The sequence below is a fragment of the Ceratotherium simum genome, chromosome 24 (assembly GCF_057802395.1).
Source record: "Ceratotherium simum simum isolate JZ-2026a chromosome 24, ASM5780239v1, whole genome shotgun sequence".
Lineage (NCBI taxonomy): Eukaryota > Metazoa > Chordata > Mammalia > Perissodactyla > Rhinocerotidae > Ceratotherium > Ceratotherium simum.
In genome coordinates, this window is record NC_141923.1 from 28,462,745 (window position 1) to 28,575,073 (window position 112,329).

At 41.6% G+C, this 112,329-nt stretch overlaps 4 protein-coding genes across 9 annotated transcripts; 3 read left to right on the forward strand and 1 right to left on the reverse strand.

Moving 5' to 3' along the window:
* The first annotated feature begins 9,996 nt into the window (after positions 1-9,996).
* On the forward strand, positions 9,997-43,615 carry TMED10 (transmembrane p24 trafficking protein 10). Its single transcript, XM_004426370.3, has 5 exons — positions 9,997-10,262; positions 27,377-27,488; positions 31,960-32,033; positions 39,666-39,792; positions 40,445-43,615. Exons 1-5 carry the CDS (start codon positions 10,038-10,040, stop codon positions 40,564-40,566), a joined length of 660 nt encoding a protein of 219 aa, XP_004426427.1. The 5' UTR covers positions 9,997-10,037; the 3' UTR covers positions 40,567-43,615.
* A 4,808-nt stretch (positions 43,616-48,423) lies between these two features.
* NEK9 (NIMA related kinase 9) lies at positions 48,424-86,000 on the forward strand. 2 transcript variants are annotated; one of them, XM_004426369.3, is made up of 22 exons: positions 48,424-48,774; positions 51,248-51,425; positions 53,154-53,209; positions 53,754-53,824; positions 55,102-55,207; positions 56,732-56,863; positions 58,796-58,906; positions 60,302-60,366; positions 63,111-63,161; positions 63,618-63,810; positions 66,209-66,353; positions 66,990-67,190; positions 67,383-67,429; positions 68,673-68,828; positions 70,192-70,300; positions 70,810-70,971; positions 74,280-74,450; positions 75,253-75,312; positions 78,149-78,357; positions 79,440-79,601; positions 81,045-81,257; positions 83,441-86,000. In XM_004426369.3, exons 1-22 carry the CDS (start codon positions 48,556-48,558, stop codon positions 83,561-83,563), a joined length of 2,940 nt encoding a protein of 979 aa, XP_004426426.1. In that variant the 5' UTR covers positions 48,424-48,555; the 3' UTR covers positions 83,564-86,000. The 2 variants fall into 2 exon arrangements, with proteins under 2 accessions (XP_004426426.1, XP_087304303.1); XM_087448177.1 differs by lacking the exon at positions 56,732-56,863.
* Positions 86,001-86,096: 96 nt separating this feature from the next.
* Positions 86,097-97,770, reverse strand: ZC2HC1C (zinc finger C2HC-type containing 1C). Of its 2 annotated transcripts, none has more exons than XM_004426461.3 (3): positions 97,676-97,770; positions 95,485-96,832; positions 86,097-90,059 (listed from the first exon to the last, which is right to left on the reverse strand). In XM_004426461.3, the coding sequence occupies exons 2-3, from the start codon at positions 96,811-96,813 to the stop codon at positions 89,793-89,795; spliced, it is 1,596 nt and encodes a 531-aa protein (XP_004426518.1). In that variant the 5' UTR covers positions 96,814-96,832; positions 97,676-97,770; the 3' UTR covers positions 86,097-89,792. The 2 variants fall into 2 exon arrangements, with proteins under 2 accessions (XP_004426518.1, XP_087304304.1); XM_087448178.1 differs by having other exon boundaries at positions 97,507-97,770.
* Positions 97,771-97,990: 220 nt separating this feature from the next.
* On the forward strand, positions 97,991-111,327 carry ACYP1 (acylphosphatase 1). 4 transcript variants are annotated; one of them, XM_004426368.3, is made up of 3 exons: positions 97,991-98,209; positions 103,425-103,522; positions 110,915-111,327. In XM_004426368.3, the coding sequence occupies exons 1-3, from the start codon at positions 98,044-98,046 to the stop codon at positions 111,128-111,130; spliced, it is 480 nt and encodes a 159-aa protein (XP_004426425.2). In that variant the 5' UTR covers positions 97,991-98,043; the 3' UTR covers positions 111,131-111,327. The 4 variants fall into 4 exon arrangements, with proteins under 4 accessions (XP_004426425.2, XP_087304314.1, XP_014639907.1 ...); XM_087448188.1 differs by lacking the exon at positions 97,991-98,209 and adding an exon at positions 102,912-103,071; XM_014784421.2 differs by lacking the exon at positions 97,991-98,209 and adding an exon at positions 102,913-103,115.
* Positions 111,328-112,329: the final 1,002 nt, after the last annotated feature.

Consider the following 112,329-nt stretch of genomic DNA (forward strand, 5'->3'; position numbering starts at 1 on the left):
CAGAGCCACACACTTCCATCCTGCCTCTCATCAGCTTAAGTAAACGTAAGACATCTAGAGATACAGCAGAGAACCAGTCATGGAGTTCACAGCATGGCAAGGAACTTAAACCTCTGGTGTGTTGGAGTCTCCCAGGGAGATGATCTAAAATGCACACTCCAGGGCCCCATGCCCAGAAAGGCTGACTCTGGCCGCAGTGATGGTGGTAGGGGCTGGGGCAGAAAGGACAGAAATTTGTATTTTTAGCCAGCTCCCTAGGTGATACTGATGCAGGTGGTCTAGAGGTAGGAGGAGAACACGTGGACAGTGCAGGAATAACTAGCTGACCCAGTGGAGATAAGATCTGGGTGGCAGGATGTAGCAAGGTCTCCTGGATAAGGTGGCATTTGACCTGGGCTTTTTTTTTTTTTTTTTGAGGTATAATTGACATATAGCATTATATTAATTTCAGCTGTACAACATAATGATTTGATATTTGTATACACTGCAAAATGATGACCTGGGCTTCATTTTGGAGAGGATTTTGTACATCCCTCTACCCTTCTCTGTTTAGAGGCTGTATTGGGTTGAATTGCGTCCCCAAAAAAGATATGTTGAAATCCTAATCCCTGGAACATGTGAATGTGACTTTATTTGGGAAAAGGGTCTTTGCAGATGTAATTAAGTTAAGGATCTTGAGATGACATCATCCTGGTTTCTATGGGTGGATCCAAAATCCAATGACAAGTGTCCTTATAAGAGACAGACAGAGAAGAGACACAAGAGAAGAGGAGTCCACGTGAAGACAGAGGCAGAGACTGGAGTTATGCAGCCACAAGCCCAGGAAGGCCTGGAGCCATGGGAAGCTGGAAGAGGCAAGGAAAGACTCTCCCCTAGAGACTTCAAATGGAGCACGTCCCTGTTGACACCTTGATTTCAGACTTCTGGCTTCTATAACTGTGACAGAATACATTTCTGTTCTTTTAACCCACCAAGTTTGTGGTAATTTGTTATGGCAGCGCTAGGAAATGAATACAGAGACTTTCGCTCTAGTCACCCCATTAGCCCTGGGGAGGGGTTGTGATTAGACACAGCTATGGAGATCAGAGACTGCAGACAGCTCAGCTGTGCTTGCCGAATCCCCAGCCAGGACACTAGGCCCCAAAGGAGAGTAGTGGGGCATAGCTGTTAGGGATGTGGCAGCACCTTTGCGAGCTTGTGACTTCTCCATTTCTTTTCGGATGCAGGCTTATAAGAAGTCAAAGACAGGCTCTGCCCTCAGTCTCTGGTTTCACATTTTACAAAGGAGGAAGTCAACACCTAGAAAGCGTAATATCTAGCCCAAGGTCACCCAGTGAGTGGGTGGCAGGGCAGAGCCAGGACCCCTGTCTAGAGCACACATCTGTGGGATGCCCAGTCCATGGCTCTCAATGTGGGCTCCCATGGGGCCCTGATTATTATAATACTGTAATGTTGTTACTTTAATTTCACTCCAAAAGAGTCGATTATCTCTAATAATTTTGCTCGGTGGTCGGTTTTCTTGCCCCTGACCAACATGTGGGTAGCGGCTTTTGAACTCTGGCTTAGAAACTCCGACGGTTCCCTTCCCCATAGCTGGGTCTTCTGCTTTAGGGAGGCAAGCTGAGCTATCTTTGGAAGCCGCTATCTGAAATGCAGAAGTTGGCCATCTGTAGAACGGACAGCACTGGTTGTGGTCTGTGAAACACCAAATCTTGGAGAAGTACCTCTTTAGAAAGGTTATTAATACTTCCTTTGTCCACGTGCCACAATGATTTTCTGCAAGGGAGAAGGAAAAAGCCCTCTTCATGTGCCTGTGGAGAGAGCTTCCTCCTCATCTGAAGCCCTTGCTTCCCATTCCTCCCTCTTTGCTAACACTTGAGCTGGTAGAACGTGGCCAGCCGAGGAAGGAACCTTGTCCCCAGGCTGGTGCTCCAGCTACTCTACTCACCAGAGGACTATTTTTTGTATGTGTGTGTGAGGAAGATCGGCCCTGAGCTAACATCTGCCAATCCTCCTCCTTTTGCTGAGGAAGACCGGCCCTGGGCTAAGATCCATGCCCATCTTCCTCCACTTTATATGGGACACCGCCACAGCATGGCCTGACAAGCGGTGTGTCGGTACGCGCCCCCGGGGTTCCGAACCCGGGCGCCGCAGCAGAGCGCGCGCACTTAACCGCTTGCACCACCAGGCCGGCCCCACCAGAGGACTATGTTTATGTCACGTTCTAGGAGAAAAGGCAGTAGAGCTTCAGCAGGAGAAACAGAGATGTAAATCAAACTGAGAAGTATTTATTGAGAGCATGCTACTTGAAAGGCATTGAAAGGTTAGGGGTAAAAGAGGACTGTGCAAGGGGTAGGTTGGAGCCTTAGTTTTCAACCGTGGATGCCTGTTGAATTACAGGGAAGTTTTTAAAAACCCCGACACTCACGTTGCCCCCCATACCATTTACATCAGAATGTCTGGGGGTGGGAGTCAGGCATCAGCATTTTTTTAAGATCCCCGGATGATTCCAGTGTGCAGCAAAGTTAGGGAACCACTGAAATATGCTATTCCCAGGGGCTATATCCAGATACTCTGTTTTCAGTGGTCTGGGTTGGGTCTTGGGTGGGTCCTAGACGTTTGCAGTTGTGAAAAAGCTGCTCACGTTATTCCAGTGTGCAAAGGTGATTCAAGTAGATAATAAAGGAAGAGTCATATGGGCATTATCTAGGTGCCTCTTTTTCCATGTGTAAGGTCCATGTCTCTCACAAGATGGAGCTTTTGTTGAAGTAGAATGAGTTTTGATGGATTTCAGAGATAGTTGGTGATGGTGTACACCAGATACTGACTACTTAGTGGCCTATCAAGGAAAATGCATTGGAGAGGAAACCCAAAACTTTCTCAGAACCAGGAGTGAAGGCCAAGAACAGTATAGTCCTCTGCTTTAGGTTATCAAGCCTCCAGGTCTCAGAGCACTTTTGAAGTAATCCCAAGCCCTCTGAGGATCTGCACGTGTACAGGCTTCAGGCGTGGCTGTGTCCAGCTGCAGAGTGTAGCTAACATTTGGGGATAGATGCTGTTTGGCTCTCTATTAATCTTCCTTTAGAGGTGCTCAACTCTGGGCTACTTCACAACATACTAATTTTCCCATTTCTTTCTTTCTTTCTCAATATCTTTTTTCTTCTTTGTAGTGTAAGTGGCTACAGACATAAGGTAAACGGGGGTGCCTGTGTTTCCCATCTTACCTCCCTGACCCTACTTCCTTCTCCTCTAGAGTTCATGTTCTTTTTTGTCCCTTGATTCCTCCACTCCAACTGGTCCAGAGGATTTCTTCTCATCTCATTCCTGCCTTGAGATTCTGCCTTCCTGGCCTTCTCTCTGCTTTGGGCTCTATGGCTGGTGTTCTCCATAAGCAAAGAGTGCTTATGTAGCAGAGGAGATGCCTCCCTTCTAGTCTTGCTCCTTTTCAACTTGGGGTTGCTCTCAAGGAATACGGGTAGCGGTGATGGTTCATGTGATGGTTCTTACCTCTTCTGAAACTTGTTCTTTTGGCACACAATTTGTACCTTTTGCTTGCATCATCTCTAAAATTCTTCCTAATAGATATTTGTTAAATCCAGACTTCTTAGTGCTCTCAGCTCGTATATATCGCTAGAAGAATTTTGATCCCTGCAATCAGGATTTACAGGCTGTAACACACAAGGCAGTGTCCTGATAGTTTATCTTGACAATGTTCTATAGATGACATTGATGAGACGCATTAATTGTCATGGAGAGATGGTGAGGGGTTCATGTTTCCCACCTAGGAAGATAAAAATTTAGCACCATGAGAATCTGGAGAGGAAGATAAATCTTGTTTTTTTCAAGCAAAGTGAATTGAGAGGAGATGCTAGTAGATGCTACAAGTTTCGCATTAACTATTAACATCTTCATGGATGTTGTGGAAGACTTAAATTGACTTAAAACCCACAAAAGTTGTATTATGAATGTAAGTGAGGGAAGGAAATGACTACCTGGGAATCTAAAAGTTAGTAGAGTGGGAACTAAATAATAAATACCATGTTTTATCACGTATAATGACAATTATGTCTGAAGACTGGTCTGCAGTTAGGAGCTCTCGTTTCTATTCTCAGCTCTCACCCTGACTCATCGTACAGCTTGAGGCAAGTCACTCAACAGCTTTGGACCTCAGCTTCTCCATATGAAAAATGGCAATGAAAATACCAGATAGAGGAACTAGCACTTATTGAGCAACTGCTCCACGTTGATGTGTTAAGTGCTCTATATTATATTGTATTATTTCATTCATTCAGCAAATATTTGTTGAGCACCCACCGTGTACAGGATGTTGTGCTTGGCCTCAGGGATGTATCAGGCACAAAACAAAGACCTTGCTCTCTTAGAACCTAAATTCCATTAGGGCTGGGGGATAATAAATGAGAAATAACAAGACATTCTCAAATAGTGATGAGTGCTATATAGCTAATAAAACCAGATCACGTGATAGAAAGTAATCTGGGACAGGGTTATTTATGCAGGATGGGCTGGTTAGGAGGTGACACTAGAGTTGGGACCTGAATGAAGAGGAGCAGCCTGCAGAGTCCAGAGTCCATAGGTCAAGATCTGGGGAAGAGAGCTCCAGGTAGACAGTAAGTGCAAAGGCCCTGAGGCAGGGAAGAGCTTACACTGTAGGGAAGACCAGGTGATTATATGAGAGTGAATGAGTGGGTGGTGGGAGGAAGTGATCACCGGGTATGAAGAGATTAGAGACGTAGGCAGGAGCCAGACCACAGTGAGTGGCCTTGTGGGCTGCGGTAAGGTACTTGGGCTTTATTCTGATTGATCTGATTTTCATTAAAAAAAAAAATCACTTGAGGTATATGAAGGAGCGTGGTTACAGTGGGGTAAGGATGGAAGCAAAGACAACAGTAGGGAGGCTGTAGCAGGGAGGCTGTTGTCTTCTTTAGGTGAGAGAAGCAAACTTTTTCTGTAAAGGGTCAGATAGTAAATATCTTAGGTTTTGTGAACCACATAAGCTCTCTGTCACACATTCTTCTTCTCCTCCTCTCTCTCCTGCTCCTCCTCCTCCTTCTTTTTTAACAACCCTCTAAAAATGTAAAAACCATTCATAGCTCTTGGGCTATACAAAAACAGGAGGTTGCACACCGGATTTGGCCTGCCTAGCTGGGCAGTAGTTTGCCGACTGCTAGCTAAGAGAGAAGTAGCAACTGATAGGCATATATTTAGGACCCAGAACCGGTAGGACTAGCTGATGAACTTGGCTCTGCGTGGGGAGGGGGTAGGAGAAAGAGGAAACAAAGATGGCCTCAGTGAAGAAGTCGAAGGTGGTGTCATTTACTGAGATGGGGAAGAAGCAGATTTGGGAGTAGGGGGAGAGGGGAAATTAAGAGTTAAGTATGACTTGCCTATTAGTCATCCAAGTGGAGCTGTCAAGGAGGGAGCCTGATATAGACTCTGAAATTTAGGGGAGAGGTCAGGGCTGGAGATCCACATGTGGGAGTTATCAGCCCATGGATGCATTTAAAGTCATGAGACTGGGTGAGATCACCCAGAGTGCAGCGCAGAGGTTCCAGGACGAGGTCCTGGGGGACTCTAGAACTTAGAATCACTCTCTGTGTCAAAGAGTATGACACATGACAAATATTGCCAAATTGCTTTCCAAAGGGTCTTTTGTGTCTTCACGGAACCCATTTTGTTTTAGCTATTTAAAGACACATTGAGTGGCACTGTACACAAGGATGGGCAGGGACACCAGAGTTAGGGATCCTTGACTGCTCTTGCATGGAGCTGGGGAGCCTCAAGTCACACCAGAGGATTATGCTGGTTACAGGAGGTGTCCAGAGGGCCAAAGCGCTTCAAGGACTCCCAACCACAGAATCATCCAGCAAGCTTATTACAAATGCAGATTTTTAATAAGAGCTCCTGATTCACTGTCTGGGGTGAGGCATATTTTAAACATGCTCCCTGGGCCGGCCCCGTGGCTTAGCGGTTAAGTGCGCGCACTCCGCTGCTGGCAGCCCAGGTTCGGATCCCGGGCGTGTACTGACACACAGCTTCTCTGGCCATGCTGAGGCCGCATCCCACATGCAGCACCTAGAAGGATGTGCAGCTATGACATGCAACTATCTGCTGGGGCTTTGGGGGAAATAAATAAAAATTATAAAAATAAACAAATAAAAAAAAATAAACATGCTCCCTCTCAAACAAAGGAAAGGTTGAGAAACTTGTGGCTTAGGGATACACTGGGTAGAGGGTATGTCCTTGTGACAGCTCTTCACCTCTGGAGGCTCCAGGGCCTTCAGGAATCTTAGGTGGGTCTGGCTGGGGAAGTTTCAGGATGATGGGATGACAGACTACTGAGCCAGGAAGAAACATTTTCTCTCCTTGTGGGACAGTTTCCTTTGCTCTCCAATTCAGAAGGAGGCCTTTTCCCCACACAGATGCAAACAGTACCTTCTGTAATGCAGACGCAGAGATTAAAAGTTTGAGTTCCCCTGAAGTATCTACTCTGCCCTCTAGTTCCACAGCATAGAGGAGAGAATGTTTGTGTTTTTGTTTTGTGTCCTTATACGGAAACAAGAATAGATTTTTCAATTAAAAAAAAGATATGCAGGGGCCGGCCGATGGCGCAAACGGTTAAGTGCGCACGCTCCGCTGTGGTGGCCTGGGGTTTGCTGGTTCGGATCCCAGGCGCACACTGACACATCGCTTGGCAAGCCATGCTGTGGCGGCGTCCCATATAAAGTGGAGGAAGATGGGCATGGATGTTAGCCCACAGCCAGTCTTCCTCAGCAAAAAGAGGAGGATTGGCAGATATTAGCTCAGGGTCAATCTTCCTCACCAAAAAAAAAAAAAAGATATACATATTGTTGGTGAAACTGAAATCGTACCTACACTTTAGATACATTGTGGATTAAATAAATTTGTGTGAAAATAGCTAAAGAATAACAGAAGGAATTTACTGTTAGGCCTTCTACTAGGAACTAATGAATCAATCCTGCATTCATTGAACCATTATTTATTGTGCCTTCTAAGTGCTGGGCACTATTTTAGATTCAGAAGACAAAGCAGTGGACAAAATAGACAAAAATCCCTACCCCTCACAAAACAGATATCCTAGTTAGGGAGACAGATTAACAAACATGATAAATAAATACAGTCATCCCCCCTTCTCCGTGGAGGATACGTTCCGAGACCCCCAGTGGATGCCTGAAATGGCACATAGTACTGAATTCTATAGTACTTTTTTCCTATACATACAAATTTGAGGTGTGACGGCAAAATTAGCACCAATTTCTTTTTCCTTCTTTACAATTTCATGGATAGAAGATTCGTTCTTATCATAGTTCTTAGCAACCTCAGCATACGAGGTTCTTATTTTTTCTTATTAAGTCGAGAACTTTCACTTTTTCACTTACAGGAAGCACTTTATGGCTTCTCTTGGCATATCCAAATTGCCAGCAACACTACTCTTGCGCTTTGGGACCATTATTAAGTAAAATAAGGGTTATTTGAACACAAGCACTGCGATACCTCGACAGTCAATCTGATAACGGAGACGGCTACTAAGTCACTACCTGACGAGTGGTGTACACAGCGTGTATACGCTGGACAAAGTGATGATTCATGTCCTGGGCACGCTATTACTCAGAATGGTGGGCAATTTAAAACTTGCAAATTGTTTATTTCTGGAATTTTCCATGTAATATTTTCAGACCACTGTTGACCGAGGGTAACTGAAACTATAGAAAGCAAAACTGCAGATAAGGGGGGACTACTGTAAAATGTATGCTGTACTAGATAGTTGTGAGTGCTAAGGAGCAGAACATAAAGGAGGGAAGCAAAACAGGAAAGAGTTGGGGGTCTGGATAAGTGAGAATATAGGACAAGAAAGGACTTGAGAGCTGTGATTTAGGAAAGTAACTCAATTTCTCTAAGTCTCAGTTTCTTTATCTGCAAAATAATAAATAATAGCGCCTTCCTGAAAAAGGCTCAGGGCCTCAGACTGACTTTGTCACCTTACTGTGAGACTTTGGGGACAAAAGTTCTTTGGCCTCTCAGAACCTAAGTTTCCTCATCTGTAAAAGGAACAGACTTGCCCAGCCTATGTCTCATGGCTTTTGAAAATGTCAAATGAGATAATTAATGTATGAAAAAATATTTTAAAACATATAAGCTATTATAGAAATGTAAGATAGGAGGAGCTGGCCCTGTGGCTTAGCGGTTAAGTGCGCGTGCTCCACTACTGGCAGCCCGGGTTAAGTGCACGCACTGACGCACTGCTTCTCCGGCCATGCTGAGGCCGCGTCCCACATACAGCAACTAGAAGGATGTGCAACTATGACGTACAACTATCTACTAGGGCTTTGGGGAGAAAAAGGGAAAAAAAAAAAAAAGGAGGAGGATTGGCAATAGATGTTAGCTCATGGCCCATCTTCCTCAGCAAAAAGAGGAGGATTGGCATGGATGTTAGCTCAGGGCTGATCTTCCTTACAATAAAAAAAAAAAAGAAATGTAAGATAGAAATTTATGGGTTGCAAAGCTCTTGCAGATGGTCACCAGAGCCTCAGGACTCTGAGAAAACAATGAATTAGATAACTGCTTGATACTGATTCCCTGCACTGGCAGAGAAAAGGCTAACACAAATTATCAGGATGGACTGAGTAGACCAGCAATCTTATCTTACATCAGGGATAAAATAATCAAACTAAATGCTCCTAAGTGGACACCTCATAAAATAATTTTTATATGACATTTGTCAAATTTTAAAATGCTTTACAGCTCCTTTATGTTTGTTCTTGTTTTGTTTGTCGGACTTCAGTTCCAGGAAAAGAACGAGATGGACAAAGGAGTTACAAATACAGAGCAATCATTTAAATTACTAAGAGCAGATAGTCCGTCTTCTGGGTTTTTCTGCAGATGCTCAACAAATATTAATCAAAGCAGATTATTCCAAACATAGGCTGTTGTGTATTCCTTTTTCATCTTCATATTTTCTGCAGCCATGAAAATTTGATAGCATCCCAGTGGTGGTGTGTTAAATCAACAAACATATTGGTATACCTGCATGGTATAGTGGCTGGCACATACTAGGTATTCAGCAAATATTTGTTAAACTAAAGCAAGAATGATTACTGTGTAAATTTGCTTACTATAGACCAGCCAATTTGATTCCTAAAGTGTTTGGGCATTTAACACACAGAAATACTTGCTTTCCCTTGACGACACTTACCTGGTAAACCGCATTAGGTCCATCTCTCAGGCTGGACTAAAACAGAGTGTTTTATTCAATTTAAATACAAAATCCAAATTTAGTTTGAGTATTGCCTACCATCGTAGGCGCTCAATGTTTGCTAAATAAGATACACATTCAGAAAGCAGTTACTCCAGCCCAAATACCCCGCTCAAGAGCATGAACTGGACGCCTGCCCAGCTCACATTCACCAGGAGACCTCTACATTCTCTGAGGTACTGGTTCCCCTCGCCTGATAACCGAATTACAATCTTTCCGTTCAGCCTCTCCATGTTTTCCTCTCAAGCGCCCAACGTCCCAGCTGTCACCAAGGCGGCGTGGTGCTGTGACAGCTCACCCTCCACCTCCGCCGCAGCCCCCGCCCCGCGCGCTTCCGCGGCCGATGGGCGGGCCCAGCGAAGTGCCTTGTGGCTGTTTCCTATTGGGACTTGGTTGCTATGGTATCACCGACCTTAAAACACGACCGGCACTGCTTCCGGAAGTTAAAGGAGAATTACTTCCAGGGCTGCCCATACTTGCTATGGCCAACTGAGCCGTCACTAATGTCAACAAAAATAAAACTTTTGCGGGAAACTCCCAGAAAATCTTACTTAACCACTTTAATTTGTGGTACAACGTGTTATTATATCCTTTCTTCCCTTTTAAAATATTTACAATATAGTCTTCTTTTATTTGCCAGTCTCCAAAATGGCGCTGACGGCATGGGAAGGTCAGAGGTGAGTCACGTGGGCCGTCCCGGTTCCGGCGCGGTAGAGGCCCGGGGTGGTGAACAGTCTCCGGCACCATGTCTGGTTTGTCTGGCCCACAGGCGCTCGGTGGCCCTTGCCGGTTAGCGTTGCTGCTTTTACTCCTGCTCGGCCCCAGCTCGGTCCTCCCCATCTCCTTCCATCTGCCCGTTAACGCCCGCAAGTGCCTCCGCGAGGAGATCCACAAGGACCTGCTGGTGACCGGCGCCTACGAGATCACCGACCAGTCTGGGGGCGCTGGCGGCCTGCGCACCCACCTCAAGGTGCGGCTCCGGGCGGCGCGGGGCGGGGAGGGCAGACCGCAGGCGTCGGCCAGCCGAGGCCGAGGATGCGGGGGGTGTGGGGGAGGTCCGGCGGGCGGAGGCCTGGAGGGCGGTGTGGCCTCCCCCGAGCGCGAAGGGCGCGCCGTGGAGACCGCCCCCTCACCCTGCTCGTTGGCGTTCGCGGGGCGGAGCTGGGCGCCAAAGCCCCGGGAACCCGTGGAAGGGCCGCGAGGCCTCGGCAGATGTGGTGACAGCTGAGCTAGGGCGGCCTAGACTTTGGGTCGTGGTCAAGGTCCTGTACCAGTTCTGGTCTGAGGTACCTTGAGCTGTAGCTTGGTTCTCCAAAGAAGTCTTTGGATGTTGAGTATTTGTGGGGACTGGCGTCATAAGACACATTGATACCTGCAGGAGAATAATGGACGCACTGAAGCTTACTGTGAATAACAAAACCTATTATTGTTGGAGCTTTAGTTGTGTGTCAGGTCCTGTGCTACCTTACGTATATTACCGTTTAGTTCACACACTACCCTATGAAGTAGGTACTGTTCGTCTCATTGTACACATGAGGAAACTGAGGCTCTGGTAGGTAGTAGAATAAACTGATGTCAGAGCGGGAATTGATTCTTAGTTTGGGAGTTAAGTAAGGTGAAGGAAAAGTGCTACAATCTTACTCTCTCTTGGTTTTTTATTTTTAATTCCTGTGATTGATTAAAATTAATTATTGGTCACAGAATTGTCTCAGTCTCTAGTCATTTTCTGGTACCCCAGAATCTGGACTTGGCCAAGTTTTATGTAAATTTCGACGATACTCTTGGATAGTGACAACTACTACCATGATGCCAGTTTGGGCCCATTTTGCAGTTAGGATGACAGGGCCTAATCTTTGAAACTTTATTATGGTTTGATATCAGTCAAGATTTGATTGCGTTTTAGGTAACTTGATTCATTCACGGTAAGCATGTGTTTTGTTTTTAACAGAATGGGTTTTAGATCAAATAGGAAAAAACATTTTTACTTTTTAATAGAGCTTCAGGTATAATAAGACCATAATTTATGTTTAACGTATTGGAACCCAGTAGTGGTAATAGACGCAATTTACTTATACTTTATTTAGGAGATTAAAAAAACATTGTTTTCAGGGGTATTGCTGAGTGACCCATCCTTTTATTACTTTCTTCAGGTACCAAACTTCTGTCTGGACAAGACAGCTGTGATGGCATAATTTTGGAGACATAACATTTTGGGGGTCATGCTTCTGGCTCTTCAAAGTGTAGTGCATAGAATCAGAGAATTTGACTGATGAAAGAGACTTTACTCTTATCTCCAGTGTTGCCCCCTCTGATTTGTACTTACATTTTAAAACCCTTCAGTGGCTCACTGTTGCTCATCTGATAAAGTTTAAATTTCCCAGCATGCTCTGTAGTGCTCTTCATGGTCTGTTCCTGAAACTGTTTATACTTTGTCACTCCCTACATTGCATTTTGCATATGAGCCACCCTGAACAGTACCCTAAACTCACACAAATTTTTCTTAATTATAACTACTTATGTTTATACCTTGTCTTCTTTATTAGACTGTTAGTATCCCGAGGACAGGAATTATTTTCATGTTTGTATTTTCCAGAATGTCAAGCGTACTGCCTTGCTTCTAGTAAGCACTTAATACAGAAGGCATAGTGTAGCATGACCTTGTGGGGTTTACATCTCTATCCAAGACTGCTGAAGGGGCTTCAACAGCAGGAGTCTGCACATCTACTCGCTAGCATTTTCCCGTCACTCTGTTCCTTTTGCCATGTCTGCTCTGTTCTCCTGTGACTAACCAGTTTAGTTGGACTACTCCTGGGGTCCTAAACCCAAATGCCAAGTAGGTTACATAAGTGAATGAATTGGGCCAGGTATAAGAAAGACAGCAACAGTGGTGATAAATGGGGGATAATTGGGAGTAGGGGAAGCTGTGAATTTGGAGTGGCCAGTACTCATCTCTTGTTGTCGGCCTTGTTGCCACATCTGATTTTTCAGATGAAGTCAGAAATCCAGATTTTGATGTGAAAGCTCCTGATTTTTAAATGTCACCAACTAATTCAAATTGGTTTTGGCATTGGTTTGTTTTCAGTTTTATAGAGAAGAGTACGGTCAGTCCAACATTTACACACGACCCAGATTCAACAGTTATCAGGGTCGTGCCATACTTGTGTCTTAATTGCTTCCGCCTTCTCATTTTATGCTGAATCGTTTTAAAGTAAATCCCAGATATCATGGTATTTCAGTCCTGCATACTTCAGCATGAATCTCTTAAAAAATATGAGCATAATCACAGTGTTATGTGGCTCTAATCACATCTCACAAAATTAACAATAATTCCTTAATGCCATCTAATAATACCCAGTTCATATTCAAATTTTTTCACTTGTCTCAAAAATATCTATTTAAAATTAATCTGTTGTATTTCTCAAGTCTCTTTAATCTAGAGCAATCCACTCTTCCTTTTTTTCATGCTTGTTGTATTGTTGGAGTCAGTTGTCCTTAAAGAATGTCCTACATTTTGGATTTGTCTGTTTGCTTCCGTGAGGCGTCATTGAACCCATTCTGTCCCCTATATTTCTGTAAAAGGAATCAGCTGTGAAGATGTAGTTAGATTGAGGTTTATCTTTTTGGTGAGCGTACTTCATGGGTGATGCTGTGTACTTCATGTGACATCACGGCAGAGCACACAGTTCTTTTTGTGCCCCTTAGTGCTGCTTAGGTTATCAGTGGGTTCAGGTGTGTATTAATGTCCCACTGCCGCTGTAACAAATTACCATGAACTTAGTGGCTTAAAACAACACACATTTATCTTACAGTTCTAGGGGTCAGAAGTCCTAAAATCAAGGTGTCAGCAGGGCTCTGTTCCTTCTGGAGGCCCTAGGGGTGAATCCGTTTCCTTGCCTTTTCCAGCTTCTAGAGACTACTTGCATTCTTTGGCTGGTGACCCTTTCCTCCATCTTCAAAGCCAGTAGCGTAGTATCTCCAAATCTCTCTCTTTCTCTCTTCCCCTCTCTCTCCCCCTCTCTCTCCCTCTCTCTCCCTCTCTCTCTCCCTCCCTCCCTGTCCCTCTCTCCCTCCCTCCCTCTCTCTCTCTTTCTCCCTCCCCCTCCCTCCTCCTCCCCTCCCTCCCCCACCCATCGTCTCTCCCTCCTCTGCTTCCTATCATCTTGTCTTTCTCTGACTCTCCTGCTTTACTCTTTCCCTTGTGATAATCTCTTTATCTCAAGACCCTTAATTTAGTCACATCTGGAAAACCACTTTTGCCATGTAAGATAACATATTCACAGGTTCTGGGAATTAGGATGTAGACATCTTTTGGGTGGCGGGTGTTATTCTGCCTACCAACGTGGTAACAGCCTGAAGCCTCCATTGTAAAGCTTCCCATTAATCTTTCACTTACGAATCCATTGATGACTGTTGTGTGAATTTGTTATTTCATTAAGGTTGTGAAATGAAGATTTTCTATTGCTGTTATTCCTTCCGTATTTATTAGCTGGAATTATTCTTAAAGAATTCATCAATTAAGACCATTTTGTTACCCTAAAATTTATAATTCATGTAGGAAAGGCAAGATAAATGCAGAATTCATTCTTTCTAATTGACAATTTTCGTAGTAAGGAATTGTTGCACTTGTCGTTTCCAGTGTAGTCTGAAGAAGGTTTTTTATTTTTAAGTATTATACTGAAATCATTTTTTGTTGTTTGTTTCAATTTTTAGAGTCATCATTTCAGTCAGTTGCCTTTGCTCTTTTTTTTTTTCTTTGTGAGGAAGATCAGCCCTGAGCTAACATCCGTGCTAATCCTCCTCTTTTTGCTGAGGAAGACCGACTCTGAGCTAACATCTATTGCCAATCCTCCTCCTTTTTTTCGCCCAAAGCCCCAGTAGGTAATTGTATGTCGTAGTTGCACATCCTTCTAGTTGCTGTATGTGGGACGCGGCCTCAGCATGGCCGGAGAAGCGGTGCGTCTGTGCGCGCCCGGGATCTGAACCTGGGCTGCCAGTAGTGGAGCGCGCGCACTTAACCGCTAAGCCACAGGGCCGGTCCGCCTTTGTTCTTTATGTTCACGTAAAGAACATGTGTGTTCTTGTATCCTTTGGCTCCTGTATTCTTTGACACAATCGCATTAGGCTTTGATAGCTTCCCTGTTTTGTGGAACTATAAGGTGTTCTAGGCTCATCTTTTGTCCGTCCAGACCCTGACCTGGAAGCACCTATTCCTCCAAGGAGTTCTGGCTCCTTTTTGTGGGGAATGGTATTAGAGACCACAAGCTGGGTGTCATTTTAGAAAATTTAATATACTGTGTAGACCACAGAACACATTTGTAGGCTTGATCCGGCCCCTTAGCATGGTTTGCAACCTTTTTTATAGCGTCTGTTCACTTAGTTCCGCTTTCTCTTAAAATTTGACTGCTCGTGGCCTAGAGTCTGCCGCAGGGATTCTCTCTGGATCACTTCAGCTTCCGAAGTGCAGCTCCTGAGTGCAAGAATCTGATTGGTTCAGCTCCTTGTATATGCGAGGGCACATTCTAGGTCTCTGAACAGTCAATTGATTGTCTTTACTTTGGTCATATGTCCACTGCTGGTTCAGCAGCTGTGGTTTGGGTTGAGGTTAGGAGGAGAACTGGAGACTTTCTGTAGTGCAAAACCTGGCCAACTGGGCTTGGCAATTAGTTGTTGCTCTGAATGAGGTAGTCTTTCTTACAAGGATCTTTGTGAATGTAGTGCCTTAATTGACCTGTCTAATTCACCTTCCTGTGAAGGAGCACCTTAATGTCCAGTGAATAATTTTTTGTTTTTTTTTTTGTGAGGAAGATCAGCCCTGAGCTAACATCCATGCTAACCCTCCTCTTTTTGCTGAGGACAACCGGCTCTGAGCTAACATCTATTGGCAATCCTTCTCCTTTTTTTTTCCCCCCAAAGCCCCAGGAGATAGTTGTACGTCATAGTTGTGCATCCTTCTAGTTGCTGTATGTGGGATGCGGCCTCAGCGTGGCCGGAGAAGCAGTGCGTCAGTGCGCGCCCGGGATCCGAACCCGGGCGGCCAGTAGCGGAGCGCGCGCACTTAACCACTAAGCCACAGGGCCGGCCCAATGTCCAGTGAATAAATACATCAGTATTGTCATATATCACTCTATGTTGCAGTTGTGTATTTACCCATCTTCTCAGATAGACTATAAGCTCTTTGAGCAGAGACTAGGTCTCATTTCATCATTGAAATGCCTGTGTCTATTACAGTGCCTGGCACATAGTAGGACTTCAGCATAAGGAATGAATGAACAAATGAATTGGCACTGTCCTAGCCTCATCTCTGATCTTTCCTTCTTCCTTCCTCTTCACCTCTCTCCTCCCACTCCTGACTGTAGCCATAGTGAACACCTTGCAGTTCCTTGAATACAGTATTCTCTTAACCTAGACCAGTCTTCGTACGCCCCTCCTGTATGCTTCCATTACATCCTGTTTGACATGGCACTTTTTATGTAGAATGGTGCTTACTTTGTGAACTCCTTTATGTCTTATTCATCTTCGTGCCTTCAGTTTAATGTACTATGTATGCATTGTTGTACAACTGAGTTAAATATCTTAAGTCTTATCGAGAAGCCCTGTAGTATAGTGGAAAGAGCTTGGATCTGGAGTCAGACAGATTTGGGTTCAAATCCCAGCAGCTCCGCCACTTAAAGGGTGTATGGTCTCGGGGGAATTATTTAACCCTTCTCCTTGGGTCCCTTATCTGTAAGATGGGGATGATAGACCTCATAGAGTTGTTAGAAGGACTAATTGGGATGGGTTCTTTATTGTGCAGGGCTCATTATGGTGGGTTACAGATGTTAGTACTCTTTCCTATCATCTCTAGTGAATGAAAATTGAATTGCTAATCTGACTCCCCTGCCCCATGTCATTGCAGTGACCAGATAAAGAATATTTTAGTGAGAGGAATTATGAGTATTTTGTTTGTGGTTCTCCCATTCATTCAATAAATATTTATGAAATAGTTAGTATATACCAGACCTGTCTGGGGCTGTGAGGATGAAGAGCAGACAAGGTCCTTGTTCTCTAGTGGGGAACAAAGACAAAAAACAACTTAAAGAAATGCACACAATTTCAGGTAGTGATAAGCACTGTAGTGAAGAATCAAGCAGTAGCGGGTGGAGAGTGATTGATGGGGTGAAGAGTATTTGACTGGTCAGGGAAGGCCTTTCTGAACAGACAGAGATGGATGAGACTCTGCTGCAGGCCTGTATTGAGCTGTGTGTGTTTTTTTTTTTTTAAAGATTTTATTTATTTATTTTCTTTCCCCCCAAAGCCCCAGTAGATAGTTGTATGTCATAGCTGCACATCCTTCTAGTTGCTGTACGTGGGACTCGGCCTCAGCATGGCCGGAGAAGCGGCGCCTCGGTGCGCACCCGGGATCCGAACCCGGGCCACCAGCAGCAGAGCGCAAGCACTTAACCGCCAAGCCACGGGGCCGGCCCCTGAGCTGTGTTTTGTGTTGAGATTTCCAATTGAGTTCATCCCATACCACCCTTCCCTACTCGTTTCACAAAATGAGGCTAAACCAGGCTAAATAGTATGAGATTTAAAGACTTTGCTGCACAAAATTGAGGCACAAAGTATCAACTCATCATTCATAGTGAATAGACAGGTTTCCTCATTACTTCAGATCGGTAATAAAAGCCTGTTGTAGGGACTCAGAATCTCAACTCTGGGTTTTCAATTGAAAAACACATTTTTATTAAGACTAGATGATACCATAATAGTTTAATAGGCTCCAGTACCATTTATTATTTAGAATGCTTGTTAATATGGAGGATGAATTAATTTTAGGGGATGAGATGAGTTGTTGCCTAAGGGCAATTTATACTTTGGAAATAGATTACAGCAAGAGAAAAAGCATTGTGAGGAGTTGTCATAATTACCACCAGAAAGGAAAGAAAAGTCTGATGGTAATAATTTCAGTCATTTATACTTTTTCAGCCTCTTCCAAATAATCTAATTGGTCTAAGCTTCTTTTTGGTTGTCATTTTTCAAGACTGCTAATGCTAATTAACAATTCATTTTGCTAAATGAGATTATTTTTATTTGGATATTATACCCAGTTATGGTCCCAGTCTTTCCCAATTAGCTTATAGATGAGAAAGCCAAACAGATCATTTGAAGAGTTCAGCCTTGAATCATAGGCCTATCACAATTTAAGCCTAAAAATTATCAAGCATCTTGGCAGTTGGGAAACCATTGACTTATCACTGTCCCTCCACCCCCAGCTGTAGTAAAAGATGGTGTGTGTATATGTATGCTGTAGTTTTGAAATGGTTTTATTTGGAACAGTTCTATTTCAGCTTATTATTACTGGTGTCTGTACTGAGGGCTGAGCTTTTTCTGTTGGAAAAAATATATCTCTTTCAAATTTATATTTGACGTGAATGGGTCTACTAGATCTAGAGAAGGGGGCTGCTTAGAATTTGAATTTGCTACACTATGTCTTTATGATGACTTCTGAAGACTCAGTCTAATTTCTAGGAAAATGGAACAGATTTATAAAGGTAATTTGGTGGGGTGCGATGACTTCTATGCTGTTTCTTGTGTGAATTGCTGACTGGTGGTTGATCCTGAGCCATTGCCCCCATATGCATACGCAGCCTGGCAGCCTAGACAGTAGAACCCTCTGTGAAATCAGCCAGCTGGCCACAGACCAGAATTTGGGCTCCCAAACAAGTCTCCGACTCGAGGGAGGTTGATGTCATCTGCTTTATCCTGTGCCTCCAGCCTCATTGTTCAGCATAACGTGTGGGAAATCAAGCAACTGGTTGTTAGGAAAGAACAAGGCTTTGTTTGTGCCTAAAAGGGTCACGCTGGAGGTTTTTACCGTAAATAACTTTGGAACAGTATGAAAAAAAACATTTGATCTGGCTTCACCCCCGCAGTAGTATTGTTAGGGCAGCAATTGGTCTTTCGTTCTCATTCCCCTCCCTTCCTCCCTCTCTTTTCCCCCTTTCTCCGCCCCCCCCCCCGACTCCCCCCCCCCAAGTCAAGCATGACGTATTGCCTATGTTGAGTTAATGTAGCAAATGCTGATAGAAGCAGGAAGACAGCATCTATCCATTATCATACCAGTGCCTGGAAATTTTCCATTTCTAGTTTTCAGCACTTCTCCAAGCGTCCTTAAGCAATACTTCTGTGCTGTGCTATGCCATTGCTGAATTGTGTTGGAAATTTGAAAGAATTTAGTGTTGCTAAATGCTGCTGGTGGCCTTTCTAAGTTTGACCTTGTTCTGGGTAAAATCTAGATATGATCCTTTGATTTCAGGGATGCATTTGATAGACTTGGTACTTGCTCTTGTTTGAAAGATCAGAGTAAATTCCTTTTATGCACATTAAATAAAGCTTCTAGGCTATCAGAGTTGTCCATGTTCTTCATGTTTGAGAACAGTGGTGACTTGTGGTAGCCTTTTGAAAGTATTTCTTTCTTTCTTTCTTTTTTTTTTTTTTGAGGAAGATTGGTTCTGAGCTAACATCTGTTGCCAATCCTCTTCCTTTTTTCTCCCCAAAGCCCCAGTAGATAGTTGTATGTCATAGTTTTACATCCTTCTAGTTGCTCTATGTGGGACACTGCCTCACCGCCTTGATGAGCGGTGTGTAGGTCCAGCCCAGGATCCGAACTGGCGAATCCCGGGTGCCAAAGCGCAGTGCGTGAGCCTAACCACTACGCCCCAAGGCAGGCCCCTGAAAGTGTTTCTAATACTACTTTTCTAGTCTAAAACCACAGCATCTTCAATGATTTGGTATTCTTTCTGCCTTTTTATATCTCAGAGTAATAGACCCCACGGCTCAAGATTCCCTTGTCAACTCTTACCAAATGAAGCATATAGACCCACAACCCTTGCTCATTATATATGCACACACAGTCCTCTCTTCCCCTCCCCCACACCTAATGTGGTTAGGGCCTTCATGTAGTTTATTACTTATTGGGTTAAAAAACAAACAAACAAACTTCTTTTCCAGGAGTGCTCTGGTGGCAGGAGAGGTCAGTCAGCTTGTGGCTTTGGTACTTAGTGAAAATCGGAAGATGAAATTTCCTTCAAATAGGCTCTTACCTGCGCTCTATCTTCCTCAGGTTTATGATCAGTCTGTGGTATAACACTGAGTATACAATGTGTACATATTATTCTAAGGATAACCATCAACTTGTAGTTCCTCAATGACTAACTCAGGAATTTAGAAACAGCAAGTCCCTTGTAGAAACTCTATACATTGAATAAAAATGAACTGAAACAGAAACACCTATCCTTTTCTCCCTTTGAGAGACAGTACAGCATAGTAATTACACTGAAGGTTCTAGAGTCAGACCTCAGGTCTGTGTTTGTCACAATTATGCCACTTACTAGCTGTAAAGCCTTGGATATGTTCCTTAACCTCTCTGTGCTTCATATGTAAAATAAGGACAGTAGTATGTACTTCATGGGGTTATTGTGAGGTTTAAATTTAATACAGGTCAAGTGCCTGGAACAGTATCTGGCACATGGCAAGCACTCAATAAACATTACTATTATTGTTGTTATTATTATTAGTGTTGTTGTTATGATAACTGTTAGTGATAATTCAGAACTCCGTAAACATTTAAGTCGCTAACTATACTTCCAAGCTAGCAGTGCTAATGGATGGCAAACTAGATAAAGTACAGTGCATTGACTAAACCCAGGGATTATTAAGACCTGAATGGTCATTGCTTGGAAACAGAGACAAAAAGACAGGTAAACTCTCAAGGAAGCAGCAGCAAGATTTAGAAACTGAAGGAATACAAAGTGTCTAACAGCAGGTATTCAGTGAAATCTTAGCTGGTAACAAGGGATTAAGAAATACAAGATGACTCCAGCATTTCCTACATGTAAAGTCCATACTTTATTCAGATTTCCTTAGTTTTTACCTAATGTCCCTTTTTTCTGTTCCAGGATCCTATCCTGGATATAGTACATTTAGTCATATTTCTTTGGGCTTCTCTAGATTATGACAGTTTCTCAGACTTTCCTTGTTTTTGACGACCTTGTGAGTTTTTTTGTGTGTGTGAGAGGAAGATCAGCCCTGAGCTAACATCCACGCCAATCCTCCTCTTTTCTTTTCTTTTCTTTTTTTTCCTGAGGAAGACTGGCCCTGGGCTAACATCTGTGCCTATCTTCCTCCACTTTATATGGGACGCCGCCACAGCATGGCTTAGACAAGCGGTGCCTCGGTGCACACCTGGGATCCGAATCCGGGTCGCCAGCCAGCGGAGCGCGCGCACTTAACCGCTATGCCGCGGGGCTGGCCCCACGACCTTGTGAATTTTGAGGAGTACTGGTCAAGTATTTTGTAGGATGCCTCGCTAATGGGATTTGTCTGATGTTTCCCTCATGATAAAACTGGGATTCTGGGTTTGGGGGAGGAAGAACACAGAGGCAAAGTGTCATTTCCATCATGTTATATCAAGGGAGTATACTATCAACGTGATTTATCACTGTTAATATTGACCTTGATCATCTGGCTGAGGTAGTGTTTGTCAGGTTTCTGCACTGTAAAGTTCCTTTTTTCCCCCTTTCCATACTGTGCTCTTTGGAAGGAAGTCACTGTGCAGCCCACATTTAAGGAGTGGGGAGTTATGCTTGACCTGAGGGTGCCATTTATACATAAATTGAGAATCTTCTGCATGGGAGATTTGTCTCTTCTCCTCCGTTTGTTTGTTTGTTTAATCACTTATAACAGTATGGATGCATAGATATTTACTTTATACTTTGGATTATAATCCGTTACTACTTTATTTTGTTGCTCAAACTGTTTCAGCTTTGGCTCTTGGGAGCTCTTTCATTTGGCTCCTGTGTCCCTTTGACATACTCCTATTCTTGTTTTTTGTTTTGTTTTGTTTTTGACCACTTCTTTCCTTTCTGGCACTACAAGATGCTCCAGGCTCATCTTGTATGTTTCCTGCCCCTGTCCTGGGATCAGCCATTTCTCCAAGGAGCCCTGAGTTCCTTTGACTGGAGAATGGTATTAGAAACCAAGACTGGGTGGATAGTATTATCTTTAAGACATCTTTTCCTGGCACTTTTTTTTTTTGAACACACTTGTGGTAGCAGCAAGTGGCCAAAAGTAGTCCCAGCCTTCTTGCCACTTGAGAGTAAGGCTGGAGTTCTGTGAGCAGCAAGAGGGGCTAGGGTGGGGAGAGAAGTGGTAGTGCTGAGGGCAGAGAGCGAGGGCACGGGAGCCTTCATCTAGCTCCTTCAGGTCCCGCCTCTGCATTAGGTCAGGCAGATCGTTAAGGAGGGTCACTAAAAGCCCCCATTTGAACTGTGTTTGTATCTTTAGCAAGGCCATGGTTGAAAATGGAGTCTAATATTGGTCACAGTCCTTTTACAAGGACCTTCCTGATAAATTGTTCTTCGTGTTTAGTTCCAGGAAAATTATCTCTGAAGATAAATTTATGCGCTTTCATCAGAAAACAAATGATGTGTAACCCAGCTTGTTTCTCTTTTAGTCTTTATAATCATGGCTTCCAGAAAACTTAGAGCCAAATTTGTCTTGCAGATATCATTTGCTCAATTCAAGTTCTTGACAGCGCCTATTTGTTTCTTTCTCCAGGTGAACTCTATTCCCTTTTATTCCTAATGGCTTTATTTGCCTAGTGTTTAGGCCTAAGCTAAAGATCCTTTTGAAGTAGGCAGGGTATTATCTTGAAGGTTTGGTAAAGGAATGGGGGCAGGCTTCAGGAGCAGAACCTGCTCAAGAACTTGTTTTCCAGCCACTGCCTAGAATGGTACAAGAAAATCCAATTCTAAATGAGTTTATTTTCCCAGTGACCTGTATTCTCCCTTATTTGACAGTTTCAGTGTGAGTATTCACAAATTCTTGACATCAGCTACTCTGCATATATAATTAACACTTTTTTCCTACTTTTTTGTGTGTGTGTGTGAGGAAGATCAGCTCTGAGCTAACATCCATGCTGAGCCTCCTCTTTTTGCTGAGGAGGACTGGCCCTGGGCTAACATCTGTGCCCGTCTTCCTCTGCTTTATGTGGGACGCCGCCACAGCATGGCTGGACAAGTGGTGCGTTGGTGCGCGCCCGGGATCCGAACCCAGGCCGCCAGCAGTGGAGCGTGCACACTTAACCGCTAAGCCACAGGGCCGGTCCCCATTTTTTCCTACTTTTAAATTGTGGACTTTGGTTTGCTTTTCTTCAGAAGGTGTTATCTAGAAACAAATTTTTATTACTTCCCATTCCTTGAGGTCATATGGGCAAGTTTTATGGCTTGATATTACCTTTATTTAAGACCTTTACAGTTAATATTATAAGCGTTTTTTATTGTTAAAAAGGAAGAAAGGAATCCTTTAAGGGCTTGCTGTTACAGTATGTGAAAGTGGCAATTATTTATCATATTAAAGGTGGTTTTCTAGTAGGATTTAAGAAGAAATAATAAAGGCTCTCAATTCTTGAGAAACCAGATGATCTTTTAAGGTGATCTGTAATCAGAACATTTTAATTAAAGGAAATTTAAAACCATCATTTCAGCCTATTAGACTTGGCCAGCTCGGGCTAGTCCCTGAGCTTGGCGCAGTTTTCTATTTCCTGATTTTAGCTACCTGCTGATTTATGTAATTAGGTTGGGGTTAAGGCATGTGGTTTTTTTTTTCTTAAGATCAGTGGCTTGGCTCCTAAACAGCTGCAAAGTTATGAACTACGTGGGAAACGTACTGATTTTCTGCAAAATTCTAGGATCTATTAGAATGCGCAGCAGCCCATAAGAGCCTAACGTGAAGGTTAAGTTGTCAAGTTGCCTGCCTGGATTTCCGGATATCTGGATAAATGCCCTCATATGGTTGTGTCAGTTGAAGGTCATAGGGAGTATAGAACTGGGAGGCCCTGAGGGAATTGTGATTATTATCACACACTATTTCTGGGAGGTAAATTTCATGCTGATAAAAGGTACAGACAGTGATGGGTCCTTGGCTTTCAGCCTCTCGTAAAACATTTGAGTCTTTGCCCTACAATGAATCTTTAATACATTTCCAGATGTCACAGAAAAAAACCAACAAAGCAAGTGTTTCTACCATGACTGTAGTACCTCAGTACGATGTAGAAGAGGACAGTTTAAACAATTTTTACTCCTTCTGAGTTTCAGTTTGGAGGTGTGGATTGTACCAGGGTCCTTCAGAAAAACATGGCAGTCTTAATTCATTTTGTAAAGTACTCAACAAAGGATTTTTGCCAATACCTTAATAAGAGTTTTCTCACCTGCACCTAGGCTCCTTTATCATCCATAGAGGCTCTTGTTCTTAAATTAATAATTTTTTTGAAGAAGCCTTTTAATATCTTAAGAGAATATAAAGAGATCGTAAGCTATTCTTTGAGGAAATAAGATGTTTGGGCAAATGTGTGCCAAATTTTGTTAGCCCGATTAAGTTAGGTTGTTTGTCCTAGGCCAGTGACCTGGCCTCTTTCCTTGCCTGATGGAGGAGATGATGACATCTGTGATGACTGTTCAGTATTGTACCCTTGATACTTATTCCCTGCTGTCTTCTACTGGTTTCATTTATGTTTAAACATTTCTAGCAACCTGTAATCCTTTCCTTCTCCCTTTAGAATTAAACTAGCGCAGTGAGCAAATCTGGAAGCTTATTTTTATCCCAGTATGCCTTGGAGAAGTTCTACATTTTGTGCAACTTTATTCATAGGAACCAAGTCCAAATTAGAGCTTTTAGATCAGCTTGGAATGTGAAAATCTGTTATTCTCACAGTGTCTCTTTTTGAGCTTCCTCTTTGCTCTTAAGAATTATCATTGTGCTTTTAGGGGCTAGGGAGTGGAAGTGTGAGGATTTGATGGGTGAACAGATTCTGAAGAAGGGAAGGGTGGCACTGCACTGGTGTCTACAGGCTGCTTTGGGATTTGATTAGTTCCCAGACCTTTTTGCCCTATAGTATGTGTATACCCAGGGTTCTAAAGCAGTCCTTTGTTACGCTTTTTCTTTTAGTTGATGATTCGGAAAAAGTTATCACATAAACAAGAGGCCTTTAGGAGTCTTCAGGGCTAAATATTCCCTTGCAGATTATTTACTTATTGCTGACTTCAAAGCCTCTACCTGTGGCTGTCTGCTAATCCCTCTGAGGTGGAGAATGCAGACTGAACAGTGCTATGTCCCACTCGAAAGAACTCGCAGACTCTCAGACTTGCACTGACCCAAAGAATCCATCAGATTGTTAGTGGTTGTTGGCTTCTGTGCATTCCACTTCTTTCAGACATTCCTTTTGTGAGGAGGCAACATGGAATGTGAAAAGAGCATGAGTTTTAGACTGCTTCAAATCCGCATACACAATTTATTAACTCGGTGATAATGGACAAGTTACTGAGTTTCCTCATCAGTAAAAAGGAGATAATAAGACTGGCCTCTAAGGGATTGTTGTGAGGATTAAACATTATGTGTAAAGTTTATAGCATAATTCCTTAATCCCCTTGTCCTTCCATACCACTCAGTTGCAGAACCCCAAGCCTAAATCACTTAATACTTTTCTTTGTTCCTATATCCTGGCTGTTAGATGTTGCCACTAGAAATCCATGGTCCGTGATCTCAGCTGAGACCTCATTGCTGCCCAGCAGTTCTTTTATGTGATTTTAGTCAGCTTTCTTCCTATCTTATGCAGAGGTCGGAAATTGGTGGCCCAGAAGAACTTGGTTCTATAGACATCTTTTGTTTGGCCTTGAGATAGTTTTTCAGATGTTGGCATTGGTTGCGAGGACTTAAAAATTAGATTTCAAATAAAAGTTAAAATGTCTAGCTTCTTTTGAAAAATTGCGTGATCTGAAAACCTGGGGTGCCATGGCAGTCATTGGTTTCTCCCTTGAGTCAGGCCCATCTTCTCCAGTTCGCCACGTTGTCCACCACACCCTGTGGACTTATACTGGTCTGTTAGACTCACTTATGTTGCTCGCTTGATCCTTCTGGGCATTTACATTTTGGTCTTGTCCTGTGGGCTCCCCCTCTTTAAAATCCCTCAAATCTGTCCCCATCTCTCTGTACCCAAAACCCTCATCATTTCTAACCTGGAGTACTGGAATAGAGTTCTGAACATCTTCTTATCTCTAGTACTGTTCCTTTTGAGTCTGTCTTGACAGTATTATCAGATTCATCTTTCTAAATTGCAAATTGAATCACGTTACTCTCGTTTCAAATTCTTCATTGCCTTTCCACTTTGTACTCAGTGAAGTTTAAACTCCTTAGCCTGGTGTTGCAGTTCTACATGATCTGGCCAGTACCTCTCCAACCACTTAACCTCTCTGTGCCTCAGTTTCCTCCTATGGAACCTGGGGGAAATAATAGTTCTTACCTGTAGGGTTATAGTGAAGATTAAATTAAAATGCATATAAAGCCCCTGGCACAGTATTTGACACTTAGTAAGTGTTGAATAAATATTACCTATTAATATTATGATGATACCATGTTTTTGTTTTTGTTTCTGGATCCCAGGCCTTCATATTTGCTATCTCCTCTACTCTGAATGTCTTTACTTCTATTCTTCTCTTGATTGCAACTCATCCTTTAGAATTCAGCTCAGGTGTCACCTCCTCCACAATATATTCCCTGACCCTCCGTAATCCCGTGGCACCTGTGCATACCTCTAGTAGTGTGCTTTTCACGTTGCGGTGAAGTCATCTCGTTTCTCATTCCTCTCCTCATTTAGACTCTTAAGCCCTTTGAAGACAGGAACTGTCTTACACATCCTAATGACTAGTGTGAATCTAGTCATCTTAAATGCGTGACAAATTAATGAAGGATCAACATCATTCATGGCAGAAGATACTTGATTATTATTACTGCTGTTATTTTTCGGGAATTTAGAAGATGTGCCATAAAACCTTTTTTATTAACCCATCGATTCAAATTTGTCTAGCAGTGGTAACTATTCTTCAGTTATCATGTTTTTTTCCCACAAATGAAATAACTTCCTTTCTGACCATAAGTGATACATGCCTTTGTAGAAAATTGAAAGAAAACAAAAAAATATAAAGAAGAAATTTCACTACTCGGAAATAACTAGTGTTATTAAAGTACTTGAAATATATAAGCTTATCTGTGTGCTACCCAGTTTTCATATTTAAAATCTCACCTGTAAATGAATCTTGTTTTACAAACAGCATTAGAACATCCAGTTTAATGTAATGAAGCCAATACTTTGTTTTCCACATTGCAAGCAGCTTCCTGTCTTAGGTAATAAAATTGTCTTCTGCTAAGACAGCCATGTGCTCTAGAAAAGAAGCCTGAGATCCAGTCTGTCATATTACCACGTCATTCCCTTGCTTTATTTGTGACCATTCTCTTAACCAATATATGCCACTTCGTTTCTGCTTACAGGCCATTCTCTAGGAATGGAGCAGTGTAAGTTTGGAGAACTAAAGCTAACAACCTAGAAAAAAGGAATTAATCATTTATGGAAGCCAAGAATGTCTTTTTTGGGAGAAACTTGTTGTTTATGCCCCATATCTCTCCTACTCCATGTGGCCATTGGCATAATTATCATAAAATTTGCGGGAATAGATCTCCCAGATTTTCCTCCCTGTGCATGCCTTCTTTTCCTTTTCTCCTTGTATCTGGTGTCCCATTTCTGCTCTCCAGCCCCTACTTCCACCCTATCAAGATTTGTTTTACAGAGGAAATGTGTTCCTATGTATCTTTCTCCTTTTTATAGTACATTCTTTTGGTAACTGTCCACTTCCATTTTTGTGACATGTCTCTTTCTAGGGAATAATACAGGTCTGCATTCTGTAAAGTGACCTTTTTCTAATAAACCCAATTTATATCAACTATATTAACTTTTTGGTGTGGTAAGACATTCTATAGTGGCAACAGATTCTATCGTGCCGTTTGGGTAGGCTGCTTGAATGAATGAAACTTGCTGTATTTGGGTTTCATCTTCTAATCCAATTCCTGTCTTTGGGAATGGTTGGAACATAGTCATCATAATGAGTAATATCAACTGTCTTTTATAGACAGTGGTTTTTTCCATTTCTCCAGTTTCTGTAAGTTCTCTTCCCAAGTATTATTTGCTGCCTGTTCTTACTTACTTTTTTGTTTTAGATCACAGATTCTGCTGGTCATATTCTGTACTCCAAGGAGGATGCAACCAAGGGGAAATTTGCCTTTACCACTGAAGACTATGACATGTTCGAAGTGTGTTTTGAGAGCAAGGGTAAGTAATCAGAATGTTTTCCCTGAATTAAGTGTCTTATCTCAAGTTAGATAGAGCATGAACTTTCTCTCTTGGGCCGGCAGGAAGAGGAAATGAAAACTGCATTTGTTGGGGTGCACATACATATAAGTGGAAGTTGGCTAATCAGTAGAGTTCTTCATGTGCAGGAGTAGGCATTTCTTTTTTTTTTTTTTTTTTTTGGTGTGGAAGATTAGCCCTGAGCTAACATCTGTTGCCAGCCTCCTCTTTTTGCTGAGGAAGATTGGTCCTAACCTCTGTGCCTATCTTCCTCTACTTTATATGTGGGACGCCTGCCACAGCATGGCTTGATAAGTGGTGCGTAGGTCCACACCCAGGATCCAAACCTGCAAATCCCGGGCCACCAAAGTGGAGCGCGCAAACTTAACCACTACGCCACTGGGCCAGCCCCTCGGAGTAGGCATTTCTTGAATGCTGTGATTTACTTGGCTTAAATGATAGAGTTGAATTTGCTGTAGAGGCTAGAAAATAGTGCAGTTATATATGCTAGTGACACATTTTCTCGGGGATTAGAAGTAGCGTTTGTCTGGCAAACAGTACGTTGCAAAGTCAGAGGCAGCTTTGGTCTCCAGAGCATTTGCTATGTCCTAGTGCTAATATCTTGCTATGGATTTTTCTGTGCATCTCAGGGCCAAGATCCCGTAGTAACTTTTAGGCTGATTACCTAATGGTTTCTGTGCTCAGTGGTGGGTGAAAAGCAGATTCCCTTTCACTCCCTGCTCTTTAGCTTCAAGAACACTAGACTCTAAAAGCTATATGAATTTATCCTTGTTATGTTAGTTGAGACCCAAAACATAAAAACATAACTTAAACTGGCTTGAAGAGAAAGGCCATTTGACTCTCTGAACCAGGAAGTCTACAATGTGGTGCTAACCTCAGGCACGGCTGCATCTTGGGGTTTTAACAGTATCATTGGAATTTTACCTTTTAGTGCTTCCTTTCCTTGCCTCCATTTGACTTTATTCTCAGGCTTTTTCCATATGGTAGCAAAAGGACTCCTGGCAATTGTACATTTATAGAATATTCTGAACATATGATCCTAGAAGAAGGGCAAGTACTTTTGCCAACAGTGCCAGTAGATTCCCAGGAATAGTAGATCAGTAGAGGATCAGCTGCTTTTGAAGTTCACCAGGAATTGACTCCTTTGATCTAAAGTGGGTCAATTTAGCCTAAAAGCTAAGGGAGTTCGCCTGAAGTAAGCGGAATAATAGATTAAGAATAGAAAATTAAAGGACTTTAATAGTGATTTCATGACTGATATCCTTCTCCGTGCCCCCACCCTTGCCAGTACTAGGATGTCTCCACAATATTCTAGACATTTCCACATTGTTGTGCCACTCTTATCTCAAAACCAAGGTGTCTAAAACTGTGTTCATGAGCTCCTCCTTCAAACTAGTTCCCCTCTCTGTTAACCACTGTCCTTCCAGTTACTTGGGCTCACATGTTTGAAATTATTTTTGTCTTTTCCAGTCTGTCATCAAGTTATGCTGATACTTCTTTCAAAATATCTCTTGTATCTGTCACCACCAAATCTGAACTCTAATCTTTTAAATCGAGTTATGTCATTAGCCTTCTAACTGATATCCCTGCTTTTAATATATCCAAATACTGCTACCAGATTTATCTCCTAAAACACATCTTTCATCATGTTAATCTTTTTTCAAAAATTTTCCTTTCTCTGTATTGGCAGTAATGTTCCTGTTCTATAGAATGAAGCCCAGAATCAGAATTTTCAAGCTGGAAGGGACTTGAGGCACGGTGGCATCTAATAGTCTTTATACTCTCGCTCTAGCCTTATATTCCACTCATTGGGCCCCAGCCAGTCTGGTTTGCTCTGCCCTCTAAACATGTCACATTTATTCATTTGCTGGAATACTCTCTTCCCATATAAACATGAGTTTACCTTTAGTTCTTTTAGAGTACTTCCCTCAACCATTCTAGCCTGCTCAATTTCTTAATCGATTGATTCATTCAGCAGATATTTATTAAGTGCCTTTATATGCCAAGCACTGTTCTGTGTGTTGGGGATATAGCAGTGAATAAAACAGAAGTCTCTGCTCTCATGGAGCTTACATTTTCATTGGAGCAAACAGACAGTAAACAAATAAATATAAGTCAGGTGGTAATGAGGGCTCTGGAGAAAAAGCAAACACCTTGAGAGGCTGAGCCTGTCTCAGAAACAGCAAGGGAGTTAATGGGGCTTCCTCTAAATAGTATATCACTTAATGATTAGATTGTTTATTTAGGCATTCGAATATATTTATGTCACACGCTCACAGCCTTGTGTTATTTAAATATCTCAGGAATATGTCTTACATTCCCAATTTTAAACTCTTTGCAGGTAGAGATTATCTTTTATTCTGAATTTCTTATAGGTTATTGAGGTCCATGTAGATGCCTAGGAACTAATTTAAAAATGTATGTGTATAAACACACACACACACGTTATGTCAGCACTCAGTTTCTAGTTTCATTTGTGTTCTCTTTATGAAATAGAGACCTGATACCTTGTAGTCTTTGGAGCACCTTTTAAAAGATTGTCTATTTGTCAGGCAAATGCAGAGAGAAATTACTGAAGAGTCTTTTTTCAAAGGAGATCCTTTAGGACCGTGATATCAGCTGAGGGGATAGGCTGGCTGTTCTGTGCAAGAGACTGTATGGTCAGGACTCAGACCAGCCAGAGAGGTCTGTGGTTTTGTGGTTTCACTTGTGTTTGAATAATGCTAATACTGTGCTATGGCAAACAGAGAGCTAGTGGGGAGAGTCTGTCAGAAAGAGAATATCTTGCCATTTGGACTGAGTGGGGCTGTGAGCTGCTTGGTTTCGTGACTTGTTAAATGTGGAAGGAGAAGCAAAAATTTGCATAGCGTGTCTTATGGGCAATGCTATGATCAGAATTATGTGTTGGATTTAGGAGCAGACCTCTCTGGATGCTATTTTTATTTTTTTTATTTTTTGGAGACTTATTGGTCTGTTGCTCAAAAAGCATCTGTAACTTGTCTTAGTTTCTTAAGTCTACCTATTCTGTCTTATTTCTCTTACTTTCAAATTGATCTTTCTAGTCTATCCAAAAAACTTTACTGTTTTTTAACATGCCATACTCATGTCAATATCTGAGCCTTTGTCCGTCCTTTGCTTTCTGCCTAGAATACTTTGTCCTGCCTTCAGGGGCACCTTCTTTAGTGAGTTCTGTCCACAACTAATCTCTTCTCTCCTCTCTAACCTTTGCTCCATAGCTGGGACTATCTGAACCATTTTTTTTCCTTAAAGTTTTATACTGCTTTGCGTATTCACTGTAGCTGTTACGTGTCTTTATGTCTTTCGTCCCCATTGAATTATTTGAAGGCAAAGATTGTAATCTCCAGCACAGTTCTAGCACCTGGTGAGTTCTCAATGCGTAGTTATTGAATTGACTTCAGTCCATTTCAGAAAACCCTCAGTGTTTCTTAGGCAGCAGAGAATACAGTACCATTCTCGGTGGCTTCTGGTCTTAGGAACCCCGATGCTTAAATAGCACTGTTCCCCAAAACTCCTAATTTCATGCAGGCAGTTTTTTATTTTATAAATAATCAGGTGAATTCCAGGGGATTGGGGCTGAGCAGTTTTCTGGGGCTCTTGAGTCTTTCCTTTTCTCCTACTTGATGATTTAAGATTAGGATTCCCTTTTGATCAAGCTGAATCAGATTACCTTTTCTAATGTGAACATTGCTCTGTTGGCCTTACTATCCCCAATAGATATTTCTCTTTCTAAGGTGCATCCCTGAGAATTGTACTCTTATTGTCAAGTTTTTTTCTTGTGCTGTTCTCTTTTAAGGACTTTGTGGGAATAGTCCTATAACATTTTATTTACGTATTGAAATGGCCTTACATTGACCAAAATGTTTGAATTAAAGTGGAACATTAGATGAATCCTGTGTTCTTTTCAACATTCATGTTTGTATTAAGTAAATCCAAGCTTAGCATATCCCCAATAATCCTTTTCTCAAAATTTGACAGGGTAACCTTTTCACATGTGGAAACGTACCTTTTCAGCCTAAGTTGGTGCCCACTACCTATTGATCTATATGCCTCTTGATTTTATACTGTTTTGACTTGGGAGTTTTATTTCCTAATCCAATAAGCCTCTGTGTTTTCTCTTCTCCTGTTCTATTCCTCTGTAGTACCAGATGCAGTGTCTTGTGTCCTGCCTGCTCAGAGATGTTTGCCAGCAGCATGTTCTTGTTGCTTTCCGGCACCCCACACAGATAGAGGCTTTGTCTGGAATGCTTGTGATTTTAGCCAGAGCCAGGAATTTTCTGCAGCCGAGTAGGGGGAGGTGTTGCGGCTGTTTCCCTCTATTGAGAGAGTAGAGGTTAGGGAGAGGGAGGGTGGGTGGGTGATTTCCCGGAATTTTAAATATTCCGCACAATGAATCCTTTGATTTATTTCTCAGGAACAGGGCGGATACCTGACCAGCTTGTGATCCTAGACATGAAGCATGGAGTGGAGGCGAAAAATTATGAGGAGGTATGTCCTGCTGTAAGAGCCAGAGGACGCAGTGGCGTGCTGTGTTATGAGGTTTCTGTGACCTAGTCAGGCCAACCAGCTGTGCTTTGCCCAGAGGCTCTGGTTTTCTCAGCAGTCACGTGACAACCAGCTACAGTCTTATTGATGCAAAAAGTTGTATTAACAGCTTGAACAATAATTCTGGCTGTGCTGTCAGCCACATGACTGAGCCAACTGTCCCATAGAAATGTGGGTGTGATAAAACACTCAAAGATATGCATTAGTGCTCTTGAGACAGAAACCAGATATATACATATTTATAATTTTTAAAAGCTGGAATTCAGGCCCCGTGGCTTAGCGGTTAAGTGCGCGCGCTCCGCTGCTGGCGGCCTGGGTTCGGATCCCGGGCGCGCACCGACGCACCGCTTCTCTGGCCATGCTGAGGCCGCGTCCCACATACAGCAACTAGAAGGATGTGCAGCTATGACATACAACTATCTACTGGGGCTTTGGGGGAAAAACATAAATAAATAAATAAAATTATTTAAAAAAAAAAAAACCTGAATTCCTTTCAGGAGGTGGTAAAACATATCTTTTAAAAAAAATAAATAAATAAAAATAAAAAAAATAAAAGCTGGAATTCACTTATATGTTAATGTCCAAGGTTAAGAAAAGTGATTTGTTTTTGATTCCTAAAGCTTTTATTCCCAGACTGACAGCTTTATATGTATATATCTAGGGCATGGGTGCAGTGCTGTTTAGACTTGGACACTTGTGCTGTCTTTGAGAGACACAGTAGTCAAAAGTAGCTTTCAGTTAAAATTTAATTTCAAACTTTTAAGGAAGAAAGCAAGATGGAAGAAAAAACTGCAAGAGACTAGGGATAGTGATAAGGAATAGGAATTTTTGCTGACAGGAACTACTATAGAGAAAAAAAACTGACATTTGGGTGCTGGGGAGGTGGAGGTGTGCATAGAATAAGGGGAAGAAGGAGAGACTTTGGGGGCAGCACAAAATGGTTCTTCAAATGAAGAGCACCTTTGAAAAACCACAAGAACTATTTAAGACTAGAGGATTGATCTTTGCAGAAAGATAAGAGTGTTTTTACCCAGATCATTACAGCAGTACCTGAGGGTGTGAAGAAGAGGTAGGGTACAGGAAATGTAAATGGCTTTTGAAGAATGTAAACTAGATAAACAAAGGAAATTTGTTTCAAGTGATTCAAGGGAATTTTCTAGGAATGATGGGACAGGAGAAGTTGGTCTGTCTTGGTTCGGGACTTGGAAGGGAAATATCCTAAAATGGAAGAAGATTGGGAGTGACTGGCTAATTCTGCAGCAGGAAGTAGTAGTACAACAGTTGCAGCTCTTCAGGTCTTTCCTCTTTTTCCTAGTTCAAGTGTTCGGTTGAGCAAAACTAGATTATTTGTAACAGGCAATAAACAGGAGCAAGTGAGGTAGTAGTGAATGGAAGACATTCCTGGTAGAGACTTTGATTTGCTTCTGTCTCCAGGCTAGTTTAATTACAAGAAATAAAGCAAGAGAGCCTCTTTATTTGATGGACTTAAGAGTAAATTGGAAAATCCTTTTAAACTTTCATGATTCAGAAGAATTGAATTATATTTAAATAAGATAAGGTATGTTAAAGTGCTGTTGTAAGGTATAAAACACTAAGAACAATGTTGTTGTTGTTGTTATGAGGTGGAAGAATCAGTAAGATGATTTTCAGTTTTTGATTACTGCTGCTGTATCATCAGCCTAAGTCCATTCTCTAAGCAAGCATTCATTGAATTCCTACTTTGTGGAATTTTACCAGTAGTAACTTTTTTTCCCTAATATGATGGCTATATTAAGTGGTATGTATTAAATAGCAGAGCACTTGATTAGCCATGAGACATAGCTTGTTCTCCTCAAACAGATGGTATTGTGAGTTGACGTGTAGAATGATGTGGACATCACTGTTGTATAACATTTTAGAACCCCTATACCTCCTGGAATTTCCATCATCCTTGGACTTTGTTAACATCGGGAAAGAGCCTTTATCTTTCCTGACCTTTTGCATAACCCAAGAGGGGAATCCCTAGCAGAAAGGAAACCACAGCGCTTCCTTTGCCTACTTCCTGCTTCGGAAGTCAGGCACGTCCTAAGCTTTTCTTTACGCACATGGTTACAACACAGCACTAAATTCTGTTTCTTAACCAAGAAACTCCTCCCACTACTTTCTTTGGTGACCTACCCCCGTTCCCCCCCCAAAAAAGCAGACCAAATTGAGACAGAGGAGGAGAAGTGGTTATGACACAGGCCAAAGACCAGCCCTTTTCTCAGCCTATGGCTAGGCTCCCTTGAACTCTGCTTAGAAATAGCTGCTAGTTGTCTCTGGGCTAATGCCTGTGACAAGAACATGGGTAATGGAAGCACTTGTTCCTGGGTTAATTACCAGAGAGCACTGAGCATATGTAGAGGTTTTGAGGCATTTAATTTCAGGCCTTTGAGGTAATGGAGAGCCTTTGTCTCCAGAGGATTTTGGCTCTTTGGCATCAGTATTTAGATTCAGGAAGGTGGCACATTTGTTTAATTTTCTTCACATCCAACATATCTCTCCCTCACATTTGTGGACTTTGTAATTCTGAAATCCCGGGGGGTCCTGTAAAATTCAGTAGTAATCAGTATCTTAATAGCTGGGCAGAGTACCACACTACCTACTAAATTGTTGTGGAGGATTTAATTAGTTAATGCATGTGGACTTGCTATGTAAACACAATACAAATGTAAGATGATATTATTTGGAAGACAGAATGGTTGCCATATGGTAAAGAAGCAGAGAGTCTTGTAGTTTGAATTCTTTAAAGAGAAAGAATGCTGGGGCCGCGCTGGGGCGTAGCGGTTAAGTGTGCACGCTCCACTGCCAGTGGCCCAGGTTCGGATCCCAGGCGCGCACCAACGCACTGCTTGTCAGGCCATGCTGTGGTGGTGTCCCATATAAAGTAGAGGAAGATGGGCACGCATGTTATCTCAGGGCCAGTCTTCCTCAGCAAAAAGAGGAGCATTGGCATGGATGTTAGCTCAGGGCTGATCTTCCTCACACATATAAAAAAACACACACACACACACACACACAAGAGAAAGAATGCTTGTGTCCTCAGAAATAAAGCACCTTTGATTCCCTCTGTTATATTTTAAGGACCTCTCATCACTATCTTTTGCCTGTCAGAGGGGGGCATCTTTGTAGAATCAGTATGTGAGTTGAACCATTTCTTTTTAGTTTGTGGTCTGTGAACTAGAGCAGCTGTTGGCAGGGACTTGCTGTCTCATGTTGCAGTTGTGAGAATGAAGGCATTTACTGACCCACAGAGAAGGAGCTATCTGACACATCCTCTAACTCGTGGGCTGTGTATGTCCCGTCTTGCTGTGGATGTCAGCATTCTCAACACAACTAAAAATCCTCTTTTGCCTAGAGGTTCTATTAGTCTGTCATTTGCTATCAACAGATACACCGAAAACACAGTTGCCCTAGTTGGAGCAACAGCTAAAGACTTTGCAAAAGTTTTATTTCTCCAAATGCCCTCAGGAAGGAGGAACTCTGGTTCTATGTACTAGTGCAAAATCCCTTTCTTGACATAAGTTAAATGAAATAACATGGGTGAGGCACCTGACACATAGTTGGTCAGTTCAGTAGATTTTGGCTCCCTTCTACCCTCTTTGGAAACTGCCAAATGGCTATGACAGAGTAAATGGGATGTTGCTAAATTTCATTTAGCTCTAAGATTGGCGGTATTATCTGGACTTATTTTGGCACATTGTTGAACTTTTGGGCCTCTGTGAAGAGGCTTGTGATTCACATACCCCGCCCGCCCCCATACAAGTAGTCTTGTCCTTGGGTGTAGATCTGTCTTCTTTATCTTGATTGTGTTAGACTAGATGGTCTCCACTTCTGTTGCTGTGCTTCTAAAATTTGCAGGGGCTGTGGTGAGGGGCGTGGAGATAACAAAGTAATTGGACTGAATTTGGCTTACCACAAGAAGCTTCTTTCTTGAGTCTCAGTGTTCCACCAGGAAAAGAATCTAGCAATTCTGCAGAGGCTGGTTTCACATGTCTTCTAAGAAGCAGTTTTTCAGAGTTAACACCTTTCCTTGGTACAGTTACATAAAACTCTGAACTCTTTAGATTCAAATCATCATTAGAGGAGTGGAAGATTTGGATATAATTTTTTTTTTTTTTTAAAGATTTTATTTATTTTTTCCCCCCAAAGCCCCAGTGGATAGTTGTATGTCGTAGCTGCACATCCTTCTAGTTGCTGTATGTGGGACTCGGCCTCAGGATGAACGGAGAAGCGGTGCCTCGATGCGCACCCGGGATCCGAACCCGGGCCACCAGCATCGCAGCGCGCGTGCTTAACCACCAAGCCACGGGGCTGACCCTGGATATAGTTTAAGAAGAGTAATTTTGCAGTTGTTTTGGAGGTGTTGTAAATATGCAGGGAAAGGCTTTTATAACTTTTAGCTTTTCCAAACAGCACCTACTCTACAGGTGAGAGTGATAGATACTGTGGTAGAGAGGACTTGCTCCTAGGCAGTGGGCCTCATGGAAATGAATTCTGAGTGAAAGTAGATGCACAGTGCTCTTAGAACATTACAGGAAGCACTTGCTTCAGGGAACCAGCAGCACTTATCTGCTATGAGAAAGTTGGCTCCATTGAAGAAGGCATAGAACAGGCATGACAGGTCAGCTATGTGTTTGCCATGTGTCAGGTATGTGGGGCTATACAAAGTATACATCATTTTAATTTTCTGGAGTTCAAGGGCCGAATTAGTGTGGGGGAGAGGATGAAAATTAAAACAATGTATGATTGAGTATTAATTGTGTGGCACAGTCTAAGTTAGGGCTTTACGGAAGAGGGAGTCGTTGTGGACAGGAGTGGTTAAAGGAGGCTTCATGGTTAAGGCCTGAAAGATAGGATTTATACACGCTGAATGTGTATGTTTTCGGAAGTCAGGGAATCAGTTTTGCTTGCCTTTTACAGCAGAGCTTTGCGGTTTTGATGCTAAAAAATGCTTTGGTGACCCTGGATAGGGAGTCAAGAGACCATGGTTCTGCTAGTCTTGGTCTTCCACCCAAAGGACTGAGTATCTTTATGGAATCTTCAGTTTCCTCATTTGTAAAATAAAACGAAGTCTGTAGTTCTTATCTTTGATTATTTAACAGCTAAATGCAGCCTGTAAGGGGAATGCTGCCCCCTAGTGGAGATCCTATGGTACACATTGTCAAATAGGCTTTGCTTTTTTATCAAGTTGTTTGCAACACACACATCCTTCCAGCCATGGAAGAGAGTAGACCAGAATATGGCCTGCTTTCATGAAACCTGTATAATTTCACATTCTTACAGACATTTTGAACATCAGATGTTTAGAAGAGCAGAACAACAGTCAGCGGAGGTTTTGTTGGAGGTTTTCTTGTCAGCTTTTTGTACTATGATATATAGTCTGGATATTTACTGAATGCTTAGTCCTGGCAAGTGAAGTGGGTCTTCCTGAGAATACTTATGATAATTTGTTTTAAAATTTTATTCTATTAGTCTGTAAAAATTAGAATAATAGAAGTATGAAACCTAGGAAATTTGACTAATAAATTGGACAGCTTACCCAGATCCTTGTGGCCTACTATAGCTGGTTCACTTCACCTTTGATTCAGAAAAGACTTAGGTGTCATCATCTGGTTTTCGTCATCACATTTTTAATACCTACAGAATAAAATACAAACTCACATTTGGATGCCAATCCCAGCTCTACCAAGCTCGAAGAACTTGGACAAGTTATTTAACACTCTAAGCCTAATTTCCTCATCTGAAAAATTTAGGGATAATAATATTCACCTTACATGGGGTTATGAGGATTAAGTGAGATTACAAGATATAAAATACATATCACATTCTGAGGATATAGTAATAGGTCTAATTCTTTATACTACCTTCTTCTTCCTCTTCCTCAGTTCAGCTCCAGCATTTTTTTTTTCTTTTTTTTTTGTGAGGAATATCAGCTCTTAGCTAACATCTGATGCCAATCCTCCTCTTTTTTTGCTGAGGAAGATTGGCCCTGGGCTAACATCCGTGCCCATCTTCCTCCACTTTATATGGGATACCACCACAGCATGGCTTGACAAGCGGTGTGTCGGTACGCGCCCGGGATCCGAACCTGTGAACCCCAGGCCACTGAAGCGGAGCACATGCACCCAACCACTGCACCACCAGGCTGGCCCCAGCTCCAGCCTAACTTTTGAGGCTTATATTTGCTAGTAACCACCACCCTCCCCCAAACACGTGTGTTGACACATTAGTGCGGGCACGCACATGCACATCAGTCTGCTTATGACTAGACTACTTATGGTCTCCTAAATATGGCCTGTACTTTCTTCCCTCCATTTTTTGATTTGCAGGTTCCTCTCAGCCTTGAATGTCTTTCCCCCTCATCTCTTTCAAAATCCTGCACAACCTGTGAGACCCAACTCACCCACTTCCCATTAAGCTTATAACTTCCAACTATAATCAATCTCATGCTACTTCTTTCAGCCCCTCTTTCTGTTTCACTTTTAATGTGTACCTTTGTTGTAGAAGTTTATACATAATGCATTGTATTATGGTTATAGCTTTATGTGAGCCTCTCCACCAGACTGTGAGCTTCTTAAGAGAAGAGATCATAATTTATCTTAGTGCTTTGCACATAGTGAGCACTCAAAAAAGCATTGTTGTTAGAGACTTAAAATGTTTTTAAAAACCACTTATTCTAATAGAGTTGTTTATTTCTTAGACACGAGTGGAAAGCCAAAGTAAAGTGCTTTATTAAAGTCAGAAATCTTGGGAAAATAGTATATCTTACTTTACAGCCTATCATATTAAAGTATTTGTAAGGAGGTTTGTTTTTTTTTTTTTTTGTGAGGAAGATCAGCTCTGAGCTAACGTCTGATGCCAATCCTCCTCCTTTTCCTGAGGAAGATTGGCCCTGGGCCAACATCCGTGCCCATCTTCTTCTACTTTTTATATGTGGGACACCTGCCACAGCATGGCTTGATGAGCAGTGCGTAGGTCCGTGCCCGGGATCCGAACCTGTGGACCCCGGGCCACCAAAGCAGAGTGTGCAAACTTAACCACCACACCACCAGGCTGGCCCGCAATGTAAGGAGGTTTTAATCAAAATTAAAGTATTAAAGTCTGAGGGGGCCAGCCTGGTGGTATAGTGGTTAAGTTTACGTGCTCCACGTCAGTGGACCAGGTTTGCGAGTTCGGATCCTGAGCGTGGACTTACGCACTGATCATCAAGTCGTGCTGGAGGGCATCCCATATCAGAAGAACCAGAAGGACACACAACTAGGATATATAATTGTGTACTGGGGCTTTGGGGAGGAAAAAAGGAAAAAAAGAGGAAGATTGGCAACAGATGTTAGCTCAGGGCCAATCTTCCTCACCAAAAAAAGAAAAAGTCTGAGATGGAAATATATAAGCAGTTTGTAGGGAAGGGGAAAAGCCCAAATTTTAAAATATGTTGGAATAATGACAGAAGAGATTTTAATTTTGGTGAAACTTTTTAAGACTCCTCTTTTGTCTTTTGTTCTTGACCAGAGCAGTTTTTTCGGGAAGTGGGTTCATAATTCCTTTCTTTTTCAGATTGCAAAAGTTGAGAAGCTCAAACCTTTAGAGGTGGAGTTACGACGCCTAGAAGACCTTTCAGAGTCCATCGTGAATGATTTTGCCTACATGAAGAAGCGAGAGGAAGAGATGCGGGATACCAATGGTGAGAGGAGGGCGGCTCTTGTTTCTCAATAAGTGAAGCACAAGGGAGACGGATTCCCAACTTTAAATTCTGATGTACCCTTTTCTCAGTTTTGCCAAGCGGGGGTTGTATGGAAAGATAATTGCTTGCTTCAGTGTTGTTGCTGCTACAGGTAAATGAGCCTTGTTAGATTTTCAAGGGAATAGCAATTTCTTCTGTGATATGCAGTTAGTTTATAGTGTATCAAATTGATAGTACTAATCTTTGTAATTTTTTTTGTGTGTGTGGGGAAGATCAGCCCTGAGCTAAGATCTGCCAATCCTCCTCTTTTTGCTGAGGAAGACTGGCCCTGGGCTAACATCCATGCCCAGCTTCCTCCACTTTATATGGGCCGCCTGCCACAGCATGGCCTGACAAGTGGTTCGTCGGTGCGCACCCAGGATCCGAACTGGCGAACCCCGGCTGCCGCAGCGGAGCATGCGCACTTAACCTCTTGCAACACCGGGCCGGCCCCAATCTTTGTGATTTTTGATGTTTATATATAGAATAATGAAAACTTGAGAAAAAACCATCTGAAATCAGAGTGAAGTTAATGAATTGCCTTTTCCCCCTGGCAGTTGTTTAGCCTGCTGAGCCTCACTTCATTACATTTACAACGCTTTTGTTTTTTTAGAGTCAACAAATACTCGGGTCCTGTACTTCAGCATCTTTTCAATGTTCTGCCTCATTGGACTAGCCACCTGGCAGGTTTTCTACCTGCGTCGCTTCTTCAAGGCAAAGAAGCTGATTGAGTAATAAGGCCTAGTCTCCTCCCACCTTGTATCTCAGCCAGCAGAACATCGCTGGGACATGCCTGGCCTAAAACATCCTACCAACAGCACCATCGAGGCCCGTTGGAGCTTTCTTGCCAGAACTGATGTCTTGGTGTGGGAGGACATGGGTTACCGCCTACACCCAACAAGTCAATGAGGGACTTCTTTTTAACTTGGTAGGATTTGGACTGGTTTTGCAACAACAGGACTATTATTAGAGTCACCTATGACAAAAAATAGGGGTTACCTAGATAGTGCCAGAGCCAGCATTTGTACTGGGTTTCCTCGTGTGATCTGTTTGAACCATATTTTCTTTTCTTCTCCCACTTGCTCACCAGCTTGGGCTTCCACTCTAGTTCCTTTATCAAGATTTGTATGACCATGTACAACTTGTTTCATTCTGATTGTCCTCTTTGGATTTCCATGTGGAAACATCCCTAACTTTCTCTTGACCCTTAGCTGAAATGTTTAGGTAGCTTCTGGTGATATCCTTTCATAATTTTATGTCTCTTAAAAGGGTGATGGATGTGACACCTCATCGAAGTGAGCTCTGAACTGTACATAACTCTTAAAGAAAATTTCATTTTAGAGAATTAAAATATTTGTGCTCAACTGCTTGAACTTTTTTCTTTTAGTGTAATTGTAAGTTCTATGCAATTTTATCGCTTGTGTAGATTTGTGAGACCACCACCGCAAGATACAGAACAGTTCCATCAAACGAATCCCTTGTGCTCCCCTTTTATAGCCACTCCACCTCCCTTCTCCCCTTTTATAGCCACGCCACCTCCCTTCTTTACCCTCAAGCCCCAACTTCTGGCAACCACTAATCTGTTCTCCATTTCTCCAATTTTGTCATTTCAAGAATGTTATATAAATGGAATCATATAGTATGTAACTTTTGAGATTGACTTTTTTCACTCAGCATAATTCACTTGAAATCCATCCAAATTGTTGGGTGTATCAACAGTTGGTTCCTTTTTCTTGCTCAGTAGTATTTCATGGTCTGGTTGTACCAGTTTGTTTAACCATTCACCCATTGAAGGACATTGGGGTTGTTTTCAGTTTTTGGCCGTTACTAATAAAGCTGTTGTTAACATTCATGTACAGGTTTTTATGTGAACATAAATTTTCATTTCTCTGCGATAAGTGCCCAATAGGGAAATTGCTGGGTTGTATGGTAAGCACATGTTTATTTTTGTAAGAAATCATCCTACTCTTTTTCCAGTGACTGCCATTTTACGTTCCCACCAGAAATGTATGGCCGATCCAGTTTCTCTGCATCCTCACCAGTATTTGCTATTATTATTATTTTTTATTTTAGTCATTCTGATAGGCGAGCATAATGGTACCTCATTATGGTTTTAATTTGCATTTTCCTAATGGCTACTGATGTTGAACATCTTTTCATGTGCTTATTTGCCATCTGTGTATCGTCCTCGGTGAAATATCTGTTCATGCCCTTTGCCCATTTTCTAATTAGATTGTCTGTTCTTTTTACTATTGAGTTTTGAGAGTTCTTGATATATCCTAAGTACAAGTCCTTTGTCAGATATGTGGTTGCTTGAATTTGTAACATAACTTCTATCAAGAAAAAAATAAGTAAAATTTACCAGGTCTTCTTACAGGGCTGGTCATTGACTTAATTCCTGTCCTTACGTGTTCCATCTAGAAAATTAAGACATACGAGGTATAAAAAAGAACACATCTGGGAAGATCATGAATAGAGTAAATACTTGAAAATACATGTTGTCAAAGCAAAGCCAAGAATCGCTATGGGAATATGAGGTGCCTAAAGGCCAATACTAATGTAAATAAGAGAAAGTGTAGATACAAATGACCATGTTTGTAAACAGTTTGAAAAATACTATCACTTGAAATTTTCCCCACTTCTCCCAGGAAAGTGGGTAGCAGTTTGTCCTTTCTGTAATCTCTTTTTTAGCCTTGCTGACTGTTACAGGGCTTGGCTAATCGCACTGGCAAGAATTACAGGATTTAAGGCCATGCAGCTTGCAGTTGGGCAGCATACTGGAGTTAACAGAGAACACTGCTGTGATGACCTGGATAAGGTACACAGGTGGAAGAGGGAGTGAGTTATGTTGTTATAATCTCAGGCTGTTCTGTTAATGTTCCAGCTACTGGGAACCCAGAAGCCTTTTTTTCCCCCTTCTTTTGACTCCCTGTATAATTCCTCTGGTGTGGCATTAAGAGTGGTTCTTTCATTAATTTATGCAACATTGCCATCTGCTGTTAAGAACTGGTAGGTACTGTTCTGAGAACCAAGCAGCTGAATCCTCGCCCTGAGGGCAGCAGATGTTGAGCAAGCCTATCTGTGGTACTACGTATTCTGACCGACAGAGGATGTACCCAGGTAGGGAAGAGAATAACCAAATTTGTGGGTTAAGGTCCATCCTTAAACTTTTAAAGGTGAAATTCTATTTTGTACCATTATCCTAACAAGATACACTTTCATATTTCTGAATGGTGCCTTTCCACTTTCTAGAAGCAATGAAAGCTACTCAGTTGGTTATAGTCTTTTGTTCTGACAAAATGTCAAGAAGATAGGACAGGAGAATATTTTATTTTGCTGATGTTTTTCTTCCCAAATGTGACTTTGTGAAACTGAAATTCTTTTTCATGTCCTTTCCTTTTACTCATGCCAAAACTACCAACTCGGACATTTGTGCTTTTGGTTTAAAGTTCATTGATATTACACCTTGATTTTATCTAAAAAGTAAAATGATTTGCATTTGGTAAAAGGCTAGTTAGTGCAAGAGCAAATCAGCTTTAAAAACAAGGATGTTACCTGCTTTCCTTCGTTTTTGAGCCTGTTATTCAACACGGTCTGTGTAACATAGGTGAGAATGATACAGTTTAAGTAAGCTTTGTTATACCATTGTCAGAAACCCCTGTCATAAGCCATTTTTCTGTTTGTGTAATGGAAAGAGGCACATGGATTTATATGGATTCACTTCTAAGTGTTGGATTGGGGATTTTTGTGTAAGTTTTCTCAAATAAAGGCTAGCAGAAACCGTTTTAGTTGTATTTTTCTGTTACTCTTGAGTACTTCTTTGGCTGGATTGGCAATAATTCCTCCATATTCCTCAGTTTTTTGGGGATGTGTGTGAGGAAGATCAGCCCTGAGCTAACATCCATGCCAATCCTCCTCTTTTTGCTGAGGAAGACTGGCCCTGAGCTAACATGTGTGCCCATCTTCCTCCACTTTATATGGGACGCCACCACAGCATGGCCTGACAAGCACTGCATCGGTGCGCGCCTAGGATCTGAACCCCAGGCCGCCAGCAGCGGAACACACGCACTTAACCGCTATGCCACGGGCCCGGCCCTTCCTCGGCTTTAAAGTATGGCAAATTATGCATGATGAATTAGAGGAAAAATATCGTGTTATTTACTCTAGATGGATCAAGTTTCTGTGAGCTAGTAAAAGTTTATTATATTTTGTATATAAAATATGTGAATTATATATGATATGTATATAAAAATAATAAGAATTATACATCTTCAGAAAGACCAAATAGGGTTCTGTAAGCCAGGCGTTCTCTGTAAGCTTCTCTCTTTTGGAAACTGCTATTGGTATTATTCCTGCAGAGGGTCTTCTCCCTTGCCCTCCATTCTTAAAATACCCCTCCCAATTTAGAACCTCTCAAGATTTGCTTTTTTGGCCCATCACATCTATGCAAAACCCTGTCCCAGCAGGTAAAGGCCATTTTCTCCTTTCCTTTTAGTTGCAGTTGAACGTTTTTCATAAAGCCCCTTTCCAACAGTCAGCCTGAAGTGCTTTGCACATTCACTGGTAGCCTCTTATTTACCCTCTCCTCCATTTCCTCAAAAAACCAGATAATAAATTTGTCAATGAATCTATAGTCTATAAAGTAGTGGTTCCCAACATTTGAGTATAAATATTTTAACATCAAAAATGTCTTATTTCTGGGCCGGCCCCGTGGCTTAGCGGTTAAGTGCGCGCGCTCTGCTGCTGGCAGCCCGGGTTCAGATCCCGGGCGCGCATCGACGCACCGCTTCTCCAGCCATGCTGAGGTCGCATCCCACATACAGCAACTAGAAGGATGTGCAGCTGTGACATACAACTATCTACTGGGGCTTTGGGGGGGGAATAAATAAATTTTTTTAAAAATGTCATTTCTCACTAATGTTTTAGAGAACATAAATAATGAATTCAACAAAACGTAAATTTAATAGTCTTAACAGTATCATATTCTTACTAAATGGTAGTACATGTTTGGCAAATTATTATTTATTCAGTGCTGCAGTGGTGTCCCACATAACATGAGCCCCATGTGTAATTTTAAATTTTCTAGCACTACATTAAAAAAAGTAAAAAACAGGTGAAATTAATTTTAGTAATGTATTTAGTCTAATACATCTAAAATAGTATTTCAACATGTAGTCAATATGAAAATGATTAATGAGATATTTTACATTCTTTTTTTCATATAAAGTCTTTGAAATCCAGTGTGCATTTTACAGCTACAGAACATCTCCATTCAAATGAGCCACAATTTAAGTGTTCAGTAGCCATATGTAGCTATGGCTACCAGATTGGACAGCTGCTTGGTACTTTGGTAAATTCTTTAATCTTTACAGTAACTCTGTGGCCCCTGGGAATCTGCCATTCACAAGTGGAAACTTCTGCTATATAGCATCCTAACTATTCACTTGTTAAAATATAACATGGAAATAATCTATTTTTGATCAAAGGCACTTTAAAATCAGTTAGACGTTTAGAATGTTGAGTGTTTCTGGGTTTGTAAATATTCGAAGGTCAGATGTTTAGTTTCATTTATATCCAGTATAATAAAGAACTGAGCATGAGTGTTTCTGTTCTATATTCTCTAAGATGGAACAGGACATCTGTCTGTTAAGCTTATATCTACGCATTATAACTAGAACAATTAACAATATCAGGCTGACCAAGTTACAGAAAGCTATTTAGTTCCTCATTGCAAAAGTGCCAAAAGAATGAATTTTTAAGCTTTGGCTGAAACCTGTACAGCTTTACTAAATGCAAGTCAGAGCTTCTGATTTTAAGTAATTACTTTTTCCATTCTTTTAACTCGACAAAACATTTATTGAACATGTATTTTGTTTAATGTGCTGAGCTAAACTCTGGAGTGGACCCAGATAAATAAGAAGGAATACCTCTTCTCAAAATGCCTTCTAATTAATAGGAGGAGGTAGATGGAATGGCCTCTATCTGGAATGATCTCCCTGCTTTATTTAGCCATCACCGACTTAACATTTTGGATATTCCTCCAGGGAGCCTTCACTAGCCCAACAAGTTTGACTTGGAAAGATGCCCCTCCTAAATGCCTTTCTAGAATCTTGTACTTTCCTTATAATAGCAGTTATACAGTTATAATTGCCTGGTTAGTTGTCTATTAACATGGACTGTAAGCTCCATGAGAGTAGGAACCATGTTTTGTTCTCTGTTGTAACCCAGTACCTGGCACAAGTTGGTACTCAGTGTTTGTTGAATGAATGAATTGCAAATTCAAAAATATCTGTATAATGTAGAACCCTGGAATGAAACCAACAAAATAAAGTTTAACAGGGGTTATCAGTCAGTCAGTCTTGCACTGAGGTTTTAAAAATGTTATATATATGAGATAATAATGACTTGATATTCATTCAACAAATAATTTTTAAGCATATAATATCTAGCACTTTTCCAGGTACTTATGATATGTAGCTGTGAACTAGAGCGTAAAATCCAGGCTCTCCTGGAGCTTTTATTCTGATGAATGAGAGAGTCAATAAAGTAAACATAATAAGACATCAGTATTTTATTAAGCATTGTGATGAAAAGAAGGAGTGATGTGATCTGGTGGGACAGCTGTATTACTTCGGATTAGATTGGATGTGAAAAAAGTTTAGTTAAGTGCGAGCTCGGTATAAGCAGACCATCATTATGAAGGCTGGCACACTAATAGAAATATTGGATCCAGATCAAGGGAGACAAGTCCCCTTGTGCTCTCCTATTCAGACCTGACCTGGAATGTTATGCAGAGTGTAGGATATCATCCTTTAAAAGGAACGTTGGTGAACTGTAGAGAGGTCAGAGCAATGGGAACTCATTAGCCTTCACACCCCTCACCCCATTCGACCAATTCTTTTCCTCCTATATTTGCTATCACTATCTACGTAGTGAGTCTCCTGGACTTGCACATTTAACTCACCAACCACATTCCAACTGATCACAAAGTTCTAAATATTCCTCAGATTCCTAAATCTGGACCTCCTTTCCACTCACACTGATAGTACCTCAGTGCCTCGTCTTTTCTTAGAATATAAATTGCCTCCTAACTGGTCTCCCAGCCTCCAGTCTTTGTCCTCCACATTGTCATCAGAGTTCTTTGTAAAATTTAACTTTGGTCTTAAGTAAGGTGACCATATCATTTATTGTCTGAGCTGGGCACTTAAGCAAAAGAAAGCTCTCAATTATGCTAGGGGAAAAAGGCGTAAATGGAGACTTCCCCAGCAAATCAGGACATACAGTCACACTAATCATACACTCCCCTGCTTAAAAATCTCCAATAATTTTCCATTGCTCACAGGAAAAGCCAAACTCTATAAAACATTTGTGGCTCCGTCTTCTGCTTCTACCCTACATACACCCTGGCGGCCAGCCACATGACCTTCTCTAAGCCCCAACACATCCTGTTCTGTGAAAAAGATCTGGAGCCAGATTGCTAAGTTTGACTCCTGGCTTCCCTTAGTAGCTGTGTAACATTAAGCAGGTTACGTTGACCTCTCTGTATCTCAGTTCCTTCTATAGAATGGGAATAATATGAGGATTAAGAGGGATGATACATGGAAAGAAAACCTTTCAGTATAGTGCCAGGAACATAACACGGAATAAATGTTAGCTGTTATCTCTGTGATGTAGGTCACATTCCCCTAATTTTACAATTAAAAAGCAAGCTTGGAGATGTGATGTTGCCCAAGGTGACATAACTGATGGAACACGTTTTTTCACTGCATTGCAATTCTCTTAGTGACTTGAGGCCAGAGAGCATCTTATGGGAGTGATCCTCCCTCCCCTAGCCAGCCCTGGTCCTTTAGTGGTTAAGATTTGGAGCTCTCACCACTGTGGCCAGGGTTCGCTTCCCAGTAAAGGAACCACACCACCAGTCTGTCGGTTCTCATCAGCAGCATGTTGCTGTGATGCTGAAAGCTATGCCACCAATATTTCAAATACCAGCAGGGCTACCCATGGTGGACAGGATTTCAGCAGAGCTTCCAGACTCAGACAGACTAGGAAAGAGTGAAAAAATTGGCCACAAAAACGCTATGAACAGCAGGAGAGCACTGTCTGATATAGCGCTGGAGGGTGAGAGAATGGTGCAAAAAGACCGGGCAGGGTTCTGCTCTGCTGTACACAGGGTCGCTAAGAGTAGGACCGACTGGAGGTCACTAACAACAAGAAATAATATCTTTATTATACTCTCTCTCTAAAGAAATAGCGCTGTCCAACTGAAAGGGACTGCTTCCCTAATCACTCACTGCTCTTGAGATGGACCTGGAGCCAAGATGAGACTGGACACCCTAGGGACCTGGAAACTGTCTGGGGGACCTGGCCAGAAATTGGGGGAAAGGTCTACAGACCCGTGGGTGACGCCCTTGCCTCTGCCTGAGCCCTTCGGTTCCACGCGGTCCCCACCCGCGCCCGCCAACCCCGCCGCAGGGCTCACTTTCCGGGCCCGCCCGGAGGGAGAGAAACCGCGGCCCCTAGACAAAGCAAGCGAGCCAGCGAGGGCAGAGAAAACCCCGGCGGGCCGGAAGCACCCAGAACTGCTTCCGGGTCAGGGGACGGAGCCACCATGGAGCCTCGCGGGGTTGCGGGGCTGACGGAGCCGCGGGTCGGCGTCTGAAGCGACAGGGTCTGAGCACAGCCAGCGCCGCCCGGGACACGCAGGGCGGTCCCGCGGCCGCCACCATGTCGGTGCTGGGCGAGTACGAGCGACACTGCGATTCCATCAACTCGGACTTTGGGAGCGAGTCCGGGGGTGGCGGGGACTCGGGCCCGGGGCCCAGCGCCGGTCCGGGGCCGCGAGCGGGCGGCGGCGCGGCGGAGCAGGAGGAGCTGCACTACATCCCCATCCGCGTCCTGGGCCGCGGCGCCTTCGGGGAGGCCACGCTGTACCGCCGCACCGAGGTAGCGGCCCCCGGCCCCCGCCGCTGAGCCCCTCTTTAGCGCCCCGCTTTCCCGCGTCCGCGCCTCGTCCTCATTTAGTGTTGGGCGCCCGCAGGGTGTGTGTCTCAGGTCTTCACCAACTCACCTGCGCTAGGATTTCGTTAGATCACTGGTTTTACTAACTGGTCGTTTTTGTATAACCTGGGGAACTGAGCAAGTCATTGAACCTTCCCTAAGCCTTAGTTTCCCCATCTGTAAATTGGAGTTAGTGATGACTACCTTAAAAATAATCTATTTTTCCAGGTTATTTTGAGACTAGAACCAAGGTACTTTGAAACTGTAAATTAAAGTGGTATACGAATGTGAGGTATTGTGAAAACTTCCTCTCGTGCTGTATTGCTCTCCAAGGTCGGGGTGGGGAGGAGGGGCATAGCTTCACAATTCCCACATGGATAGCAGCTCCGCTGTCTTGGCCGCTATCTTCAAGTTCAGGTATGAACGCTCAATTGGAGATTGTCCTTGAAGATCATTCGGAAGATCGTCGTGTGTTGATTTATTCATCGGTGTTTATCCAGCAGTGTTTATGCGTGGCAAATATCTTTTTAGTATATTCTAAGCCATTAGTTCTTACCTTTGAGGGGGACAAGGACTCCTTTGAGAACCTAATGTAAGCATAATCCCCTCTACCCACTCTTGCACATAGACATCCTTTGAAGAGATTCATGGATCACTGGCCCCCAAGTTCAGAATGTATACGGTTCTAAAACCCTGTAGTGGTGACTCTACTTCCAAAAACCAACCATAAACTGGGTTTGGTCACTAAGGTCTTAGAACTCTAGCTTTAGAACAGTTAAGCATTTAATGAGAACTTGGTGGGGTTGCTGAAGGTGATTCATCCATCAGTGATCCATCTGCAGTTCTGGTGTGTGTTCCAAAACAGCATACTTTTAAGGCTGAAAGATGGAGAAGGACAAGGGTAGTTGCAAGAGAATATCTTTTTTTTTATTTTATTTTATTTTTGTGAGGAAGATTAGCCCTGAGCTAACATCCGTGTCCATCTTCCTCTACTTTATATGGGACGCCCCCACAGCATGGCCTGACAAGCGGTGCATCTGCGCGCCCGGAGTTCCGAACCACGGGCCGCCAGCAATGGAGCCTGTGTACTTAACCAGTAGGCCATGGGGTCAGCCCTGAGAATATCTGTGTTCTTTTGTATCCCAATGCAATGTTAATGTATGTCGTTAGAGTTACCATTAGTATTCTGTTTTCTTGTTTGTACTCAAAATATGAGAAACAGGCGATGAGTATTGGTATTCTTAGTTTATAGTTAAAGAAACTAAGTATGTTAAAGTGACTTGCCCACTTAATTAGAAGTAAATCTTGGGCTAGAACGAGGTTTCACCTCTCCTTGCCTGTGCCTTTCCATTATTATCATGTTAAACTTGATTACTGAGATTGTTTTAAGTTAAATTTGATTATACTTCCCCAAAACTGCATAGCATTATCCATATCATGAAATGTTCATTAGATCTGTAAATTTACAAAAGTTTAATTAGAATCAGCTCTTTCCCTCAAGAAACTTCTATTTCAATGGGAAGACAAGTTAGCCCTGTTAGCAAACAAATAGTATTTAAGTTGTATGTATATATAAATGGAAAATAGTGGACAAATATTATTTCAGTGTTTGAACTCTGAAAATTAACGGAATGGTTGCCTTGAATAAATGTACAGTAGAAGGTTCATCAGAATCTTCCCAAAAAAGTTTTAAAGGCCTAGCAGAGCCATTCAAAAGGATTTATTTAGGTGGGGATGCCCCTGAGCTGGGGAGCTGTATCAATAAAGAATTAGAGATATTATAAAAGAGAGTGGATATTGGGAACTGCAGGTAAGTTTTCATGAACAGAGGAAAACATGTGATACATAAACATGACAGGAGATACAAAGTTGCAGAATGGGGCAGGGTGAGGGAAGTGAACTCAGAGCCTTTAGACATGACTTACTCTTATCCAGAAATGATAAACGAAAATCATTAGAGAAATCTGAATTTATAAAATGAGTCAAGTTTAATATCTCTCTTTTACAAGAAAGCATGGTCAGCCATAGATAACCACTCTCCAGTTCTCTATTTCTCTAATATTCTAGCCCTACTACAGTCCTCATCATGATTAGCAGTTTGTCATAATGTCCCTCAATAGAATCTTTGAGATCTCCCTCCATCCTATATTTTTACCTAGAATTGACATCATGCAAGTTAAGTGTAGGAACAATATAACAGCATCTTCATGCTTTACTAGCCCCAGTCCTGCAGTAAATTATGATACTCAACTGTATGCAGAACCTTTAAAGTCTGTTCATGTTTTGTTTAAAGGAAAAAATAAAAGGAGTCACTCTCTGCCCACCTAGGAAGTTTTCTTTCTAGGCTTACAGATCCGGGTGTGGATTCATTCTCTGCCCAGCAAGAGGAAAGCACGATACCTCTATTACTGTGTTGTAGGATGACTCACTGGTTGTGTGGAAGGAAGTTGATTTGACCCGACTGTCAGAGAAGGAACGTCGTGATGCCTTGAATGAGATTGTTATTCTGGCGCTGCTGCAGCATGACAACATCATTGCCTACTACAATCACTTCATGGACAATACCACGCTGCTGATTGAGCTGGAATATTGTAATGGTAAGACAATTCAGTGGGACTTCCTCTGGAAAGACATTCTTGTGCTCATACTTTTCTTGAGGGGGAGAGAAAAAGAAGAGGCATATACAGTGATAAAAACTTTGAATGGATTTCTAAAGTTTAAGAGAAATAGTTCAGGCCCTGAGAGTTTTCAAGTGATATATAAAATAAGGGGAGGGATTTTCCTCTGCATACTCAAATTCTCCCTTGTGATTATAGTTCCATCTTCAACTTATTTGTTCAGTTGAATTTTACATTTATTTTTCAAGGTTTTTTCTCATGAAATGACATTAGAGACATAGTGTGGCTTGGCACTGCTGGATATATTTAATGCAGTCTTATAGGTGATCTTTATTTATATTGACTTCAGCCAGAGCTATCCTATTGAAAATGGTCCAAAGATCATAGCTGAATGAAAATGATACATAGTAAAGCATGGCCTTATTTATCTGGTCTCTGATTTCTTTGGACCATTTTGCTTGTCAGATGGCAGTATAGCCTAGTTGTTAGGAAAATAGACTCTGAACCCGTATCCCAAGCTCCACTACTTTTTAGCTCTGTAACCTTGCACAAGAAACTTAACTTCTGTGTGCCTCAGCTTCCTCATCTTAATATGAGTTTGTTGATAAACAGTACCTACCTCCTAGGGTGGATGTATTAAGAGAGTATGTAAAGCCCCTAGCATAGTACTTGGTATGTAACAAATGTTTGATACATACTGTACTCACTATTATCCTTCTTATTACATAAGAGAACCCCCAATGCCCTTTCTTGAGTTGCATGCTAAAGAGGTTCCAGCATATTCTTCACTTATATCTCTAAGAGAAAGCTCCTGGACTTCTAACTTTCTTGTCTAGACTTTTGTGTATCATGATTGTTTCTGGTTCTGATTAATGCTAAATGTACAAGATTATAAAAGAGATTTTTGAAGTAGCAGAAGCCTCAGGCAGTTAACTTCCTTTGTGGTTAGGAAGAACTAGAACAGATGGTGTACATTTATTGAAACTCTGAGTTACTAAATTGCAGGGGAAAAGAAGTTGTGAAACTTAGCCAAGGCTAAAGGGTAAGTTAGAGTTGCAGGTAGGAAGTAAAATGAACCATGATCATTTGCAGTCTGTATTACTTGATAAAGGAAAAGGAGAAGCAAACAGACTTATTCTGCAGGAAGGAGTTAGTAAAGAGAGTAATGATTGGAAACAATCTAGAGTGTACCCTGAATTTTGGAAAATCTTTTCATTGTGAAGTGGAAAGAAAAAGTGTTTGATGATATACACCTGTATATACAAAACGTTGCATCACAGGTGGAACCCAAATGTTCTAGTAGTCACACTGAGAGAGCTGTTACAAAAATATTGCAGATTCTTTTAAAAGGAATTCTGGAAAAGAAAATCATCTAATTTTGAAGACATTCAAGGTAATTTCACTAATAGGGGTACTTAGGAATGGTCTTTAACTCTTATCTTTTCTAAAAATGTCATACTTTCCATTTTTGTATTGAGCCTCTTCTGTTAGGGAAGGAAATATTTGAAGAATATTTCAGATACAGTCTTTGAAAGATGTGAAGAGTTTTGTACTGATGTGAAGAGCCAAGAGGGAAGAAGGGGTTTCCTTTAGAGAGGAAGCAGAATCCTTCATTTCCTTGTGTCACCTGTTAAAACCCTAGTAGATACAGGAGCCAAGCTTTGATCTCTGTTAAGCAATTCAAACCTGTCTTTTGTTTTATTACAGGAGGGAACCTGTATGACAAAATCCTTCGTCAGAAGGACAAGTTGTTTGAGGAAGAGGTAATTCATGTTTCTATGGAAGGAAGCTAGAATTGTAATGTTGTGATTCTTGCATTCTACTTCTGTATTTACTCTTCCAACAATGAAGAGTGTTTTTTCCTTTTGTTCAGACTCCTTCCGGGCTCTGGTTGATATTCATGAGAAAGGAAACCTCTAACAAGGAAGCTGTCTATAGCTGCTTCCTAAACGGTTTACCTCCACATCATGAGTCTCTATGGGCTTTCTTTCCTGGTTCTATTACTGTGCGTACTGGTATGCCCAGTTTTCTATACCTTTGCATTATTCCTGGATTTCTTTCCACAAGTCTGCTTCACCATACTATATTTTATAACAACATCGGAACTATTTTATGATGACCTGCTTTTTCTTTTTATCCCTACCACTTTTCTTTGCCTACTCAATCTACAAGCAAGAGATGTCAAGTCATGTTGAATCATAACCTCTGGTTGTAGCTTCCTTTGTTTTGTTTGTTTGAGTGTGTGTGTTTATTTAAATGGAACTGTTTTTGTTTCCAGTGCAAATACAATTTATTTTTTCTCTGCAGATGGTGGTGTGGTACCTATTTCAGATTGTTTCAGCAGTGAGCTGTATCCATAAAGCTGGAATCCTTCATAGGTAATGAGTGAAAGAATATGGGATGGATTCCTGTCCAGCAATCCAACCCCTACCTTTGGTACCTCCCATCAGCACCATTATTTTCTTGATTAAGCAGTGAAGTCTTTTCCATTGGTATAATTTAGAAAAGAAAAAGTGAGTAATGAGGGCTGTTATCTTCACTTCCTGAAGTTAAACTATGTTTAAGAAGAATCTCCTCGATAGCTAAGTACTGCTTAGTCATTTCTTTAAGAGATACTTTAGAGTTCAATTCATTAATTCCTCAGTAGAGCCTAGAAGCCACTATGAGAAGTGATATTAGATTGGTTGGAATTCACAGTAAATGTTTTCTCTGAGCAATAATAATTGGCAGTTGGTTTTAATTTTGTAATTAAGTCTGTTAATTTAAATAAAAAGCCTATTCATTTTGTATAATTAATTATGTAATTTTACCAGGTCTTTGGGAGAAAAACAGCTTTGTGTTCATTTCTAGCTATAGGAGAGAACCATTATAAGAACATTTCCACATCATTTTACCCTTCTGAAGTGAGTCATTGACCATTGCTAGAGATTAATGTTAATACACCAGCATTTGGTTTTTTCTTGGTTTGCTCATTCAGTTAGCATATATTTCTTGATAGCTATTGAATAGCTGTAGTTGCATATTGTTATTTTCTTTTCAAAAGCCACAAAGAATATTGTTCTAGTTTTTTTCACGTCTTTCAATAAAAGAAGCCAGAGTGTGAACCAGGCACAGTTTATTTATGTTACATTTACATTGTGTTACATATGGTCAATTCATCTTTAGAAAAATGGCCAGTGATTTTATTGACATGATGTACACACAGCCTAATCATGTTGCTGCTGGGATGTGCAGCATTTTCTCTTGCCTTAGCAGATTTGAAACTTGGACACCAAACAAGTGTTAAAATTGCCTCGATATCCCTAATTCAAGACATAAGTGGTAATTGAAGATGCAGTGCCCATTATAGGAATTATGATTACCTAGGCACTGTTTTTTTTGTCTGACCCTCTCAACTTCTTCTAACAGCTTCAGTAGTATGGCATGCCTGTGTGGTGAAGCCCTGGAGGATGAAGTTAGTTCTCTGCCTCCACTCCCCCGAGTCCCCTTTTCAATGTAAAGTGCATGTGAAAGTGATGACCATTATTTGGGATCCCATAATAGTCTGAGCAGTGGTGACATGCTCATTTTTATTCTGTGCTAATCCTGGGTAGGGTAGGGGATGAGATAAAACAATTGATTGTATGGGTTAATACACAGCATCTTTTTTTTTTAGAGATATAAAGACATTAAATATTTTTCTGACAAAGGCAAACCTGATAAAACTTGGAGATTATGGCCTAGCAAAGAAACTTAATTCTGAGTATTCCATGGCTGAGACGGTAAGTATGTGTTGCCCTTGTCTTAATTTTTTTTTTCCTTTCCATCACCATGAGATATAATGGTACCTCCTAAATCTTGCACTTTTCTCAATATTCTTGGAAGTTTTCCATACTTATAAAGCAAGTCTTCAGGAATCTTTTGCCTGGGCTCACAGGCATTTCCGTGGTCAGGTGTTCTTTCAAGAGTCATTGTCCACATTACAGCTCTGACCTCATAGTGCTTTCTAACACTGACTAGAGACTTTTCTAAAAGCAATAAAATACTTTACTGTGTTTTCCAGCCTAGGATCTTTAGTAGATTTCTCTTTATCTCTTATTTAATCTTTGAGTTTAGGATTGCATTTCCTTTGAATTTTTCTGGTTCAGAAGCCCTATATTACAAATAAAGGCTGATGCCCAGAGAACAGTCTGATCTTTAATATCGTATGTAGTCTGAACTGTGGGACTCCCTTCTTACCCTCCCTTACTATTGTCTTTCTTAGGTAAAGAGTAGACAGAAGTTGATCTTTAAAGACAGCGATCTCATCCTTTTAGGAATTGTAAAACTCAGTTATTACTCTTCCGGTTTCATAATGCCGTGTCCTTAAAAGAACTTGAAAATATGAGTTAATAATATTAATTTTGTCCTGATGATGTTTTCAGATAATGTCCAGATACGGCTGCAAGCAATTTAGAGACATCCAAGGATGCTGATAGCCAGGGTTGGGAGTCTGCTTCAAGGACTCAGTCTGCTTGTATGATTGTGCCATATTGAGCTTCTGAGGGAGCAGTCATGTCCTTATATGGATTTTTCTCATCAAGAATAATCTGATAAAACCAAGATTTGAGTTTTTTTAGGCAGTTAAATGCAAAGAAGGAATGATAATGAAAATTTATAAATGCCATGTAAGCCATCTGAAAATTTCTTTGTTTTGCTGATTAAAGATGGCTGTCAGTTTTATTAGAATTTCTGGGCTATTCATTCTCTCTCATCTTGGGAGAGACATGACCTCCATTCAGGACACTTTTGTTTCCAAACCCATTCTTAAAGTCAGAAGATCTTTTTCAAATTTGAAAGAAAATCACTAGCTGTTAGTATTACAAATATTAAATTGAACCATTTACAAAGTTTCACTACTGTACATTGCAGTTAGAACTTTTAACCCCTTTATTCAGTTACCATCTCTCCACTGCCAGTTTTTTTGGTTTTTTCCATTGGTAAACTTTTACTAGGTTTGTCTTTATCTGTATGAAGTCTTCAGTGGGGCTTGAATGCCTAAAGCCTCTTTGGTCCAGGAATCACAGAGCTGTTGTTACTCCCAAATTACCACACTGCCTTTACCACAGAAATTGGCCCAAGAGATTTGATAGGGATAAAATTTCTCCCCATAGTGGCATCATCTCATAAAAAACATTTTGGGATATGCTGATGAATGTTTATAGTTGTTATCTCTAGTTCCTGGGAAATTTAATTTAGTTGTTGAAATATTAATGTAGTTACCTCAGAAAAGAAGTTATTCTTTGATTGTTTTCTTTCTTGTTCAGCTTGTGGGCACTCCATATTACATGTCTCCAGAGCTCTGCCAAGGAGTAAAATACAATTTCAAGTCTGATATCTGGGCAGTAGGTTGCGTCATTTTTGAACTGCTTACACTAAAGAGAACGTTTGATGCTACAGTAAGTTGATGTATTATCCCTCCGTTGTCCTTGCAGATGGTACAACTTAGTTGAGAGAATCAACTTCATTTATTCTGATTATCCTGAGCTTCTGATTTCTTGAACAGAAATCAACTGTAGGCAAAAATAGCAACAAGTATTCAGATACTGGCTTAGTAGTGTATTATTAAAATGCTATAGACCAGATTTATCTCCAACTTGAATTCCCCATCGAAATAGTCATAATCAAGTACTTTGAGCACTGCACTTGAATTTGTTGACTGTAATTTTAAAACTGGCTCTAGGATCAACTACGTGATGCTGCAGTTTGGAGAGGCCATTTTATTTCTTATGCTTCAGCTGCATCATTTTTTTTAAAAGCTAAAGCAAATTAAATAATAATCATTAAAGTGATCTTTTTTTGAAAAATTATACACTGACTCATTAAAGATTGTTATTGTTTTATGGACAACAAATTCCTTTGTCTTTTTTCTTTTCCTCTTAAGTAAAGCCCAGTGTAAAGCAGTGCTTCTCAAACTTTAATACACATAGGAAATCACCTGGACATCTTGTTAAAATGCAGGCTCTGTTTTAGTGGGTCTGGGACAGGGCCTGATATTCTGCATTTCTAACAAGCTACTAGATGATGCTGATGCTGCTGGTCCATTGACCACAATTTGAATTGCAAAACTAGATTCACATTGAGTATTCTACAAATCAGGTGTGAGAACTTAGGCAAGTCACTTCATCTCTTTGATCCTCTGTTTCATTATCTATAACAGGGAAAAAATATATATCCCTCTCACAGAGTTGCTCTGATAATGTTTATGAAAAATGCAGATGTAAGATAATAAAAATTCATTGGCCTTTCTTGAGATCTGTTTATTTTTCTAAATCCTGAAGTTTGTTCTGGTATATCATCTAATTCTCCTAAATAATATAGTGGAAGGAAAATGAGTTTTGGAATTAGACAGACTTTGGATGGAATTATGGCTCCATTTTTTACTGTCTGTGTAGTCTTGGGCAAGTTACTTTACATCTCTGAATTGGTAATGATAATAATATCCTTGCATGGTGTTTGCAAGGGTTGAAAAAAATGCTCATATATGTAATATGTCTGCCTAATACATAGTGGTCTCTCAATAAAGGTGGTGGTGATATTATTATAATCATATTATTATCATTATCATCTTATTATTCAGTGCCTTGTCTGTTACAGCAGAGTATCACCTGTATAGTCATTATTAGGATATATAAATTAGTTGTCAGTTAAATTAAATTAGAGGCAAATTAGTTGGCAAAGGAGTTACTTAAAGCCAAGAAGCATGGCTAACCTTGCTTTCCCTTTTCTTGGGATTCAGTTGAAGGGTCAGATTATAATATACTCTAAGTATTATGCTGTTGGCCACATAGTCATATCTCCATGTTGGCCAGTTGTCTTCATTCCATCTGATAGTAGCAGTGCATCCCTAACCATTTCTTGCTGATGCATATTAATAGTTGTAAAAAGAAGTCAGACCCGGGCCGGCCCTGTGGCTTAGTGGTTAAGTGCGCGCGCTCCGATACTGGCGGCCCAGGTTCGGATCCCGGGCGCGCACCGACGCACCGCTTCTCCGGCCATGCTGAGGCCGCGTCCCACATACAGGAACTAGAAGGATGTGCAACTATGACGTACAACTATCTACTGGGGCTTTGGGGGAAAAAAAAGGAGGAGGATTGGCAATAGATGTTAGCTCAGAGCCGGTCTTCCTCAGCAAAAAAGAGGAGGATTAGCACGGATGTTAGCTCAGGGCTGATCTTCCTCACAAAAAAAAAAAAAAGGGAAGTCAGACCCAATGCAGAACTATTGCCACTTCTTTAAATAATAGTTACAGACATCTCAGAGCCCCTACTGGTAGATTATAATGTCATCTTTATATAACCAAAAATAATTCAATCATCATTTTCTTACAGAACCCACTCAACCTGTGTGTGAAGATTGTACAAGGAATCCGGGCCATGGAAGTTGACTCTAGCCAGTACTCTTTGGAACTGATCCAGATGGTCCATGCGTGCCTTGACCAGGTAATTGTGACTTACATATTGATTTCAGTTTAGTATTTTCCCTTCCAGCCTTCCTGTTTGGGGTATGGCATAGATGAACCTACGTGAACCCATATCTGCTTCCCCAGGGTAGGATGTATTTGTGACTGTACCCAGAAGAATAGGCATTGGCAATTCATGATAGTTGTGTGGTTCAGCCAATAAATTCTTCCTTTATTCTGCTTTATTCTTACTTTATTAATTTGTGAAATGATTTTACCATGTAAATTGTACTCTATTTCTTATGGTCAAGATTAGTTTTTATATTGGGCCGGTGCGGTGGCATAGTGGTTAAGTTTGCACACTGTGCTATGGTGGCCTGGGGTTCGCGGGTTCAGAACCTGGGCACGGACTGACACACAGCTCATCAAACCTTGCTGTGGTGGTGTCCCACATACCAAAAAAAAAAAGAGGAAGATTGGCACAGATATTAGCTTAGGGACAATATTCCTCAAGCAAAAAAGAGAAAGAGTGGCTAAATAGATGTTGGCTCAGGGCCAATCTTCCTCACCCCCCCCCCAATAAAAAATTAAAAAAAGATTAATTTTTTAAAATTTTATAAAATTATAGTCAGAGGTAATTTAGAGTTCCTAATGTGAAGAATGAATATAGTTCTAATATCTCACAGTTGCTTTGCAGTGTAGCTCTAGGTCATTATTTTTCAAAGTGTGGTCCATGAGCCACAGGCATTAGAATCTCCAGGGGATGGGGGAGTTTTACAAGTAAAAAGTGAAGATTCCTGGGCCCCATCCCAGACCAAATGGATCAGAATCTCTGTGGATAAAGCCTAGAAATCTTTACTTATAACAAGCATTTTGGGAGATTCTTTTTTTTATTTATTTATTTTTTGTGTGTGTGTGAGGAGATCAGCCCCGTGCTAACATCTGCCAATCCTCCTCTTTTTTTGCTGAGGAAGACTGGCCCTGGGCAAACATCCATGCCCATCCTCCTCCACTTCATATGGGACGCTGCCACAGCATGGCTTGCCAAGCGGTGTGTTGGTCCGTGCCCGGGATCCGAACTGGCGAACCCCGGGCTGCCACAGTGGATCACGCGCGCTTAACCGCTTGCGCCACCGGGCCGGCCCCATGGGAGATGCTTATGTGCTGTATATATTGAAATTTGAGAGCCACTGCCCTAACTGAAAGGTGAGGAAGGTGCATTCTCATTCACATGTAAGTGTTGATGGTAATGAGATGATAAGCATGAAGCATGGACTATGACATAAGAAATTGTTTTTTGAAACAAAAGGATAATAATATACAGTGGTCTTTGAATAATTAACCTACAGCTTTCTAAGAGGACATAAAATTCATCTTTAAATCCCATTTTGCCCATTTTCTTTAAATTAAAACTAACCCCTTTTGTACTTTTTAGGATCCTGAGCAGAGACCCACTGCAGATGAACTTCTGGATCGCCCCCTTCTCAGGAAACGCAGGAGGTAAAATACAAGGAAGTCACTCTGTTATCTTTCTGTAGATAGTTGACTGTTAGAGACCTGATCAGAGTACCACAAGAGAGGGTGCTGTTTCCTGACTTGGCTACTCTGGTGCTATTTTCTGCCAACGTCTCTGCTTTCATTGCTTGGGGGTAGCTCCTGACTTTGCTCCTTAGCCTGTGCTCTTTTATTCTAAAGTTGTACTGATGGACTCCTAGAGCCCTGCACTCCCCCATCTGTGAGTTTTAATCTAGAGTTAGGGCATTAGAGCATAGTAATTAAGAGGGGAGGGCTCTGGACTCACATCCTTAGGTTTGTATCTGAGTTCTGTCATTATCTTTATCAACTTATTTACCATCTCTGTGCCTCAGTTTTTTCCTCTATAAAGTGAGGTAGGGTAAGGATTAAAGGAGGTAGCGTATAAAGTGCTCAGCCCAGGGCCTGGCACAAGGCTCTACGATTGTTGGATGATGGTGTGGATTTGGATTGGGCCTTTGTTTTTAGTGCATTTCTTTAGATAGTAGGTTGCAGTTGGAGGAGTCCTCTTCAGATACCTTTTGCCCATTTCCTGAAGTCGAGCTTGATTGATTCCTGACAGGTTATTTCCTGAGATTCATTCTGTATTAGAGGTCTCTAGAGGTAGGAAGGAGGTGTTTTATCCCTCACTTCCTGTAGGAGGCTTCAAACCCTAAATTAAAGGAAGAGGTATTCTTTATCTTTCTTAAATGTTCTAGTCTGTATTTCATCCTATTATCCTATTTTTGCCTTACTCCCCTTCTTCCTCCCCTACCAGTTCTTTGTTTCTGTATCTTCCTGATATTCAAACATTTACTGTGCTCTTTTTCAACTCTTGCTCTTAGATACATGACGTATATACCTTATTCCATAATCTTTTTTGTTTAGTCAGTACCTTTCTTCTGTTGTGTCATTTAATTAGTCTTTCTGGTTCTTTTCCAGTTGATCTCTAGCCAGTCTTTTAGTGCCTAGAATTATGTGTAATACCCCAGATACAGCACCGTGATTTTTCATTTATATTCTATGCAGATTCAGGCAATATCACCTCTTGTGGCTGGTTACGCATATTTAAATTTTTTATCTGGCTTATTTCCAACAGTATAATCACTATTTTAATCTCTTATTTAAATATTTCCATTGATTTTTTTTTTTTTTTTTTTTTTTTTTGTTGGTGAGGAAGGTTGGCCCTGAGCTAACATCTACTGCCAATCTCCCTCTATTTTTTGTGTGTGGGATGCTGTCACGGCATGGCTTGATGAGCAGTGTGTATGTCCGCACCTGGGATCCGAACCCACGAATCCCAGGCCACCAAAGTGGAGCACACAAACCTAACCACTACACCACTGGGCCAGCCCCCACTGATAATTTTTATTTGCGATTTTTATTGAGATAATTGTAGATTTACATGCAGTACTTTGTTAGAACTTTGTACTTTGATGGAAAAACATAAGACGAAGAGCTTTCAGGATAAAGCACAGACACAGGAATTGTGGAAAATATTCAAGAAATACTAAGTTGTATTTGGCTGGATTAGTGGTTCTAGACCTGAGGCTCTCCCACCTCAGGAACTTTAAAAAAAAAAAACTGATGCCTAAGTGCCACTCCAGGAATTCAGCTGTAATTGATTTAGGCAGAGTAAGACCCTTGGGCTAGAACCTGGGGAGTAAGTAGAGGGAAGGAAGCCTAGAAAGGGAGATGGAGAATCTTGAATGCAAGATGAAGGAATTTATGCTTAATTCAAGAGGTAGTACAGAAGTAGTGGATGTTTGTGAGAGGGTAGTTCATGCGCTGAGAGGCATGCCTAAGGAAGAGTAATTTAGCAATACTAATATCAGTGTTAAATCAGTACAGGACTGATTAAAGTGGATTAGAACTGTGGTAAGTGAGACCGATTAGGAGGTGCTGCCACAGTCCAGGTGGGAAGTAAAGCTGCCCAGAACTAAGGTGGTGAGACTGGAAAGGAGAGGTGAGTATAAAGGGCATTGTGTAGGTAGAATCTGTAGAACTTGAATATTGAAGAAAGGGAGACAGCTGAGTCAGACATGACTGAGTTTGAAGCCTAGTTGACTGGGAGAATGGGGGGTGCCAGTTAGGGAAATAGGAGAGTCAGAAAGAAAAGCTGGGGTGGGCCCTGTTTCTTAGCGGTTAAATGCGCGTGCTCCACTGCTGGCGGCCCGGGTTCAGATCCCGGGCGCACACCGACGCACCGCTTCTCCAGCCATGCTGAGGCCGCGTCCCACATACAGCAACTAGAAGGATGTGCAACTATGACGTACAACTATCTACTGGGGCTTTGGGGGGAAAATAAATAAATAAATAAAATCTTAAAAAAAAAAAGAAAGAAAGAAAAGCTGTGTGGGAGAGAGACAATGAGCTGAGATTTAGAGATGTTGAATCTGGGGAGTCAGTGGGCAGACTAGATGGAGATGTCAGCAGGTACTTAAAAATGTGCATCAGAGGTTCTCAGGGCTCTCTGTTCCAGCTTGGAACATTTCTCAGAGATAGAAAACAAACGGCCCCAAACTGCTGGCCCCCTTGTATTCAATGAATTGTCTAATGCCAGGCCTATATAACTGTTTAAGTTGCATTGAGCTACTTTCCTAAAAGTATTGTAATGTTGTAGGAGGTACATGGTTTATAGAGGATTAAATCTGTGCAATGTATTAAAAAGACACTGTTGCAATATAGGAACCTATTATTTCGCTCATGTATCTTTACTTTTCTTTTGGTAGAGAGATGGAGGAAAAAGTCACACTGCTTAATGCACCTACAAAGAGACCAAGGTAATGCTCAAGAGACTCTTGAAGTAATATATCTTAAATTACCACTAGGGCGTCTTTCTTTCTTGGGCCTAAGCATTGTTTGATCCCAGTAAGTAGCCTTTGGTATCATTTCAGAAGCCAACATCTGCTTAAATGTCAAATAGTCATTTCTGAGAAAAAGAAAGCTGTAATTTCACCCTCATACTAAAGTGGACATCATTACTATGATGAATGTTGAAAAGTTGAAAAGTGTAGGTGTTATGGATCAGACTGGAATCTGATCTGGCCAAGCTGTGGTGAAGCCCTGAGGCAGGAATTGCAAAGCCTGGTATGATAGAGGGTTGAAATAAGTTGTCAAGAAAGAACATACTTTCTCATACCATAATTGGCAGTTCTTCTCAGGGAACAGACTGGAAGCATTTTTCTTTGATGTGGTTTTTATGTTAAATGTGACTTTGTTCTGGGGGTTGTTGGCAGGTCAAGCACTGTGACTGAGGCTCCCATTGCTGTGGTAACATCGCGAACCAGTGAAGTCTATGTTTGGGGTGGTGGAAAATCCACTCCCCAGAAACTGGATGTCATCAAGAGTGGCTGTAGTGCCCGGCAGGTGTGTGCAGGGAATACCCACTTTGCTGTGGTCACAGTGGAGAAGGAACTGTACACCTGGGTGGTAAGTGAAAGCTAAGTACTTTAGAACCATGACGTAACCCTAATTGTTTGCTGGGCCCGGGATGTCTAAGTATCTTGTTAGTTGAACATCAGCTGCGGGAGTGGCAGCATAGCATGAGGGAATGTAAGCTGTTAGGAGAGCAGGGATTTTGTCAGTTGAGTTCACTGATGTATCCCCAATGCCTGGTACATATTAGGTCGCTTGTAAATGTTTTTTGAATGAATGAATGAAAGAGAAAGAATTAAAAGAGCCCTAGATTTGGACTCAGGAGACTGGGCTTTCTCATTTATAGCTGAGTGATTTCAGAAAGTCACTTACTCTCTTCTATTACCATGAGGTTCAGAGCCACTAGTATCTGTGAAATAGCTTTGTAAACAAATGAAGCAGTATACCATATCAGGAAAATTCTAAGACCTCCATCACTGATGGAAGATGGCTAGGTATATATTGAGTAGAATTTTCCTTTGTGCCTTCTAGATTCTACCCTATTTCTCACCTTCTTGAACAAGTTGCCTGTATTTGCTGTCTGTCTCCTCATCTCCCACTCGCTCCTCATTCACCTGTGATGCACTTTCTATCCCTTCCACTCGATTGAAACTACTCAAAGTACTACTTGACAAAGTGACCTATAAATTGTGAAAATAAAACAGATACTTTTTAGTCCTTACCTTGCTTGACCTCCCAGCAGCATTTCACATAGTGGACCATTTCCTCCTTCTTGAAGCTTTTTCTTCCCTTGGCTTCTATAAGAGCGTTTCTTCAGCTGTGCCTTCTCAGGCTCTTTTCAGGCTGCTTTCCTTTAACCAACCTTGTCTTAGGCCCTTGGTTCTTCTCAGTCTTCCTCCTCTTCCTGAGGAAGCTCATTTTTTCCAGTAGTTTCAGATAACTTCTCCATGTGGATAGGCTTTATCTCCAGTGTGTGACAGAGTAGACACTCAACTATTGACTGACTGAAAGAATGAATGAGTGATTTGGCCTCTGTTATGGATTGTTAACTTGCTGTTATTTCCTAAAACCCTATCCCTTAAAGAACTGGCCTCTGGGGGGGCTGCCAGAGGTGGAGTGAAATTAGTGCCTTAAAAAACATATGTATAATGACTTACAGTTGAATTATTGAATGAAAAGAATTACTTATCTCTATAAAACTGTTGAAAAGTCATTTGGGACTATTCTCAGTGCTGTGTTCTCAGTGCTCAGATTCTTGTAGCCCAATTCTTTTTTTTTTTTTTTTAATAATTTTATTTATTTTTTTTTCCCCCAAAGCCCCAGTAGATAGTGGTATGTCATAGCTGCACATCCTTCTAGTTGCTGTATGTGGGACGTGGCCTCAGCATGGCCGGAGAAGTGGTGCGTCGGTGCGCGCCCGGGATCCGAACCCGGGCCACCAGCAGCGGAGCACGTGCACTTAACCGCTAAGCCACGGGGCCGGCCCTGTAGCCAAATTCTTTATGACAGTTCCATATTTCAGGGAAACTGTGACCAAAATTTGTCAAACTTCTATTTAGGATTTCCAAGGGGCTATACTCCTGTGGAAAACAATCAAATTAGACTATATAAAGAATTTTTTTTCACCATCACTCATAATTAAATATATAGTTCAACTTAGACTTGAAAGAGAAAGACAAAATTGGGAATGTGTCCTTTTAAGGCCTGATGGATATCAATCTGGATACTTTTTAAATGTTTACCTGTTGGCAGGGGCTTTATACTACCTACCATTAAAAGGTTTAATCCTTAGGGAGCCAGCCCCACGGTGTAGCGGTTAAGTGCATGCGCTCTACTGCTGGCGGCCCTGGTTCAGATCCTGGGTGCATACTGATGCATCACTTGTCAGGCCATGCTGTGGCAGCATCCCACATAAAGTGGAGGAAGATAGGCACAGATGTTAGCTCAAGGCCAGTCTTCCTCAGCAAAAAAAAGAAGAAGATTGGCATGGATGTTAGCTCAGGGCTGATCTTCCTCACAAAAAGCCAAAAAAAAGGTTTAATCCTTTGCCCATTTTTTTTTTCATTTCTAAATTTCCAGCTGATTTTTTTCCTACTATTTTTCTTTTCTTCTTTTTTTTTTTTTTTTTTGGTGAGGAAGACTAGCCCTGAGCTAACATCTGATGCCAATCCTCCCCTTTTCTCCTTGAGGAAGATCAGCCCTGGGCTAACATCCGTGCCCATCTTCCTGTACTTTATATGGGACACCGCCACAGCACGGCTTAATAAGCAGTGCGTCAGCGCGTGCCCAGGATCCAAACCTGCAAACCCTGGGCTGCCAAAGCGGATGGCGTGCATTTAACTGCTGCGCCACCGGGCCATCCCCGTTACTATTTTTCTTAATAAGAAGTTATATTGAAGATTAGCTTTTGGCGTGAAAAGTTAAAACTTCACAAGACCTTTTTATTTCACAGAACATGCAAGGGGGTACTAAACTCCATGGTCAGCTGGGCCATGGAGACAAAGCCTCCTACCGACAGCCAAAGCATGTGGAAAAGTTGCAAGGCAAAGCTATCCGGCAGGTGTCATGTGGGGATGATTTCACTGTCTGTGTGACAGGTAAGCCATCAGCAGAAAGCATCCAAATGCATTTAATGTGAGGTATTGTACTTAATGCTGTACTATTTTAGTTGGGATTTTACAACAAAAGACAGGATTCAAAGAACCAAAGACAATAAGCAAATATACACATTAAAAACAACAGGCCGAATTTGCTATAGTATTAGGGGGATGATGAACAAGGAGAAGGCAAGTGGATAACAGAGAAGAGGTGGGATCAGGAAATATGTTGTATGTCCCAGTTGGGGGATAAATAACCTCACCACTTAGTCAGGTGTGGATAACACTAAATCAGGAATCCAGAGCTGAAATTTAGTTTTGGTCTTGCCATTACTCACTTAATGATTCCTTGGTACTTGTCTTTTTCTCTATAAAAGAGAGATGACCTTAGTAAAATATTAAGCCTTTTTAACATGATAATCTTACCATTTTTTTTTAACTATTATTGTAACAGTACTCATGACCCCCTACACAAATAACTCTAGACTTGCACAGTCTATCCTTCAGATTTCTCTGATGTAATCATCTCATGTGAGATCATTGGCTGGGGTAGTCCTCATTCCAGCCCTGCCTACCTTTCTGATTGTACAGAATAAGTCATTCCTTTGATGGGATTTGCTTTCCTTCCTTTTGCAGATGAGGGTCAACTCTATGCCTTTGGATCTGATTATTATGGCTGCATGGGGGTGGACAAGGTTGCTGGCCCTGAAGTACTAGAACCCATGCAGCTGAACTTCTTCCTGAACAATCCAGTGGAGCAGGTCTCCTGTGGAGATAATCATGTGGTGGTTTTGACACGAAACAAAGAAGTCTATTCTTGGGGTTGTGGTGAATACGGTAGGTGTAGCCTTGTCTCTCTCCACTGATTCCCAGCTGCACAACCTGACTTCAAGCTTCTGTGCATCTAAACATATCATGCAGCTTCCACTTGAGAAGTGTTAATTCAGTAAAAGAGAATAATCTTATAGAACATTTTCACTGGGAAGGAGGCCCTCATTTTAATGATTTTCTTTCTTATGTGTATCTCAGGACGACTGGGTTTGGATTCAGAAGAGGATTATTATACACCACAAAAGGTAAAATCAGAAGCAGCTTCTTCCATAAAGCCTATCTAGGTCACATAGACCCCAGTAATATGTCCTCTTTCCCTGACTCCTCATATTAAAGTGTTTGTTTCTGAAGTATTTCCTCTCTGGGAGACTGACATTCCAGGATTCCTGATTTAGCACCATGTGGTCTTCTCATCTGACTAAATCATAAAAAGTTGAGAAAGAGGATACAGGCAATGTGGACACTCTGGAGTCACATCTTAACTCAGGGATAAGAGCTAAAATCAGCATGTACAGTGAAATGAACAAGTCACATTGAGCTAAATACACCCTGGAAAATTCCTTGGGAAGATATTGGAAAGCAATATACTGTCTCTTAACCCAACACAGCCATTTTCCCCTCCTACTTGCACAGTTGAACACCAGATGAAATAGTCATTTGTACTTAGGGGTCATATTGTATGACACATGATATCTAATTACTCTCAGTAATTACTGCAAGAGCTGGCAGAGGAAGTGCTGAAACCAGCTGAGAGAGGAGCATGGTCACATCTCTCTCACACCCTCCCTAGGGCACAGGCTTGCCCACTGGAAGGTTGTCTATATTCAACTGTACCATTCACTGTTAACGAAGTTTATTTACATTTTAAAAATTAACTTAAATATTTGTGGGACCATGCTCAGTGGGATTCACAGCTGTTCCTCTTCTTCTGAAAAGGCTGTAGTAGAAACTTTGAGGTTTGAGTTTTCAGATTTCAGAAACATCCATTATGTCCCCCCATCATTCTCCAGGCCTGTCTAGTTAGCTGCAGAGGGATGTGAGCATTCAGATTCCTGGCTGCTACCTCAGTACTCTGTCACCTCACTTATAGTTTGACCAGACTAGGACCCCACAGGGCTACTGAGTTTCTTCTATAACTGTCATGGAGCCTTCCATCTCAGAGGACAAAATCTGCAATGTAGCGAAGCTTCTCCTTTCCCAACATTTTCTGAGAAGTCTTCCTAGGTAGAACCTACTGACTAAAACAGACTTTGACAGGGCCTGTCTGTTTAGCTGACCTGAAACTGCCTTCTTGTACTGTATTATAAAACTTGAGCTCCTGGTTGAAAGCAGTAGCCTCTAAGCTGCTGGGCAAATCTGAAGAGAACAGAGCAACCTTTACTTCCCTGTAGTCATTCTGCTGAATGCAGGATATCACTTTGGAAAGAACTGGGGCGTTTTTTTACCTAATACAAGTTATGTTTAGGGGATTTCTTTTTTTTCGTGCAGGTGGATGTTCCCAAGGCCTTGATTATTGTTGCAGTTCAGTGTGGCTGTGATGGGACGTTTCTGCTGACCCAGTCAGGCAAAGTGCTGGCCTGTGGACTCAATGAGTTCAACAAGCTGGGTCTGAATCAGTGCATGTCTGGAATCATCAACCATGAAGTGAGTACCCCCTTTGATGTCCTAACCACAATGTCAGAACTTCTGTAGGTTGGAATTTTTCTGGGAATGCTATTATTGGTTAGAGACCATGGATTTTAACTTAAGAATAAAGTGACGATTTCACAGACATTATATTTAGCAAAAGAAGCCAGCCACAAAAGAGTACATACTATATGATTCTATTTATATAAAGTTTAAGAACAGGCAAAATTAACTTGTGATGGCAGAAGTCAGAATAGTGGTTACTTCTTGGGGGAGGGGTATGGTTATTAATAGAAGCGGCGGGAGGGATCCTAGGGAGATGAGAATGGTCTGTATCTTGATCTGGGTGGTGGTTTTACATTTTATATGCATAAGGAAAATGTATCAAGCTGTACAATATTTTACAGTATGTTATACCTCAATAAATAAATTGATTACAAAGAGTCAAGTGATGGAATTCAGATTCTACCTTATCACTGAAATAGGTATAATAAAATTAACATTATGAAAAGAAACATATTTCCATGCATCACCTCCCTGGAGAGTTTTTTAAATTTATTGCTCCCAAATCACTAATCCTATATAGGATTTTTAAATATAATTTCCATTCTCCTCCTTCAATGATGTCATGAAATTCACCACTAATATTAAGTCTTAGTCTCTTCTTTGTGTTAGTATGATGAGCTGTCATCATTTTTTGAAGAATCAAATTAAGAGATAAAAGTTTCCTGAATCACTGGAAAAGATAAGAATTTTTCTGCAATCTCTGAAGTAGTGGTTCTCAAATGGGAGAGTACAAATTCAGGGCAGGTCTGAATAGGGTGTCTGTGTACTTTGAAAAGACATATGCAGAATTACCATTACTTGATTTGGGTTTTGTTATAACATTGGATTTGTTGTGAAATTTAAAACTTACATGAGAGGACTTTTTTTTTAATGCTAATCTAAAGGAACATGGATTTTAACACGTTGAGAAACACTGCCCTGTAGATGAAATTAGATCACAATAAACTGGTTGCTTTATGGGCTGGAGAGTCCTCAGGATTTTAATACTTTGCCCTTGCCCTTGTTAGGCATGCAGAGTGTATAACCAAGACAAATGTCAATGATTCTATCCTTATGTAAATATCTTCTGGGGTGGAACGTTCATGTTTTGCATACCCTAATTAGGAATCTAAAACTTTTGTTATCAGAAAATCCTGCCTCATATACTAATTGAATTCTCTGATTACATATTGAGCTTATTTCTTCTTGTATTCTATTGGAAATGAAAAGCTACCTGGCACCTTCTTAGTAATATGATTTGCTTGAAAGCCTGTTACCTGTTAGCTCTCTAGTTTGTGCCTTATGAGTCTTTGCTTTGTGTTTTACCTTGTTTCAGGCATACCACGAAGTTCCCTACACAACCTCCTTTACCTTGGCCAAACAGTTGTCCTTTTATAAGATTCGTACAATTGCCCCAGGCAAGACTCACACCGCTGCTATTGATGGTGAGTTGATTTACAACTGTATACACATGCCTCAGTAGCTCGAGCTCTTTTATTCTGTGAAGTATTACCTCTTCTTAACATTATATACACTCTTCTGAGTTCCCCCTAGTATCCAGGATTATCTCATTAACATGTTAGGCATTCAAGTACAGTTTTTGTTGATAATCATTATGAATGCATAATCAATACATCCCTTAATGAGAATGCCACACCTATAATTCCAGACAACTACTCTCTAATTAGTACCCTCTGTAAGTATTCTAATTTAGAATTTTCCACATTTAAAATGCAATATTGGAGAGAAAATGCAATATTGAGTCACTTCCTGGGTCTAATTGGTCATAGTTCTGGATACCCTAGCTGCGCTAGGTCCAGGATCCTTTGGCTAGCTTTATATTTTTGTACTCTAACAACCAGAAGCTAGTCCGTGGAACTCTGCATTGGCTGTGTTTTATCCTCTGTTCCGTGACGCATTTGTCCCTGGTTATTTATTTTTGCTTCTCTCTCAGAGCGAGGCCGGCTGCTGACCTTTGGCTGCAACAAGTGTGGACAGCTGGGCGTTGGGAATTATAAGAAGCGTCTAGGCATCAACTTGTTGGGGGGACCCCTAGGTGGGAAGCAAGTGATCAGGGTCTCCTGTGGTGATGAGTTTACCATTGCTGCCACTGATGGTGAGTCTGTACACATCATTTCAAGCTTTCTGGATGGATCACTATGTTTTAATTTTTGGTTGGGAAAGAGGTGGGCTGGTTATTTGTATAGCTGAATCATACATTTACTTTATTATTTGTGTTAAATTGGTGGCCAATTGTTATGCATATGGAGCTTCATTAACCTTTCATGTGTCCAACATAGTGATTGTTTTTAAGACGTCAGATTTCTAGATAATGGCAAGTTAATATTCTAAGGCCCTACTTTTTTCACTTTAGCTTTTTTGGTAAAATGTTTTAAGAATTGTTAAATGCTTCTATATATACCTTGCCCAGCAACATAATTTAACCTTGCTTCTTAGTTGGAGTCAGCTGCACTGCAGTGATGTCTTTAGGGACTGCTAGGCCTTGAAGGACTGTATACCATGGGTCTTTCAGCTTCCTGGATTGGTCTAATTGATTTTTCTTCTCTCTTTCCCCTCATAGCTATTTCTACTCGGCAGCATCTCCTTGCACCTATCACTGCTTCTGTTCTTTCCTGCCACTTCCGCCAGTCTTCATTCCCTTCCCTCTTTCTTCTGCTTTTTTTGTCTTTTTTCTCTCTTCTTCCTATATCATCTTCTGAACTTTTTTGATATTTGTAGCTGCTTCTTTCTTGTGACTGCTGAACAACAGTCACATTTCATCTTCTTACCTTTGACTCATTTCAGCTTTTTCTGTTGTTGCTCATGCTCTGAGATGTCTTTGTTTTCTTTTGGTCTGTGCCTATTATATACACATGAGGGGTCCAGGGATAGTGTCACATAAGTGATCTGTTACTGCTTTTAATTAAGTGAACCAACTTTCAGACTGGCACATTAACCTTCCCTGCTTGTCCCAGAACAGGAGACTTTAGGGAGCAAACTATTTAGGTCAGACTAGATAAATGCCAATATTACCTAGAAAGACAGAGTCAGCATGGCACTGACGATTAAATTGAGTACAGCAAGTTCAGTAGCACTTCTGTCAGGGCCTCAAAGAGGTAATGTTTCTTCAGTACATCTCTGTACTTCATGAGTTAAACTTCAGAATGAGGAGGGTAGAATTGGATTCTGTGGCTGGACATATTACCTCTTGATAAATGTTCCTGTACTCCTCTGAACTGTATTTGATCGCCTCATTCACACAGCAAACATAAACCGAGTTCTTACTATGTTCCAGGTCCTCTTCTAGGCTCTCAAATTTAGAAGTGAGTTTCAGAAAGCCTCTGTCCTCAAGGAGCTCACAGTCTAGTAGAGCAGGGGAGACATACATATAAACAGACTGGTACAGGCAGATGCATAAGGCGCCATGATAGCAGTATTCAACTCCGCTAAGCTCTGGAGCGCCAAGGGCTCAATCCTCCTCTCTCTCCACTGTCTCCCTTCACTCCCTAAGTGAGGTCATTATCTTAAATCCCCCCATACACTAAGAACTTTACAGTCATGCGCTGCATAGCAACGTTTCAGCCAATGACAGTCTGCATATATGATGGTGGTCCCATAAGATTATAGCCTAGGTGTGTAGTAGGCTATACCATCTAGGTTTGTGTAAGTACACTTTATAATGTTGACACAATGATGAAATTGCCTAATGATGTGTTACTCAGAACATATCCCACCGTTAAGCAACGCATGACTGTATATTACCACCTGTGACCTGCAGACTCACTTATTCAACAGCCCCTCAACTTAGATGGCTAAAGATAGGGTGGCTTTGTAGCATAGTTTTCCTGGGTCAGTCCTGATTCATGCCTGTTGTCCTGGGTTAATCCTTAATAACACCCCCTTTCCCCCCCCCCCGCAAAGCCCCAGTAGATAGTTGTGTGTCATAGCTGCACATCCTTCTAGTTGCTGTATGTGGGACACGGCCTCAGCATGGCCAGAGAAGCGGTGCGTCAGTGTGCACCCGGGATCTGAACCCGGGCCGCCAGCAGCAGAGCGTGCGCACTTAACCGCTAAGCCACGGGGCCGGCCCTAGCATCCCTTTTTGATTAAAACAAAATCCTAATTTGGATAAGATAGGCATCTCAAACAAACAGTATATTCAAATTTAAACTTCTGATTTTCTGCCCAAATCTGTCCCTCCTGCAGCCTCCCCATCTCAGTAAATGGCAGCTCCATCCTAGACTCTATGTCCCATCCATCAGCAAGTTCTATTGATAATCTTCAGAATATGTCCAACCACTTCTCACTATCTTTACTGCTACATCTGGTCTCCTTGCTTCTACCCTTGCTCCCCTGAAGTCAGTTGTAGTCACGGTAGCTCAGGGATCCTAAATACCTATGGCTCAGAACTTCTAATGGTTTCCTATCTCAGTCAATAAAAACCAAAGTCATTACAGTGGCCTGCGTGGCCCTACATGACCAGGACCCCAGCCACCTCCTGACCTCTTCTCTGACCACTGTCCCCTCCCTTACTTTGCTCCAGCTGCAGGGGCCTTCTTGTTCCGTGTTTGTGATACTCGTGTTACCTGCACAGGATCTTTGCACTTGCTGTTCCCTCTGACTGGAAAGCTCTTCCCCTAGATATCCTCAAGGCTCTCTTTTTCTCACTTCAATCAGGTCTCTGCTCAAGTGTCAAAAGTACTTCTCTGACTACCCCAGAGTAATAGTACTCCATTATTATGCTTTATTTCCACTTACTTTTCTTTACCATTTCTCTTCCTTCATAGCACTTATCATTGCCTGAAGTATTAGGTCTTTATTTATGTGTTATCAGTCTCCCCCACTACAATGTCAGTTCCACAAGGGCAGCAACTTTGTTTTGTTCACTGCTGTGTCCCTGGCACCTCGAGCAGTACCTGTCATGAAGTAGATGCCCAATAAATATTTGAATGGTAACCCAAAAAAAAGTTGTTGAATGAGTGAATAAATGAATGAATGGCAGTACATGGTCATTTTTACCTGGGTGGGATCAGGAAGACTTTAGGCTCTATATAGGGGAATAAACAGCTTTCCCTTGTGTTGTACACAGTGGGAAATCTTTCTAACTCTAGGGCATAAAGATGGGGAACCCAAAGAGTTGGGAAGCCAGTGTTCTATTTTTTTTTTTTTTTAAGATTTTATTTATTTATTTATTTTCCCCCCAAAGCCCCAGTGGATAGTTGTATGTCATAGCTGCACATCCTTCTAGTTGCTGTATGTGGGACGCAGCCTCAGCATGGCCGGAGAAGCAGTGTGTTGGTGCGTGCCTGGGATCCAAACCCGGGCCACCAGCAGCAGAGCGCAAGCACTTAAACGCTAAGCCACGGGGCCGGCCCATCCAGCCAGTGTTCTATTAAACTACCTGCTGTTTAATTTGTTTTCTAGATAATCACATTTTTGCCTGGGGCAATGGTGGTAATGGTCGCCTGGCAATGACCCCCACAGAGAGACCACATGGCTCTGATATCTGTACTTCATGGCCTCGGCCTATTTTTGGATCTCTGCATCACGTACCAGACCTATCTTGCCGTGGCTGGCACACCATTCTCATTGTTGGTAAGAGTTTCGTATGTGGGGGTTAAGGTGGCTTTGACAGAGGATAGACCTACACCTAAGGTACTAATGGTCCCATTCTTGGAAACAGGAGTGTCCTGAAGAAAAAAGCTTACTTCTTTAAGTCTTACAATGGTCAGTGATGCCAGACCTAGTGATAGAAAAAGAACATTGTCATTTCCTGAGCTTTGTCATCTGCCACCTCTTGACCATTTTTTAATGTGATAACCTTGGGCTCTGCCCTCCTCACCATATAATTTGTTACTTCTAGTCATCCACTAATTTGATGTCTGTGTTCATGCTTTTGTGAGAAACATTCAGTACACTTTTAAAAAGAAAGTCATAACTGCTTTCTGTATAAAGATTACTTTGTTATGAACTAGATTATAAATGCCTATGTGAGGGTTTACAAGTCCATTCTTTTAGATCAGTGGTTTGCAACCCTGGCTGCACATTAGAATCCTCTAAGGAGCTTCTTAGAAGTCCCATTATCCAGATCCTACCCTTGACCAATTAAATCAGAATCTCTGGGGTAGGACCTAGGCATTGTTAGTTTCTAAAGCTTCCCAGATGATTCCAAAGGTCAGCCAAGGTGGAGAATTGCTACTTTACATAGTGAATATGGTTAGAGTAGCTAGTGGTGGTTGGCTTATGATGTTAATATCTAAAACAATAAATAATAATTATAAAGTTATCTGGGGTCAAGGATAGCACTTATCTCCTAAGTTAACTCCCTACCCTAGTCTTCTCACTTTTTCTGCCTATAGCTGTATACAGTGCTTACCTACTGAATATTTTTCCTCAGAGAAAGTATTGAATTCTAAGACCATCCGTTCTAATAGCAGTGGCTTATCCATCGGAACTGGTAAGTAGCAATGTTTCAGGTATAAGTGGTTTTCTGAGGTGTGGGTCTTTGAGTTGGATTCCATGCAGTCTCTAAAACAATGAAAATAGGAAATATCTTTGGGAAATGAGGAATAGAGTGGAAGAGGGAAGATCTTACTTTGGTGGATTTCACAATAAGTTTTTATTTTTATTTATTTATTTTTTCCCCCAAAGCCCCAGTAGATAGTTGTATGTCATAGCTGCACATCCTTCGAGTTGCTGTATGTGGGACACGGCCTCAGCATGGCCAGAGAAGCGGTGCGTCGGTGCGCGCCCGGGATCTGAACCCCGGGCCGCCAGCAGCAGAGCACGCGTACTTAACCGCTAAGCCCCGGGGCCGGCCCAGTTTTGATTTTTACATCGTGGTCAGAGGGAGAGTACATCTTTGCCACCAAGCATATGGAAGTAATTAAAGTGGCTTGCCCAACATTGTAATGTGACTTATGTATTGTTCCTTTCCTTACTATGCTAGGGACTATGGCTTCTGCCTACCCTTTACTTCCATGGTATTCCTAGAGGTATTCCAGTCTATAGAAATAGTCCTTCAAAACAGGCCTTAAGAATTAAAAGTTGGCTAAACTTTCAGTGTGGTTAGGAAAATCAGCCCAAAGCCTCTGATAGTTTTTCTTTAACTGCTTTCTTCTTGGTTCTCTGTTATTTTAGATCATGCCAGGAAATTGAATCTATGTTCCTTTTTGGTATTCCATTGCTATAGTACCTGTAGTCTTTGATGTCTCAGAACCTGGATTCTGATATTTTGTGGAATCAAAACAGATAAAGACCCAAAGTAAAAGCAGATTAATCCTCCAAAAAGCAACAGTTGAACATCTGATCTAGACTTGTTGAACTTCAGTTTACACATTCACATACATACATACACATATCATACCTTTTATTGGTTTCCTTAAATAATCCATTGCTTAGCATCTATTTGTACATATTAATATCTGTCACAAATGATAAAATAAGCTGTTCTATTACAGCTTTGTTTTGCTGGGACAGTATTTAAAGGAAAAATGTCATTAAAAAAGCACATATCCATTGGCCAGAAAATATAACTCCATAAGAGCAGGAATTTTTGTCTTTTTTATGCATTAATTTTATCCACATTGCCTGGAAGAGAGCCTGGCAAATGGTATATGTTCAATAAGTATCTGTGACTAAATGTGTTATAATCATCCAATGGAATATTATACAAGAGGAAAATGAACAACATCTATAAATATTTCCATAATGTGAAATGTAAAAAGCAGATTTCAGCAGACTGCATGCCTTTGTATAAAGTTCAGAAACAAGCAAAATAAATAATATATTGCTTAAGGATACATAAATATGTGATAAAGTATTTTTTTTAAGAAGAAATAATAAATACAGAATTAATCAGTGGTTACATCTGAGTAGGAGGCCTGAGAAGGAAGGAATTCATAAAGGCAGGGAGAGTGATATAGGTAATGTTCTAGTTCAGGACTGTCCCACAGATCTTTCTGCAACAATGGAAATGTCCTATATTTGTGCTGTTCAGTGTAGTAACCACTAGCCACATGTAGCTATTGAGCACTTGAAAAATGGCTACTGTGACTAAGGGACTGAATTTTTAATTTTATTTAAATTTAGCCATATATGGCCAGTGGCTACCGTATTGGAAATCTGGTTATTCAAGTGGTAGATTCATGTATATTTATTTTGTTAGGCATCAAAAGTTAGACGCATGTTAAAAATAGTCTTATGTATATCTCAAATGTAACATAATTTTTAAAAGCTATTTAAAACAAAAAAGTGGGGCCAGCCCCATGGCATAGTGGTTAAGTGCGTGTGCTCCGCTGCTGGTGGCCCAGGTTCAGATCCCGGGTGCACACCGATGCACCGCTTGTCAGGCCATGCTGAGGTGGCGTCCCACATAAAGTGGAGGAAGATGGGCACGGATGTTAGCTCAGGGCCAGTCTTCCTCAGCAAAAAGAGGAGGATTGGCATGGATGTTAGCTCAGGGCTGACCTCCTCACAAAAAAAAAAAAAAAAAAAAAGCAAGCTTCAGAACTTATTTTGGCATCTACAGTTCTGCTGTAGGATCACAGTTCAGTAGGATCACAATGTGGCACAATCAGTCCTCAGGCCAGTATGGCAGGTGATCACAAACAATCCTTTACATTTAACTTTGGAATATACTGTAAATTTTTTTTTTTTAAGCTTTGGCAAATTTACTTTCTTAATTATAGTTTTCTTTGGCCCATATTGAAATTCAATTTCATTTCCTGACTATACATCAGCTAGTCTTCATTAAGGTAACTTGGAGTATACTTCATGATATGAAAGAAGCAGCCATCATATTTAGAAATTCTTACAAATAGTCATCAGAGAATTTAATGAATTGCATCATTGAAGAATTCTCCATTGGGGTGTTTCCGCAGAATGGCGTTTCGGGAACTTTAAGAGGTGTTTGGCTCAAATGTTAAAAAGAGGTTTGTATATAAGATGAACCTCTATGGAGGATGCTGGAGTCTGAATGTATCTGTTAAAGCATGGGTGCTAGATTTGGTGAAGCATGGTTGGGTGATTGTTCAATAAGGCTTTAGAACACTGATAATCTGCCATGGACATAGGGATAAGCATGTCTGGAAAGTAGAAGTGAATTATCATTATGAAGATACTAATATACAGATACGTTATGTAAAAACCAAAAATCTAGTCCCACATATCTGACTTGCATCTTTGCTATTCTACTTCATACAACTCTAGGAACCTTTCCAGGGGTCACTGGGGTGCTAAATCTTTCTTGCTGCATAGCAAAGCTTTCTACTTCTGTGCTGTGTATCTGTCAGTGGTTCAGAGCTCTAGCCCAGGAGGCGGCGGTGGCGGTGCTGGGGGAGAAGAGGAGGACAGTCGGCAGGAATCTGAAACTCCTGATCCAAGTGGAGGCTTCCGAGGAACAATGGAAGCAGACCGAGGAATGGAAGGTTTAGTCAGTCCCACGGAGGCCATGGGGATCAGTAGTGGGGCCAGCAGCTCCTGTCCTGGCTGGCTTCGAAAGGTAATTCCTTTGGTAAAGGTACCTTAGATAAAATATCAGGCCCTTTGCAGGGACTAGAGAGGAGTTGCCAGGATCTCTTCATTTCCTGTGTCCTGTTAAACTGTTTTGCAGCAGGCATCTAACTTTCTGATTTCTACCTGGAACGAATCTTTTTTTCTTCCTAACAGGAAGAGATACAAAATGTTGTCATACCTATATTACTTAAATAAATGTGAGTTTAATACACCTTTCCTTGAAGGCAGTTTTTGTAATGCATATATACAAATTAAACTTACAGATTTTGTTCTGTGGTTTGTAGAAGTGGAATATCAGAGCAATTGGAATGCCTTACGATAGAAAAATGTTTATGAAAGTTGAAGTACAGACATAAAAATGTTGGAGTCTATTTATATGAAAAGTTGGTTACAACATATGGCTATGCAGAAAAGGAGGGACTATCTGTGCAGTATGATCCCATTCTCTCAGCAAATATGTAATGTGTAGAAGAATGTCTACAAGATTATATATTGATCATTTTAACTGGCTGTCGGTGAGTGATGGAATTGCTGGTGGTTTTTATCATCTCCCTTTGCCCATCTGTATTTTCTCATTGTCTGCAATGAACATTTATAGTTTGTGAAATTTTAAATTTTTTACAAAAAAAAAAAAAAGAATCTATAGATTTAAAACTCCCCAATAAGATTAAACTTGCTATTTGGGGGTATGAACGGAGGAAACAGCACAGTGTTCTGTCTAAAGCTTCAGCCTCAGCCTTTAGCAGCCTGGCAATCGGCCTCACTGCCATCACCTTAGAGCTTCCCATCTCCATGAATAGCCCGTGTAGAATAAATGTTTTGGGGAAACATGCCGGACACTGCAAACTGTGTTCTTAAATTTGAGTTGGAATTCGCATCACTGTTACTCCTCTTGAGGAAGACTGGCGGGCTGTTGACAGGTAGGGTGAGCTGTGTTATAACCACACCTGTCCTGCTCCACTAGATGGTGCCGATGTCATGACAGAGTGAAAGCTATAGCAAGAAGGGAATTTGGGAGAAAGTAGATGGCTCAAATAGAACTGATGAGATTCTTTCTCTTATACATAGGAGCTGGAAAATGCAGAATTCATCCCCATGCCTGACAGCCCATCTCCCCTAAGTGCAGCTTTTTCAGAGTCTGAGAAAGATACCTTGCCCTATGAAGAGCTGCAAGGACTCAAAGTGGCCTCAGAAGCTCCTTCAGAACACAAGCCCCCAGTCGGAGCCTGGGTAACTGAGCTTTTTGCCTTTGAATCACAACTAGGTAACTAGTGGCTGTAAGCTCTGTCCTGTTCTCCTGGCCTCACTGACTTGACTCCTCCTCTAGCTTCACTACTCTCCCAGCTGCCCTGCATCAACTCATACTATTTGGGAGTGCTTAAAGCCTCTAGCCAAGGCCAAACCAAGTTGCCTTGGAAAAGTCTTTACCCTTTCACATTTCTGACAGGCTAACACCTTTCTATACCAAAGGATTGTCTTTCTTTTCTGTCTACCTCAGAAGTACCAAAATTGAAATTCCAAAATTCAAATTCAATTTTTCATGACACTGCTAGAGTGGGTTGGAGGCTCAAAATATAAGAAATAATGCTTGTAGCCTAGTGAGGGAGCAACACATGTATACCTAACCTTGGTAGAAATCAAATTGTGGTAAATACCTCAATAAAACTGTAAACCAGGGGTCATCAAACTTTTTCTATAAAGGGCCACATAGTAATTATTTTTGGCTTTGTGGACCATACAGTCTCGTTTTTCAGCTACTCAACTGTAACACTGTAGTACAAAAGCAGCCATAGATAATACATAAAGAATTAGCATGCTTGTGTTCCAATAAAACTTTATTAACAGAAATAGGCAGTAGGCCACATTTGGCCCGTGGGCTGTTTTTTGCTGTCCCTTGCTATAAACAAAGTACTGCAGAAGAAGGGAGAAAAATCTAGACTAGGATAATTGAAAAGCTTCCCAGAAGAGGTAATAAAACCTTTGAAACTTCAAGGTGAACGTCTCAATTCCTCTGTCCGTTGTTTTGGTGATCCTATTTACTGAACACCTCTCAAATCTCTTCTCAAGTATGATCCACTACATTTCATGAATATTGATACTTTTAGATCCTCACTGTGATCAGAAAGACTTGTTCCCAACCAAATCATGCTTTTTCACAAAGTTCACCAAAGTAGGTGATTATTCTTCTACCTTAGCATAATTGGGACTGAGACACTGAGAGCTCTCTTGCCCTGTTATGTTCAAGTAAGGTATTACTGTAATCTCAGCCGGTTTTCCGTTTCTCTTATGTACTTCATGCGTATGTGTGTTTTATCTTGTTACTTTTTTTTTTTAATAATTTAATTTTTTTTTTTTTTTAGATTTTATTTATTTATTTTTTTCCCCTCAAAGCCCCAGTAGATAGTTGTATGTCATAGCTGCACATCCTTCTAGTTGATGTATGTGGGACACGGCCTCAGCATGGCCGGAGAAGCGGTGCGTCGGTACGCGCCCGGGATCCGAACCCGCTGCCCCCAGCAGCGGAGCATGCGCACTTAACCACTAAGCCACGGGGCCGGCCCATATTCTTGTTACTTTAACAGTAAAATCTGATAGCACTTAGAGGAAGTTTAGGTTGGGGAGCTGTGGCACCCAGGCAGAACCTCCTGTGACCTCTCTCTCTTCTCTCTTTAGCCACCTCGGCTGAATCCTGCAGGAACATGTGCTGGAAAGGGAATGCCATTGCCTCCTCCTGCCTGTGCATGCAGCACTCTGCAGGTGGAGGTGGAAAGATTGCAGGGTCTGGTGTTAAAGTGTCTGGCTGAACAACAGAAACTACAGCAAGAAAACCTCCAGATTTTCACCCAACTACAGAAGCTGAACAAGAAATTAGAAGGAGGGCAGCAGGTGAGAGCATTAAAAAAATAATTCAATTTCTAATTCTGTTTTGAAGAATCACAGAAACAAAACATCAAGGACTGAAATAGACTTATTCCTTTGCAACTACGTAACTTTTGTAATTAATCCCAGAAGGCTTGGGCCTTGTTCAGGCACCTGGATTGAATCATTTTCATCACCTAATTGCCATTGTTTTTTGTTACTTTTTTTCTTTTACTTTTTTTTTTTTTTTGGTGAGGAAGATTAGCCCTGAGCTAACATCTGATGCCAATCCTCCTCTTTTTGCTGAGGAAACTGGCCCTGGGCTAACATCTGTACCCATCTTCCTCTTCTTTATTTGGGACGCCGCCACAGCATGGCTTGACAAGCGGTGCATCGGTGCGCACTGGGGATCCGAAGCAGCGAACCCTGGGCTGCCGAAGCGGAGCGCACGCACTTAACAGCTACGCCACCAGGCCAACCCCTCTTTTACTTTTTATTATGAAAAATTTTAAACATTACAGCTCAGTGAATACCCATTTATCCACCATCTAAATTCAACAGTTGTTAACATGTTGCTGTATTAGTTTCAAATATGTGTGTATGTGTGTGTTTAAAATATGTGTGGCTATATATCTCTGTGTATTTAAAATATGTGTGTATGTGTGTATATATATTTATTTTGCTAAACTATTTTTAAGTAAATTATAGAAGTCATGACCTACCCCCCCTAAATATTTTATTATACATATCCAGAAATAAAGACATTTATTCTCCTGGATAACCACAATACTGTTATCACACCTAGCAAAATTAACACTAATATTCTCAATTCTCATCCAGTACCCAGTTGATACTCGAATTTTCTCAGTTTCCCCACAAAAATGTCCTTTGTAACTGTTTTTATCAGACTAGAATCCAGTTAAGAACCTCACATTACATTTATATCTTATTTCTTTTAATCGAGAACAATACCCTCTACCACCATCACTTTTTTTTTTTTTTTTAATTTTCACGGCATTAACTTGTTGAAGAAACTGGGTCAGTTGTTTAAGAGAATGTCCCACATTCTGGATTTGTCTTGTTTTCTTGGGATGTTGCTTAACTTGTTTTTTTGTCACCCTGTCATTTCTATAAACTGGAAATTAGACTTAAGGCTTGATTAGATTCAGGTAAAACATTTTTGGTAAAAATAGTTCACAGGTGCTGCTGCTCACATCGTTTTTAAAGAGCCATAGTATTGCTCTATGTAAAGTGAACTAGGAGTGGGGAAATAGGGCTCCACCCTTGGCTTTGCCAGTGACCAGCTACATGTGTTTGGACAAATTACTTTGTGTCTATGAGCCCTGGTTTCTCACCTAAAAGAAGAAAATAATACCACCCACCTTGTATGGTTGTTTTGAGGGTTAAATGAAATAATGTCTCTAAAAGTACTTTGGAAGTAATATACACACTTAAGATAAGCATGGGGTGATTGGCAGCTGTAGCAAGCATGAGGATTGTTTTTCCTAGGACTGTCTTTAAAACTGAGTTTTAAAACTGAGAGTTCTGCATCCCAGAAAATCCTGCAGTCCTGGGCAAACCAGGACAGTCGGTCACCCTACCTGCAGCAAATTAACGGTGTGAACTTTATCTGGGTAGCATTATGAGCTTCTCACAAAACTGTGGCTACAGATCCTTACAGGGTGGCATTGAAAATCTAGTCCTGGGGCCGGCCCCGTGGCTTAGCGGTTAAGTACACGTGCTCCGCTACTGGCGTCCCAGGTTCGGATCCCAGGCGCACACCGACGCCCTGCTTTTCCGCCCATGCTGAGGCCACGTCCCACATACAGCAACTAGAAGGATGTGCAGCTATGACAGACAACTATCTACTGGGGCTGTGGGGGGGAAAAAAAAAGAGGAGGATTGGCAATACACGTTAGCTCAGAGCCGGTCTTCCTCAGCAAAAAGAGGAGGATTAGCACGGATGTTAGCTCAGGGCTGATCTTGCTCACCAAAAAAAAAAACCTCCTAGAAGATCACACAGAAAATCTAGATGACCTGGGGTATGGCAATGACTTTTTAGATACAACACCAAAGGCGTGATCCATGAAAGAAATAATTGATAAGCTGGACTTCATTGAAATTAAAAAAAAAAAAAAGAAAATCTAGTCCTGAACTACTGTGACTAGGTAGCAGTGTTGTTAATGTGGAACTGTGTTTTATTTGGACAGGTGGGGATGCATTCCAAAGGAACTCAGACAGCAAAGGAAGAGATGGAAATGGATCCAAAGCCTGACTTAGATTCAGATTCCTGGTGCCTCCTGGGAACAGACTCCTGTCGACCCAGCCTCTAGTCTCCTGAGCCTGTATAGCCTCCAGGAAACTGGGATCCAAAGAACTTCACAGCACACTTATTGAATGCAGAGAGCGCTTTCCTGGCTTTGTTCACTTGCAGACAAGGAGCGCAAGGCGGAGGCTCTGAAGCACTTTCCATGTACACTTGGAGAGTGGCATTGCCTTTTAGATAGGGTCTAGGAGTGGTTTTGTGTTGGAGAATGGAAGGGCCCCATGGCCCTGGCTTTGTCCTCAGTGACTGCCATAGCAACAGCAGCTCTGTACCTCATCTGTTGATCCCACCTTTGAAGAGGAGACACAATGCTCACCTTAATTTCGCTGGTAGCAGCTTATATCCCATTTATCATTTTCACCATTAATTGGAAGCTGCCTTGGGAATTCAACACCAGGCATTGCACCTCTAGGTGGAGGAGGGAAAAGTGTAAAGCTGGAATGGGCTAGAACCAAGCGTGGCCCATCCTGGGTCATCTGGAGAGTGGTGAAGTATTCTGAGCCCTCTCAGGAGTCCTGAGTCTAGGAAAATTTGTCCGATGGAGTCAATGTAGGGCTTGTTTTCAGAAAGTTCAGTTACTTCGTGCAGCTAAAATGCTTTAGGAGGAAAAGTGGGCTTAGATTGCTTTTCCTCTGAGGGTTGATTGAAATATCTTCAGTGAGGAGTAGAGAAAGAAGGGCAGGTCCCTCCTCATCACACAGCTGGAGTTTCACGCTGTGGCTAATGCAGGGTGGGATTTCCTAGCTTCGGAAGTTACCTCTAAGAGATGAGGTATCTTGTAGAGAACTGAGTCAGTGGGGCAGTAGGAATGGCCTTAAGAGAAAATCATGAGGGAAAGGAGGTCCTCCTTTAGCTTCCTCTACTTGGTATCTTCGAGAGGGCCTAGAGTGACTGAGTCTTCTGCTCATAAGAAGGCTTCTTGTGCCTCTGCCTTCATGGCTCTTAGGGTTCTAAATTTGACGTCAGCAGCCCCAACAACTCCCTTTCTGTATGTCTAGTCAGTATTTTTCCCCTTTTGGTGTTTTATGAAGCCATATCAGTGAATCTGTATCATCTTTCCTACTTGAGTGGCCCAAAGCCAGCACCAAACCCTGGTAGTCCCTAAAGCCTAACAGAACGGGTAGAACCTGCCAAGTGAAAGGAATTTGGCCGAGAGCTCCCTTCTAATCCCATAGTTATTGTGTCCTTGTAGACAGGAGCAAGCTAGCTTTCCCAAAGAGAAAGTGTCCTGAAAGAACAAAACTTCATAAAGTTCTAGGCAAGTGTTCGATGGTTTTACTTAAGGATGTGAACTCTGTGTTTCCACCTAGCATCATGAAATGTTCCTTTAGTATTTTGGGTCCAGGAGCTGCCTTGATGAGTCTCACATCCTCCTCCCTACAAATGACTAATTTTTGTCTCATTTTCCCCAAACCAAAAAATGAATATTTGATATCTGTTTAATATTTTGGAAGGACCTGTGCAATGGAAATTTTGCCATTTCCCTAAAACTGGTAGTGTAAAGGCTGATGCTTGGGGAAAACCCCATGGCTGGGGATGGGCAACTCTGTTCAATGGGATCTTCTTTGGTTTGATGTTCCCATTGTTTTCTCAATTCTGGGAAGCCTAGTACAATGGTACTAATGTAATCACTGAAGCCTTTTCTTAAAATAAGGGAAGGGGCCAACCCTAGATTAAAGTTACAAGTTCTGGGGACTTGGGGGTTTGCTATAAACCCTAATAATGGGTTTTGGTTCATCTTGTAAATGCAACTTTGACTTTTTTAAGGACTGACTGGCCTTTCATGTTCCTGTATCCCTCATGCTCACCATCTCAGCAGGCCTGAGAGGCAGGGTCAGTTTGGGTGTTAATCATGAGTATTGCTTCTGCTATGGAACTGAGGAACATGGGCACGTTGCTGAGACTGTGGGATGAAAGTGAGCATTGAAGAAAGGGTGAGAGCCCTGCTCTTGTTCCAGATGGGAGTCATTTTCCAGCAGTGGAATGCTGTGGTCGTTTTCTTTAGCATGTTTCTTTGGGAAGTCTAGGTTTGCTGTTAATCTGGCTGAGAATCTAAGTTCTGTGCCTTAGAGACAATTTGCACTTTCCCAAATTGTGCCTGGGACAGCCATATGATTTTTCCCACCAAACAGCTATGCAAACAGAAACCAGTTCAAAGGTTGCAGCCATACATTAGACAAAAAGTAAAAAGTGAGGCAGCAGAAATGCCTTTGAATGGTTTTCTGTAGATAATTCTCTTAAATTTGTCCTACTTTTCTTCTTTATGCAGTGTTAGGTGTTTTAAGATTTCCAGTAGTATTGCTTCTGAGTTATAGTATAACCTGAGTTACTCCTCTGCTCTGACATTGTTGCTGAAGAACTAGCTTATTGTTAGCCAGATGTTTGAAAGGTTGAGGGTGGAGTGGTTTGGCATTTCTGTTTTAAATAAACATTTAAACTCTCAATCAGTGCAATGCCTCAGTAAGCCTGCGCACGGACCTTAGTCACTGGGGATAAAACACCCAGATTCTAGGCCTTCATGAATCTGATTCAATGAGTCTTTATATAAATAAATAAATGTTCTTGTAACAGAGACAACACAAGGTACATTTGCACCAGAAATAATCTTTGCTTCTTTCCAATTTTTTTCTTGCTAACAGAATCATTTCTGCTTCTACAACTTTTCCTTCAAATTTTTAAAATATAGTGCTTAAAAGTGCAGAGGGATTAAAAAATGAGCCATTAAAAGAGGAAAGATCACTTCTTGTACTTACCTCCTCAATCTCAGTGGGCTTTTTCAAGTGATAATACCAGTTTATGTTTATAAAACTGTTTTCCCCTCAAAGAGCTTGAACTGTATTTGGTCTCTCTGGCATAGCACAGCCAAGTTATAACTTGTCTTGGCTGAGCATTTCACTAAAGTTTAAAGCAAAAGCAGCCTTAAACTCACATTTCATTTGATTTGCCATGTATTTGGAAACATTCATAATAGAAAGAACAATTCTGGGAGCAAGGATGTATTAAATAAATTCGTTGAAATGAGTATCCCTGGGCCTCCAAAGAAGTATTATTCATGATAATGTCAGGGCAGAATGGGCTGTAGTCAGGACTACAAAACATGTTCCTTCCTCCCGCAAAGCCAGGAATCATTTATTGCTCCAGTGATGAACTATGGAAATAAACATGCTGATCACTAACCCTCACAGAATCATGAACATTAGGAAGAAAAACACTACATCATGTCTCTGCTACCTCCTGTGTAGCCGTGAAGAATGATAAATTGATTCCCAAAAGCAAATGTTGGCCAAAAGGTACTGTGCTGCATTGAGTACACTGCTGTTAAGAAATACTATCTCAGCACGTCTGCACACACTTAAATGAAGTGAGTTTCACCATGAAATTTTTCCCATTGTGTAACCTTCTGAACTTTAAAATTTATAACATTTACTTGCACTAGAGGTTGTTGGATAAAGTAATGTAACACATGGACATTAACAAGCAGCGTTTATTTATCCACTATCATCCTCTCCTATCCAGGAAGAGACTTAGATAAAAACAAGGGTTCTTACCTCTTCCCAAAGGTCAGATCAAGCTGAATTTAAAAGACTAATATAGGGGCCGGCCCTGTGCCTTAGCTATTAGGTGCGTGCGCTCCGCTGCTGGCGGCCCGGGTTTGGATCCCGGGCGCGCACCGACGCACCGGCCATGCTGAGGCAGCATCCCACATACAGCAACTAGCAGGATGTGCAACTACGACATGCAACTATCTACTGGGGCTTTGGGGAGAAAAATGGGAAAAAAAGGAGGAGGATTGGCAATAGATGTTAGCTCAGGGCCGGTCTTCCTCAGCAAAACGAGGAGGATTGGCATGGATGTTAGCTCAGGGCTGATCTTCCTCACAAAGAAAAATAAATAAAAGACTAATATATTCCTAATATAATCAAGGCCTAAACATGTTGAAATCAAAGGGAACACTAAGGCATTGACTATTGTTTTATTTCTTTAGCAACATAAGAATGAATAACTGCTTCCTGTGTCTATAGAAAGCACTCTTTCCACACACATTTGTTCTCCCTGGAGGGCTCTGATCTCTGACCTTAATAACATCATCCAGGGATCCCAAACCCAAGTGCCTGTGGGGCCAGGCAGAGAAGGCAAATAAGTGAAGCAGGCCAGGTGGGGCTGTGGTGATCTCAGTGCTCTGTCCTGTCTGCAGGAGCAACCGATTCGGAACCTCACTCAGTTGGTGCTATGCAGGGTTGCTGGCCCAGTGCTTCCAGAACTTCCAGTTTTTTAAGACACGCTCCGTATCCCAATTTTTAAATGTCAAATTATATTTTAATGCAGTGCCAGCCAAATGAAACATATCTGAGGGGCAAAGCAGTCCACAGGCTACCACTTTGTGACCTTGGCCACAGCTCATTCTTGTCATCTGTTGCTTCTACCATCATTGTGAAACTTCAAGTGTATACCTCATTAAACTTGCCTGGGGAATGTATATATTGGGTTAAATATCCAGCGTCTCTATATGAGGTTTCTGTAAGTGGCCAATCAAAAGCCCCATTATGTGATAACTCTTTTTCTTTGCAACAATTAAGAAGAGCATAAAGCAATACAATGTATGCTGTTTTTTAAATACATAAATTTTTTCAGGGGGCCGGCCTGTGGCATAGCAGTTAAGTGTGTGCGCTCTGCTGCTGGCTGCCCGGGTTCAGATCCCGGGCACGCACCAACACACCACTTGTCAGGCCACACTGTGGCGGCGTCCCACATAAAGTGGAGGAAGATGGGCACAGATGTTAGCCCAGGGCCACTCTTCCTCAGCAAAAGAGGAGGATTGGCATGGATGCTATCTCAGGGCTGATCTTCCTCACACAAAAAAATAATAATTTTTTTTCAGCCTAGTGTCCTGCAGCTTCACAGCTAAGACCTTAAACCCACAGTTTAAATTGGTCTGATCTGCTAGCACAGCCACTCAGCAGAAGCTACAGAGGAAATGGAACAAGAGTGAATGGCCATTTGTTGTTTAGTAAAATATGGTTTTGTTGTCTGCCCAGTCCCGTTTGCCCAGGTCAGGTTGGGTGATTTTTCTCTAGTATTTTAAACTAACAATTTGAGTGATGCTCTCAGGACAAAAATCCTAGTATTTCAGATCTTTCGTGCTAGCTTCATCCTATCTGAACTGATATTACCCCCATCAGACATTACCTTATCACTTCTCCCATTTGACAAGTCTAGGACTCACTCATTTTATTACTTGTTTAATTTTAAATCCCCAAAACCCATTTATTGAGGGCCTAATTATGAAGGTTACTTGCACTAGGCATGATTCCGCACAGAGAAAATTAAAAATATCTGGTACCTTTTCCTTCAAAGTTTAGTTTATTGTGGTATAATCGGCAGGGACGTGTGACACTGGAGTGTCCCAGCTTGCTTGGATGGTAGATTTTGCTGTCTCATTTAAAAACCATCCAACCAGCCTGATTTGAAAGCAAAGTGCTAGCAATAGCTGAAACAAGTTTCTTCCTTCCTTCCTTTTTTTTTTTTGGCATATGAAATCCATTAGAAAAGAACAACTATTGAGACAATGTGCTTTCTCCCATCCCTACCTTGTAAAGTACATAAAGATGAGGTCCCCTTTATTACACAGTACACCACAGGGAGGGTTTAGGACGTTCTGGCACCCTAACCTTACGTACTTCTATTGGCCTTTGGCCAGGACCATGCACCAGGGAGGTTAAAGACAGACTTCTATTTTCCTTTCAGCAAAATCGTATTATCTTTTGTAAGATACCATCCGGGTGACCGTGATCCTCTGACACCAACTCATCCTAATGAGCCAGCTTTACGCAAGAGCAAGAAGAGTTAACAGGAACCACAGACATACACGCAGAGGCAGTGGCAAGAAGGCACAGCAAATGGAGTCACTTAACTAGCACAAACCACAAGTCGGGCTTATGAGAAGAGAGCTTTAATGTAGCCTGCTTGCTACTCTTAAGTGTCTTCACTCATCAGTTCTTAGGGCAATAACATAAGGCACGCCAGCCTGAGGTGGTAATTTAGTGGGAAGCTGAGGCTTCCTGCTGCCTTCTGCTGCTTGGCAAGGGGTCTCTCCTCACTGAATTCAGCTCTGCAGGCAGATCTGGGAGCTGTAAAAGTTTTAGTTCTTTCTGCTTTGCATCAAATTGTTCTATTCCTGTTTACTGCTGAAGGGAGGCAGAGCCTTTGGAACTACAGAGATTTCCACTGTTGTTTGCTCAACCGTAATGCTTCCTTGGAGGCGGAGGATGGTTCTTGATGGTCTTACACTTGTGAATGTGCCGCTCGGCCACCTTGGGAGCAAAGTGGCAGCTACAGTGAGGACACTGAATGTAGTCTGGATTTTCTGCAGGCAGGATGGGAGGCAAGTCTGAGGGCTTTCCACCTTGCCTGGCAATTACCTGCTGGACCTCTCGAGCCTGACGGAGGGTACAGATGAAAGATTCGTGCTTCTGTCTCCAGTTGCTCTTCTGAGGGGGTTCAGCCTGTAAGTAGAAGGAAGACTGATCAATCAACTTGGCGTTTACCTCATCTCCTTATGAGTCTCCATTAGAATGATAGCAAGGAAATAAAAAGAATGTTAATCCACAAGGTCAAAGAGAACAGGAAAGGAGCAACAGTGATAACTGACTTGCCCGAGTGGAGGCACTTAAACTAAGGGGCATAGTACTGAGAGGCAAGCCATTTTTCCCAGCAGAACCCCTGGGAGGTTCAGTGCTTGGAAGTACAAGTAGTGGAAAGGCAGGAGGTGCAGGGCTGAAAACAAGTTGGCCCCAGGGCTCCTCTCCCACCTTGTACACCCAAGTGTGCATCACTTCTGGCACCCTCACAAGAGAACAGGTGTTTATTCTCTGGAGAAATTGAACTAGACAGCTTTCAGACTCAGGAAATCCAGGCACAGTGGAGAACAGAGTTAATCTTGGGGCTTAAAATAGGGATCGAGTGCAAGTATATAAAATGAATTTTGGAACTGTCGGCCTCCTTCCTCCACTCAGCTCCCAGAGTACCAAGTACACTGGCACCCTTTTAGGAAACTGAAGGGTTCTCTGGATGCACTAAGCATTTGAGAGAAAAGCCATCAGATGCTAACTCTGAGGGACCCCAGTTAAAAGGCTCACTATTTGATAACCCTAATATGAAGGCCCTTAGTCAACAAGCCCCACTGAAGCTTAAATATGAATGGACAGCCCAGGATCACCAGATATTTGAGTAAAGCTCTAACGAGAGAGACCAAAATAGGTACATGAACACACACATGCATGCTCATGCTCTCAGGAAGCAGCAACAAGGCAGGCAGCAGGAGAAAACTTTTTTTTACAAAACCATAATATCAACAAATCTTTTTTTTACAAAAAACCATAATATCAACAAAGAAGAGGTTGTGTCCATAAAACAAGAATATATATAGTATGAAAAAGAAACAACCAGAGAACCAGAAAGAACTATTTTTTTTTTTTTTATAATTTTTTTATTTATTTTTCCCCCAAAGCCCCACTAGACAGTTGCATGTCATAGCTGCACATCCCTCTAGTTGCTGTATGTGGGATGCGGCCTCAGCATGGCCGGAGAAGTGGTGTGTTGCTGCGCGCCTGGGATCCGAACCCAGGCCGCCAGCAGCAGAGCGCACGCACTTAACCGCTAAGCCACGGGGCCGGCCCAGAAAGAACTATTATAAATTAAAACTCTGACAGCCAAAAATAAAAATAGAAAATAATGTCAAGAAATTACTCAGAATGGGAAAAAAGATCAAGATGGAAAGTAGAAAAGAAAAGATTAGAAAATTAGAGTCAATCCAGGAAGTGAATCCATTAGGTTTTCCAAAAAGAACAGAAGAAACCCAGGGAGAAAATTATTAAAGAAATAATACAGTGAACATTCCTAGAATTAAAGGTCACTACTCTTGAGACTGAAATGGCCTACCAAGTATCCAATAGAATCATTGTAAAATTTCAGAATTTCAAAATAAAGAGAGGGCTGGCCCCATGGCTTAGCGGTTAAGTGCGTGCCCTCCGCTACTGGCGGCCCGGGTTCGGATCCTGGTGCGCACTGACGCAGCGCATCTCTGGCCATGCTGAGGCCGCATCCCACATACAGCAACTAGAAGGATGTGCAACTATGGCATACAACTATCTACTGGGGCTTTGGGGAGAAAAAAAGGAGGAGGATTGGCAATAGATGTTAGCTCAGAGCCGGTCTTCCTCAGCAAAAAGAGGAGGATTAGCATGGATGTTAGCTCAAGGCTGAACTTCCTCACAAAAAAATAAATAAATAAAAACTGTTTAAAAAAAAAATAAAGAGAAAATCCTGTAAACTATCAGAAAAAGAAAAAAAAAACAAAGTAGGTTTCATATAATGGAGCAGGAATCAAAATAGCATCAGATTTCTGTACACTGGATGCTAAAAGCTAGTGGGAAAATGCGTAATAAGTTCTAACAGAAAATAATTTTCCACGTAGAATTCCCTTCTGGCAAAATTATCAATCAAATATGAGGCTCTTATATAGATATTTTCCTTCATTCCAAGACAAAAAATATGCCTCCCATGCACCTTTCTTAGTAAGCTTCACCAAAGCAAGAAGTAAAGCAAGAAAAAGGAAGACACAGGATGCTGGAAACAGGGGACCCAACACAGGAGAGAAGCAGAGAGGCATCCCAAGACAACAGGTCTGCAGCAGGCCCAGAGAATAACCACTCCAGACTGGAGCAGGAGGAAAAAGAATGGTGAGAGGGAGCTTTCCAGAACAAAAAAATCAAACTGATAGATTATGACAGGTGTTCGAGCATTGACACAGACATTAACAGGTGTCTGACATTAGACAGATCATTTAGGAAAAAAATTAGGTATGGAGGACTAAACACATGAAAACATGAGTCAATTATTAACTCCAGGTGCAGGGGCAGAATTTGTTCACTCATCAGTGAACAAAATTTACATGGTCATTATAATGTAAAAGCTGACTACAGATTTAACCCAAAATTTTACTTCTACTACAATGGGAGGATAAGGGAAGGAGACAAGCACTAGGAGAGGGGATGTGAAAGAGACCTTAACCTGCAGCGTCCATATGAAGCAGTCATCAGATAATGTGCAAAACTGATAAATCAAGAAAATAAGCATATTATTTAGAAATATGGAAATGCATACCAGAAGAGTCATCTATAGAACTGAAGGCTGCCTCTGGGGGCTGGATTAGGGGTTGGAGAGGGATGAGGCAGGATACTGCTGGTCTGCATTATACATCACTTAGTACTACATGATTTTTAAAATGTATTCAAATATAATTTAGATTAAAAGAAAATTAATTTTAAAAACAAGAAAAAAGAAAGAAGACTAGTAGCCGCTTGGTGATCTGACATCATTAATGACGAATAATAGGAAGAGATGCTATCAAAGGAAAAGGAAGCATCAAGAGAGTCTCTGACACAGACAAGAAGGCAGGAAAATCAAGTGTTAGAGATGGTATCCAGGAACCTTTAAAAGAACTGAATTAGGGGAAAGTTCCTCAACCATATGCTACTTATACTTTAATTTTCATTGTATTGAAATTTTATTCATTTAACATGTATCACAAAGCACAGAAATGTGGTCCCTGTGCTCAAATGCTTAAGGTCCAGTAGAGAGACAATAGGTATGAGTCTGCTGGAAGTTATGGGAAGATTAAAGAATACAAGGAAAAATCACCTGTTCTTGTGAGTCTACTAGAGGAATGACTGGTAGACACAAACCACGCAGCTTCCAGGGGCACAGAGCTTTGGAATAAGACTTGAGACATTCCAAGGAGGGAAGTGCATCTCAGTGCAGGTCCTTTCTGCCTTGGTGTCCTCAGTGCAACATATTCCCCTAAACTAGTTTCCACAAAGCTAGGGTGTCTGATCTCAGAAACCCAATTCTTTTGCTTCACTGCCACTGTATTTAGGAATTTAAGAAACACAAGATTCTTTAGATTCTGGCCGGAAATAAACCACGATAGTGGGACAGAGAATACCCCAGTGGATCATTGGGTTGACCAGAAAGAAAACAGGAAAGACCAGGAACTGGTGATCATGTCATCATCTGCAAGAGCAAAATGTTGACTTGTTATTGGACACTGGATTTCAGGGAGATTATCTCTGAACACGGAAGGGACTTTCTCGGGTGATCTCCCAAACTGTACTGAAAGAAGTAACTAAATGCAAACTACTTTTCCTAACAGCCATCACATAAATGTGAGTTTTTAAAGGCCCCATTAAAAACGCACAGAAACTGTAAAGTGCTGAAGGACCAGAGGTGCTAGTGCAGCAGAGGGAGGGCTGGAAAGAAATGAAATGAGGCTCTCACATTTTGCTAGAATATCCAGCTCAAAGGCTGGATGGGGCCTTTGAGATCATATGGTCTAGGCTTTCCCAAACTTTGATCATTTGCATACTACTTTCACTTTATCCCCCTATTTTTTTTTTTTTTTTGTGAGGAAGATCAGCCCTGAGCTAACATCCATGCTAATCCTCCTCTTTTTGCTGAGGAAGACCGGCTCTGAGCTAACATCTATTGCCAATCCTCCTCCTTTTTTTCTCCCCAAAGCCCCAGTAGATAGTTGTATGCCATAGTTGCACATCCTTCTAGTTGCTGTATGTGGGACGCCGCCTCAGCATGGCCGGAGAATTAGTGCGTCGGTGTGCGCCCAGGATCTGAACCTGGGCTGCCAGTAGCAGAGCGCGCACACTTAATCGCTATGCCACGGGGTCGGCCCCTCCCCCTATTAATTACTTAATATTTTTCTTTAAATTCATGTTTCCTGGAAATCAAGGGCTTAATATGTTGTTATATTTTTCTAATACACACTAAAACCACTAAAATGAAAAATGTTTGTCAGCATGCCACACTTTGAGAAACACTCATTTTACAAACCAAGCGGCATAACCTTGACAGGGTCATGGACTTATTTCCGAGACAATCTTCTCCAGATCTGACTGTCCAGATGTGCCTGTGAAGTTCCCCTAAACTTATCATGTAAGTGTCTTGAAGTCCTTACTTTATACAACCTAGTTTTTCTGTAGCTAGGAATGTTTTGAACCATCACTGAAAATAAATTCCTTTACCTTTAAGGTGTTTACACTCTAAATGGGGAGATAAAGAATTCCAAACTTAGTTGTGTTTCATGTATTTACTAAGAAGATATATCAAAATTGAGCTAATCCTGAAAAATAGATATGGTTATAGGAGTGGGAACAGATCCTAGAGCAAGGAATTCTCTCAGGGTGGTAAAATGCTGCATAGTTGTTTTCTTTATAATTTTCCTGTCTTTTGAATTTTTTACAGTAGTGTTTATTACTTTTATAATCAAAAGGACATATATTTTTTAAGTCTAGATTTTGGAGTCATTCTGACCCAGATTTATATGCCGACTCTGTCATTTAAAGCTGTTTGTGATCTCAACCAACTTAACCTCTCTGAGACTTAATTTTTTTTTTTTTTTTTTCTGAGGAGATCAGCACTGTGCTAACATCTGCCAATCCTCCTCTTTTTTTGCTGAGGAAGGCTGGCCCTGGGCTAACATCCATGCCCATCTTCCTCCACTTTATATGGGACACCGCCATGGCATGGCTTGCCAAGCGGTGTGTTGGTGCACTCCCGGGATCCGAACCGACGAACCCCAGGCCACCGCAGCAGAGCACACACACTTAACCACTTGTGCCACCAGGCTGGGCCCTCTGAGACTTAATTTTTGAATTGATAAGAGATAATGAAATCCTCACAGGGTTGTGGTGAGGACCATATGAAAAACTCCCATCACAGTGACCGGCACACAGTAGTAATCAATAATTGTTAATTCTCACTTTCTCCCTATTTGACACATGAAATTCTTCTAAAGAAAACTGATGAGGATATAACAGGCCCTTACACTCAAAGTCAAATCCATGAAGCCCTTGTTACCTTGACTGAGGCTGGTCCCTTCCAGTTCAAGTACTGCTCTAGTTCTGTGCCCTTAGCCCGGGCCCTGGATGAGTCAAACACTTTCCTCTTGGAACTCTGCATCCTGCGGCAAACATTGGAGTGTCTCTCCAGCCTGACCAAGAGAAACTTGCGTCCACAGTGGCTGCACTCGCCGAGTTCTGGCTCTTCAGTGGGACAGCTGGGACCTGAGGAGTCTGGTGCCCCGGACAAGCTAGAATTGCTGGTGGATCCCTGCAAAGCACTGCCTGGCACTTCTGAAGGCTGAGAAAACTTCGCCTTCAATGGCCCTGAGACTCGGTCTCGGATTTTGTTATTGCTTGCCCCTAGTCTTTCTCTTTTGAGCTTCTGTATTCCATAATCAGAGAACTGGAATGGACTAGAATTTTCTTGAGACCGTACCCAAGTTTCATCCTCTCCCCTGTCTCTACTGAAGACCCCCTCAGACCCGAATTCTGGGGAGAAGAGAGGTTTGTATGTGGTGTTGCTATTACCTTTGACTCTTCTCCTGGGGAGTGTCTTTCTCTGTAGCTCTCCTTTTTCATTTTCCTCTGTCTGTTCCTTTTCCTTTTGAATCCTTCTGAGTTCCTCCTCTGTCTTCTTCAGCTTTTGCCTCAGGAGGGTCTCTTTTCTTCGGATTTCCTCCTCTAAGCTCTCTCCTGCAGCCTCTAGTCTTTGGATCTGCAGCCACAAAGTCCTGTTGAGGTTTGCCATGGCCCTCTCCCCCTGCATGGCAGCAACAGTGCCAGCCACAGATGTGTTCACCCAGTTTCTTGAATCAAAGCTGCTGTATAAAAACTCTCTTGGCTCAGGGGGTCGTGGAGAGACATTCTGGTCCCCATCAGTGCCAGCCTCACCTGTACTACGAGACTTCCGATGGAACACGGGCTTCAGTGGGTATGCCCGGTCTACCCCAACTCGCTTCTTTGTAAAGGGGATGAAGTCCTGGTTATTTGCTTTGGGATACCGGGACTGACGGCTTGATGAGTAACACAAACACTTTGTTTGGCCCTGGGTATTGCTTCCTGAATCCTGCTGGCTGATTCCAGCACAGTGGGGATAGGTGTGGCTCTGGGCTTCTGTACAGGTGTTCCATTTGGGGTGAGTATAGAGATTATCCAGTGTCAGCTCTTTGTTGCTCAAAAGCTTCTGCTGGAAATTGTTCCTCAGGTGCCCCATCAAGGACCGCTGGGAAGAGTCACCTTTTTCACAGGGGTCTTGCTTGGCTGAGTGGAGCCCTGGAGCTTCTATTTTATTATATGGGAGCATAACGCCCACAGGCAGAGGTGGCACCAACTGGAGACCAGCCATTCAGGGCCTGGACTGAAGCCTAGAAGAAATTTAAACCAGATATATGAGGAGTTTGAGATTCACCCCAGCTACTAAAGTAAACTGTTTCTATACTTGTCCTACCCACATTTCCCCTTAGACTTTTTAGGGACAGTGGTGCTGGGTCTGCCAGAGCTTTCGTTCAATAAGCATTTGGCGAGAGATTATGTCCTGTGAGTGCTTATTAGGTCCTGAGGATAGAAAAACGAATATGATACAGGTGTTCCTGCTGCCTAGCTTTCCTTTATACCAGTACTAGCCCCTGCCATACACAGTGATGCTCCTGCCGGACACATCATATTCCGTAGTAGGTGGAAAGAGCTATTGGATTGAAAGTCAGGCTTTTGGCCGGTGACAAAGGACAAGCAACTTCCCCTTGCTGGTTCCAGTTTTTTCACCTGTAAACTGAGGGGTTCGCTCAGTTAGAGTACATGACTGGAATTTAGAACTGCGAGTCCAGCCCAATCCTTTTACAACTGCAGCCCGGAGGTAAATGACTGGCAACAAAGAGCTCTCAGGGCTTCCCTCCCGCTGGAACCGTGCTTGACTCCAAAGAGCACAGAGGGCACTCAGGGCCTGGTGCAGCAGGTGCCTGGCTGACAGATCCTCACCCAAGGAGCCCCCGCGGCGCAGACAGCGAGAGGTCTGTAACCTGAAAGGCGGGGACCACCTGACCTGGCCGCTGCAGGTTTTAGATTCGGAATGCGGAAGTCACGTTCTGTCCTGGAGGGTCAGCTGGGGCGCCCCCACTGGGGAGCCCGCTTTGGGGACAAAGCGCTCTTCTGACCTCTGGCCCTTGGGAGGTCGAGGTGCTGACCTCACGTCTCCGCGCCCTTCCGCGTACCTGAGGCTCTCGGGGACCGTCCCTGCTCAGGGAAAACTCCAGGACCTAGTTTTCCCGACCGGACACCCACCAACCGCCGGCCGCGCAGGCGCTCTCAGCTGGCCTCTGTTATTCCCGTTGCCTGGAGACTGGAGCGCGTGCGCGCCCAACCCCGCCTCTGGCAGCGAGCACCGCCCGCCCGGGGCAGCGCGCGCAGGCGCAGTCCGCACGCGAGGGGGGGTGGGGGGGGTGGGGTGCGGTCAGCCTGAGTATCACTTGACTGGGTGTCCTGCCAACTCTGGAGCTCCATCGCCCTGCCCTTGGGAACGGGGGAGGGGGCGGGAGAAGCTTTTCTGGGGCTCCATGAAAGAACTTGTATTTTTCTGTGAATGGTGCTCCCAGACCCTGGGGCGCGCCCCTCCCTGGCAAACGCCCGAGCCCCTAGCTGTGCCCTCCAGTCATTCCGCGGCAGGATTCCGATGTCCGCCCACTTAGCGGGAGTGGGCCTGCTGATAGCCTTTCTTAGCATGCTCCGCTGCTCTGTCCGGGCCCCAGGTATGGCTATGTATCTCTCTCCGTGCTTATCCTCGCCGATAATTTGGACCTTGCAGTCAAATTTTATTAACTCGCCTAGGTTTTGCTATGCAGTATCTTTCCGGGGTAGTTTTTGTAGCCAGTCTAATTATTTTGATATGATGTTTGATTCTCACGTGGTAACTCTGGCCGTCTTTTCTTAGGGCCCAAGAATGACTCAGCCAAATGAAATGATAATAAAGTTAACTACCAGATCGAAAATAGTCAGTATAACCTAGTTTCAACACTAAATGATACTGTATAAATTGTTAACATCAGAAAAGAGTTTATTTGTCTTCATGCTTCAGTTCCTTTGTGTAAGCTATTTAGAACAGGCAGCTTACTTTTTTCCTGTAACTGTTACCACCTAAAAAGGGGGTTCATCTGCTGGCCGCAAGGCATGCCAATAGTCAAGAAGCAAGGAGAAAAAGGACTTTTTATTACAACTTGCTAGCAAAAGGGAAGATTGCTGACTCATGTCCAAAAGAACCATCTTAAGGGGCACAAAATCTTAAAGCAGTTACATAGGCCAGTGGGTTATAGGGGAGGGGTTTAGGAATGTTGACCTTCTGGTGTTACAGACTGGGAGTCGCCACACCAGATCTTTCAGTTGTTATTGATGATGGCTATCAGCATAGACTCTCTGTTGGGGGGGTCATCACATTCCTAAGGAACTCAAGAGAACAAAGTTATCAACTTATAGCAACTGGGAGTGGCCATAAAATCCACAGAGCATGTCTGGGCTAATTAATCAGAGATCATTCAAAGTTACAATAGGGTTTCTTTTCTACAGTATGGCTTCCCTTACGTTAACCTTGTGTTGAGCCAATATCATAACTACTCAAAAGATTCATGCACATGGAAAATAATATAGACAGCAGTAGTCAGTGTTAATACTTTAACTTGTCATATTACATCTTTTAGATGTTACAAAGAAATTCCTTGGTGGGGCCCTCCAGGGCAGTCCTTATATTCTTTGTTTTCTTTCCTAGTTGACTCTCTACTGCCTTCTCTATATATGCAGTTCCAGACATTTCCCACTCTTCTCAAAGTCCCAGTTATCTCAGCATGGGGCCTGCTTGTCATCAGCTCCCACAGCTCCCCTCCAGTCTGGCAGAATTTGCCAGAGTGCCTCCCTCCATCTTGACTTCCTTCCCTCTTGTCTCTGAGGAAGAAGAGTATTTCTCTTTCCATGAGTTCTCTTGAATTAGTCCGTTTCATTACCCTCCATGAATTGACTCCATCACTTTACCCCTCCATCTTATTAGCTTCAAGTTGTGTCTATCCACATATTCCTTCTCTTTGTTTTAAAATATGCTTAACTTTCCTCTGCAAAACAAACCTCATTTTTCTTGACCTGCTACCTCTCATGGTAGGGTCCCATTTATTTCTCCTCTTCGCCACAAGACTTCTTAATAGAAAACTTTACATTTGCTGCCCCCATTTCCTCATCTCCTGCTCATTATCCAGTCCATTGTGGTCTGGTTTCCACTCTTGCCACTGTATTTAACTGCAAGGCTACCAATGACCTTCCAATCACCAAAGACAAAAGCTGCTATTTCTTCAGGCTACTTATTTGACATTATTGATTTTTCACTCCCTTGGAACTCTCTTCTCACTTTCTCCTGTGCCTTTTTTTCTTTTTTTCTTTTTTTTTTTTGGTGAAGAAGATTAGCCCTGAGCTAACATCTGTTGCCAATCCTCCTCTTTTTTCTGAGGAAGATTGGCCCTGGGCTAACTTCCGTGCCCATCTTCCTCTACTTTATATGTGATGCCTGCCACAGCATGGCTTGATAAGCAGTGCATAAGTCCACTGCTGGGATCCAGGCCTGCGAACCCCAGGCCACTGAAGCAGAGCTCGAGAACTTAACCATTACACCACAGGGCCGGCCCCACTCTCCTGTGCTTCCTTGGTTTCTTCCTACATGTCCTTGCTCCATCTTCTTCCAGGTCTCTGGCATTTATGTCTTTTCCTCACCTGCCCCCCAAATTTAGGTGTTCTCCAAAGCCCTCTTATTTCTCATATACATGCAGTTTCAGACATTCTCTTTCTTGGTGATTCAACCAAATGCTGAAATTTCAAGTCTCACCTGTGTATAAGTGATATCCAGCTTAGCTTTCTCTCCTTAGTTACAGACTCAAATTTCCAGCTGCTCATTTAGCACCTCCACATGAATGTTCCTCAGGAACCTCAAACTCAGCGTGACAGAAAACAAACTCATGATCATCTCTCCAGTCCCCCAATCCACTTCTTCTCCAGTGTTCCTTCTCACGCTGAAAGCATCAGTCATCTCCGAGTACCTCTTTGTCACTCCTTCCCTCTAATCGGTCAGCAGGCTCTGATGGATTTACTTTGCAGTGTCTCTCATATATGACCCTTCCTTTACATTTCTTCTACCGTAGGTGAGTTTTTCCTCTCTTCTCATTGGATGGCATCACAATCCTAACTGCTATTCTTGCCTTCAACATCTGCTCCCTGAGCTCATCCTTCATGCTGCTGCCAGAATAATTATCCTAAATACTTCCAAACCTGTCGTTCTCCTATCCAGTGGCTTCTTCTTTACCTATAGCATAAAGCTGAAACACGTAATTTAACGTGGTATTTCAACCTGCCAGATTAGTTCCAGCCTACCTTTCCAGCCCTGCCTCCCCAGAGTCTAGTCCAGTGGATCTCCACCCTGGCTGTGCTTTAGGACTATCTGGAAAGCAATTTCTAGGGGTGAGACCTGGGTATCAGTATTTTTAAAAGCTTCCCCCAAGGTCCTAATGTGCAGCCAGGGTTGAGAACCCCTGGTCTAGCCATACCTGAGAACCCCTGGTCTAGCCATACCTGACTATTTGCAGTTTGTTACCTCAGTGGCACCACCTCAGGCCAAGCTCCACGTACTAGGAGGTGGTAGAGCATAGCCTTTATGGGAGTGGGCTCTGTATTCAGACTGCTTGGAACTAAATCCCAACTCCGTCACTTACCCGTCATGGTTGGGTAACCTTGGATAATATGCTGTTTCCTCCAAGAAGCTTTTCCAATCTTCCCAGTCAGAGTGAATCTCTTTGCTCTTTTGTGCTCCCATAATATTTTCTGTTCTTGTTATAGCACGGGGCTGGCTCATGATCAGCTCTCAATGGGTGTTCATGGAATTGAATTAGCATATTGTGCATTGTTTTGTCATTATTTGCGTGCATATTTGTCCCTTACACTAAATGAAAAACTCTTTGAGGACAAAGGTTATATATCTTTCATCTTTGTACATCCTACAGGTGTCCCATACATAATAGACACTCAATAGGTTTTTTTTTCTTGAGGAAGATCAGCCCTGAGCTAACATCCATGCCAATCCTCCTCTTTTTGCTGAGGAAGTCTGGCCCTGGGCTAACATCTGTGCCCATCTTCCTCCACTTTATGTGGGACGCCACCACAGCATGGCCTGACAAGCGGTGCATTGGTCTGCGCCTGGGATCTGAACCCGGGCCGCCAGCAGCGGAGCGCGCGCACTTAACCGCTACGCCATGGGGCCGGCCCCAACACTCAATAGGTGTTTAATTCTATAGAGAAACTAGTTTTAAAAAAATGAATTTTAGAGAAAGAAATAACATCAGCCAGGTACTCTGTTTAGCATTATTTTCAAATATTGCCAAGCATTACATTCAATCTAGCTTCCCACCCCACCCCCACCCCCATGCCAGCACTAAGGTTATATGAGTCTCCAGGATCTATATCCTCACTTTGTAGTGGGAAACTAGTGAAATGCATCTCCATGGCTTCCATTGCAAATCCATCTCACCTTGGCAAGTCTGCCAATCTGGCATATTTACATATGGGGTGTTACAAAGGGATGTAATGTATATAAGCAATCCAAAGAGGAGCAATAAACACCACTTCCTTCACACACACTGTGAATCATAAGGGTAGCTGGATTCAAATGCCTGCAAGGCAACCCTACTTTTAAAAATTGTCACCCACGTCTCCCCTTGAGGATTCCCTTTTCCCAAAAGAATTCATGCAATTTGGTCATTTGGCTTAGATTGACTGATTCAATTGTGAATCTGGAGCCATGGGTTATTTTGCTTGTGCTTGCGATTGATTGAGATAAGCATTATTTGGAGTTTTCTTAGTAAAGTGGACTCTGGTGGGCAGCTTCCAGAAGCACAGAAGGAGAAATAACCTCCACTGGGACCTCCTATACACGTACCCCACTGCTACCAATTCCAGACTTAGGCATGACCCAACATTTGAGGAGGAAAAAGTCACGGCGGAAAGGTTGTATGTGTCCTATGCAGTTTGTTTGTGATGTTTAACGTATACCGTCTGTCTCCCATCTCCAAAATTTAAGCTCCTCCAGGCTAGGGATCCTTTTTCTTCACTAATGTATGTCAACCACCTAGGATTGTGCCTGGCACACAGAAGACTCTCAGTAAATATTGAATGATTGAATTTATCTCAAGTGCTTCTTCGCCTGTGTCTGCTCATGAGAAAATGAGAAAGGGGGTGCGCTTAGTGACCGAGGTGGGGTGAGGGTTCGGCCTGTACAATCTGATCCGAGACCCTGGACAGATCCCCAGCCCGAGGCTCGCTCACGCTCGTGACAACCGCGTCCCGAAACCCCACCCTCTGGGCGGGCTCTGCGCCGAGTGCTCCGTCTGTGATTGGTCGGCGGAGGTGATGGGCATGAGAGACAGCGAAAGAGGAGCTGCGCTCTAAGCTTCCGGGCGCGACGGTTACGCGGCTGAGGGGGCCGTTGGCGTGGTGGTCGCTGATGTAGTCTCGGCCGCCTGAGAGGAGAACGACGAGGGTGATCCTGGGACGTGGCTACGGGGCGTACCTATCATTCGGTTAGTCCTAAAATGTTAGTAGAAGGGGATTCTGGCTGCCGCAGCGAAGCGGGAAGAGGTAGGGATGGAGAGGGAGCAGAATCGGAGATGGGTGTAGGGAGGTCACTGGATAAGCAGCTAATTGCCCCAAAAGAGGCCTCGGTGGGCAGTTGCGACCGAAGTTCCCTTGCCCGGGTGCCCTCTGTTCACACACCGCGCTTGCACGTATCCGCTTACGTACTCTGAAGTCGGGGCACCTTAAGGTCAGGAAGAGGTCGCAGGTGTTAAGGATGGAGAAGGGGGGTGTGTGGCCGTTTCTGTCTCAGGATTAGGGGCTTGGAATAGGATGATGAGTCCTTTACTTTTCTGCTTTCCTGGTCTCTGACAGGTGTGAACGTGAGCATGGCAGAAGGGGACACTCTGATATCAGTGGATTATGAAATTTTTGGGAAGGTGCAAGGGGTATTTTTCCGCAAGTACACTCAGGTATGTGGCCTGCAGGCTTTGGGGACAAACCTAGGTTATGAGCGTGGGAACAAGAGACATGTTCGTGGCAGACGTACCCCGGAAGAAGCTGGCTGTTTGGTAGCTGCATGGCAAAGAGGAGGTTTGTAGAGCAGTGGGTATGAAAATGCTTTGCAATGGGTAAAACACAATGTAAATGGAAGATTCATCGGTGTTACTACTGGTGTTTTCTAACAGTGGTACATGAGTACCCAGACACGTATTCATGAGCTTCTCTCTTCCAAAAGGGCATAGGGGATTCCTCAGTTTTCCCTGTTGTGGCATCATCAAACCAAGCCACACTTCTTATAAGAAAGCTTACGTTGATCAAGGAGATGGCATTTCGATGAACTCATGACATTTATGTGATTTATGTAATTGCTTCCGCTGTAGCTGCTGCATTTTCTCAGACCTCTTTCACTTCTTCAGCCTTCCTCCATTCCTCCACTTAATTCCTTTTTACTCATTTTGGCTTTGAAAGAACAATTACCTTTTCCAGGTGAAGCTTTTCTAATGAAGATACTACATTCCAGGATAAGTCGTGGTAACACTGCACATGGAGTCTGGTATTCCTTTTAGAGTCATAGGGAGTAGTTGAGGGGATGAACAAATTATTGACAGCCTCTGCCTCAACGTCATTAATCTTCTCTCAAGGTGCACACACAAATGCAATCTCAATTTCCCTTCTGTTTTCGATAGGGGGGTATCACACTGCCCAGTGTATCTCCAACCCCAAAAATAATGAGTTAAGACTGCAGAACTTTCCAAGTGTCACATTCCTGCGACTGTGGTATTTAAAATTCAAATCTGAATCTTTGAAATATGAATGTTAAATGTCACTACCCCTTTTTCCAGTTACTTGCACATCATTTCCTCCTGTTTCATACTCATATGAAGTGCCTGTTGGAAAAAAAGAATTGCTGAAAGTCGTAGCAAGAGCTGTGTTCCATTTCCTTTGCTACCAATTATGCAGGGTAAGTTCCTGTGATTTAGTAAATGGAGGTGACAACTTCAAAGATTAATTAAAGTTGTTGAGGGAAAAGGACCAGATGGTAGTCTAGCCCATCTTTCTTTACTGACCCCCTCGCCCTCAATTTAAAGAGCGAATAAAAGAATGCAGAGAGACAAATATTGATTTGGAAAACCACAAGGAAAATGCCATCTTTTTTTCCCCTTAATTAGACCTGTAGCTTATTCTTGACTACTTATAATCATTTAAATATGTATGTTCATTTTAACAATTGTTTTATTTTGCTACAGTCAGTTTGCATATTGATATCATCTAGCCTCTTAATTAAATTCCATCACTCCTAGAATGAGTGATGGGAATACTCGGACTTTTTTTTTTAAGTTGCAATATAATTAACATCCCATAAAATTCACCCTTTTAAAGTGTATAATTCAATGGCTTTTAGTATATTTACAAAGTTGTGCACTAATTCCAGAACATTTCATCACCACATCAAAAAGAAACCACATAGCCATTAGCACTCACTCCTTCTCCTCCTAGCCCCTGGCAACCACTAGCTTCATTTCTGTCTCTATGGATTTGCTGGTTCTGGACATTTAATGTAAATGGAATCATATAATATGTGGCCTTTTGTGTTTGGCTTCTTTCACTTAACATGTTTTCAAGGTTTATTCATATTGTTGCATATGTCAGTACTTCATTCCTTCTTATGGCTGAATAATATTCCACTGTATGGATATACCACATTTTTTTTTTTTTTTTTTTTTTGTGAGGAGATCAGCCCTGTGCTAACATCCGCCAATCCTCCTCTTTTTTTGCTGAGGAAGACGGCCCTGGGATAACATCTGTGCCCATCTTCCTCCACTTTATATGGGACACCGCCACAGCATGGCTTGCCAAGCAGTGCGTCGGTGCGCACCCGGGATCCGAACCAGCGAACCCCAGGCCGCTGCAGCGGAGCGCGCGCACCCAACCGCTTGCGCCACCGGGCCGGCCCCGATATACCACATTTTATATATCTGTTCATCAATTGATGGACATTTAGGTTGTTTCTACTTTTTGGCTATTATGAAAAATGATGCTGTGAACATTTATGTACCTGTTTCTGTGTAAGCATTGTTTTCAGTTCCATTGGGTATATATACCTAGGAGTAGATTGCTGGGTCACATGGTAACTCTATGTATAACTTTTTGAGGAACTGCCAAACTTTTCCAAAGCAGCTGCACCATTTTACATTCTCACAATGGTGTATGAGAATTCCACCTTCTCCAGATCCTTGTCAACAATTGTTATTGTCTATCATTTTTATTATAGCCATCCTAGTGGGTGTGAAGTGGTTTTTTGTTGTTTTGTTTTGACATATTCTGGTTTTTTGTTGTTTTCTGGTATCAATTAATTTAAAAGGATTTAAGTCATACAAAGCATGTTCGCCGACCATAATGGAACTAAACTACAAATCAATAACATAAAGAGAACTGGAAAATCCCCAAATATTTGGAAGCTATATAACACACTTTTTAAAAAAATTGTAGTAAAATATCCATAATGTAAAATTTGCCATTTTAACCATTTTTAAGTATACAGTTCAGTGACCTTCAGTACATTCACATTGTTGTGCTACCATCACCACCATCCATTCACAGAACTCTTTTCATCTTGTAAAACTGAAGCTCTGTATCCATTAAACAATAACTCCTAATTTTCCCCTCCTCCCAGCCCCTGGCAATCACACTACTACTTTCTGTCTTGATGAATTTGACTACTCTAGGTACCTCATATAAGTGGAATCATACAGTATTTGTCCTGTTATGACTGGCTTATTTCACTAGCATAATGTCCTTAAGGACTGTCCATATTGTAGCATGTGTCCGAATTTCCTTCCTTTTTAAGGCTGAATAATATTCCATTGTATGTATATATCTTCATTCTGGTTTTGTTTGCCTTCTCCTAATGACTAATAATGTTGAACATCTTTTCATATGTTTATTGGCACATGAAAGAAGATATTCTATATCTTCTTTGGAGAAATGTCTATTCAAATCCTTTGCCCATTTTTTAATTGAGTTGTCTTCTTGTTGAATTATAAGGATTTTTATATATTCTGGGTACTAGTCCCTTATCATTTATATGATTTTCAAATATTTCTCCTTTTCTGCAGGTTTTCCTTTCACTTTCTTGATGAAAATTTTGAAGCACAAAAGTTTTTTAATATTGATGAAGTCGAATTTATCTTTTCTTTTGTTGCTTGTGCTTTTAGTGTTATATCTAAGAAAGCTTTGCCTAAATCCAAGGTCGTGAAGGTTCACGCCTATGTTTTCTTCTAAAAGTTTCTTCTAAAATTTTTATAGTTCAAGCTCTTAGCTTCAGGTCTTTGATCCAGTTTGAGTTAAATTTTTATGTGGTGTGAGGTAGGGGGTCCAACTTTGTTCTTTTGCATGTGGATATCCAGTTGTCCCAGCACCACTTGTTAAAAAGACTATTATTTTCCCCATTGAATTGTCATGGCACCCTTGTCAAAAATCAATTGACCATAAATGTAAGGGTTTATTTATGGACTCCAATTGATCTATATATCTTTCTTTGTGCCAGTACCACACTGTCTTGATTACTGTAGCTTTGTAGTAAATTTTGAAATTGGGATGTATGGGTCCTTCAACTTTGTTCTTCCTTTTCAAGATTATTTTTAGCTATTCTGGGTCCCTTATGTTTCTATATGAATTTTAGGATCAATGTCAACTTCTGCAAAGAAGGCAGCTGGGCTTTTGATAGGTATTGTGTAGAATCTGTAGATCAATTTAGGGAGTGTTGTCATCTTACTATTAAATCATCCAGTCTGTGAACATGAGATGTCTTTCCATTTACTTAGATCTTCTTTAATTTCTTTCAAAATATTTTATAGTTTTCCATATATAAGTCTTGCACTTCTTTTGTTAAATTTTTTCCTAAGAATTTTATTTTTTTTGATGCTATTATAAATGGAATTGTTTTCTTAATTTCATTTTTGATTGTTCATTGCTAGTGTGTAAAAATACAATTGATTTTTGTGTATTGATCTTGTATCCTGCAACCTTGTGAACTTCTTTGTTCTAGTTTGTGAATGTGTGTGTGTCTGTGTCTGTGTGTGTATTCCTTAGGACTTTTCTGTATGCAGGATATGTCATTTGTGAGAAGAGGTAGTTTTACTTCTTCCTTTCCACTCTGAATGCTTTTTATTTCTTTTTCCCTGCCCTGGCTAGAACCTTCAGTATAATATTGAGTAGAAGTGGTGAGAGCAGATATCTTTGTCTTGTTCCTGATCTTAGGGGGATAGCTTTCAGTCTTTCACCATTAGGTATGGTGTTAGTTGTGGGTTTTTCACAGATGCCTTTTATCAGGTGAAGGAAGTTCTCTCCTGTTCCTAGTTTGTTGAGTGTTTTTATCATAAAAAGATGTTGGATTTTGTCAAATGCTTTTTCTTCATCTATTGAGATGATCATCTGCTTTCTGTTTTATTTATTAATATGATATGTTACATTCCATTTTATTTATTAATATGGTGTTTTATTTATTAATGTGGTGTACTGTTTTTGTATGTTGAACTAACCTTTCATTCCTGGGATAAATTCCAATTTTTCATGGTGTATAATCTTTTTTATATACTGCTAGATTTGGTTTGCTCATATCTTGTTGAGTTTTTTATCAGTACAGGCATACCTTGGAGATATTGAGGGTTTGGTTCCAGACCACCATAATAAAATGAATAACACAATAAAGTGAGTCACCTAAATTTGTTTGTTTCCCAGTGCATATAAAAGTTATGTGTACAGTATACTGTAGTCTATTAAGTGTGCAGTAGCATTATGTCTAAAAAAACAATGTACATACCTCAATTAAAAAAATACTTTATTGCTAAAAAAGGCTACCTATGATCTGAGCCTTCAGCAAGTCATAATCTTTGCAGTATCTGCAAAGTGCAATAAAGTGAAATGCAATAAAACAAGGTATGCCTGTATTCACAAGGGATATTTGTCTTTAGTTTTCTTTTCTTGTGAGATCTTTGTCTGGTTTTGATATGAGGGTAATACTTGCTTAATGGAATGATTTGGGAAGTGTTTCCTCCTCTTCTGTTTTTTGGAAGAGTTTGTGAAGGATTCTTCTTTAAACGTTCGGTAGAATTCACCTGTGAAACCATCTAATCCTGAGCTTTTCTTTGTGGGAAGTTTTTGATTACTAATTTAGTTACTTTACTTTTTATAGGTCTATTCAGATTTTCTATTTCTTCTTGATTCAGTTTCTGTAGTTTGAGTCTTTCTAGGAATCTGCCCTTTTCATCTAAGTTATCTAATTTGTTGGCATACAATTGTTCATAGTATTCCCTTGTAATTCTTTTTATTTTTCTAAGGTTGGTGGTAATATCCCCTCTTTCATTTCTGATTTTAGTAATTTGAGCCTTCTCTCTTTCGTTCTTTATAAGTTTAGCTAAAGGTTTGACAATTTTGTTGATCTTTTCGAAGAACCAACTTTGGTTTCATTGATTTTCTCTTTTTTTCTATTCTTTATTTTATTAACTCCTGCTCTAATCTTTATTGTTTCCTTGTTTCTGCTTGTTTTGGGTTGCTCTTGTTTTTCTAGTTTCCTAAGGTGGAAGTCTAGTTTATTGATTTGAGGGGACTTTTTTTAGATTGAGACTAGAGTTGGTGATTATATTCCTTAAAATGTTTCCAGATGACTTTCCAAGCACAAATATGGTTATGAGGGAGAATTAGCTTTTTGGCATTTTCTTAGGAAAAAACACTGTTTACTTGTTTAGATATTCAAAACTGAACATGAGTCAGCAACATTATGCTATCATTTAAAAAATAAGCTCAGAATTGAGGGCACAAATAAAACTGTCGGAAATTCTCATTCTCAACACCAGTCAAACTCATTCAGAGTGAACTCACTCACTCTTGGGAGTTCAGATTAATCACACATTGCAATTTAAAGATTTATTTCACTGTTATAACCTCCTGCTCCAAACTCAGCATGATCCTTCTTATAGTGAGTTGCCATATAATGTAACCAAGAACTAGGGATAGGCAACTCTCCCAGGTTAATTTGAAGCAGAAGAGTGCAGTTGTTATACAAAGTCATTTGGATGTGGAGTCTTCCCAAAATCCATTCCCCACATTCTTTTTTTATGCCACCATCTTCAGCACTTAATACATCCTGTAGGTATCTCCTATTTATCTTCATTCCTTAATTTCCTCTGTATCCTTTAAACTGTTATTTATTTGACTCAAGTCTCTTTTGTTCATTATGCAAACATGTCTTGGCTTTGAATATAACTGATTTGATGGATACTTCAGTTCTTCCTCAAACATGGTTTTGCTGTGCATAACATTTTCTTTGGCCAGCTCCAGCAATTTCCCACATTTACTAGGTCACTACTCTGGCATTTGGGCATAGAATCATGTTAACTCCCATTTTCTTTTTTAATCCAACCCTTTCTATTTAGATAGATTACTTTAACAATCAATAACTTTATAGTATCCTTACTTGGAAATTTTACAAAAATAAAATTACCTCTAAAACATTGCTCCCTTTCCCAAATTTTCAGTCATTCCACACTTTAATGACTTAAAGGAAAGAACATTGGAAAGGTTGAGAAAAGAGCAACTACAATGATTAGATGGTCTTCATAAACTTATTCAACTTTAAAGGCATTGTGATTATTTAGACGGAAGAGAAGAAAGTCAAGTGAAAACCTAATAGTTATGTAGTCTCATGAAACTTTGGTGTTCAGAGGCTGATCACCAGCTGCTTTTTCCTTCTCTAGGAGGATGACAGAAAGTGGGCTTTGGATGCAACTTGAAGACCTTGGGTTAGACAGTTTCTCTGTAGTGAGAACAATGGAATGAGTTGCCCAAGAAATTCTGAAATACTCTGTAATGATCTTTAAAGATATAATGGACACTTATTCATCTGGATTTGTTTAGGTGTGGTCCTGGTTCAAGACAAAGAGAAGGATCAGCTAACTTCCTGCTTTTTCTATTTAATATACCCAATAGATTCTTGATTAGGAGGGAAAATGAGCAAGATACAGCCCAGTATCCTAACAACAATCAGCCTTAGGGAATTAGTTTGAAAGCATTTGATTTGGTCTTAAGTCTTTAGTACTTAACCAAATTGACTACACAGTAAAAAATTCTAGTGCCTGGGTTTTATAGGGTAGAAGAAGGAAATGGAGTCAAGTGGCCAACACTTCATGGTAAGATCAGCAATGAGATTCTCCTTGCTATCCTTCTGTTTTGACTGTTCTGGACAATATCAAATTAGTTTCAGTGGCTTGATTCTAGGCCAAGATTCTGGCACAGATTGTAGTCTCACTTTGTTTTGTTTAGTCTCACTGGATTTCGCTCTCTTGTCTTTTTATTTCCCTTAGGCTGAGGGTAAAAAGCTGGGATTGGTAGGCTGGGTCCAGAACACTGACCAGGGCACAGTGCAAGGACAATTGCAAGGTCCCATCTCCAAAGTGCGTCACATGCAAGAATGGCTTGAGACAAAAGGAAGTCCCAAATCGCACATCGACAGAGCAAACTTCAACAATGAGAAAGTCATCTTAAAGTTGGATTACGCAGATTTCCAAATTGTGAAATAATGGCCTGAATTTAAATTTTCCAAGAAAAACTCGTGGTTTTGTTTTTTTATTGTTAATAGAACTGTTCTGTGTTCAATATTAGAATTTGTCAGTAAGTTATTTTAGTATCAGATATTTGATACAGATACTGTATATTATATGTATGATGGATGGATTACAGGTGTACACAGGTCTAATCAATAAAAACACAGAACCTATCCTTATCTTTGGTGAACTTTATTTTGGGTAAAATAAGAGGTATTTACTCAGTAAACATCTGTGGGAAGAGAATTTTGAGGTAATTTAAAGAAATCTGAAAGAAAAAGTGGTTACTTTGAATGATTTCTTTAAATGGTTTCCATGAAGTTTTTCTTCAGGAAATTGCACACCTAATAAGAACAAATACCACAAATTCAATTTGTTAGCTGTTCAAATGATGTTTTGGACTAATTACTTTTAGTTTTCTGGAGTTTCTGCTGTCATTCCTTTCCTCTAGGTAAGGAATTCACATAAAGTGATGTTATGGGCTAAATTATGTCCCCCCAAAATTCGTATGTTGAAGTCCTAATCCCCCAGCACCTCAGAATGTAACTGTATTTGGAGATAGGTAATTAAGGTTAAATGAGGTCATTAGGGTGAGCCCTAATCCAATATGCCCTAGTGTCCTTATAAAAAGAGGAAATTTGGACAGAGATATGTGAGTGCACAGAGGAAAGAACATGTCAACACAGACGGAGAAGACAGTCAAGTACAAGCCAAGCAGAGAGGCCTCCGAAGAAATTAACCATGTCGACACCTTGATCTCAGACTTCTAGCCTCCAGAGCTGTGACAAAATAAATTTCTGTTGTTTAAGCCACCTAGTCTGCGGTATTTTTTGTTACAGCAGCCCCAGCAGGCTCATACAAGCAATAATTAAGATTTTGCTTCATCAGCCCTAGAAATCTCCTGATTTGGTTTGGTCAGCCATTAAACAATATATATCAAATGCTTACTGGGTTTGACAAATTCCAATTTTTAAAAATATAAGGTTTCAATGAAAATGAGATGGAAAGCAAAAACTGAGGATTGGTTAACGATTCCCAAAACACCTATTCTCACAGCGTTCTTAGAATTCCACTTTCTTCCCATTAGAAAAGAAGCTGCGGTGGTATTGGGAAGATACCAAAAAAGTCAATGAAGGGGGTCGTGGTTTCCTCATCTATAAATTAAGAAAGTTGAG

Bases quoted from the DNA above. Each gene is read 5' to 3' on its own strand.
- ZC2HC1C (XM_004426461.3), bottom strand. From the start codon at position 96,813: ATGGCTGGTCTCCAGTTGGTGCCACCTCTGCCTGTGGGCGTTATGCTC. The intron at 90,060-95,484 runs GTAACAAGGGCT...TTCTACTTACAG, and splicing joins AGGGACCAGCCTCAGTCAAG to GCTGAACCCCCTCAGAAGAG.
- TMED10 (XM_004426370.3), top strand. From the start codon at position 10,038: ATGTCTGGTTTGTCTGGCCCACAGGCGCTCGGTGGCCCTTGCCGGTTA. The intron at 10,263-27,376 runs GTGCGGCTCCGG...TTTTTGTTTTAG, and splicing joins GCCTGCGCACCCACCTCAAG to ATCACAGATTCTGCTGGTCA. The intron at 39,793-40,444 runs GTGAGAGGAGGG...TTGTTTTTTTAG, and splicing joins AGAGATGCGGGATACCAATG to AGTCAACAAATACTCGGGTC.
- ACYP1 (XM_004426368.3), top strand. From the start codon at position 98,044: ATGGTGCTCCCAGACCCTGGGGCGCGCCCCTCCCTGGCAAACGCCCGA. The intron at 98,210-103,424 runs GTATGGCTATGT...GGTCTCTGACAG, and splicing joins CTGCTCTGTCCGGGCCCCAG to GTGTGAACGTGAGCATGGCA. The intron at 103,523-110,914 runs GTATGTGGCCTG...TATTTCCCTTAG, and splicing joins TTTTCCGCAAGTACACTCAG to GCTGAGGGTAAAAAGCTGGG.
- NEK9 (XM_004426369.3), top strand. From the start codon at position 48,556: ATGTCGGTGCTGGGCGAGTACGAGCGACACTGCGATTCCATCAACTCG. The intron at 67,430-68,672 runs GTAAAATCAGAA...TTTTTCGTGCAG, and splicing joins ATTATTATACACCACAAAAG to GTGGATGTTCCCAAGGCCTT. The intron at 78,358-79,439 runs GTAATTCCTTTG...TCTTATACATAG, and splicing joins GTCCTGGCTGGCTTCGAAAG to GAGCTGGAAAATGCAGAATT.